General features: G+C 45.6%; 6 protein-coding genes and 1 long non-coding RNA gene across 8 annotated transcripts in view; 2 read left to right on the top strand and 5 right to left on the bottom strand.

Moving 5' to 3' along the window:
• LOC116503443 (zinc finger protein 91-like) overlaps positions 1 to 29686 on the bottom strand; it is a 30255-nt gene extending 569 nt beyond the window's left edge. Inside the window, 8 exon segments of the mRNA XM_032209854.1 lie at positions 1 to 840; positions 24127 to 24210; positions 24293 to 24387; positions 24389 to 25218; positions 25220 to 25608; positions 25611 to 26461; positions 28117 to 28243; positions 29604 to 29686. The exon segment at positions 1 to 840 is cut by the window's left edge and continues 569 nt beyond it. Of these exon segments, the coding sequence (XP_032065745.1) occupies positions 1 to 840; positions 24127 to 24210; positions 24293 to 24387; positions 24389 to 25218; positions 25220 to 25608; positions 25611 to 26130 (2758 nt within the window). The 5' untranslated portion in view covers positions 26131 to 26461; positions 28117 to 28243; positions 29604 to 29686.
• Positions 7856 to 16544, top strand: LOC116503350 (zinc finger protein 345-like). Its single transcript, XM_032209716.1, has 6 exons — positions 7856 to 7994; positions 9654 to 10116; positions 11216 to 11324; positions 11829 to 11911; positions 12017 to 12143; positions 14735 to 16544. The coding sequence occupies exons 2-6, from the start codon at positions 9730 to 9732 to the stop codon at positions 16456 to 16458; spliced, it is 2430 nt and encodes an 809-aa protein (XP_032065607.1). The 5' UTR covers positions 7856 to 7994; positions 9654 to 9729; the 3' UTR covers positions 16459 to 16544.
• A 110-nt stretch (positions 29687 to 29796) lies between the features above and the next one.
• Positions 29797 to 33318, bottom strand: LOC116503454. The gene is made up of 3 exons (XR_004254697.1): positions 33237 to 33318; positions 30636 to 31061; positions 29797 to 29916 (listed from the first exon to the last, which is right to left on the bottom strand). It is a non-coding gene; the product is annotated as an uncharacterized LOC116503454 (long non-coding RNA).
• Positions 33319 to 37006: 3688 nt separating this feature from the next.
• LOC116503348 (zinc finger protein 737-like) lies at positions 37007 to 50219 on the top strand. The gene is made up of 6 exons (XM_032209713.1): positions 37007 to 37040; positions 42963 to 43438; positions 44488 to 44605; positions 44782 to 44858; positions 45583 to 45709; positions 48081 to 50219. Exons 2-6 carry the CDS (start codon positions 42977 to 42979, stop codon positions 49775 to 49777), a joined length of 2481 nt encoding a protein of 826 aa, XP_032065604.1. The 5' UTR covers positions 37007 to 37040; positions 42963 to 42976; the 3' UTR covers positions 49778 to 50219.
• A 10335-nt stretch (positions 50220 to 60554) lies between these two features.
• On the bottom strand, positions 60555 to 134940 carry LOC116503359 (zinc finger protein 345-like). 2 transcript variants are annotated; one of them, XM_032209728.1, is made up of 8 exons: positions 134827 to 134940; positions 131921 to 132489; positions 131511 to 131640; positions 129133 to 129215; positions 126506 to 126632; positions 124095 to 125578; positions 106528 to 107102; positions 87757 to 90507 (listed from the first exon to the last, which is right to left on the bottom strand). In XM_032209728.1, the coding sequence occupies exons 2-8, from the start codon at positions 132338 to 132340 to the stop codon at positions 89544 to 89546; spliced, it is 3783 nt and encodes a 1260-aa protein (XP_032065619.1). In that variant the 5' UTR covers positions 132341 to 132489; positions 134827 to 134940; the 3' UTR covers positions 87757 to 89543. The 2 variants fall into 2 exon arrangements, with proteins under 2 accessions (XP_032065618.1, XP_032065619.1); XM_032209727.1 differs by lacking the exons at positions 87757 to 90507; positions 106528 to 107102; positions 124095 to 125578; ... (3 more) ...; positions 131921 to 132489; positions 134827 to 134940 and adding exons at positions 60555 to 63145; positions 64874 to 65000; positions 70811 to 70893; positions 71016 to 71130; positions 73317 to 73784.
• LOC116503429 (zinc finger and SCAN domain-containing protein 31-like) lies at positions 109455 to 111366 on the bottom strand. The gene is made up of 3 exons (XM_032209837.1): positions 110545 to 111366; positions 110241 to 110355; positions 109455 to 109702 (listed from the first exon to the last, which is right to left on the bottom strand). The coding sequence occupies exons 1-3, from the start codon at positions 110938 to 110940 to the stop codon at positions 109608 to 109610; spliced, it is 606 nt and encodes a 201-aa protein (XP_032065728.1). The 5' UTR covers positions 110941 to 111366; the 3' UTR covers positions 109455 to 109607.
• A 4012-nt stretch (positions 134941 to 138952) lies between the features above and the next one.
• The window catches only part of LOC116503445 (zinc finger protein 107-like), a 24708-nt gene continuing 22358 nt past the window's right edge, over positions 138953 to 141302 (bottom strand). The window contains exon 7 of the mRNA XM_032209855.1: positions 138953 to 140945. Within this exon, the coding sequence (XP_032065746.1) occupies positions 139322 to 140945 (1624 nt within the window). The 3' untranslated portion in view covers positions 138953 to 139321. The remainder of the gene's footprint in view (positions 140946 to 141302) is intronic.

Here is a 141302-nt window from a genome sequence, read left to right as displayed (position 1 = left end):
TATATGGTTTCTCTCCGGTATGGATCCTTCTACGTTTAGAAATGCTTGTGCTTTTGTTAACATGTACCTTCATCCATTTGTAGATTTTCTCCCTTGTGTGGGTCCTTTTATGCGAAGCACGGTTACTGCTGGTATTGAAGCTTTTCCCACACTCCATGCATTTGTAGGGTTTCTCCCCGGTGTGGATCCTTTTATGGGATATAAGGTCACTGCTCTGACTAAAGCTCTTCCCACATTCCCTGCATTTATAAGGTTTCTCCCCTGTGTGGATCCTTTTGTGCGAGGAGAAATTACTGCTCTTCCGGAAGCTTTTCCCACAGACCAGGCATTTGTAGGGTTTCTCCCCTGTGTGGCTCCTTCTGTGGGAAGTGAGACTACTGCTGTTGCTGAAGCTTTTCCCGCACTCCGTGCATATATAGGGTTTCTCTCCCGTGTGGATCCTTTTGTGAGAAGTCAGGTAGCTGCTTGTACTGAAGCTCTTTCCGCACTCCGGGCATTTGTAGGGTTTTTCTCCCGAGTGGCTCCTCTTATGGGACGTTAGGCTGCTGCTTGTGCTGAAGCTCTTTTCACACTCCGGGCATTTGTACGGTTTTTCTCCCGAGTGGCTCCTTTTATGGGACGTCAGGCTGCTGCTCGTGCTGAAGCTTTTCCCACACTCCAGACAGTGATACGGTTTCTCTCCCGAGTGGCTCCTTTTATGAGCCGTGAGGTTGCTGCTGCTACTGAAGCTCTTTCCACACTCCGAGCATTTATAGGGTTTCTCTCCGGTGTGGATCCTTCTGTGGCACGTCAGGGAACTGCTATTGCTGAAGTGTTTTCCACATTCCGTGCATTTATAGGGTTTTTCCCCCATGCTGACTCTTTCGCGCAGGGACAGGGCAAAAGTACGGTGGCAACCTTTCGTGTTCCCCTTGAACTGACTCTTCTGTTCTTTGACTGGGGTTCTGCAAGCTTTATTTACGTCGGATGTATCCTGCAATATTTCTCCCCCTTTCCCGAAACATTTCCCCTTGCTTTTAAGATGGCGGTTTGGTTGGACAAACGAATCTTGAATTTGAGGCCACGGAAAAGAAGAGCCCCGCCTCCTTCCGTGTTTGAAGCAACTGTCCACGGACGTTTTTGGTTCCATTTGATTTGCAAACAGTTCCTTTCCCTCTTCCAGCATCCAAGTTTGGAGGGTTTCCTTGCAATTTTTATTCCCTTGCCCTTTACGCCCTGGAGGAAAAAAAGAGAGAAAGACAATTGTAATAAAGCCAGAGAAAGGAAATAAAGAGCAACTATAGAAATTGACTGTGAATTTCCTGCTGGAAATTTAGCTTTGTTTCTCAACCCAGGTCGAAATATAATAGTTTGATTTATTCTTGGTTATTACTAAGTTAACCTGTAATATTGAAATGGACAGTGTCTATTATATCAGTGGATAGAAACTTCAAAAAAAATCTGCTTATCTTCATGATTTCTTCGTAAAGAAAATTCCACTGTTGTTGTACCTGTATTTGAAGAGCAGAAAAAGGAAAGCCACAGCTTAAACAGAATCAGTTTATCCTGACAGTTAGAACAATTACTGTATTTTATGTATAAGTATAAGATGTCCGTTTTCCTCCTAAGAGGGTGAAAATTTGGGTGCGTTTTATACACCAAATGTAGCCCCGCCATCAGCCTCTGCCTCCCAGCAATTTGCCTCCTTGCAGCAAACAACGTTTCAGTTTCAGCATAGCCTGATTAGCACAAGCAGCTGATTGTCGGTTGGATTGACCTTCCAACCATCAGCTGTTTCAGGCTGCAGGGATTGCCATTGCCTATTGCTGCCTCTGCACGCCCCATTTTGGGCCTCTGCATTCCATTTTTGGCTCTGCGTGCCATGTTTTTGGCCTCCGCGCACCCCATTTTCCACCCATTCTGATACCCGCCACCTGGAATGGGTGGACAATGGGGTGCACGGAAGCCGAAAAAGGGGTGCACAGAGGCGGCAATAGGCTAGGGCAAACCTTGCAGCCTGAAACAGCTGATTGTTGGGAGGCGAACAATCAGCTGCTTGTGCTAATCAGGCTGTGCTGAAATTGAAACTGGCTGTTTGCTGCAAGGAGGCAAATTGCTGGGAGGCAGATTTTTTTTCTTGTTTTTCTCCCCAAAAGCTAGGTGTGTCTTATACTTCCAAGCATCTTATACTCCGAAAAATACGGTAATCAGTAAAACAACTTGCCTTCAGAAGTTGTAAATGCTCCAACTCTGGAAGCATTTAAGGAGGAAGGATTAGACAGCCGCTGGTCTGAAGTGGTGTAGGATATCATGCCTAAGCAGGAGCTTGGACTAGAAGACCTCCAAGGTCCCTTCCAACTTCTGTTGTAATCTATTGTATTCTATGGCCTGGACAATTTGAGAATTTCCATACACATACAAGGCAATATTTAAGGACCAAGCAAGGTCCTTACCCAGGGAGGCCACATTCCGAGAATTCTCCAGCATGACTTCCTCATGGAGGGCTTTTTGGTGAGCATCCAGCCGAGACCACTCATCTTTTGAGAAGTACACAGCCACCTCCTTGAAGGACACAGCGCCCTGCTGAAGGAAAGAGGTTGCCATGATCTTGCAGTCCCAAGAAGACAAACGATGAAATAAGAAATCTTCATTGGGCTCATTTTTTAAAATATTTTCTAGTGGGTATTAAAAAAAATGTGCAAGGTAATGGAGCAAGCTTATAGCTTCTCACAGTTGGGGCAAGTTTCATACAGTTGACTGAATTCTGTAGAACTTTCAGTGCTGTTTTTTTTCTCGTGGAGTAGATTAGCGTGCATCCTGCTTAAGATCTGAACCTTCCTGAATCAGTGTTGCCCCACCACATCACCCCTGATGTTTACCCCCCACCCATACCTGTGCTGAAATTCCAGCTGCTCTTTTGGATACCCCAGAAAAAGGAGATGATCCTAAAAATGCTGGTGGCGTTGATCTGTTCCCTGTAACAGAAACAAAAATTGGAAGCAGGCTTTTAAATTACGGTAGTAGTTAAATAAAAGATAGGGAGAAATTATAAGCAAGAGGAGTAGAAGAATAAGAGGGAGCTGGATTTTTCCGACAACACCATACGCCTTAAAGCAGGGGTGTCAAACTCAAGGCCGCCCTCCCGAGCTCCATTTTCACTGACAGAGGGTTGCAGGAGACTGTCGCAGCCAAAAACGGAGCTCGCGACACCTGCATGCAGCTCTCTCAATCTTTGTTTTCGCTGGAAGAGGGTTGCAGGAGGCCGTCGCAGCCGAAAACAGAGCTTGCGAGAGCAGGCCGTCGCAGCCAAAAACGGAGCTTGCGAGAGCTGAGTGCAGCTCTCTCAATCTTTGTTTTCGCTGGAAGAGGGTTGCAGGAGGCCGTCGCAGCCAAAAACGGAGCTTGCGAGAGCTGCGTGCAGCTCTCTCAATCTTTGTTTTAGCTGGAAGAGCGTTGCAGGAGGCAGTCGCAGCCGAAAATGGAGCTTGGGAACCCATTTTCACTGGCAAAGCGCTCGGGCCACCACCGGCGCCCTTGACCCGTGTGGCATCGAGCTGGCCACGCCCCCCGGCCATTCCCCCCACCCCACTCCTTCGGTCAAACACAACCCTAATGCGGCCCTCAATGAAATCGAGTTTGACAGCCCTGTCTTAAAGGACCTTCCTTTTACCTTTTGAAGTGTCCTGACATCGATTTTTAGAGACGCCTCCCAAAAGCAGCTCCTGAGGAGGATTTGACAAATCCCTGCATTCCCTGTGCTGTTCAATGACCTCTACAGATGGTGCCTGGACCTGAAACAAAAGGAAATTAAGGGTTTCTTGCTTTCAGATCACAACGTTGAAGCTTCCATGGGGATGGAACGAGTAACGGAACGTGTCATGCCTGCAAGCCACCTTTTCTGCCACACTTTCTACTGTCTACTTTCTACTGTGGGAAAATGGGAGAGGGGAATTATATGGAGTTGGGTGATATGTAGCCATAATAACATCCCTTTAGAAACTCAAGGTCGTCTTTGTCTCTGCACCTGACAGGAACTGGATGGGAGGAATCTGTCTTCATGGCAGTGGGAACCAGGTGCTGAACTTGTGGGTGTTGGGGCAGAACTTTCAACTGGGTGGGGAAAACCTGGAAGCTTTCAGATTCAGGTTTTCCCAGCTATGCCAACATGGCTCTCTTCATAAATTGGAACTCTGGTTTAATTTCGGGTGCTTTTTGGAACCCTGAGAGAACGTTTGCTCCAAATGAGGTTCTCACCTTCAACTCTATGTGGCCCTTCTGCTCCTCCACCTGACTGAGGAGGAAGCCTTCTGCCAGGGCCACTGCCTGGGAGCTGGTCTCTGCTCCACACTCCCGGATCCAACTCTGCATCTCTGCGGGCAGGATGGCCAGGAATTGTTCCAGAACCACCAGGTCCATCATCTGCCCTTTGGTGTTCCTCAATGGTTGCAGCCATTGATGGCAAAGGTGGTGAAGGTGGCTGCAAATCTCACGTGGTCCCTTGGCCTCTTGGTAATGGATGCTCCTGAAGAGCCTGCACTGGACCTCTGAACCAATGGCTTTCACCTCCAGGCTGTTCTGCCCAGCTCCTGCCCGGAAGTCCTTGCCCACTGAGTAATGTCCCTCCATTTCTTCTCCATACTCCAGCATTGTTCCCAATGGGGCCAATGGAGGTTGAGGAACTCCAACGATCTTTTCATTCATACGATCTGGACCGTCGACAAAGCCCTGGAGAAATTCTTCAAGCCCATTCACCCTTTTTGGTTAGGAGGTCTTTTGGTCTCCAGACAAGGAAGTCCAAGTGGCTTTCAGCTTCTAGATCTAGGGGAGGAAGAAAAGGTTCCAAAATTACTAAAATCTGCCAAGGTTGACATCAAACCACTATTCTATTCTATTCTATTCTATTCTACTTCTATGCTATTTCTATTCTAATTTTATTCTATTCTCTATTCTAGTCTATTCTCTATTCCCTATTCTATTCTATTTCTATTCTACATCTATGCTATTTCTATTCTAATTCTATTCTCTACTATAGTCTATTCTCTAATCTATACTATTTCTATTGTACTATGCTATTTCTATTCTAATTCTTTCTATTCTTTTTCTATTCTAATTCTATTCTATTCTCTATTCTACTCTATTCTCCATTCTATTCTATTCTCTATTCTATTCTCTACTCTAGTCTCTATTCCCTATGCTATTTCTATTCTAATTCTTTCTATTCTTTTTTCTATTCTACTTCTATGCTATTTTTATTCTAATTTTACTTCTATGCTATTTTTATTCTATTCTACTTCTATGCTATTTCTATTCCAATACTTTCTATTCTTTTTCTATTCTAATTCTATTCTAATTCTATTCTCTATTCTACTCTATTCTCCATTCTATTCTCTACTCTACTCTACTCTCTATTCCCTATGCTATTTCTATTCTACTTCTATGCTATTTCTATTCTAATTCTATTCTATTCTACCTCTATGCTATTTCTATTCTAATTCTTTCTATTCTTTTTTCTATTCTACTTCTATGCTATTTCTATTCTAATTCTATTCTACTTCTATGCTATTTCTATTCTAATTCTTTCTATTCTTTTTCTATTCTAATTCTATTCTATTCTCTATTCTACTCTATTCTCCATTCTATTCTCTATTCTATTATCTTACTCTACTGTAGTCTCTATTCCCTATTCTAATTCTATTCTACTTCTATGCTATTTCTATTCTAATTCTTTCTATTCTTTTCTATTCTAATTCTATTCTATTCTCTATTCTACTCTATTCTCCATTCTATTCTCTATTCTATTATCTTACTCTACTGTAGTCTCTATTCCCTATTCTAATTCTATTCTACTTCTATGCTATTTCTATTCTAATTCTTTCTATTCTTTTTCTATTCTAATTCTATTCTATTCTCTATTCTACTCTATTCTCCATTCTATCTCTATTCTATTATCTTACTCTACTGTAGTCTCTATTCCCTATTCTAATTCTATTCTACTTCTATGCTATTTCTATTCTAATTCTTTCTATTCTTTTTCTATTCTAATTCTATTCTATTCTCTATTCTACTCTATTCTCCATTCTATTCTCTATTTTATTATCTTACTCTACTGTAGTCTCTATTCCCTATTCTATTTCTATTCTATTCTACCTCTATGCTATTTCTATTCTAATTCTTTCTATTCTTTTTCTATTCTAATTCTATTCTCTATTCTATTGTCTATTCCATTCTTTATTCTAGTCTATTCTCTATTCCCTATTCTGTTTCTATTTCTATACTTCTATGCTGTTTCTATTCTAATTCTAGTCTCTATTCTCTATTCTATACTATTTCTATTGTACTATGCTATTTCTATTTTAATTCTTTCTATTCCAATTCTATTCTATTCTCTATTCTAACTCTATTCTATTCTACTTCTATGCTATTTCTATTCTAATTCTTTCTATTCTTTTTTCTATTCTATTCTCCATTCTATCCTCCATTCTATTCGTGCATGGAAAGGGGGGAGGCAGGGGAACTTCCCTCTTGCCTGGACTTGCAAAGGCTGCCCTTGGAGGAGGAGGAGGGGCCGCCAGGGTCTCCTTCCCTTGTGCAGCGCGAGGCCCCTGGGGGGCTTCCAAGTTTGGGGGGGAGGGAAAGCCCCCACCCCGCACTCACCCTGGGAGTCACGTCTGAATCTCTTCTCCCCCCGCAAGACTTTCGTGCAGCCTTTTCGCCTGCTGGCCAGGGAGAGGGAGTGCAGAGTGCAGAGTCCTAGAGAGGCTAGGCTCCTCCTGATGTCACTCAACTCCCTCCCAGCGCATGCTCAGTTCCTTTTCTGAAGTAGGAGAGGGTCCACCCTCATGCTGGCAGGGAGGGAGCCCCCTGGTGGGCTCTCTAGGCAACGCAAAGGACCTCTTGCAACCCGGGGCGCAGGGTGGTGGGATGGGTGGGAAACACACGGCGAGATGGAGGATAAAGAGGGATTCGCTGCCGTCATACAAAGATGCCAACTCAAAATAATTGCATTGGGCTGTTTAAAGAGGGAGGGGGAGCATTCAGGCACGCAAAGAGGAGAACGGGAGGAGAGAACGGGAGGGAAGGGAAGGCAGGGGAGGGGAGAGGAGACGGAGGGGAGGGGAAGGTTGAGGAGAAGAGATGAAGAGGAGGGAAGGGAGAGGAAAGGAGAAGAAAGGAAGAGGGGAGGAAAAAGGGAAGAGAGAGAAGAGAAGAGGGAAGGAAGGAGAGAGGGATTGGAGATGAAGGGGAGGGGAAGGTTGAGGAGGAGATATGAAGAGATGAGAAGAGATGAAGGGGTGGGAGGGGAGGGGAGAAGAGAGGAAGAGGAGAGGAAAGGAGGGGAAGGGAGAGGAGATAAGATGAAGAGGAAGGAGAGGAAGGGAGGGGAGGAGAGAGGAGAAGAGATGAAGAAGAGGGGAAGGAAGGGAAGAGGGAATAGAAGAGATGAGGAAGAGGGGAGGGGAGGGAAGGGAGAATAGAAGAGATGAAGAAGAGGAGAGGCAAGGGAGAGGAGATGAAGGGGAGGGAAGGGAGATGAGAAGAGATGAAGAAGCGAGGAGCGAGGAGCTCTGAGCTAAAGAGCTTCTGGGGATGAAAAGCTAAACGAAAAACCAGAAAGTCCAGTTGCTTCTTGAAAAAAAAGCACTTTAGGGATTTTTGAAAGTTGCTTTCTATTCTCACTTTCTTTCTACTCAACTCCGTCATCCTGCCCCAGCCCCCGAAATGCACTTCCCTATGGCAAGAGGTCCTCTGCGTTGCCAAGAGAGCCCACCAGGGGGCTCCTTCTGCAAGCACTGGCAGGGATTGGCTGTCTCCAGCTTCAGAGAAGAAACTGAGCCTGTGCAGATCCTTTGCGCCAGGTGAGAGGATCTTTCTTTTGCATCCTGAGATGTGTCAGAGCAAGACAGGAAGTGAGTGATATCAGGGAGAGTCTGGCTTCTCTAGGACTCTGCGCTCTCTCTCACCTCATCCACAGAGGCCGGGGGCAAGCAGGGGTGGACCAGCAGAAACGACTCTGGGTGAGTGTGGTTGGAACTCTGCCTGGGAAGGAGATGGAGAGGTGCCAACCCTTCATTCTTCTGCTGAACCTCGGGAGGGGAAGAGCCTAGGTTCCAGGTTCCCCTACCACCCCTTTTCAGGCAGGAGCCGGGCAGGGGAACATGAGAAGGGAGAAGAGAAAAGAATCCCACCAGGAAGGATATTCAGATCTCCGGTGATGGGGATGCAGAAAGAGGCGAACCCGTTCACACTACCCCTTCCCCATTTCCCGAGAAAAGGCCATGAGGAGGGAGGGATTCGCATGGCAACACCCAACCAAGAAAAACTCAGAATGGTCTTTGGACTGTAGTAGACACACACACCGTTGGTGTCGTGGGAAGCTTCCCAAACATCAACTTTGTCAAGTTGTCAAGCAACAAAGACGATCAGGGGACTGGAGGCTAAAACCTATGAAGAACAATTGCAGGAACTGGGTATGTCTAGTTTAATGAACAGAAGCACTAGAGGAGACATGATATCAGTCTTCCAATATCTCAGGAGTTGCCACAAAGAAGAGGGAGTCAAACTATTCTCCAAGGCACCTGAGGGCAGGACAAGAAGCAATGGGTCAGTTTCTTCTGCACCTGACCGGAACTGGATGGGTGGGAAGCTACCAGCGTGGCAGTGGAAGATTGGACCATGGGATGGACTTGTGGGGGGGGGGGCAAGATCTTGAACTTTCAACTAGGTGGGAAAAACCAGGAAGCTTTCAGATTCGGGTTTTCCCAGATGTGCCAACATGGCTCTTTTAATAAATTGGAACTTTGAGCAATACTTCGCCTTGGACTCTGATTTACTTTTGGATGCTATTTGCAACCCTGACATTTTAGTTTAGTTTAGTTTAGTTTAGCTGTTTAGTTGTTTAGTTTAGTTGTTTTGTTTAGTTTAGTTTAGTTGTTTAGTTTAGTTGTTTAGTTTAGTTGTTTAGTTTAGTTTAGTTTTGTTGTTTAGTTTAATTTAGTTGTTTAGTTTAGTTGTTTTGTTTAGTTTAGTTTAGTTTAGTTTAGTTTAGTTTACTTTAGTTTAGTTTACTTTAGTTTACTTTAGTTTAGTTTAGTTTAGTTGGGAGGAATATTGTAGGTCTTCTAGTCCAGTGTTTTTCAACCTTTTTTGTGCAAAGGCACACTTTTTTCATGAAAAAAATCACGAGGCACACCACCATTAGAAAATGTTAAAAAATTTTAACTCTGTGCCTATATTGACTATATATAAAGTGTTTTTCCACGGCACACCTTACACTATGTCACGGCACACTAGTGTGCCGCGGCACAGTGGTTGAAAAACACTGTTCTAGTCCAACCCCCTGGTCAGGCAGGAAACCCTATGTTGGAGCATTCACAACATCTGGAGGCAAGTTGTTCCATTGATTAATTGTTCTCACTGTCAGGAAATTTCTCCTTACTTCTAGGTTGCTTCTCTCCTTGATTAATTTCCATCCATTATTTCAAGGACTCCCTGTCATCTTTCCTGATTGACTCCAAATTATCTATTCTTTCCTCGTAATATTTCTGACATTACCTCCCGGGGTTTTTACAGAGTCAAAGCCCCAACCAGTGTGGAAACGTCTAGAAATGACTTTTGGGTTCCACTCAGGTGTAGCATCTGAAGCACCCTGTCTTCCTTCTCTTCATATAATCCAGGTGGCATGAAGGAAAAGGCCTTTGGAGAACCAAGAGATCTGTTGGCTGCATTTGGATCTGGGAAAGAGGGGGGAAAATGGAGGGACAACACCCAGAAGATCAAGAAGCTGGAAAGGGTGAGGAGACCTGGGCAAGAACCGGACAGAAGATCCTGGAGAAGGAAAGCATCAGCTCAGAGGTCCAGTGCTGGCACTTCAGGAGCATCCAGTACCAAGAGTCCAAAGGTCCACGAGAGATTTGCAGCCACCTCCACCACCTTTGCCGTCAGTGGCTGCAGCCCGAAAGACGCACAAAGGCTCAGGTGTTGGACCTAGTGATCCTGGAGCAGCTCCTGGCCCTTCTGCCCCTGCAGATGGAGGGCTGGGTCCGGGAGTGTGGAGCAGAGACGAGTTCCCAGGCGGTGGCCCTGGCAGAAGGTTTCCTCTTAAGCCAGGCAGAGGAGGAGAAGCAGGAAGAACCACAGGTGAGAGAACTTCATCTTTTGAGCTTTTAGAGATGTTCAGTTCATGAAGTAGAATAGAGTAGAGTAGTGAAGCGCAGCGTAGCATAGGATAGAGTAGAATACAATAGAATAGTAGAATAAATAGAATACAGTAGAATAGAGAATAAATAGAGTAGATAATAGAATAGAGTAGATCAGCATAGAGTAGAGAATAGAATAGAATAGAGAATAGAATAGAGAATAGAATAAAATAGAGAATAGAATAGAGAATAGAATAGAGAATAGAATAAAATAGAGAATAGAATAGAGAATAGAATAGAATAGAATAGAATAGAATAACAGAGTTGGAAGGTCTTCTAGTCCGACCCGCTCTCAGGCAGAAAACCCTATACCATTTTCGACAATTGGTTGTCCAATTCTTCTTAAAAACTTCCAGTGCTGGATAATTTACAACTTCTGGAGGCAAGTTGTTCCGCTGGTTAATTGTTCTGTCAGAAAATTTCTCCTTATTTCTAGGTTGCTTCTCCTAAGTGTATGACTAGACCAGTGATGGGATTCAAATAATTTAACAACCGGTTCTCTGCCCTAATGACCAGCAGGGTAGGTGGGGCTTGGTGGTCATGTGACTGGGTGGGCATGGCCAACTCAACATCACTCACGTTGATGGGCGCTTCACCTTAGCTGTTACAATGTAATAAGGGTTAACCAGAGAGGCAGTTTCTGTAAGCAGGGCAATAAAGATTAGTCTAGAAACAATACCAGAATGCTTCCTTCCTGCCTTCCTTACAGGATTAGCCCTGTAAAGTGGGGAAAAACAAAATGAGATTTCTTCCAACAACCGGTTCTCCGAACTGCTTAGAAAGTTACCAACCGGTTCTCCCGAATAGGTGCGAACTGGCTGAATCCTACCATTGGACTATACCTCATGATTCTGAGCATAAGTAATGTGAGGTGTTTAACTCTTTAGGCAACGTGTATCATTCCAGAAATATTTAGGATCATTATTTCCATCTTCATTGATGAATATCGAGAGATCAAGTTACAAAGTTAAGGACAGAGCATGGAAAAATCTGGTTCATTTTGTGTGCTGGTTCATTATTTGTGTCATGGGATACAACAGGTCCAGGGAAGCTTCCTGGAGACCGTCATGGAAAATCCAGAGGAAGGAAGAAGACTCCTTCTCAGAGGCCTCCCCAGGGAAGATCAGCATTGTGACGACCCTTTAGCAGGTGAGGAAAGTCCTTCAAAACTCCGTCTTCCATTCTTCGTGGACTCTTTGGTGCAATATCTCTGTCAACCCTGAAGCTGGTCTGACTGTGGCCATTTTGAGACTTCAGTGCTGACAAACTGGAGAAGAGGGATAGAGAGGCAGGAATAGAGATAGTTAGGGAGTTTTAGTCAAAACACAACACTTTCTCTTGGGAATCAAGGACATTCCTGCAGGTGCTCGGAAAGAAGGGACTGGAATCATTTAGCAACTGGACAGCATCCTGATTGGACCATGTGAACGATTGTTTTGAGAAAGTGACAATTTTTACTTTTAATTGGGTGAAAACTGTGGGAATAATCGGAGTCGGTTTTCACCAGCCTGTGCCAATATGACATATCCAATAAATCTATTCTTTGAGGAAATCGCCTGCCTCGGAGTTTTGTTTGCTGTGGGGATGCTACTTGGAACCCTGACAATCTCCCCATATTTTCTGAAGTCTCCATTGCTTTTGTCTCCCTTACAGACAGTGGAATGACATCCACGATGTTTGTAGGATCTGCTCCTTTTTCCACCATCTTTGAAAGAGCAGGTGAATCTTCAAGGCAGGTAGGAGAGAGATTGTAGGGGGCCCTTTGAAGACCTCCCACTCTTAGCGTTGAACCTCTTTCCTTGGCCTGTCCTTTAATGGGGACATTTCATTTCTATGTTCAGGGTCTCGTAACCTTTGAGGAGGTGGCTGTGTATTTCTCTGAGGAGGAATGGTCCTACCTGGATGCTGACCAGAAAGCCCTCCATGGGGAGGTCATGCTGGAGAATTCAAAGAACATCGCCTCTCTAGGTAAGGACTTTTTGCTCCATATCCTTATCCCCACAACTTATTATTGCTGGATACCATCTATTGAGCCAACCTGCCTCTTATGGGCTCGCTGATGTTCTGGAACACATCTGGAGTGGTATTAGTACCTCACTTGATCTTGATTGAATCCCTCTGTTAATGCAACTTAGGATTGTGTCTGCTTTTTTGGCAGTTTTTTGAAACTGTGCTGGTTTTCTCTATGGAAGCCCAGAATTGGGGCTTAAAATAACCCACTACTCAATTTTTCATCTCTGCAACCAAGAGATTGTAGCATGAATAGGGACCGGCTGGCCAAGAGAGTCTCTTTTCTTGTCAGATCAAAGAATCTGAAATAATACAGCAGACCTTGTTAATATAACTGGTTTATAAAGATTATTAGGTGTGAATAGAAATACATCATTATTATTATTATTATTATTATTATTATTATTATTATTATTATTATTATTAAATTGTATCACAGAGGCCAGTTGTTTCGCCGGATTTGGCATTGATTACTAGTCGGGCCCCACCCAGGGGCCTAGGACGTCGTAACGTATTTTCGTAATATCCAAGCAGTGCGGCTTTTTGCATTTTACTGATGGTGATTTTGTCAATTTTTAACTGTTTTAAATGTAATTGCAGTGCTTTTGGAATAGCACCCAGTGTGCCAATTACCACTGGAATCACCTGGTATTGCGATGTCTATGATTGTAACCTTGTTTTTCTCAACCAGTGTGATGTCTGGTGTATTATGCGCCAGTATTTTGTCCGTTTGTATATGGAAATCCCATAAGATCTTGACCATCTGATTTTCGGTGACTTTTTCAGGCTTATGTTCCCACCAGTTTGTTGCTGTTTTAATATTATAATTTTTGCACAAATTCCAATGGATTATTATTATTATTGTTATATTATTATTTCCACAGTAAGGAAGATAACGCAGAAATTGTTAAATTGATTATTTTATTCAAAGAGGAGAATATATTTACCGTATTTTTCAGAGTATAAGACGCTCTGAAGTATAAGATGCACCTAGCTTTTGCGGAGGAAAATAAGGAGAAAAAATCTGCCTCTGCTTCCCAGCAATTTGCCCTTGGTTCCCAGGAGAAAGTTCTATGTTGTGTCTAGTAAGGCATTCCACCTTTCTCCACCCCCTTCTGTACTGGGTGGCAACCATGAACTAGGCAAATGGCTTCTGACAGATTCAGTTTAACGTTGACATAAGTCCACAGTACTAAGCAAATTCAGCAGTCATTTAGTGAAGCCATTGTTTATTATGGAGCATTTTTTTGCCAAAACACTGAAATTTGTTTTTCAGCAAAAATGTAAATTGCAGTCATGTGACTGTGCGACACCACAAATGGCCGTAAATCTGGACAAGTTACCAAGCACCCAAAATGTGTTCACATGGCCTTGAGGGGAAGGCCTGGCTATTGGAACTTTGAAACTAGGCTATAAGTATCTTTTTGGGATACAAGTATCTTTTGAACAGTTGCTAAATGGTCTTAAGTTGAGGAGTACCTGCACTTAGTATTTGTACTTGCTGAGATTCATATATATTGTTATGCAGAGGTGGGTTCCTACCAGTTTGGACCAGTTTGGCCGAACAGGTAGTAACTTGGTGGCCTGGGTTGCTGGAACCGGCAGCGACCCAGGCCTGCCACGCCCCTGAGCCGGTTCTCCTACAACGGCACCATCTTGTTTTTCGTTTTCATTGCAAAAAATTATTTATTTTTCATTTTTAAGGTTTTGCACATGCACAGACCTTTTTATTGGCAATGCACAAAATTTTTGCACACACCGAACTGGCAGTACTGCCGGCAGCAACCCAACCCTGGTGTTACTTATCATTAATTTACAATACAATACAATACAATACAATACAATACAATACAATACAATACAATACAATAGCAGAGTTGGAAGGGACCTTGGAGGTCTTCTAGTCCAACCCCCTGCCTAGGCAGGAACCTTATACCGTTTCAGACAAATGGCTATCCAACATCTTCTTAAAGACTTCCAGTGTTGGGGCATTCACAACTTCTGGAGGCAATTTCTGTTCCACTGATTAATCGTTCTAACTGTCAGGAAATTTCTCCTCAGTTCTAAGTTGCTTCTCTCCTTGATTAGTTTCCACCCATTGCTTCTTGTTCTACCCTCAGGTGCCTTGGAGAATAGTTTGACTCCCTCTTCTTTGTGGCAACCCCTAAGATATTGGAACACTGCTATCGTGTCTCCCCTAGTCCTTCTTTCTATTAAACTAGACATACCCAGTTCCTACAACCGTTCTTCGTATGTTTTACCCTCCAGTCCCCATTTATTGAGATTAGAACTGGCCAAACAGACATAGCTGTGTTGGTTTATATGAGATTGCAATTTTAAAAAATGTTTTCTGCTACCATACTCAAAAATAGATATTACTCATGTCCCTGCTGTGCAATTTTATACCCGAGAACTTGTGCGCATTTGGTTTTCCTTAGTGGTTACCTCATGTTGGTCCATGAAATAACCTTGAAAAATGCTAAACCATAGTTTGCGTTTTAATCTTTCTAACCTTTTCTTAGTATATTTTCATTCTATTTTCTCTTCAGAAAGAGCTCATAGAGGAGAAAGGAGAAAGTACAACCAACAATCCCATGCATATCATCCAGAAGAAGATAAAAAGAAGTTGGCCAATGAAACGGGTTCAAAATGTTTGGAGAGGAAGCAGCTCATCAAGGGAATAAACAAAAAATCCATTTTCCAGTGTACTTCCACTCAAAACTTTCTCGATGAGCAAACACATCGAGAAAAAAAGAAGAGAAAATGTGCAGGAAACAGCTTGAAAACCTACAAAGATAGATTTGATGTAAGCAAACCTTACAGGAGCCACGCGATGGGAGAAAAATATCCCCGCAAGGAGATGAAAAAATATTCAAATCAGACCTTCTCTACTCGCGGAAGCATTAATGTGGAAGAAAAGCTATTATATAGGTGCAGGGAAGGTGGAGAAAGCTTCGGCAGCCACAGTTCCCTCACTTCCCACCAAATAACCCACGCAGAAGTGAAACCCTATAAATGCACAGAGTGTGGAAAGAACTTCAGAAAAAGCAGTTACCTTACTTGTCACCGAAGAATCCACACAGGGGAGAAACCCTTCCAATGTACAGAGTGTGGGAAGAGCTTCAGCAAGAACATTTCCCTTACTTACCATAGGAGGATCCACACGGGAGAGAAGCCCTTTAAATGTGTCGAGTGTGGAAAGACCTTCAGCAGGAACAGTTCCCTGACTTCCCATACCAGGAGCCATTCAGGGGAGAAGCCTTATCGATGTCTGGAGTGTGGAAAGAGCTTCCAGTGGCACAGTCAGCTGACTTACCATAAAAGGATCCACATAGGGGAGAAACCCTACGAATGCATGGAGTACGGGAAGGGCTTCAGCACAAGCAGCAGCCTCACTTCCCATAAAATGTGCCACTCCGACGAGAAACCCTACGAATGCCTGGAATGTGGAAAGAGCTTCTGGGGTAGCAGCGCCTTCGTGTCTCACAAAAGGATCCACACTGGGGAGAAGCCGTACAAGTGCATGGAGTGTGGGAAAATATTCCGAAAGAGCGGTTCCCTTGCTTCCCACCGAAGCATCCACACAGGAGAGAAACCGTACAAATGCTTGGAGTGTGGTAAGAACTTCCGGGAAAATGGATCACTGACTTCTCACAAAAGGATTCACCGAGGGGAGAAACCCTATAAATGCGCGGAGTGTGGGAAGAGCTTTAGGCAAAGTGGTAACCTGATTTCCCACAAAAGGAGCCACTCGGGTGAGAAACCGTATAAGTGTATGGAATGCGGGGAGAGCTTTATGTGGAATGGTCAGCTTACATCGCACAGAAGTCTCCACACGGGGGAGAAACCATATAAATGCGCGGACTGCGGGAAGAGCTTCAGCGACATCAGTCATCTGACTTCTCACAAGAGGACCCATACGGGGGAGAAACCATATAAATGTGCGGCATGCGGAAAGAGCTTCAGCCAAAACAGTTCCCTGACTCTCCATGAGAGGATTCACACTGGGGAGAAACCCTATAAATGCACAGAGTGTGGAAAGAGCTTCCGTGACAAGAGATATCTTCATTCCCACAAACTGATCCACACTGGGGAGAAACCACATAAATGTACAGAGTGTGGAAAGCACTTCCGTGAAAAGAGATCTCTTCGTTCTCATAAACTGATCCACGCAGGAGAAAAACCATATGATTGCTTGGACCATAGGAACAGCTTTAGAAAGAGCAATTCCCTTGTTTATCATCAAAGTATCCACTCAGATGAGAACTCCTAGAAATATTACTTTTACTTGGTTCCATCCAGAGGTGGTATTCAGCCAGTTCTGACTGGTTCTAGAGAACTGGTAGGTGAAATTTTGAGTAGTTTGTAGAACTGGCAAATAGGCTGCTTCCTCCCAGCTGATCTTCTTTTGTTGCCCTGATCATAAGAACAGAGCTGGAAAGCAGGTTAGTGGGGTGGGGTGGGGAGGGAATGGGGATTTTGCAGTATCCTTCCTCTGCCATGCCTATAAAGCCATGCCCACAGAACCGGTAGTAAAAAAAATTTGAATCCCACCACTGGTTCCATCCTTATGTCTGTTCTTGGCCTGAACTATGCAAAGCTCTTCCTCTGACTCTTGAATTCAATTTATACACTGCCCAACTCGGCAAGATTCTCAGGAAATCAAAATAATAAAACAATAAAGACAATGCAACTGTAACATGCATTCGTCCAAACGCTTGTAAACTTGATACTAGCCCATACAGAAAGATTTGATTTCTTGAAGAAAACCTTAGAACAGAATCCTGCTCATTTATTCAAATTTTGAGTATTTCATCCTCTCCGGGACCAGTCCAGTTGCAGAATAAGGAAAGGTGGTGTCGTAACTCTCACCCCACTAGTGCTGCTAAAAGCCCTAAGATCTGGCTATTTGTTCAGCTGTGGGTGTGTTTTTGTTGCCATCTTTTGCTTTATTGTTGCCTTGTTTTTATTGTTCTATAATTTTATGTTTTCTTGCAATCCCAGCAGAATCTTTGGGTGGCGTACAAACTGAATGAAATAAAGAGAAATGATTTTGACTTCACTAAGATGAGATGCTCACAATTTCCTCTGGTGGTTTAAAAGAACAAGATAATTGCCTTTTTAAGCATCTCAAATTCTGGACTATTTCGTTTTGGGTGTTCGGACTTGCTGTATTATGGTTTTATAAGAGTGCTGTAAGATATCCTGAATTTGTTTTATCTGACCTGAGTTTGAAAGCACAGGGTCCAGACAGACATTTAACAGGTTCAGCTTCTCCAATCATTTCAAGCAGCAATATCGGATGAATGTAGCTCTGATTCATCCCTATAACATTGAGTTACGTCAAGATTTCTACTAACGCACAAACCACTCCATAGATCCAGAGTCACTTTCAACAATTTGATCTTAGAACAGAACAGAATGAATGAGCTAGAAGGGACCTTGGAGGTCTTGTAGTCCAGTCCCCTCCTCAATCAAGAGAACCTATACCCGTGATGGCAAACCTATGGCACGTGTGCCACATGTGTCCTTCGGGATTGGGCGGCCTATAAATTTTATTAATAAATAAATAATAATAAATGTGGAACGCAGAGCCCTCTCTGCAGGCATGGGAGCCATCGCCCCAGCTCATCTCCAGCGCACATGCATGTGTGCCTCCCGCTGGCCAGCTTGTTTTGGGGTCTCTGCCGTGTATGGGGGGGCGGGACGCATATGGGAGACACGTGTGCATGCGTGGGAAGTGGGGGGCCCATTTTTGGTCCTATGAGATTGCAGGGAGGACTACTAGACCAAAAAGGGGGCCGCGTACACATATTCAGGAGCAGGGGGCACGGCAGGGGTGTCACGCATGCATTGCATTATGGGTGTGGGCATGCACAAGCACTGGTGCGCATGCACGGCCATGCTTTTGGCACATGACAACAAAAAGGTTAGCCATCACTGACCTATACCATTTTAGATAAGTGACTGTCTAGACCAGGGGTGTCAAACTGGGTTTCTTCAAGGGCCGGATCAGCATTGTAATTCCCCTGTGTAGACTGCCGGAGGGGGAGCAGTGGGGAGATGGGACGGATGTCTCCTGTAGCACCCTGCCAGCCAAATGTGCACAGGCCCCCTCTGACATGTTTTTGGCCTCCTGCAGCACTTTGCTGGCCAAAATGGGACATGGTGCAACGCGTGCAGCTCCCCATGCCTTGTTTTCACCCTCCATTGCCTCTTGCAGCACTCTACCGGCCAAAAATGAGCTGTGCAGAGGCCTCATGAGGCACCGCAAGCCTTCTGGGCTTCTAGCAGCACTCTGCATCGCAACGCTGTCATACCTGTGAGATAAGATACAAGGGCAGTGGTGGGTTCTGGCCAGTACGCCCTAGTACGGAACGGTGCTTTGGAGGGCTCACCCAACCGCTCGCGTACCTGTATTGAGCCAACCAGGTCATTTGCGCACACACAGGCAGCGTACGGCACCTGCACCACACTCTGTCGAGCAGCTGGAGAGTTGCAGGGTGGTGGGTGCACATGCATGGACAATGCACATGCACGTGATGGATGCCTGGTCCCATGCAGAATACTGGTTGCAACGAGATCCAGAACCCACCACTGGACATGGAGGCCAGAATGTGGCTACTAACTGTAAATAACCTTGGAAAGGAATGGTGGCAATAGGAGAATCCTGCTGTGTGAATAAAGGATCTACAAAAACTCGTGAATTGCGTCTAATATCAAATCCTTTGGATTGCAAAGGCAGGCCTGAAAGTAAAAAATAAAGTGAATATTGGAAAATATCTTGGAGATTGTGTGGAGGAAATCCTTTGGGTTTTTTTTCCCATGGGCTGCAAACCGCATCAGATATGAATGAAAATCAGAATTGCTCACGATGTCCTGGTATTGTTACTGTGTAGCTCCTATACACACTTTATGTTGATTTGCAGGTTTGGGTTTCTCTATATCAGAGGTGGGTTCCTACCAGTTCGGCCGAGTAGGGAGTAACTTGGCTGGCCACGCCCCTGAACTGGTTCTATCGGCGGCTTCATTTTGTTAGATAGTGCCTAATGTTCAAGTTTGTCAAGATCCTTCTGGATATGCTGATATGGGCAGCATGTTCTTAAAGGGACTGAGAATTGTAATACAATACTTCACAGTCATCACGTAGAATGGGATACCATACATGGTCAGCGTCTTGGTTATTATGGTGTGTTTTTCCCTTGGCAACTGTCTCATATTTATGACCCTTGCTGTGTCCTAGTTTCCTAGTTACCCATCACACTTGGTTTAAGAAAACCAATTTGCAGGAAACTAATTAAAAGGGACATGGTGGCTCAGTGGCTAAAACGCTGAGCTTGTCAATCAGAAAGGTTGGCAGTTCGGCGGTTTAAATCCCTAGTGCCGTGTAACAGAATGAGCTCCCGTTACTTGTCCCAACTTCTGCCAACCTAGCAGTTCTAAAGCACGTTAAAAATGCAAGTAGAAAAATAGGAACCACCTTTGGTGGGAAGGTAACAGCGTTCTGTGCGCCTTCAGCGTTTAGTCATGCCGGCCACATGACCACGGAGATGTCTTCGGACAGCGCTGGCTCTTCGGCTTTGAAACGGAGATGAGCACCGCCCCCTAGAGTCAGGAACAACTAGCACATATGTGCAAGGGGAACCTTTACCTTTAATTATAATTAAAAAGAAGGAATTGGAATTAAGAACATTTGATTTCTTTGGGGAAAAAATTTAATTATTTGTCACATGTTATAATCCACTTTTAAGAGCTCAAGGATTGGACACAAAGACATTCTACTGATCACTTTTATTAAATGCTTTAATAATATAACTTATAGTCAACCTGTGATGATAGAATCTGCCATTTATGCAACAAAATAATTATAGACAAAAGACATTAAGGCAAATCACTGATTTGTGTCTCCTGCACAAGAAACCTGGAGAAGATGGAAACAGAAGCTTTTACATATCTCAACATAATTCATCAGTGGTGCACAATTTTAGAACATGTCCGGATAAGGGTGCAGTCCTGTTCACATATGTGTTGTACATACATTACTGTTCTGACCCCCCCCCCCCTCGTTCCACACCAAAGCACACTCCGAGCCAAAGATAAATTACGGCATTTAATTAACAGACAGACAGGTGCTTGGCAGCAAACCGGCACAGATAAGCCGAGGCAGCAATCCAGCACAGATAAGGCTTGGCAGCAATCCAGCCTGCCAAGCTCATAACAATGTCTTCCGACATTCATTCCTGCATTGACTTCTGCAAAGAGGGGCGTGTGCACAAGTAGTCTTTTTATAGTCTGGAGAGGAGCCTAATGACCACCAGCTGAGTGCAATTACCTCCTGTAACTGCGCAACTGTTCCTTATGCCTAATAGCTCTTCGATGCCGGGCACCCAAGAACAACTCACTGCTGGACTCAGGCTCACTCTCCCTTATCTCCTCTGCATTGGTCCAAGGCTCAGGCACCTCCTGGTGGCCAACCAGCCTCTCTGCACCCTGCTCAGAGTCGGAACCCTGTCCAGGGTCCTCCACATCCTCCAGAGCCAACTCAGGGCCCCTCGCTGTCGGAGTCTGGTGGCAGCTCCAACGGCTCCTGCTGGGCCACCACACATTACTGCAAAAAACTACATTTCCCCTTAGGGCAAAGGATATGATTACAAAGCACAGAAAAGGAATGGTATCCCAAGTTTCTCAAAGGAAATTAAGTAACAAGGTAAGAAAAGAATCTAGTTAAATCTAAATTATTTAAATCTAGTTCACACTAATTCACTATCTCTCTCCTTGCTTCCTATTGCTCTATCTTTGCAAACTTTCCTTCCATTATTCCACGTCCAACTTTTCTTCTCTAGGGTTCTTAATTATTATTATTTTTTATTCTCACTGGTTTCCAATCAGTGTCCTGTGAATTAATTTGAAATGATAATTTGGAACATGGGAAGATGGACATCAACTTTGGAATCGAGTCTTTCCAAATCTCAAACATTAAGAAAAGTCAACATTAAGAAAACTAAGATCATGGCATCCGTCCCTCTCAATTCCTGGCAAATAGACGGGGAAGGAATGAAGGTAGTGACATATTTTCCTGGGCTCCAAGATCACCTCAGATGGGAACTGCAGCCAAGAAATTAAAAGACACTCCTGGGGAGGAAAGCTATGGCAAATCTAGAAAGAATACTAAAAAGCAGAGACATCACCCTGCCAACAAAAGTGCGTATAGTCAAGGCTATGGTTTTCCCAGTTGCAATGGATGGCTGTGAAAGCTGGTCCATAAGGAAGGCTGAGCGCCAAAGAATGGAGGCCTTTGAACTCTGGTGCTGGAGAAGACTCCTGCATTGAGTCCCTTGGACTGCAAGGTGATCCAACCGGTCAATCCTAGAGGAGATCAACCCTGACTGCTCTTTAGAAGGCCAGATCCTGAAGAAGAAACTCAAATACTTTGGCCACCTAATGTGAAGGAAGGACTCACTGGAGAAGAGTCTCATGCTGGGAACCATGTTGGGCAAAAGAAGAAGTAGATGGCAGAGAAGGAGGTGGCTGGCTGGAGTCACCGAAGCAGTCAGCCTGAGCTTCAATGGACTCCAGAGGATGGTAGAGGACAGGAAGGCCTGGAAGAATGTTGCCCATGCGTTTGTGATGGGTTGGACACGACAACTATCCGAATCCCGTTTATTTTATTCCAAACACTCCAAAGAATTTTATGTTTCTGTTTAGATTTTATTTATTTATTTATTACAAAACGTATTTACCGCTCATCTTGCCTTGAGGCTACTTTGGGTGGCTTACAATAGTAGAATGTAAAATTATTGTTAAAATGTAAATATAGCAACAGTAAAACAATAAAAGTAAATAAGGAAAGTACAGCAATACTAATTAAAAGATGGATGGAGAGATAGCCAGGTTGCATGGGAGACAGGTGGGATCAACTATTAGTCCAAAATCCACCTCCAGTGTGGTTACTCTGCCATTAGGTCCCCAAGCCAACCAGTAGTGCCATGTCTTCAGTTTCTTAAGAGAAGACAGGATAGGGGAAGATCTCACCCCGGGGTGCAGGATGTTCTACCTTTTTTCTGTCAGATGCCAAAAGCATGCACACTTGTGATAGCGCTCGTACCTGTGTCAACACACATAATCCAATGCCCCACTTGCAGGCCCCACCTCCTGCACATGCGGAAGCAGATCCCATTTGTGTGGTAACGGGCCTCCCTGAAAACTTCTGGGACCAAAAATGGAGGGCAAAGAAGAAGGGGACGGCAGAGAATGAGGTGGTTGGATAGAGTCACCGAAGCAGTAGATGTGACCTTAAATGGACTCCGGGGAATGGTAGAGGACAGGAAGGCTTGGAGGAACATTGTCCACAGCTTCACAACTAACAACATATGATAACTATATAACTCTATGATCATGTGAAGGGTCCTTGACGCTCACTGAGCTTGCTTGTTTTCTTTGCGGACCCTCACCACCCTTCAGGCTTTCCGTATAGCCGTCAAGACCTGGCTGTTCCAGCAGGCTTGGGGACGCTGAGTTCCATCCCCACTCGAACTGGTGTGCTTGTTGATACGGTTTAAATTGGTTCTGTATTGTTGTTTGTTTTTGTTTTCTTTCCTTTTGTATTGTTTCCCTTCCCTTCCGGTTTTGTTAGCTGCCCAGAGTCCCTCGGGAATAGGGCGGCATACAAGTTGAATAAAACCACCAAACCAGATATTTCATTACCCAAACTAGGTAACATCATCAATGCTATTACATTTACAGTACAACTATTCTCCTTCATTGGTGCTCTGATGATGTACTGAGCAATTGTGATTCTCCATTCTTAATTCTGTCTGCCATTCAGGATTCCAGGACTGTAGCATGTTAGAAAAAGACCTCAAAGGATTTCTTCTACACTTTCTTGACGTTCTCCTAATTTACTTCAGGGTCCTCACTGATTTTCCCAGTGTCTCTTTTCTCAGTTCATTCTTGAGCGTTTGTGATGTCGGCACGACAGCCTCCTGATCAGGTTCATTTTCCTCGGGATCCCCTGATTGGGACAAAAAAAAGAGGAAATTATTGGACGTTACAGGCCCAAACCCACCAAACTAAACCTCTATTTTAATTATTATCAATGGAAGGCGATTTCCTCCTTTTCCCAGTACAGAGGAACGTGGCTCGATTAAGAACGAGTAGTAACAAAAGAGATGGCAAAAAAGCAAAAACACAATAGTCCAGGGGTGTCAAAGTTGATTTCATTGAGGGCTGCATCAGAGTTGTGTTTGATCTTGGGGGGGGGGGGGGGGGGGGGGGGGCCGTAGCCAGGAGAGTATGGTCAGTTCAACATCACTCATGTCGGGGCGCCTGTGGTGGCCTCAGCACTCTGCCAGCAAAAATGGGTTCCCGAGCTGTTTTCGCCTGTGACAGCCTCCCGCAACCCTCTGCCAGCGGAAATGGAGCTTGGGAGGGCCACCCGCAGCCCTCACAAGCTCCGTTTTGCTGGCAGAGGCCAGTCCTTCAATGTTTCTAGGGCAGTCCCATGGGCCGGATCCGGCCCCTGGGCCTTGAGTTTCACACGCCTGCAATAAACAAAGGAAAAATTGATCAAATGTTAGGAAGGGATTAAGGTAGAAAAAATGTGGCACTCGGGATCAATCCCCAAGTTGCTTTTTTTCAAAAGACAATTGGAGTTTGTTTTTCTTGAAGACATTTTGCTTCTCGTCCAAGAAACTTTATCGGTTCTGAACTGGTAAAGATTCTTGGATGAGAAGCAAAAGAAGTTTTCAAGGAAATACAAAGAAAGTTCAGTTGCCTTTTCTCCATAGATACTCAGGGAAAATGTAATTCCATAGTTCAAATGCACATGGAAGAAATATTGTGAATTTAGTATTTTTATGGATTCTCACCTGAGTGGATCCTTACGTGGGATGTAAGGTTACTGCTCTTTCGGAAGCTTTTCCCACACTTGGAGCATTTATATGGTTATCCCCTGTGTGGATCCTTTTATGAACAGTGAGGGACCCGTTTTCTCGGAAGCTCTTTCCACAATCCCTGCATTTATATGGTTTCTCCCCAGTATGGAGCCGTTGTGGGAAGTTAGGGAACTGCTTATCCGGAATCTTTTCCCACATTCCCGGCACTTATATGCTTCTCCCCTGTGTGGATCCTTTTATGGGCCATAAGGTGACTGCTCACTCTGAAACTTTTTCCACACTCCACACATTTATACGGTTTTTCTCCCCTGGGATTCTTTGTGAGAAATAAGGCAAGCACTCTGACTAAAGCTCTTTCCACACTCCACACATTTATATTGTTTCTCCTCGGAATGTATCCTTCTATGGGAGGAAAGATTACTGCTTGTATTGAATCTCTTTCCACACTCTGGGCACTTGTAAGGTTTCTCCCCTGTGTGAATCCTTTTATGGGACGTAAGCGATCCATTTTCACAGAAGCTTTTTCCACAGTCCGTGCATTTGTAAGGCTTTTCTCCTGTGTGGATTCTTCTGTGCGAACAAAGGGAACTGCTCCTCCAGAAGCATTTCCCACACTCCGTGCATTTATAGGGCTTCTTGCCCGAGTGGATCCTTTTATGGGAAGTCAGAGATCCATTTTCACGGAAGCTCTTTCCACACTCCAGACATTTATATGATTTCTCTTTGGTACGGGTACATTTATGAGAAATAAAGGAACTTTTCTTTTGAAATATTTTCCCACATTCCACACATTGACATGGTTTTTCTTCTATGTGGATCTTTTTGTGGGAAGTCAGATACCCATTTTCACGGAAGCTCTTTCCACACTCCAGACATTTATATGGTTTCTCCCCTGAGTGGATTCTTTTATGGGAAGTCAGGTGACTGCTGTTGTTGAAGCTTTTCCCGCAATCTACACATTTATAGGGTTTTTCCCCTGTATGGATGCTTTTATGTGATGTAAGCTGACTGTTCCACATGAAACTCTTCTCACATTCCATACATTTATAGGGTTTTTCCCCTGAATGGCTCCTTTTATGTGAAATAAGGTTACTGTTTTGACTAAAGCTCTTTCCGCAGTCTGTACATTTGTAGGGTTTTTTCCCCTGTGTGGATCCTTTGGTGGGAAGTAAGTGAACTGCTTTTCCGAAATATTTTCCCACATTCTGTGCATTTATACGGCTTCTCCCCTGTGTGGATTCTTTTATGGGAAATAAGGAAGCTGCTTTTTCGGAATATTTCCCCGCAGTCCAGACATTTATAGGGTTTCTCTTCGGTACGGGTACATTTATGAGAAATAAAGGAACCTTTCCTTTGAAATATTTTCCCACATTCCACACATTGATATGGTTTTTCTTCTATGTGGATCCTTTTGTGTGAAGTCAGAGACCCATTTTCACGGAAGCTCTTTCCACACTCCAGACATTTATATGGTTTCTCCCCTAAGTGGATTCTTTTATGGGAAGTCAGGTGACTGCTGTTGTTGAAGCTTTCCCGCAATCTACACATTTATAGGGTTTTTCCCCTGTATGGACGCTTTTATGTGATGTAAGCTGACCGTTCCACATGAAACTCTTCCCACATTCCATACATTTATAGGGTTTTTCCCCTGAATGGCTCCTTTTATGTGAAATAAGGTTACTGTTTTGACTGAAGCTCTTTCCGCAGTCTGTACATTTGTAGGGTTTTTCCCCTGTGTGGATCCTTTGGTGGGGAGTAAGTGAACTCCTTTTCCGAAATATTTTCCCACATTCTGTGCATTTATACGGCTTCTCCCCTGTGTGGATTCTCTTGTGTGAAGTAAGGGATCCGTTTTCCTGGAAGCTTTTTCCGCACTCGGTGTATTTATAGGGTATCACACCCAAATGGATCATTTTATGGGAAGTCAGTTGATTGCTCCACCTGAAGCTCTTTCCACACTCAGTACATTTATAGGGTTTCTCCCCTGTGTGGATCCTTTTGTGACATGTGAGGGAACTGCTACTGCTGAAGTTTTTCCACACTCCATGCATTTATATGGCTTCTCTCCCATTTTGACTCTCCAGCTCAAACTGTTTTCATTCTCCCTGCACCCATTTTGGTTTCTTCTAACGTTGGTTCTGTTGCGCATATCCAAATTTAAATGGTCTTTTGGTACTTTCACACTTTTCCCTAAACCTTTTGTCCTTATTTTTCCTTTGGGATTTTGATGGGCAAGAATATTTTCATTCTGCACACACTTGGATGTTGGTTTCTTATTCCTAGGTATTGACTTGTTCTTCTCAGGAATTCTGGACTGTGTCCAATTTCTAAACTCCTGTTTCCCTTCTCCGTCCTGAATCACTTCACACTGGCCATCACTTCCTAGAGAGGAAATTAAAGAAGTAGAATTAGGCAAGAATGTGGAAAGGAAATAAAACCAAAGTAAGGTTGTGGTTATGACCTGCTTGCTGGAATTTGATGGATTATCTGGGTTTTTGAAAAGTTACAGTGTTGATTAATGTAAGATAACCTGAGCAAAGACTGAGCAAATATGGATTTCTGATGGAGGCTATAACCAAACCTGTATGAATAAAAACCACATCATATGGTTTCTATTTTAGGTGTCAGCCTGCAGCCATCTTTTCTTTTGGATTGTCAGGCCTGCAGTGGTTCCTTTAAGAATCTGTGGCGTGCCACACTCTTATTAAGGGGGGGGGATTTAGCAAGGGGTAGAATGTGTTGTTTTCAAAATAAAAATTCCTTCCTAGAAGATCAAGGTCATCTTTTGTCTCCCAAACCTTTGCACCTGATCGGAAGCAGTTGGGCGTAATTGCTAGCGTGGAAGAAGAAGATTAGATCATGTGATGGACTACGGGTGTGGGGACAAGATCATGAACTTTTAACTGGGTGGGATTCTGATGTAACTTCCAGAGCTGAAATCCCACAGCACGATGCCAACATGCCTGCCTTATTAAACTGGAACTTTAAGCATAGATTTGCCTTTGACTCTGATTTAATTCTGCATGATATTTGGAACGCTGACATGGATCTTTGGCCTGCCACACTTTCTATTACTCTACTATGCATTTTCTATTGTGGGAAAATGGGAGGGGGGATTGTAAGGAGTTACATACTATATAGCCATAGCAAAATTATTTCTAGAAGCCAAGATCATCCTTTGTCTCTGCACCTCTGCAACTGACCGGAATTGGATGGGTGGAAACTGCCATCATGGCAGTGAGAGATTGGACTATTGATGGATTTGTGGGTGTGGGGGCAAGATCTTGAACTTTCAACTATGTGGGGGAAACTGGGAAGCTTTCAGGTTGGGTTTTCTCAGATGTGCCAACATGGCTCTCTTAATAAATTGGAACTTTGAGCAATACTTTGCCTTGGATTCTGATTATTTTTTGGATGCTATTTGGAATGCTGACATTAGGAGAAGAAGGAAACTTGAAATAATTCTGAAATAAAGGAACATATTTGTGGCCAATACTTCAATTTACTAATTTTTCTTATCAAACTGAGCAAGGGTCAGGAGGATTTTAAAAAATGAAGGGAAACAAGCTTTTACTATTAGCAAACTAACTCAGCTCAAGAGTTCGATCCTCACCGGCTCAAGGTTGACTCAGCCTTCTATCTTTCTGAGGACAGTAAAATGTGGACCCAATTGAAGATGAACTTCTCATAAAATCATACTGAACATTGATTAGACCTTCCGTGCTGGACCCGGGGCGGGAGGGATTTGGGAAAACTTTCTATCTGTAACTTCAGGCGTTTTGAATCAGATCCTGCCTTGCTTTCGCTACTATCACTTCAAACTCGGTAAAAGTACCTCTTCTCAATCTCAATGGAGTTGGGGTTTTCTTTCTTGGGTTTTGAATAGAGGACAAGTGTGACATAGAAGTGTTTAACTCTACTTAGAACAGGTTCCCTTTCACCCACAGAAGAGATGAAGTATGGTTGGGTATCAATAAGTTATATCCACCACAAAATGTCTCCTCGAAACATTTGATGGTCCAGAAGAAAGTTCTTACCCAGAGAAGCTACATTCCTGGAATTCTCCAGCATCACTTCCCCATGTAGGGCTTTCTGGTGAGAATCCAGTTGAGACCACTCCTCCTTGGAGAAATAGACCGCCACTTCCTCAAAGGACACACGACCCTGAAGGAACAACGTTAACCGAGAACCTTAGGAAAGACTTGCATGCTCTCCTTAATTAGTAAGTTGCCAAAACAGGAAGTTGCAATGACCTAAACTTTAGGTGAGGCCCATTGGCAGATGAAATATTTGGGGTGATTCTGTACTGATCATTTGTATTGATTCTGCAGAATTTTGAAAACCTATTCAGAGGAAGCAAAACAGTACTTTATAAGGCCGTGATGGCAAACCTATGACACACGTACCACCAGTGGCACACTGAGCCATATTTTGGGTGGTGGTGGTGGAATTGTCAAAGATCTCTCAGTGTAGACCAATGTTTTTCAACTTTAGTAACTTTAAGACATTGGGATTTCGATTCCCAGAATTCTCCAGCCAGCTAGCAAAGCTGCAAAGCTGGCTGGGGAATTTTGGGAGTTGAAGTCCACATGTCTTAAAGTTGCTAAGGTTGAGAAATATTGGTGTAGACCTGGGTTGTCAAACTGGCAAGCCATGGGCCCGGATATATCACGTGCAGGCCATTTCCCATCTGAGCTCCGTGAATGGGAAAAACGAAGTCGACGCAGCAAGTTTTGACACCCATGGTGTAGACCAGTGGTAGTCAACCTGGTCCCTACCGCCCACTAGTGGGTGTCCAGCTTTCGTGGTGGGCGGTAGGGGTTTGCTGTAACTCTGTTTTATACTTTTTATAAAGTAAAGTTACTTCCCTATTTTATAAAGCACCATGACTGTGGAACCGGTGGGCGGATAGAAAATTTACTACTAGAGATACAAAAGTGGGCGGTAGGTATAAAAAGGTGACTACCCCTGGTGTAGACCCACGATAGCAAACCTAGGCACGCGTGCCAGAGGTGCCAAGCAGAGCCCTCTCTGTGGGCATGCATGCCATCACCAACTGCTCTTCGGGTTCCGGCACACACATGTGCGTTGCCCAGCTGGTCTCTCTGGGCACCAGAACGCCAGAAGATGGCTTGAAAACAGCCTGGAAAAACAGCCCAAAAATGTCCAAAAACCAGCCTATTTTTGTGCTGTTTTTAGGCTGGTTTTCGCCCCAAAAATGGCCTGGAAAATGGCCAAAAATAGGCATGTGCGTGCTGGCCAGCTGGCCTTCGGGTTTCCGGCGCGCACACCTGCACGCACATTCTGGTTTGGGCACTTGGTGCCGAAAAGGTTCTCCATCACTGGTGTAGACTTTAAAAATCCAAGTCCATCTCCAAAGTAGTCTTGAAAGTGTGTTAATTTGGTCACTGGTTTTTAACCCAAATGTTTTATTTCCTTGGAAAAGAAATATGCTTAATTCTCAGAAGGACACTGGAGGTCTTCAAGGGGCCCCCTCCGACTTCTTTGATGCTTCTCTTCCTACCGGAGTTGGAGCTTCTGTCAGCGTCTTGATTCCACCAAGCAAGGGAGATAATCCCAAAGCTGCCCATGATAATTCCATTCCCTATCAGAAATGCAAAAATGAAGGAAGAATTTGTCAAAATAATTAATTAACACCGAAGACAAAGCGGCAAAGGATAAGCGATAGTGGAATCTGTTTGGAAAACCACTCCCTTACCTAGAAAGATGTCAGAATTTTGATCATCTACAGAGGCTCCAAGCTCTGGAAAGAGACTTGAAGGATTACTCCTCCCCGTGGGAAATTTGGGGACCATCTGAAGGAAGGATTCTTGCCCCTAAAAGGTCCAAGGAAGAAAAATGAGAGAAGTACACACAAGAAATGGATTCTCATTCTCTGCTCACAAGTTTGTATACCCAGTCCATAAAGTGGAAAGGAAGAGGACAATAAAAGTCCAAAAAGCTCGGATGACAAAGGTTGGTTCCCCCACTCAAACATATGTGCTAGTCGTTCCCGATTCTAGGGGGCGGTGCTCATCTCCGTTTCAAAGCTGAAGAGCCAGCGCTGTCCGAAGACGTTTCCATGGTCATGTGGCCAGCATGATTAAATGACGAAGGTGCACAGAACACTGTTACTTTCCCACCAGAGGTGGTTCCTATTTTTCTATTTGCATTATTACATGTTTCGAACTGCTAAGTTGGCAGAAGCTGGCTCACTCCATTACGTGGCGCTAGGGATTTGAACCGCCGAACTGCAGACCTTTCTGATCGACAAGCTCAACGTCTTAGCCACTGAGCCACCACATCCCTTCATGGAGACAAACCTCTAGACCCAGAATGGATCCTGCAATAAAATAATTCCCCTAAATTGCCCTAAAAGGCTCTAGTCTAGAAAGAGCATTGGACAAATCTGTATAAAACATTAAGCAACTCTTGAATGCTGTTATAAGCCAGAAAGTTCTGATAGGAAAGGGTTTCAAGATCCAAATTCAACAAAAGGTTGAAATTGTTTATTACGTTGTGTCCTCTTAGAATGCCAGAGTTAAGATTCTCTCACCTGCAACTCGACCTGCCCCTTCTGCTCCTCTGCTTGGCTCAGGAGGAAACCTTCTGCCAGGGCCACCGCCTGGGAGCTGGTCTCTGCTCCACACTCTCGCACCCAGCCCTCCATCTCCGGGGGAAGGATAGCCAGGAGCTGCTCCAGAACACCAGGTCCAGCATCTGGGCCTTTGTGTATCTTTCTGGCTTCAGCCACCCACGGCAAAAGTGATGGAGATAACTGCAAATCTCTCGGGGGCCCTTAGCCTCCGCGTAGTGGATATCCTGAAGTGCCAATGCTGGACCTCCGAACCCATGGTCTTCTCTTCCATCATCATATGTCCCCTTCCTGCTCAAATCTCCTCACAGCTTCCTTTTCCAGCTCCTCGCTTGCTGGATATTGGGCCTCCGTTTTCTAACTGTTGTCTAAATGGGCCCAGTGTATCTGAAGTAGAACACAAACAAATCATATTTAAAAAAAACATAATCCAAGGTCCCCCCCCCCCTTAAGCAGGGAGATGTTTGGGATGGGTGGGAATACTGGGACTATGCAAATGGCAATACTTATGATACGAGAAAAGCAAAATGGGTTTTCCATAGAAAACTCAAAATATCAAGCCTTTAGATCTTTTAGGGTTTATATATGTTGCGATATACGTGCAGGCATATAGAACAGAAGTAATGATTAACCATATGATTGGATCAGTAAGACCAACTGTTTAACCCTTAACACTAAATAGATCAGCAATCACAGACTCTTAATTATAAACGTTGATTAAATCAGGGGTACAACTAATTAACTCTCAAACATTAATTAAGGATTGGAAGTTTACATGGCGATAAAAGGTTTTGACTATGAGTATTCTTTAGGTCTACATGGAAGTAAATGAGTTACCATATACTGTAAACTTGCACAATCATGATTGGTCCCCATTGGCTATGTGAATCCACCCCTCCCTTGTGTATGCTCAATAAAAAGGACCCCCGGACTCCGTTCTGGTCGGTTCGTCCCGAAGGAAATTCGTGTCCGAGTCTTTCTTCCACATTGGCTTCATGAACGACCCGCGGAGAAATCGCATATAATTTATGGATTTTTTTTTCCTAACAGCCAACAAAATATTCTGGAAAACATTTTGAATCATAAATGTGCATTCGTGCATTTTGACAGAGGCAATGTTAACCCTAATGTACCTAAAATGAGGGGAGCAAACTGTAACACCCAGTTTTGCTTAACACGGAAAGCCAAAGAAATCAAGGTTGCAGATTAATGCAGTGTTCCTTAACCGCAGCCTCTTTAGAGTGTGTAAACTTCAATTCCCAGAATCCTGGGAATTCATGCATGTTGACGGAGGAATTCTGGGAGTTAAAGTCCACCCATGCTCATTGGAGAATTTTGGCAGTTGAGATCCACGGAACATAGAATCATAGGGCTGGGAGGGACCTCAGAGGTCTTCTAGTCCAACCCTCTGCTCAAGGCAGAGATCCTATACCAGTGATGGCTAACCTTTTTCTCCTTGTGTGACGAAACAGCGCCCATGCCCACACCCATAATGCAATGCACCCCACCTTCCCGCATTCCCCTGTGCTTGCATGTGATTCCCTTCCCCGCCCTGTTTTGGGCCTAGCGGGGCTCCTTGAAGCCTCTTGGGATCAAAAATGGGGCGTGGGGAGGGAATCACATGGGGAGCATACACGCATGTCCTGGGGGGGTGCATTGCATTATGGGCCCTGCACTGCACCCCCCTCCCCCATGTACTCATGCCCCCCACCTCCCCACATGCACACATGACCCTCTCGCGCATGCACGCACAACCCCCCCCCTGAATGTACGTGTTTCCCGCATATGCAAGAGACTCAAAAATAAGCTGGTCAGTGGGAGGTGCGCGCACATGCGCAGTGGAGTTGAGCTGGGCGACAGCTCACGTGCCCGCAGAGAGGGATTTGTGTGCAACCCGTGGCATGTATGCCATAGGTTGGCCACCACAGTCCTATACCATCCCAATCAAATGGGGTTTCAGTCTATTCTTGAAAACTTCCAGTGATGGTGCACCTACACTTCCAGGAGGCAAGCTATTCCACAGATTAATTGCTGCCGCTGTCAGGAAACATCTCCTCCCTTCTAAACTGGCTTTCTCTTTTAACAAGCTCTCATCCATTCAGGTTGACCAACATTGTCTGAATGTGATGTGCTGGGCCAATCAACCTCCTAAGACCATGGATGGATTCTGAAGCACAATTGATTCACGCTCACCGAGCGGACTGCGCAAATACACCTAAGCAACCACAACTGGCATCTCCCTTCATGGAGAACCTCATTTCCCAGCTTGGGTGTTGCAATGCAAGCAACTCCTTCGCCCCCCCACTCAGGGGGTTTGCAGGGCTCCCCCAGATCCTCCTTGCTGGAGATCCTGGGGGGGGAGGGGGCAACACAGTTGGCTTAGTGCTCTGCTTCCACCACTGCTTGGCATGTGCATGCAAAGGGCGGCAGGGGAACATGGGCCAGGACTCCCCCCACCCCCCGCCGGATTCTAAGATTGAAGCTGGGCGGCGTGGCTTTTGCAAAGATCTTTGCAATCCCAGCAGGATTTCCCCTAAAAAGAGTCCCGTCCCTCTCACTCACCAGGCAGCGCCCCCTCCCCGCAAAACTCCCCCCTTGGCGGCTCGGTTGGAGACCGCGAAGCCCTGGAGAAGCCAGCCCCGCCCCCCCTTCCATCCCTTCCCAGCATGCAACGCGTCCTGGCCGAGCAAAGGATCCGCGCATGCTCCGTTCGCGGCTGAAGCTTGAAGCCTCCCGCCACAGGCTTGCCCGCGCCGGCTTCACTGGGAAAGGCGGGCTGGGAGGGCTCAGGGATGGGAGGAGGAGAGATGGGTTATGGAGTCCCTTTCCCTCACAGAACGTGGCGCGGGAATAAAAATATGTCTGCCAACGTCGAAGTTTTAAGGAAAGGAAACACCCGAAAGGCTCTGAAAATCCAACAAGCTAAGATCTGAAGGACATGAGGAAAATGATTGCCTTAAAATGGGCGCTGTGGAGAATCTGTAACTGCCAGAAGAAATAACAGGAATGACACAGTTGGAAGGGACCTTGTAGGTCATTTAGTCCAACACCAACACCTTCCTTCCCCCACCGAAGTGGGTCGTCGAGGACAGTCAAAATCTCCGCCAAAACAGCTGAATGTCCATTCCTGCCACATTTTTAATTCCAATAAATTCATCCCAAAGAGCAGCAGGAGGGCCTGGCAAAAGGAAAAAGAATGAAATGAAGCTGTGGAAATATATATATATTTTTAAAACAACCTATTTGGGCCACTGTAGGAAGTTAAAACCCACCCTTCTGCTAGAAAACTGAAATATCCTGGGAAATATTAAGAAGGCAGAATGTTATGTTTCCCTGGATGTGAAAAGGGAGAAACATGTTTTTAAAGACAAAGTAGCTCCCTGCAGCTTCCTGCCCCCCTTTTGGTCAAGGAGCCATTAAAGCCTGAGCTAGGCTACTTTATATAGCAAAGGTAGGATTGGCCTTCTACAGAAACTCACCACAAGGCACCTTGGAAAATTGTATCAGCCAGCAAGACAACCAAACTTGGACTCAAAGCACAGTCTACAGAGTTGCCCCTGCATGGCCTTATGGGAGTCTGACAACCAATCAGAATACAAGATCAAGATCAAAGATCAGAGAAGGCATAAAACCAGGAACTTTCAGCATCTCGCTCTCTTTCCTTCTTCACCCAACATCTTCAACTATGTGGTCACCTTTTCTGTTCAGGATCTCAAACCATGTGGTCCTATCGACCCATTAAACCATCTTTCCAAGCAGCCTCCATGTTTCTAGTGTCTTTTTCCCCACTTGGAACTGAACCCAGAAGGACATTTTTTCCAACAAAGGACATTTCTTCCAACACCACCATGATGGCTGTGCCTCAGAGGGGGTGAAACTATGGGGTGAGAATGAAAGCCCGAAGAAATGAAATAAGAGATGGAAGGAAAATGGGAATTAAATTGATAAACTGCTGAAAAGCACAAGAAATCCACACATTTTCACCTTAGGCTAGAAAAATCACCTCAGAAAATTCATAATCTTGGGAAATGAAGGTTGACAAGGCTCTTCTTTGGGAGTGAACTGAGAGAAAAAGTGGGATTATTTTTTTTGGGGGGGGGGAAGCATGAATAGAAAATGAGATGGTAGCCAAGAACCAAGAGATGGACCAGAGGATGCCTGTCGATAGAGTTTACTTGGACTTCAGTAAGGCATTTAATAAAGTAGACCATAATCTACTACTAGATAAAGTAGAAGAATGTGGTTAGACAGCATCACCACCAGATGGATTTGTAACTGGATGACCACCGCACTCAACATGTAGTCTTCAATGGAACTGCATTTACATGGAGGGAAGTATGCAGTGGAGTACCCAAGGCTCTGTTTTGGGCCCAGTACTCTTCACATCTTCATCAATGATCTGGATGAGGGAAATGGGGAACTCATCAAATTTGCAGATGACACCAAACTGCAGGAATAGCCAACACTCAAGAAGATAGGCTTGTTACAGAAGGATCTTGACAAACTTGAACATTGGGCACTATCTAATAAAATGAAATTCAATGGTGAAAAGAGTAAGGTATCAAAGATACCTCTTTGATCCAAAAGTAAGGTTCTACATTTAGGCAAGAAAAACGAAATGCACAGGTACAGGATAGGTGGTACCTTACTCAATAGTAGTAACTATGAGAGAGATCTTGGAGTCCTAGTGGACAACCATTTAAATATGAACCAGCAGTGTGCAGCAGCTGCCAAAAAAGCCAACACAGTTCTAGACTACAAAGAGAGGGATAAAATCAAGATCACATGAAGTGTTAATACCACTTTATAATGCCTTGATAAGGCCACACTTGGAATACTGCATTCAGTTTTGGTCGCCACGATTAGAAAAGTGTGGAGACTCTAGAAAGAGTGCAGAGAAGAACAACAAAGATGATCGGGACTGGAGACTAAAACATGAAAACGATTGCAGGAACTGATTATCTCCTTGATTAGTTTCCACCCATTGCTTCTTGTTCTTGCTTTGGTGCTTTGGAGAATAGCTTGACTCCTTGTTCTTTGTTGCAACCCCTGAGATATTGGAACACTACTATCATGTCACTCCTAGTCCTTTTTTCATTAAACTAGACATACCCGTTCCTGCACCTTTCTTCATATGTTTTAGCCTCCAGTCCTCTAATCATCTTGCTCTTCTCTGCACTCTTTCTAGGTCCAAGTGTGACCCCCCCCCTCTCAGGCTCCCTCACTCACAGCCCATTCACCCGGCAGGATCCCATCTGAATCTCCTTCCCCACAGACTCCGGCAGCTCATTGCCTTCTGCGGAGCTCAAAGGGTTACAACAAGTGAGGCGGAGTCTTAGAGAGGCCAGAGAAACCTCTCCCCCTCCAGAAGAGGGAACAAGAGACACTATCAGCACCTGCTCAGTTGCCTCCTGAAGCAGCTTCCACGCGTGGAGGGAGCCCCCTGGCGATTCTTTGCTTCAGTGCTTCTCAACCTCAGCCATTAGCTGGAGAATTCTGGAGCTGAAGTCCACACACTTCTTAAAGTGTCGAACACTGAACTTCTTGTTAGTTGGTTTGTTTTTTTGTTGAACACGGACAACACAGAACTGAATATGCAGCATCTCTGGCGTTGCACTCAAAATCCAAAATCCATATTGGCAGGATGGGGAGCCTTCCACTTCAAAAAGGGAATTGAGCATGCGCCTTCAATTTTGCTGGGGGCGGGGCGGGTGGGGTTGGAATTTTTCCAAAGAAAATCATTTAAGTGTGGTATCTTATGAATCTTGACGAAGGTATCTTGTCTTTTTATGTACACTGCAGACCACCTGCACCAAACTCCTTGTGTGTCCGATCACACTTGGCCAATAAAGAATGCTATTGTATAAGAATTCTATTCTATTCCTACTCTACTCCAGTGTTTCCCAACCTTGGCCACTTGAAGATGTCCGGACTTCAACTCCCAGAATTCCCCAGCCAGCATTCGCTGGCTGGGAATTCTGGGAGTTGAGTCCGGACATCTTCAAGTGGCCAAGGTTGGGAAACACTGCTCTACTCTATTCTAATCATATTGTAGTTCTACTCTATTCTACTCCATCCCATCCTATTCACTCGCAGTCCATCCCACCTATTTCTTTGTATTCGGGGGGAGGTACATTATTTCCTTTACTCTTGCATTATTTTATTATTGCATTACTTTACCTTGCCTTATTTCCTTCACTCTTGCGTTCCCTCCTCACCCATCCAAAATCCCATGCGAGGCGCCCCGTCGCCGACAGGGAGCGGCGAGCGCCGCTCCGAGGAGCCCCCTGCGCCTGCGCGGGAGGACTTCCCTAGTCGGGGGCTTCCTCCGTTGGCCGTTACAGGAATCCGCTGGGGAAAACGGCGGTGGGGTGGCGCGCGGCTGTCCGCCAAAAAAAGGGCCGAGAGGTGTGGATGGCGGCGGGTTCTTCGCGGGGGAGGGGAGGGCAGAAGGACTCCCCTCGACTCCCCCTCCCTCTCTTTCAATGGGGGCGGGAGAGATCCTCCGCATGGGGAGGCCACCCCCTCCCTTGCTTGAGGGTGGGTTGCTCCTTGGGGGGAGGGACGCTGTAGCTGCAAGGGGGGGACATGGGAACGGGGGGGGGGAGAAGCAAGGAAGTTTGGGGGAGGGCTTTTTCCTCCACTACCCTAAGAGCCCCCCCTTTTCCCTCCCCATCTTGAGCCCCCATTCTTTTTTGACCTCCCCACACCCGGAGCCCCCCTTTTCCTCCCCCATCCTTAGCCCCCTTTTTCCCCCACCTAGAGCCCCCTTTTTCCTCCCCCATCCTTAGAGCCCCCCTTTTTCCTCCCCATCCTTGAAGCCCCCCTTTTCCTCCCCATCCAGTAGAGCCCCCCTTTTCCTCCCCATCTTAGAGCCCTTTTTCCCTCACTGGGAGCCCCCCTTTTTTCCTCCCCATCCTTAGAGCCCCCCTTTTTCCTCCCCCATCCTTAGAGCCACCCTTTTTCCTCCCCATACTGAGAGCTCCCCCACCTTGGGAGCCCCCCTTTTTCCCCCACCTTAGAGCCCCGTTTTCACCTCTGGGAGCCCCCCTTTTCCTCCCCATCCTTAGAGCCCCCCCTTTTTCCTCCCCCATCCTTAGAGCCCCCTTTTTCCTCCCCCATCCTTAGAGCCCCCCTTTTTCCTCCCCATCCTTAGAGCCCCCCCTTTTTCCTCCCCCATCCTTAGAGCCCCCCCCTTTTTCCTCCCCCATCCTTAGAGCCCCCCCTTTTTCCTCCCTCACCCTGGGAGCCCCCCTTTTTCCTCCCCATCCTTAGAGCCCCCCTTTTTCCTCCCCATCCTGAGAGCCTCCCCCACCTTGGGAGCCCCCCTTTTTCCTCCCCCATCCTTAGAGCTCCCCTTTTTCCTCCCTCAGCCTGGGAGCCCCCCTTTTTCCTCCCCCATCCTTAGAGCCCCCTTTTCCTCCCTCACCCTGGAGCCCCCCTTTTTCCTCCCCATCCTTAGAGCCCCCTTTTTCCTCCCTCACCCTGGGAGCCCCCCTTTTTCCTCCCCCCCATCCTTAGAGCCCCCTTTTTCCTCCCTCACCCTGGGAGCCCCCCTTTTTCCTCCCCATCCTTAGAGCCCCCCCTTTTTTCCTCCCCCCTGAGCCTCCCCCACCTTGGAGCCCCTTTTTCCTCCCCATCCTTAGAGCCCCCCCTTTTCCTCCCCTCCTGAGAGCCTCGCCCACCTTAGGAGCCCCCTTTTTCCTCCCCCATCCTTAGAGCTCCCCTTTTTCCTCCCTCAGCCTGGAGCCCCCCTTTTTCCTCCCCCATCCTTAGAGCCCCCTTTTTCCTCCCTCACCCTGGGAGCCCCCCTTTTTCCTCCCCCATCCTTAGAGCCCCCCCTTTTTCCTCCCCCCATCCTTAGAGCCCCCCCTTTTTCCTCCCCACCCTGGGAGCCCCCCTTTTTCCTCCCATCCTTAGAGCCCCCCCTTTTCCTTCCCCATCCTGAGAGCCTCCCCCCCTTAGGAGCCCCCCTTTTTCCTCCGCCATCCTTAGAGCTCCCCTTTTTCCTCCCTCAGCCTGGGAGCCCCCCTTTTTCCTCCCCCTCCTAGAGCCCCCTTTTTCCTCCCTCACCCTGGGAGCCCCCCTTTTTCCTCCCCATCTTAGAGCCCCCCCTTTTTCCTCCCCATCCTGAGAGCCTCCCCCACCTTGGGAGCCCCCCTTTTTCCCTCCCCATCCTTAGAGCCCCCCCCTTTTTCCCCCCATCCTTAGAGCCCCTTTTTTCCTCCCTCAGCCGGGGAACCCTTTTTTCCTCCCCCATCCTTAGAGCCCCCTTTTCCTCCCTCACCCTGGACCCCCCTTTTTCCTCCCCAGCTTAGAGCCCCCGGTTTTTCCTCCCCATCCTGGAGCCTCCCCCACTGGGAGCCCCCCTTTTTCCTCCCCCATCCTTAGAGCCCCCCTTTTCCTCCTCACCATGGGAGCCCCCCTTTTTCCTCCCATCCTTAGCCCCCCTTTTTCCTCCCCCCACTTAAGCCCCCCCTTTTCCTCCCCATCCTTAGAGCCCCTTTTCATCCCCATCCTGAGAGCCTCCCCCACCTTGGGAGCCCCTTTTCCTCCCCCATCCTTAGAGCCCCCCTTTTTCCTCCCCCATCCTTAGAGCCCCCCTTTTTCCTCCATCCTTAGAGCCCCCCCCTTTTTTCTCCCCATCCTTTAGCCCCCTTTTCCTCCCTCACCCTGGGAGCCCCCCTTTGTTCCTCCCCCATCCTTAGAGCCCCCCCCTTTTTCTCCTCACCCCTGGGAGCCCCCCTTTTCCTCCCCATCCTTAGAGCGTTTTTCTCCCCATCCTGAGGCCTCCCCCACCTTGGGAGCCCCCCTTTTTCCTCCCCCATCCTTAGAGCCCCCCTTTTTCCTCCCTCACCATGGGAGCCCCCCGTTTTCCTCCCCCATCCTTAGAGCCCCCCTTTTTCCTCCCCCATCCTTAGAGCCCCCCCTTTTTCCTCCCCATCCTTAGAGCCCCCCCTTTTTCCTCCCCATCCTGAGAGCCCCCCTTTTTCCTCCCCCATCCTTAGAGCCCCCTTTTTCCTCCCCATCCTTAGAGCCCCCCTTTTTCCTCCCCATCCTTAGAGCCCCCCTTTTTCCTCCATCCTTAGAGCCCCCTTTTTCCTCCCCCCCTGGAGCCCCCCTTTTTCCCCCATCCTTAGAGCCCCCTTTTTCCTCCCTCACCCTGGGAGCCCCCTTTTTCCTCCCCATCCTTAGAGCCCCCCCTTTTTCCTCCCCACCTGAGAGCCTCCCCCACCTTGGGAGCCCCCTTTTCCTCCCCATCCTTAGACCCCCCTTTTCCTCCCCATCCTGAGAGCCTCCCCCACCTTGGAGCCCCCCTTTTTCCTCCCCCATCCTTAGAGCTCCCCTTTTTCCTCCCTAGCCTGGGAGCCCCCTTTTCCTCCCCCATCCTTAGAGCCCCCTTTTCCTCCCTCATCCTGGGAGCCCCCTTTTTCCTCCCCATCCTTAGAGCCCCCCCTTTTTCTCCCCATATGAGAGCCTCCCCCACCTTGGGAGCCCCCCTTTTTTCCTCCCCATCCTTAGAGCCCCCCTTTTTCCTCCCCCATCCTAGAGCTCCCCTTTTTTCCTCCCTCAGCCTGGGAGCCCCCCTTTTCCTCCCCATCCTTAGAGCCCCCCTTTTTCCTCCCCATCCTGAGCCTCCCCCACCTTGGGAGCCCCCCTTTTCCTCCCCATCCTTAGAGCCCCCCTTTTTCCTCCCCATCCTGAGAGCCTCCCCCACCTTGGGAGCCCCCCTTTTTCCTCCCCCATCCTTAGAGCCCCCTTTTTTCCTCCCTCACCCTGGGAGCCCCCCTTTTTCCTCCCCCATCCATAGAGCCCCCCTTTTTCCTCCCTCACCCTGGGAGCCCCCCTTTTCCCTCCCCATCCTTAGAGCCCCCCCTTTTTCCTCCCCCATCCTTAAGCTCCCCTTTTTCCTCCCTCAGCCTGGGAGCCCCCCTTTTTCCTCCCCATCCTTAGAGCCCCCCCTTTTTCCTCCCCATCCTGAGAGCCCCCCTTTTTCCTCCATCCTTAGAGCCCCCCTTTTTCCTCCCCATCCTTAGAGCCCCCCCTTTTTCCTCCCCCATCCTTAGAGCCCCCCCTTTTTCCTCCATCCTTAGAGCCCCCTTTTTTCTCCCCATCCTTAGAGCCACCCTTTTTCCTCCCCATCCTTAGAGCCCCCCTTTTTCCTCCATCCTTAGAGCCCCCCTTTTTTCTCCCCCATCCTTAGAGCCCCCCTTTTTCCTCCCCATCCTGAGAGCCTCCCTTTTCCTCCACTCACCCTGGAGCCCCCCTTTTTACTCCCCCATCCTTAGAAGCCTCCCTTTTTCCTCCCTCACCATGAGGAGCCCCCCTTTTTCCTCCCCCAATCCTTAGCCCCCCTTTTTCCGCCCCCTCCTTAGAGCACCCCCGTTTTTCCCTCCCCATCCTGAGAGGCCTCCCCCAACCTTGGGAAGCCCCCCTTTTTCCTCCCCCCATCCTTAGAGCTCCCCTCTTTTCCTCCCCCATCCTTAGAGCCCCCCTTTTTCACTCATCCTGAGAGGCCGCCCCCTTTTACTCCCCACTCCTGGGAACGGGCCCTCCTTTTTCCCTCCCCTCCCCACAGGAAGTTGTACCTTGAGCTGAAACCTTCCAAATGAACCCCCCCTGCACCCTACTTTTAGGCTTGCGGAGAGGGGGAGTGAGGAGGAGGAGGACGGCTGAGGAAGGCTTTGGGGAACCAAAGATCAAGACCGGAAGCTGCCCCTGGTGCAGGTCATCCTCGACGTCTGGCCGCAGTTGAGCCCGGCATTTCTGTTGCTAAGTGAGACATTTGTTGAGTGAATTTTGCTCCGTTGTCCAGCCTTGCTTTGCCATCGTTGTTAAGCGAATCACTGCCATTGTTCAGTTAGTGACAGGGTTGTTCACTGAATCTGATTTTTCCCCCTTAGACTTGGCCTATTGGAGGGTGCAAAATGAAATCACGTGACCCCGGGGGCACCCCAACTGTCATAAAGGTGAGTCACTTCGCAAGCAGATGAATTTGGATCACGTGATTGATCCTGGGGATGCTGCGACGGTCGTACGTGTGAAAACCGGTCCTCCGTCCTTTTTGTCACTGCCGTCGCAACTTTGAATGGTCACTAAACGAACAGTTGTATGTCGAGAACTGTTCTTCCTGTGGTTCTTCTGTTGCTGTTGGCCTCCGAACAGAACCTGGCTGAAGCAATGATCTGCAATAACAACACAAGACCGTTGCAGCATCCCAGCGGTCAAGTAACTCAAAATTCGGACACTTGGCAACTGGTTCATACTTATGACAGTCACAGAGTCCTGGGGCCAGGCGTTCCTCTTTAGCGACCTTCTGCCAAGCGAAGTCAACGGGGAAGCCTTAACTATTGCAGTGATTCACTTAACAACTGTGGCAAGCAACATGGGGCCAGTCTCACTTAACAAATGTCTCAATTAGCAGCATAAATGTTGGGTTCAATTGTGGTCGTAAATAGACACCCAGCTGTACCTGCAATAAACAGAGGTCGTCCTCAGCTTACAACCATTCATTTAGTAACCGGTTATAGCAGCACCGAAAAATGTGATTTGTGAGCATTTTTTTGCAGCATTCCCACGGCCGCATGATCAAAAGTCAGATATCTGGCCACTGGCTTGTACTCATGACAGTTGCAGTGACCCAGGGTTAGGCGACTCCAGGCCAAGTCCAGTAAGGAATCCAAGCTCATTTAACAACCGTGTTACTAACTGAACAACCGAAGCCATTCACTTAAGAACTATTGCAAGAAAAGGTGAAAAAATGTAGCAAAAGAAGCAAATGTCCTGCTTAGCCACGGACATTTGGGGCTCAATTGTGGCCGTAAGTTGGGGACTACCTGTCTAGATAGATGCTGTGAGGATCTGACCTTGTTCTCTGCCTGCCTGTTAGAGACGCACCAAGATTTTGAAGAAGCAAATTTTTTAAAAAAGTTTTTGCACTCTGCAGACCTCCCAAAAATGACCCGTTTTTTGTCAAAAAAAGGGCATGCGTAGCCTTTAGGAGGCTTGTACAGTGCTCTTCGGGGCTGGGGGCCCCAAAATGAGCAAAAAAACAGCCCGTTTTTCACTCATTTTTGCCCTCCCCAGCCTCCAGGAGCACTCTGGAAGCCTCTTAAAGGCTATGCACGGCCATTTTGCAAAGGGGGCGGGGTTTTGGGAGGCCAAAAATGCTGCATTCAGTCTATAAGACGCACCCAGATTTTCATCCTTTTTTTGTGGGAAAAAGGTGCAACTTATACTCCGAAAAATACGGTAAGCCTTGATCGAGATCCTCGATTCTTCCCACAGGTTCCAGTCCTCCAATGCCAGCCCCTTTAGAAAGCCAAGAGACCCCAATCCAAGTCTCTGTATCTTCAGCGGAGTCCAGGGAGAAGATGGAGTCAAGAGGCCCGACAGGAACCAGCCCTTGTCATCCGACGGAGCATCGGGAAGAGTTTGACCAAAGGACCAGACAGAAGTTCCTAGAAGAAGACAACCTCTCTTGGGAGGTTCACCAGCAGAAGTTCAGAGGGTTTTGCTACCAGGAGTCGGAGGGACCCCGAAGAGTTTGCAGCCGCCTCCATCGCCTTTGCCACCAGTGGTTAAAGCCGGAGAGGAACACCAAGGCTCAGATGCTGGAGCTGGTGCTCCTGGAGCAGTTCCTGGCCATCCTTCCCCTGGAGATTGCCAGCTGGGTGAGGGAATGTGGAGTGGAAACCAGCTCCCAGGCGGTGGCCTTGGCCGAAGGCCTTCTGCTGAGCCAGAGAGGCGGCAAAGAAAGGGAGGTGAGGAATCTGATTCTTGATTTCTCCAAGTGGAGCCCTACCAGGATTTTTTTTGAACTTTTAACAGATTAACAGAGTTGCAAGGGACTTTGTAGGTCATCTACTCCAACTTCCCAACCAATCAGGAGACTCCACATCATTTCTGACAGATGGCAGTCCAATCTCTTCTTGAAAGCCTCCAGTGATGAAGCTCCCACAACTTCTGAAGGCAACTTCTGTTCCGTTGGTTGATCTCACTGTCAGAAAATGTCTCCCTATTTCCAGGTTGAATCTCTCCTTGGTCAGTTTCCATTCATTGTTCCTTGTCTGGCCTTCAGGTGCCCTGGAAAATAGCTTGACCCCCTCCTCTATGAGACAGCCCCTCAAATATTGGAACACCTGCTATTGTGTCTCCCCTGGACTTCCCTGCCTTGGTAAGGCCACACTTGGAATACGGCATTCAGTTTTGGTTGCCACAATGTAGAAAAGATGTGGAGACTCTAGAAAGAGTGCAGAGAAGAGCAACAAAGATAATGAGGGGACTGGAGATTAAAGCATAGGAAGAAAGGTTGCAGGAACTGGGTATGTCTAGTTTAATGAAAAGGACTCAGAGAGACATGGTAGCAATGCTCCAATATCTCAGGGGTTGCCACAAAGAAGAGGGAGTCAAGCTATTCTCCAAGGCACCTGAGGGTAGAACAAGAAGCAATGGGTGGAAACTAATCAAGGAGAGAAGCAACTTAGAACTGGGGAGAAATTTCCCGACAGTTAGAACAATTAATCAGTGGAACAGCTTGCCTCCAGAAGTTGTGAATGCCCCAACACTGGAAGTCTTTAAGAAGATGTTGGATAGCCATTTGTCTGAAACGGTATAGGGTTTCCTGCCTAGGCAGGGGGTTGGACTAGAAGACCCCCAAGGTCCCTTCCAACTCTGCTATTGTATCCATAAGAAAGATAAAATTTGCTCTATTTCCATATTGAATAAGGCCGTAGTCAAAAGCAATGATTCCTTGCTTAGGTTCCAGGATTCTGATTCTATCTTTTTTCCCCTTGCTGTGGTTTATTTATAGGAAAGCTCCAAGGTGGAGCCACAAGTTGCCTACAGGACGATGGATTCCTCAGATTCCTCTCAGGGGATGCTTTTCAAGGGAATCTCCCAGGAAAACGACATACTTGAGATCTCAGCAGGTAAGGATGGATTCTGTCTTCGTGGCCAATGATGGCCAGCTTCTCCCATCTTCAGAACCTGAATTCACAGGGTTACCTTGAAGGTGAAAAGGTTTTTACATAGAGTGTCATCCCGCAAATTGTTAACAATAGTCTTCTGAAATTCCCTTCTTCCCATTTATTTGTCTCCTTTGCAGGATATGGCCCATCGCCACGGGACCTTGTTGAAATGCCTTCTTTTTCTGATGAAGCAGAAACACTCTCTCCAGCTCAGGTAGGGAAATGACCCATAATCACAGAGGTTCTCTTTAAGGACTCCAGAACATTGAAGAGTCAAGATAAAATTATAATCCTCTAATCTTCAACCTGGCTATTCATGCGATGTGTGAGCCTCTTGAAATGACAGGCCTAAAAACTATTCTTATTTATTCCTTTATTTATTTATTCTTTATTAAACTTGTTGGCCGCCCCTCTCGCCACAGGGTGACTTTATATCATTTTAATGATTATTAGTTTTTTAAATTTGTAAGTGGCCCAGAGACGCTTGTAGATGTTCTGACCGAGGCTTCCCAAAAAAAGCACGAGGCAGAGTTTTTTTCCTTTAGGGAAGGAAGAAGTCCAAAATCCAAACTAGAGCTTTGAGAAGGTCCATCAGTGGATCATCCACTTTGGGTTTTTCCTTCATATGGTGTCAGAAGAGGTCCCCCTCTTTTCTGGAAAAGGAATCCTCACTGAAGGTGCAGTTGAATCCATAGAAACTGTAATGCTTCATTGTTTTCTTCTTACAATTTGGAATCCTGCCCACATTTGACCATTGGATGTCCTCCAAGTGGTTGAACATCCTCAATGTCCACCAGGTTACTGGATGGACCTCCAGTTTGGTGGAAAGCGGGCTGTCGCGAAATGCACGTGGATGTGGAGAAATGCCTAATGAAGATTAAAGCAGAGATCTTTCAAAACCTTGAGGGTATCTGTTAACATTTTCTCCCCTCACACAGGGTACTGTGTCCTTGCAGGAGGTGGTGGTGTGTTTCTCCAAGGAGGAGTGGGCCCTGCTGGATCCCACCCAAAAGTCTCTCCACTGGGAAGTCATGAAGGAGAATTCTAGACACGTGGCGTCTCTGGGTAATAGACCTCTCTTTGCTCTGAGTTCAGATAGTGGAAATGAGCAGTCTATTTATAACAATAATAACAGAGTTGGAAAGGACTTTGGGAGATCTTCTAGTCAGAGGTGGTATTCAGCAGGTTCTGAGCGGAGAACCAGTAGTAGTTCAGAGAACTGGTAAATACTGCCTCTGGCTGGCCCCACCTCCATTTATTTTCTGCCTCCTGAGTCCCAGCTGATCAGGAGGAAATGAGCATTTTGCAGTAATCTTCCTCTGGAGTGGGGAGGGAATGGAGATTTTACAGTATCTTTTCCAAGAAGTGGGTGGGAATGGAGATTTTGCAGAATCCTTCCCCTGCCACACCCACCAAGCCATGCCCACAGAACCGGTAGTGAAAAATTTTTGAATTCCACCACTGCTTCTAGTCCAAACCCATGCTATACTATAGCAGACAAATGACTCTGCAGTCTCTTCTTGAAAACCTCCAGTGTTGGAGCACCCACAACTTCTGGAGACAAGTCATTCCATTCATTAATTGGTCTCACTGTCAGGAAATTTCTCCTTAGTTCTAGGTTGCTTCTCTCTTTGATTCGTTTCCATCTTTTGCTTCTTGTCCTGTCTTCAGGTGCTTTGGAGAGCAGGTTGACCCCCCCCCCCTCTTCTTTGTGGAAGTCCTTTAGATATGGGAACATTGCTATCATGTCACCACTAGCGGGTTGGACTAGAAGATCTCCAAGGCCCTTTCCAACTCTTGTTATTTTGCTTTTCTGTTCTGTTCCTCATTCTAGATATCTGTAAAATATAGGTAGGTCTTGCTTAATTACCATTTCTAGTGACTCTTCAAAGTGATAACAGGGCTGAAAAAAATGGCTTGTGGATACTTCCCATAAAGATTGCAACGTCTCTACGGTCTTATCACAATTGGGCACTTGCTAACCAATACACATATATGACAGTTGCCTTGTTCCACGGTCATGTGATAGTCATTTGCAATATTCCCACAAAACAGTTGAAGGGAAAGCTGGCAGGAGGTTACAAGTTGCAGTCACGTAATGTTTCACTTAACAAGCACTTTGTCTTGTCAATAAGGATCGCTAAGTGAAGACTGCCTATATTGCTATACTGAATTTTCAGTCATCTTCTCAAGATAATTAAATATGCACTTCCTTCTGTCTCTTCCTGTAAAACATAGTTGCTCATTTTAGTATGACTCCCTTGGAGGATATGCTTCTCCAAAAGAAGGGGGTTGGACTAGAAGATCTTCAAGATCTCTTCCAACTCTGTTATTCTGTTCTAAAAGTGAAAAGAGCTCCAGTTTGCCCAGTTCCAGGTACTTTATTTTTCCGAGTATTAGATGGACCTTCCCACCCCCCTAAAAGAGGGTGAAGATTTGGGTGCGTCTTATACACCAAATGTAGCCCTGCCCACCCCTCAACCCCAACCTTTTGGCCTCTGCCTCCCAGCAATTTACTTCCTTGCAGCAAACAGGGAAATGGGGCTTGCGAAGGCTGCAATAGGCTATAGCAATCCCTGCAACCGAAACAGCTGATGATAGGGAGAAATTGAAACTTTCTGTTTGCTCCATGAGGCAAATTGCTGGGAGGCAGAGGCAGATATTTTTTTCTTGTGCTAATCAGGCTGTTTGCTGCAAGAAGGTAAGTCAACAACTATAAATGCCTATATAATGTTCAAATTATTAGTCTTATTTTTTAAAGACTGCTTTATTATTGTTCTAGACAGCTTAACAAAATGAAGAAGCTTTTTAAAGTAAATGCTTGATCTGAAGAGGCCCAGTGATATTGTTTCTTCTTTTAAATAGCAGAGAATAAGTATACTTCCAGAAAGTACATCAATTTTAACAGCATCTGTACAAGTATAATTGAAATGTAACACTACAAACAGTGTATGTTGTCTGTACTGTTTGCTGTTTGTTGCAAGGAGGCAAATTGCTGGGAGGCAGATATTTTTCCCTTGTTTTCCTCTCCAAAAGCTAGGTGCGTCTTATTCTTCGGAGCATCTTATGCTCCAAAAAATACAGTAGTTAAAATAAAACTTTGCAGAATTGTAAGCAACATTTGTGGCTTATCTGCATTGCCATTTCATTACAGTCTTTGTCTTCTCTATTGTTCCTTTGTTTTAAGCTTCATTTTTTGTTTTTGCAAAGAAAAAAATAGTCACAATAGCCTCAGTGGGGAACACTTCAGCCCAGAGATGACTTCTGAGATAGTTGTGTAATCAAAATGTAATTTAAAAAAATAATTATACAAGAAATGAAAAATCTTGCAAGACCCTGTGATCAATTCCCATCAGAATTAATTCATTAGCTAATCAGCATTAATCTTTGGAGTTCCAGTCTTAAAAGATAGTTCACGCTTTGTTTCTCTCTCCAGAAACAGGTGAGGACAACAGTGAGAATTGTCAGGCGCCGGACACAGAGTCTTCGCAACCAAAGAGGGCTAAAGTGGAAAATGAGATTTTTGAGAACCACTGGAGATTAGGAACATTTGGGGAAAGGAAGAAAAGAACATCTAGGAAGAAGAAATCACCAGCTTCCCACCGTGCTGAAGTCCACAAATTCCTGACTCAAGGGGATCACACCGGAAGCCAAAACGAGAATTCCCTACCCTATGGGGGGATACCCAGGGATCAGTCCGAGAGATGTAATCATTGTGAAACTAAAATTAGAGACAACAAGTGCGAGTGCAGACAGCAGGGAAACTATTCCAGCCAAAGCTTTGCTTTGACATCATGTCAACAAACCCATCCAGGGTCTGCAGAGAAACCTGAGACATTCAAAGAGTGTAGAAAGAGCTTCAGTAGGAGCAGGAGTTCCTGTAAAGAGCTCCACCCAAGAGAGAAACCCTGGAAATATGCCGAGTGTGGAAAGAGTTTCAGGTGGACGAGTGAACTCTCTTCCCATATTGGAATCCATATGGAGGAGAAACCATTTCCATGTGCGACATGCGGAGAGAGTTTTATATTGAACAGTGACCTTACCCAACACAAAAGAGTCCATACCGAGGAGAAACCGTACAAATGTCTGCAGTATGGGAAGAGCTTCAGCACGAGCCAAGAACTGACTTTTCACGCAAGTAGGCACATGGAAGAGAAGCCCTACCAGTGTAAGGAGTGTGGGAAGAGCTTCAGATTGAGCAGATACCTGACTTTGCACAACCGGATCCACACGGGAGAAAAACCGTATGCATGTACAGAGTGCAGCAAGAGTTTTAGCACCCATAGTGCTCTTTGCAGTCATAAAAAGGTCCATTCAGAGGAGAAACCCTATCAGTGCGCGGAATGCGAAAAGAGCTTCCGGTGGAAAAATCAGCTAAGATCTCATCAAAGTATCCACATGTGGGAGAATTTGTATAAATCCACGGAGAGTGGAAAGAGCTTCGGTTTTGGCAGTGACGTTTCTCCCCTTTCAGGCAAAACTCCATATATATGTACCGTGTGTGGACAGTGTTTTATTGACCAGGGTGTCTTTCGTACCCATAAAAAAACACACGTAGAAAAGTCCTATATATGCCCAGAGTGCGGAAAGAGCTTCTGTAAAAATTACACGCTTACTATTCACAAGAGGCTCCACACGGGAGAGAGACCTTATCAGTGCATGGAATGTGGGAAGAGCTTCAATCAGAAGTACAAGCTTACGACTCATAAGAGGATTCATTCAGGGGAAAAACCCTATAAATGTGGTGAATGTGGAAACAGCTTCAGAACTTCTGATAGCCTCGCTGCCCACACGAGGCTCCACACAGGGCAGAAACCTTACAAGTGCAAAGAGTGTGACAAGAGCTATAGCCGATGCAGCAGCCTCTCTGCCCATAAAAGTACCCATAACAAGGAGAAGCCCTACAAATGTCTGGAGTGTGGAAAGCACTTCACTAGTAACGTGAGCCTGGTCTGTCATATGAGATGCCACACTGGCCAGAAGCCCTATAAATACACAATGCCTGAAAGGAGCTTCAGTCAATGCAATAACCTCGCTTCCCATCAAAGGACCAATTCAAGGGAGAAACACGAATCCATGTATGACATGTGGGAAAAGGTTCAGGCAGAGCAGCCACCTTGTTTCCCATTCTGAAGGAATAGTGTAAGACGGAGATCCCCAATTTTTCTGGTGTTGCGGATAAGGGATGAGGAGATTCTGCATGAAGTGTGCAGTTCCATTTGCATGACCAGTGGGCATATGCACCTGCCGCTTGGGCGAATGGACCACATGTGTACGCACGCTCATCAACTACTTGCACAAGTAGGGATATGGACACACGCTCGCCTGCCACATCCATGGCCCAGTTCCAAATGGCTTAAGGCTGTGGGTTGCTGCTCGGGTTGGGGACTCCTGGTGTAAGAGGAAATGAGTTCCACTTTTATTTCATAATTAGCTTTATGTTTTGTATTTCTAAATTGCTCACCTCCCTCAAAGATGAACTTATATGAACTTATATAAGACAACCTATAAACCCAACAAGAATGCTGTCTTCTTCTCTTCCTCCATCTTCCCTAAGTCTTTACACCGCCCAGGTTCAAGTCGGCACTGGGGCTCAGGACCCCGAACAACCTCCTGAAATTTGGGGTAGCTGGTGAAGTATTTTAATGGAGATTGGGGTTAACGTCAGGGTTCCAAATAGCATCCAAAAGTAAATCAGAGTCCAAGGCAAAGTATTGCTCAAAGTTCCAATTTATTAAGAGAGCCATGTTGGCACATCTGGGAAAACCCAAATCTGAAAGCTTCCCGGTTTTCCCCACATAGTTGAAAGTTCAAGATCTTGCCCCCACACCCACAAGTCCATCCCTTGGTCCAATCTCCCACTGCCATGCTGGCAGTTTCACCCATCCAGGTGCAGAGGTGCAGAGACAAAGGATGACCTTGGCTTTCTAGAAATAATTTTGTTATGGCTACAACGCATCTCACTCCTACAATCCCCCCTCCAATTTTCCTACAATAGAAAGTGCATAGTAGAATGGTGTGGCAGGCCAAAGATCCAAAAGAAAAGATGGCTGCAGGCCTGACAAATGCACTTTCCAATAAAAAGATCAGCATGGGAGAAACAATACTCACGATCACAGTTGGGATCAGATTTTCCATTGCTAAACAAGGGGGTGTTAAGTGAAGTCACTTCTGATTTTACAACTGTTTTTTGCCACAGTTAAGCAAATTACTTCAGTTGTTAAGTGGGGTTACAATTGCCACAGAACAGTGAGGTTGCCATTGCAATAGCAATAGCAGTTAGACTTGTATACCGCTTCATAGGGCTTTCAGCCCTCTCTAAGCGGTTTACAGAGTCAGCCTCTTGCCCCCAACAATCAGGGTCCTCATTTTACCCACCTCGGAAGGATGGAAGGCTGAGTCAACCCTGAGCCATTGAGATTTGAACAGCCGAACTGCAGTCAGATGAAGTAGCTTGCAGTGCTGCATTTAACCACTGCACCACTTCGGCTTCATTGCTAAATGATGCAGTCATAAAGTCTGACATTACATGACCAGATAACTTAGCAATAGCGATCCAGGCTCTGCTGGTTGTAACCTCAAGACGTGGGTTGTTAAGCAGGAAGCAGGATGGGTCCAGGTAAAGAATTGGGGAGTGGGCACCATATTGGATGGGAGAGACCAACACAGGTTTTGCACAAGTTGAGGAAGAGTGCTGCAGTACATTGTGAGCTCAGATAAGCTGCGGAAGGTGGGTGCATGGATTGCGGGGGGGGGGGGGGGCAGAGGCTTACCAAGTCTACCCAAGAGAAGCAACCCAGAACTAAGGAGAGATTTTCTGATAGTTAAAACAATTAACCAGTGGAACAATTTGCCTCCAGACGTTATAAATGCTCCAACATTGGAAGATTTTAAGAAGAGATTGGAAAACCGTTTATCTGAAATGATACAAGATTTCCTGCCTGACCTAGAGTACTACATCCAGTTTTGGTCACCCCACTATAAAAAAGATATTGAACTCTAGAAAGAGTGCAGAGAAGAGCAAGCAAGATGATTAAAGCAAATAGAAACTCCTCAAGGAGAGATTCAACCTGAGAATAAGGATAAACTTTCTGGCAGATCAATCAACCAACGGAACAGAAGTTGCCTTCAGAAGTTATGGGAGCTTCATCACTGGGAGCTTTCAAGAAGACACTACTGCCATCTGTCAGAAGGGGTCTAGGGTCTCCTGCGGGATTGAGGGGTGGACTAGATTACCTACGAGATCCCTTCTACTTCCGTTAATCTGACAACCTCAAGGTTGAGAAACCCAGATCTAGATAGAAGGGGGAAGGGTTAGGAAATCAGCCTTTTAGCCATCTGCTCTTAGCGTGGAGCCCCTCCCTTTCTTCTCCCCCCTCCTCACCCCACTTGTAAGCCTAGAATGGGGGGGGGGGCATCCATCTCTGTCTTAATTCAGGGTACAACTTTCAAGGAATGGAGGAAGGGGGGGCTCCCTTCCCAACACCGCTTCCAAATACTTTCTTACTTGCTCCGACCCTATGGAACGATCTCCCCGTGGAGATTCGTACCCTCACCACCCTCCAGACCTTCCGCACAGCCCTCAAAACCTGGCTATCCCGTCAGGCCTGGGACTAAGATTGTACCCGCCCGAATAGCAATAGCAATAGCAGTAGACTTATATACCGCTTCATAGGCCTTTCAGGCCTCTCTAAGCGGTTTACAGAGAGTCAGCATATTGCCCCAACAATCTGGGTCCTCATTTTACCCACCTCGGAAGGATGGAAGGCTGAGTCAACCCTGAGCCGGTGAGATTTGAACCGCTGACCTGCTGATCTAGCAGTAGCCTGCAGTGCTGCATTTAACCACTGCGCCACCTTGGTATGGTATGAATGTTGTGTTTTTAAATTTGTATTGTTCTACATGTCTAAAGTTTGTCTTTCCCCTCCCCTCTTGAGTTGTGAGCCGCCCTGAGTCCCCCCAGGGAAAAGGGCGGCATATAAATTTAATAAAATACCAAAATACCAAAGTGCCCAAGCCAAAAATGACTCCCTTGCAGCTCCAGCACCCTCCCCCAAGAGTCTCCAGACCCCCCAAACAAGAGAGGGGAAGTTTCCCCCCGCAGTCCCTCGCCACCCTATGGAGTTCTCCCCTGGAAACAAGGGGGGGATCCTTTGCAGCAAGGCAGAGGGGGCGCCTAGCTTTCTGAACAGCCCCCCCCAAATGCGCACATCTCACCACCTTGTTCTTTCTTAAGGTTATGGGTCTGTGGGTCTCGCCTTGTCCTCCCGCCTCCTCCCCTCCACTCTCTCACGCCAGTTTTGGTTTAAGAGTCCGAGAGGGGGAGAAGCTCCACTTCCCCAGCCAGCCTGGCACCTCCAGAAATGCTGTAAGAAAAAGAACCATAGGTGCCACCGCTCCCCCACCCCCAAACTGAGCTTGTGTGGGGTGGGGGGTGAGCTTTGATGTGGGAGCGGCGGGGTCTGATTGTTTGAGGAGTGGGTCCTTGCCAAGAGTTAAAACCTTAAACCTGGAGGAGGAGGAAAACATTGAAGGCATGGGGGAGGGGGCTGTCTGTAGATCCTTCTAGAACTTAGCCCCCATATGGGGCAAAGCAGCGGTGAAATTCAGCAGGTTCTGACAAGTTCTGGAGAACTGGTAGAAATTTTGAGTAGTTCGGAGAACCGGCAAATACTACCTCTGGCTGGCCCCAGAGTGGGGTGGGAATAGAGATTTTGCAGTATCCTCACCCCTGGAGTGGGGTGAGATTGGAGATTTTGCAGTATCCTTCCCCTGGAGTGGGGTGCGAATGGAGAGTTTGCAGTATTGTTCCCTTGGAGTGGGGTGGGAATAGAGATTTTGTAATATCCTTCCCTTGGAGTGGGATGAGCTTGGAGATTTTGCAGTATCCTTTCCCTGCCACACCCACCAAACCACACCCACAGAACCAGTAGCAAAAAAAATTGAATTTCACTACTGGGGCAAAGCTCTTATCTTTCCATGGGGGAGGGATCTTCCATTTGCCTGCAGACCCAGGAATGGAGACGACTGCACTGGAGGGGGGGGGCTTCCCTCCCTTGTGTGGGGGTTCTGGAGGCTCCTGGAAGGCGGGAGCTGCTGTTTGGACACAAGTACCCTGGAAACTGCAAGTGACCCTTGAAGGATGCCTAGGAAGCTGTAAGAGTCTTGTACTGCCTCCCCTTACCCAGCTCAAGCCGAGCCCCCTTTTCCTGAGCTGGGAGGTTAAGAAATGCGGAGGGGGGAGGAGACAGGCAGACCCAAGGGGTACCTTTCTTTGGCGGAGAGGGGAAGACGGGACCCAGATGATGGGGATTCTTCCCACATCACTGGTGCTCTTGCTGATCCCTGAGGCTGTTAGGATCTTCAGAAAAGATGGGAGATCCAGCCCTCCCCCCACATCCCAGAGGTCCTGATGCTTATGGTAAAATCCGGGTGGAATTTGGCTGAAGATGAGGTTAAAAAAAACAACACCAAGTGTGGCTTGGGAAGTCTGCAAAGGCATTTCAGCGGATTGTGCAACTAGGAAACGGCGGTGACTGGAACGCTGTTTCTTTCAGCTCTCCTTCCTTTTGCGGGACTTGTGCACAAAAAGTTAAAGGAGTCGCTGAGGGGAAAAATTGTTTATTTCGGTGGGTTCCTTGGGGGGGGGGGTTTCCAGAGCTAGGTTGTTTTCCTGCAGATGTTTTCTTATACCAAAGTAGGGAACATCGTGAAGACACTTCATTACCAAACAAGGCAGCAGCATCAGGGCACGGATCGTGTTACCTAGTTTGGTAATGAAACGCCTGCAGGAAGTCAGCCCAGCTCAAGGAGCACGAAGGACCCACACCACACACAGAGCTCAACTCTTAAGTTACAAATATTTTCTTCGAGGAGTTATTTCCATATTGTCCATGGTCGGCCTCACCGCCTCCTGTGTTTGTTTTACTTGACAGCGCACTCTGCCTCCAACGGCTGACGTGCTTGAAGGCAAGGTCTATATTTGGAGATCTGGAGTCAGTACTTGACCCCAAAGAAACCCTTTTGCCTTGATTATTTTCAGAGAGGAAATTAACCCCATCTCCAAGGCTGCTGCTCCTCTGCCTCAGTTCGGCTGGCCCAACTCTTTGTTCAAAGCCTTTGACGTAAATCCCTTCATATCCTCACAAAGCAATGTATTTTAAGAGGCTTCCCAAGAGCCTGAAGTAAACTCCTGGTGCCAACAAAAACCCCTTTTATTAATTTACTGTGAATTCTGCTCATTCACATCCAGCAAAGTCTTTCAAGGGAGGATTTACAGTCACAGACCTTATCTGACTTGGAGAGCTGCCAGGTCGATCTCTGCAGACCTTGGCAAGGAATCTCGGAGAGTCACGAACCAATTAAGCAAACTAATTTGTCTCCTGCAAACTCCACTCCCCTTTTGCTCCTCTTTTATTTCCTCTGAGAGGGCCCCTCATCGTCCACCTGTGGCCTTACTCCCAAGTCGACCCCTGTTTTTTAGCTGTTCCCTTCGTCTGGCAGCTCTGCTCATGCGCACACTGGGAACAGGCTCCAGACGTTCTTCTGCCCCACTGATATCCAACTCTGAAGGCAGCTGATAACTGGCATATGGCCCTGGCCCCCTCTCTGCCTCCAACACAGAGCCCTCATCAGAGCCTTCCCCATGTTTGCAGAATTTAAAAGAATTCTGGAGACGAGGTTCGGAGTAGAGTAATAAAATTCTCTTTATTATCAAAAATCAAAGCTAATTTGAAAACGGTTTGCAAAGCGTTGGTGGGTCTCACCCTGACTTCACCTGAGTCACAAAGGAGAGCCACACCCACAATGAAAGTGAGACAGCAGTTATACCCTCCCTAACTCCTCCTACTCCCATATCAGCTAGCCTGATCGGGGCGGTCACAAACCAGTCAGCAATAGTAACGCCCTAACTATTACCTTATATAGAATTATGACATTTAACCAATCAACTTCATTGTTTTTCTTTAACCAATTAAATGATTACAAAGTTCTCTTCTAAAACTCTCTCTTGGCTCCCTCTAGTGTTCATACAAAATATTAACTCTTTTTCAATTTTATTCCATCACCCAGACTCCAGGACTGGCCCGTGTTCTTCCCCAACCTCCTCACTGTCCAAATATGCTGCCAGCTCTGCTGGCCACTAGCGGGCTGCAGGAGTCACTGGGACTCTCGCCCAAAGACTGACTTACACCACAGGAGAAACTGAATGCTGCCTTACACAAAATATTGGAGCTGCAGTCTTTCTAGCCTGGTGCCTTAACCTTGTGAAGTATTGGTACCGCTGTATAAATCCTTAGTAAGGCCACACTTGGAATCTTGCATCCAGTTTTGGTCACCACATTATAAAAAAGCTGTTGAGACTTTTGGAAAAGTGCAGACAGCAACTAATACGATTAAAGGCCTGGAGACTAAAACATATAAGGAATGGTTGCAGGATTCGGGTTTGGCTTCTCTAGAGCAGGGGTGAGCAACCAGCAGCTCTGGAGCTGCATGCGGCTCTTTCATCCCTCTGCTGTGGCTCCCTATTGCTCAAAATATGCGTCACAACCACTAATGTGCGACACCCACTGGCATGTGATTTATTGAGGTTTTCTTGGATAAATCCGAGAAAAGGAAAGTTTCAGAAGAAAACAGATTGTTTAATTCAACTACATATGCTAGTTTTGTGGCCGCTCAGGAAATAGTCAGGCACCGGAAGGATTTTGTGGCTCCCAGTGCTTTATTTTTTTGTGGGAAACGGGTCCAAAAGGCTCTTTGAGTGCTTACGGTTGCCGACCCCTGGTCTAGTGAAATGAAGGACTTGGGTGACATGATAGCAGTATTCCAATATTTGAGGGGCTGCCATAAAAAAGAGGGGGGTCAACTTATTTTTCAAAGCAACTGAAGGCAGGACAAGAAACAATGGATGGAAACTAATGGAGAGAAGCAATGTGGAATTAAGGAGAAACTTCCTAACAGAACAATAAACCACTGGAACAGCTTGCCACCAGAAGTTATGGTTGCTTCATCACTGGAGGTTTTTAACAAGAGACTGGACAGCCATTTGTCTGAAATGGTGTAGGGTCTCCTATATGAGCAGGGGGTTGGACTAGAAGACCTCCAAGGTCCCTTCCAGCTCTATTCTGACACAGATCTCAATAGTCCTCATAACAGCCCTGCAGACAATCCCATCAGTGAAGTTTCTATCAAATGTTCGGAAGCCATTTTGAAAAAGGGTGCCGGGCAGCTCTGTACGGATGTGAGGGGGGAAATCCTTGTTTTGCTGCACAGGTCACCACTAGGTAATCCCAAGGCTGGTGTAGCACTTGGTTTGATGGGCTTCCTCCGACAGCCTTCAGGGGGGGTCTCTTCTGGAGTTTTGACTTCTCCTGGTGTCCCTTGGAGACCCAAGCCCCTGTCCCCTTGCCCCAGAGGGAAGGGCAAGGAGAGGAGCGGGTTCAAGATCCCCTCGCATGTGACTTCCAGGCAGGGACAGAGAGTTCAGGCAACCTGTCCCCAAAAAGGACCCTGAGCGCCCGCTGGAGCCCAACTGCTTGACCACCTCACAAATCCCTCCTGGACTTCTGCCACTCCTTCTGTCTTAGCCTGTCTCCATTGTCAGGATGACGCAGCTGCCAGTCACTCAGCAGCAGTGGCCAATCAGATACCACCACTGGATAGGGAAGGAAGGTTGAGGGAGGGTAAGATGGCTGCTGGGGGCAGTTTCTGTCACCTCAGCCTTGACAACTAGGCTGAATAAACAAAGCCAAAGAAAGAGTGAAATTTAAATAACTAGGCTGAATAAACAAAGCCAAAAAAGAGTGTGTTACATTTAAATTAAATTAACTTCAGGAGAGGCAGCTAGGAAGGAGGCAGCAGCTGAGGAAACTGAGGAGAGGCAGGCTTTTTGGCTTCCCTCAGAATCAACCTGAGGGGAAAATTTCCCTCAGAGGCAGCCAAGTGGGGAGAAGTTGGGATTTTAAAAAAAGGATGGGAAATTAAAACTGAACAAAAATAGAAATCAGAAATTTAAAAAGATAAAAAAATACCCTGAACTCTGTGGGAAAAGGGACTTGACTTCATAGAGCAGGAGCTGTATAGGGATGAATACGACAGAAGTAGAGAAATCGGCCATACACAAATAAATAATTGGGCCTTTGCTAAGCAATGCGGTAATAACATGTCACGACTCTCATTTATCACCATTTTAATAGTACAGGTTATCATTTTGCTTATTTATATTTCATTTTTCTTAACTGCCCATCACCCTCAGAGAGGGGCCCTTATGGTTAACGGTATACAATGAAATTTCATTTTAAAGTATGCGATTAGTGCACATTCAAAGCGACGATAAAATTATTCTTAGTCTTGAAGTCTAAACTGAATCCCACCCGGTTTAGGTAAGATTCCACCCAGATCTCAGCTATTCCCAGCTTGGTCCTTCCTAATCTCACAGGTAGTCCTCAACTCAACAACCACAACCGAGTCCAAGCAAGACAACCGAGTTTTGCTCCATTTTATGACTTTTTCTGCCACTAGTGTTAAGTGAATCATGGCACTTAAGTTAGTAACACAACTATTAAGTGAGTCTGGCTTCCCAGTGACACTGTGAGGAGGTCACAAAAGGTAATTACACGACCCTGGGACACGGTAACTTACATGAAGTCCTCAATTTACTTGTTTGTTTAGTGGCTGTTCAAATATAACAGCACTGAAAAAAGTGACTTATGACCATTTTTCACACTTACAACTATTGCAGCATCCCCATGGTCATGCCAAATTCAGATGCTTGGCAACTGGTTCATATTAATGACGGTTCCAATGTTCTGGAATGATATAATTGCCTTTTATGAGCACCTCACAAGCAAGGTCAATGGAGAAACCCGATTCATTTCACAACCATGTTACTAACTTAACAACTGCAGTGATTCACTTAACTGTGGCAGGTCTGTGAAGTTCACTTAACAACCGTCTCACCAACAGAAATTTGGGCTCAATTATGGTTGTAAGTCAAGGACTACCTATTATGAAGAACTGGGCATTAAGTACTATTTGTTTAGTACAGTATAAAGTTGCTGCACCACTGTAACCATCATTAACTGCGGACTTCCTCTATATTGGAGACACAGAATAAAACATTATGAAAATCAGCTCTTCCTGAGCCTCTCTGGCTCTCACCTTGTTCTCTGGTGATCGCTTCCAGTGCAGGCACTCCGGGACATTTTAAACAGCCGCAGCTCGCCCCTTGTGGGGAGCGGTGGAACACTCCAGCGCTGCTGGAACCTCCGCGGCAGGCCTTTGGAAGGCTTGTGCCCTTTGTCTTCTGCTTGCCCGGCAGATTTCTTTTCTGAGTGATGCTTGTCTCACTCAGAGGCCTGGCCAGTGTGCTGCCCCCCCCCCGGGGTGGGGGTGGGGCTTTTGGCAATCCCTTGCAGCTCAGGGAGCTTCCAGCTTGCACGCGGCTGCTGCGGTAGGGAGACAATTGAATTTTTTCCTTTCTTCAAATATCTTCAAATTTATCGGAGATCCAGGATGGCAAACCGTCCAGTTGAGGGACTGAGTTGATAACTGGGCGGTGTCTGGTGGACCAGGGGCGTATACCAAGAGCTTATCTGACTCAGTCCAATCAACGAGAGGATAAGGTCAACCCATCCTGGATACTCCTCCCCTCACTATGGAGAATTGACTTTACAGAATCTAGTGTAGATACAGAAACTTTAGAAAAAGAGATAAAGGGTAGATAAAGGGCTTGTCGATAGTAAGTAGTTAAAACAGGAAATAGTTTTATTACCGGTATTAAAATTATATTTCTGCACGTATCATCGACTTTTTTATTTGAAAGCTTTTGTTTTGTGAAATAACACCCCCCCTCCACCATCCTTGCAGTCATTGAAGTGAAGGCACATTTTCTGTCCAAATTCTGCTCAGGTTTCCATTGCTTTGTGTCTATAGACCCACAAAAATTTGGTAAGAACTCTTGTGGCAGACAATCAATCAAAAACTCCTAGGATTGAAAAGCTTCTCCCAGCAATGGTTTCAAAAATTATTTCACTTCCTTTCTTCATTGTTCCTTCCTGTAGTTATACTATCCATAATGCTGTATAAATAATCTACCCATTTAAATTTACTTCACAGTGCGGACAGTTTCATGCAAATTATAAATATGGTGATGTCTCCCTTGAGTTAGGTTGTTAATGAATTCTCAAATCAATATAGCTTTGCCCAGGGGTGAAATTCAGAAGGTTCTGACAGGTTCTGGAGAACCGGTAGCGGAAATTTAAAACTGGCAAATACCACCTCTGGCTGGCCACAGAATGGAGATTTTGCAGTAATCTTCCCCTGGAGTGGGGAGGTAATGAAGATTTTGCAGCATCCTTCCCCTGCCATGCCTACCAAGCTATGCCCTCAGAACTGGTAGTAAAAAAAAATGAATTTCACCACTGGCTTTGCCAGAAAGAAGCACTGAGTTGTTTATTAATGGCACGCTGGTGGGTTACCCTTGAAATGGTCAGATCATTGTGGTCCAATGAAAATAAAGTTCCAGATTCCTCCAGAAAGTTACAAATCAAGCCGCCCGGAGTCCTTCAGGAGTGGGCGGCATATAAGACCAATAAATTCAATTCAATTGTTTCCTAATGGATTCATTGAGGAACAATAACTGTCCTTATACTATACTATTAACTGTTGCTATACCCAGCACTGATTTTGTTACATAGTTTGTTAATGAAATGTCTGCAAGAAAACAACCAAGCTTAAAGAGCATCAGGGACCCATCATTTCGACCCTGAGCTACAAATATTCTCCAATACTTTGTTCCTATACTTTCAATACCCACGTTACAATAAGCAGGAAACATAACTGAATCTTTTCCCTCTAAGATTAGATTCTCTCACAAACTATCCCAAGATTTTATTCAAAAGGGAAACTAGAACATTGTCCACCAAAGAATATATTTATTATAGTACTAGAGACAGCAGAAGCAAAGTCTAAACAGGAAGGAAATCTCTCCTTACACACTTACACAAACTAGAATATACATACGATTGTCAAAAATAATTGAATTAAGCATGTATGTGATGGGTGGCTTTGTTAGCAAAGTCAGATATGGAATCGGTGGGGCAATGGAACAGAGTTACAAAAATAATAATGTATTTGAGTGAACAATGTATTATATGAACATAGTAAGTTTTTAAGGATAGTTTTATGGCTTGTCATATATGGGCCTTGCTTCCCAAAGCCTTTGCTCACCTCTCAGTATCTCTGTACTCCTGGGCCTTCTATGGGTGAGTGGAGAGGGTTAATTTTGCCCCTGGGAAGGGAGTAGTTTTGCCTGTTCTAATCAATGCCATTTTTTCTCCTACAATCCAGGCTCTACAGATAAACTCCTGTGCATACTCTTGTGAGACGCAAGCTGACTACGTAACCTGAAACTCATTCCACACTCCATACATTGATACGGTTTCTCTCCAGTGTGGATCCTCTTATGAATCGTGAGAGATCCATTTTCACGGAAACTCTTTCCGCACTCTGTGCACTGATACGGTTTCTCCCCTGTGTGGATCCTTTTGTGAGAAGTTAGGGACGATCGCATTGTGAAGGTCTTTCCACACTCCATACACTGGTAAGGTCTTTCTCCAGTGTGGATCCTTTTATGGGAAGTAAGGTCACTGCTTCGCTTGAAACTCTTTCCGCAGCCCATGCATTCATATGGTTTCTCTCCTGTGTGGATCCTTTTATGGGAAGTGAGATCACTGCTTAATCGGAACGTCTTTCCACACTCCGTACAGTGATATGGTTTTTCTCCCGTGTGGATCCTTTGATGAGAAGTAAGCTGACTGTTCAATCGGAAGGTCTTTCCACACTCCATACATTGGTACGGTTTCTCTCCTGTGTGGATCCTTTTATGGGAAATAAAGCAACCTTCTTTGCTGAAGCTCTTTCCACACTCTGTACATTTAAATGGTTTCTCCCCCGTGTGGACGCTACTATGGAAAATAAGAGAATTACTCTGGTTGAAGCTCTTTCCACACTCCAGACACTGATAGGGTTTCTCTCCCGTGTGGATCCTTTTATGGAAAGTAAGGGAGCTGCCTCTGCTGAAGCTCTTGCCGCATTCAATACATTTATACGGTTTTTCTCCCGTGTGGATGGTTTTATGGCAAATAAGGGCAGAGCTGCCTCTGAAACACTTTCCACACTCCGTGCATTTATACGGTTTTTCTCCTGTGTGGATCCTTTTATGGCTGGTGAGGTTACTCCTGTTTTTGAAGCTCTTTCCACACTGCACACATTTATACGGTTTTTCTCCTGTGTGGATCCTTTGATGGGCCGTAAGGTGACTATTCCATTTGAAGCTCTTTCCACACTGCATACATTTGTATGGCCTCTCCCCTGAATGGATCATCTGATGGGTCGTAAGGGAATATCCCTGGCTGAAACTCTTTCCACACTCCATACACTTGTATGGTTTCTCTCCTGTGTGGATGGTTCTGTGGGACACCAGGGCAGAGCTGTCTCTGAAGCACTTCCCGCACTCGGCACATTTATATGGTTTCTCCCCTGTGTGGATCCTTTTATGGGAAGTAAGATGACTGCTGTTCCGGAACCTTTTCCCACACTCTGTGCATTTATATCGTTTCTCTCCTGTATGGATAGTTTTATGGCATGTGAGCGAACTGACATTGCTGAAACTTTTCCCGCATTCTGCACAACTATATGGCTTCTCCCCTGTGTGGTTCCACATGTGATAGGTCAACTGACTGCTCAACCTGAAGCTCTCTCCACACTCTATGCACGTATATGGTTTTTCACCTGAGTGGATCCTTCTGTGAGAAATAAGATGGCTACGTTGTCTAAAGCTCTTTCCGCACTCTATACATTTGTAAGGTTTTTCTCCTGTGTGGATCCTATGATGGGAAGTCAGGTGACTGCTGCTCCTGAAGCTCTTTCCACACTCCTTGCACTGATAGGGTTTCTCATTGTGAAGCTTCGTCTGGGCATTAAGCAGATTACTCTGCTTGAAGTTCTTTTTTCCATGCTCTAGATATTTATGTGCTCTTTTGCCTTTTGGTATTGTTTTAGGGGGAGCAAGGTTACTGGGCTCACTGAGCTCCTCTCCGGACTCTGTGCATTTATAGGAATTCTCCCCAATGTGGATTTCTGGATACGAAGGAGGAGGGAAGGTTTCCCTGCAAGACAATTCAGAGTTTGTGCCTTCATCGTGGTTGTAGTCAGCCTCGGTTGCACACTGATTATCTAAGTCCAAGTTATTTTTTAATATTGTCCTATGTAGTAGCCAAGAGTCCGTTCTGTTTTCCATGTGTTCTTGTTGGATTGAGGGCTCAAGGACGTCCGCACACTGGGAAGGGGATGAAGTATCTCCCATATACTGAAGGTGGTATTCCTCGTGTATCTTTGAGCTCCACTGATATTCAGAAGTCTCCTGCCCCACTTCTTCCTCCAATGTTTCTGACATCGCTATATCTAGTTTCTGATCGTTCACAGTTTCCTGCTCATCTCCTTCTATGGGGGGAATAAGTGAGAAAAAGAAAAAGAGAGAGATATAAAAAAGAAGTGTAAATCTTTTAAGACCTTTCACACAGGAACTGGGTGGGGCCCCGAAGATCAACTTCCGTTAGTTAATCAGCTACTTCTAATGGGAGTTGATTAGCATCTGCAAGTTTCTCTTTCTTCATTGTTATACTTTATACAATGATATCTTGGTACTCAACTGCTTTGAAACTCATTAAAATTTGGTACTCAATGCATTTTGACACCTCCCGGAACCAATTAACGATGAGTACCAAGGTACCACTGTATTAGATTGTGCTTACACAACTATTTCAGATGCTATTTCTTTGATTTCATGAGCTGGTCTCCCCCTCCCCCCCTTGCTAATAAATATATATAAAAATAAATAAATAAACAAGGTACTAAATAGAAGAGGAAAGAAAAAGGTAGTAATGAAAATATGTTGTTGTTAAAAGGATTGAGATGTTGCCTGCAACCATTAGGATTTTGGATTTTAATCAGCTGGAGTTAATCAATAGAACATGAAACCGTTCAAACTTGAAGCCTGGACTGGGAAATATTGTCCCATCATTATTGTCAAAAGAATCACAAAAGGTTTGTTTCATAATCAAAAACTCAGGACATTAGAACCAAAATGTATGTTAGTTGGATAGGTACCGTACTTTTCAGAGTATAAGATGCACTTTTACCACCCTAAAAGAGGATGGAAATATACACCGAATATGGCCATTTTTGGCCTCCTGAAACCCTGCCCCGTGTGTCCTGTTTTTGCGAAAAACGGGGCATGCAGAGGGTTTGTGAGGCCTGCAAAATGCTCCTGGGGGCTGGATGTGGGGGGGATGGGAGGCCAAAGACTATTTTTTTTCTTGTTTTCCTCTTCGAAATCTTGTTTCATCTTATACTCCAGTGCGTCTTATACTCTGAAAAATACGGTATGCACATCTTCCACAAAGTTATATGTCCTGCAAGATCTCCAGGGGAACATAGGACAGACGATTATAGTGCAAATATTAAAGTAACTTCTGATGGAAAGGGGATCTTTGATGTTCACCGGTAATAGTGAATTTTACGTAATTTGATGGCGAGGAGTGAAAAAGTCTTTTCTGTGAATGTTGGGTCTGTATTCTCATCCGTGAATCTTCTACAATAATCATCTGTTTGACAACTTTGCACTGATTATATGGCTCACCTGGGGTGGGATTCTACTGGTTCAGGCGAACCGGTAGCTCCGACGATCAGCTGTGCTCACCCACCCGCTTTTGCGTTTTACTGAATTTTATGCTCTCAGCTGAGTCACACGGCAGAGCAGATTGCTGCCCCTCAGCTGTTTTCCTTCCCAGCAGCAATGCGGAAAGTAAATTTTCTCACAACTGCGTGCAGGCATGAAGCACACAATCACCAAACTAGTTGTTAAACCAGTAGGATCCCACCACTGTGTTCACCATATCATTAATGAGAATATAGACTACCAGGATTTTCAAAGAATATGGACTAAGTTCAAAAGGGAGAGAAGGAACACGGATCCAAATGCAAAATATATGAAAAGACAAAGGACTAACTGACAGGAAAAGGAAGACATGCTTTGATGGGAACGATGAGATCCAGAAAAAGAAAGAGGAGGGAAATTTCAGGGACAAATGACTATGTAAGGGCTTTCGCCTAATTAGTTCTTACTTGCTTTCAATTCCACTGTGAACTCAGAGAAATAAGGGTCCTTACCCAGAGAAGTCACATTTCTAGAATTTTCCATCATGACTTCCCCATGGAGGGATTTCTGCATAGAATCCAGCAGAGCCCACTCCTCCTTTGTGAAACACGCTGCTACCTCCCGGAAGGACCCGGCAATCTGAAAAGAGAACAAGAACATTCTTGCTTAACTGAAAAACTCAAGAAAGCTTTGACACATATATGGTGGACTTGTAAAAAGGTTAAAGTATTTTGGATAAAAATATGGTGGATTTTGCAAAATATTCTTAAAAAGAGGATAAAGTTTACTCCTCAGTTATTCCTGTTAGGTATAATTACAGACTGTACAGTTATAGAGACTAATTTGATTTTGAATCTTACAACGGCAGCAAGACTGTTGGTGGCGCAGTACTGGAAGAAGGAAGAATTGCCTACTATTCAAGAATGGACATTAAAAGTAACAAATTTAGCAGAGATGGCTGAAATAGCAGCATATCTTAAGGACCATTCAGGTGAGAAATATAAGCTGGAATGGAGAAGATGGATTGATTATATTCAGAATAAATATGGGACTAAGAAATTCCAGATAGCTTATGAGTGAATGAGCAAGGAATGATACAACTTGCTTAAAGTTAGCTTTACAAAAGTGGAGTTAAAGTACAAGTGAGGGATGATGCTAAAGTCTGTTAAGTTTATTTTAGAATATAGTTGTTAATGTTTATACCCTATATTTGCTCTGGGAGGTTGGGGCGGGGGAGTTTGGGAGGGAGCTGGGTTCGGGGGGAGGTATATATTTGTAAACAAAAAAATTTAAATTTTTAATTAAAAAAAAAGAAAGCTTTGACACACACAAGTCTAGCAGAGGTATTACTATTACTCTGGAGCATCATGCTATTTTTTGGGGGGGATAAGCAACATTTTGCAAAAATACAGAAAGGAAATGAGATGATCCCACAGATGCTGACTTCTGTGACCCTTCAGGTAATGGCTTAGAACTATCAAGGTTATCACAAAATGAACTATAGTCAGAAGATGGTTTCATAGACGTTTGCCATCGGTTCGCTGAGTACATGCACGCTTGCTTCATGAGCATGCACGCCTTCCGCGCATGTGGTTTGCTTGCACACACAGCTTGCACTCATGTGTGTGGCTTCGAAAACGTGGCTAAATAGGACGGCATAGAGCCGTGGCAAGTGGGCGGGCCAACCCACCCGCAGGTCACCGCTACCAGTTCACTCAAACCGGTCTGAACCGGCTGAATACCACCTTTGACTATAGCGTTGGAATTGCCACCTCATGCTTGCACTTTGCTAAGTGCCAGTCTGCCATGAACTCTGGGGAAGAGAATTCAGGTGTGGGGGGTAACAGTTCATTGTATCTGCCAGAGACATGGATTCAAGGTCAGACACCTGGGAATGGAATGCGGATGCATACCAGCCCACATTTTAAGTGACCATTCCAAAAACATCTACTTCGAATTTGATTGGACAAGGGGTAAGAATTGGAAGCACTTAAGGGAGAGAGAATTACACTTGGGGATTTTGGCGCGCGGTTTTCAGTTCTGGCTTTGCTCTATTGTATTTCATTTGACCTTTAGTAAACAATACCTTCCTCAACCAATAGAGTCAAGGATCGTTTTTACTTAAGGTTCAAGTTGAGGCAGTCCTGACATGTAGTAAGACATAGAATGTGAGGATTAAGTTACTTTTTAAGAAAAGTCGTTGGGAAGGTGGTCAGCCTGAAGCTGCTGAGAACCCTGGAGAAAGCAGATTATTTTGGTCTGTTTCAGGTAGGATTCAGTGTGGAGACAACATTGCAGAGGTGGGTTCCTATGAGTTCGCACCAGTTCGGTAGAACCGGTCCGTCAAATCTAGCGAACCGGTTAGAAGAGGTTCCACCAGTGGACCTGGAAAGCAGGCCACACTTACAGAAGAGGTTCCAAAAATTTTTGAAACCCACACACAGAGAGAAAGAGAAAGAAAGAACAAAGAAAAAAAGAAAAAAGAAAGAAAAAGTGAGAGGAAAGAAAAAAAGGAAAAAGGGACAGAGACAAAAGGAAGGAGAGAGAGAGAGAGAGAGAGAGAGAGAGAAAACACATGGTCGGCAAGCCACTCCCACCAGGTCACATGGCTGGCAAGCCACTCCCACAAAGGAGGCCACACCCACAGAGTAGGTTCAAAAAAAATTTGAAACCCACCATTGCACCGTTGGTTGTGCTTTGATGGTGACCTGTGGCAAAACCCAGCTGAAGGTGGTGTGTTTTCCTTTGTTCTTCTTAATCTCTCAGCATTTTTTGATGCTATCAACTATGGTGGACTTCTTGGACATGGGAGCTGTGGGAACTATTTTGTGGTAGTTCTCTTCTAGGGCTAGTTTCAGTCAATATCAATTGCGGGGAGGGAGATGTCATCCTTTATGGGATGCCACAAGACTCGGTGCTCTCGCCCCTCCTATTCAGCATCCACATGAAACCACTGGGCTTTGATCCCAGGCTGGGCAAATGACGTTGTCCAAGTCTTGCCCTTCTGCCTTGAGCCTGCAACGGCCTGGGTGGAGAGGAGCTCGGTCCTACCAAGACTGAGTGGCTGTGGCTGTCGGGGCAACTCGGATCCAGGGAGGTTGTAACTTCGACCTTGGGTGAAGTTGTACTTCCCCATTCAAGGATAGTGCGTAATCTGGAGGGCATATTTGATTTACGGCTCCTGCTCAACCAACAGATGGCGCTGTAGCCAATGTTGTCTTTGTGCAGCTTCAATCAGTGCATCAATTCAAGAGCCGTGGTTACAGTGTGGCTGTAGAACGTAGGATGTCATGATGTGTTGGCGTAGTATATGTGCTGGTCTAAGGCAATGTGGCCTTTTTAATTGGTGGATAGGAATTTTGCCAGGATGCACATTTTCTAAGTGCTGCCCAAGAAATTTTGGTCCCGAAGGTGCTTTTTTGGCCTCCTCCGGGTTCCATGTACTAGCCAATGCCATCTGGTTACTACCCGGGGGAGGGCCTTCTCTGTGGCAGCTCCGGCCCTTTGGAACGAACTCCCCGCAGAGATTCGGACCCTCACCTCTCTCCAGGCCTTCCGGAAAGCCGTTAAAACCTGGCTGTGTCGGCAGGCCTGGGGTTGATGAGTTCCCTTCCCCTCTCGACCTGTGTGGCTGTTGGCTATTTTAAACGCTTGTATTGTACTTTTGTGTTCCCTTTCCCACTTGAGTTGTTCGCCGCCCTGAGTCCCGCTGGGAATAGGGCGGCATATAAATAAAACAAATCTCAATCTCAATCTTTTCAAGAGGCAACCAGAGGCAACTTCGAGAAGCAAAAAGTCTTCATAGAAAGACCAGAAAGTTCAGTTGCCTCTTGAAAAAGCACCTTTGATGACCTGGATCAGTGGTCTCCAACCTTGGCAACTTTAAGACCTGTGGACTTCAACTCCCAGAGTTCCTCAGCCAGCTTTAAAAGATGACATCTCCCTCCCCACAATTGATATTGATTGAAACTATCCCTAGCTTTGCTGGCTGAGGAACTCTGGGAGTTGAAGTCCACAGGTCTTAAAGTTGCCAAGGTTGGAGACCACTGACCTGGATGGCTGAGAATCTCCATAGTCACTTAAGATATTTCAGCGTTACACACAATGCACTGATCATCATTGGGGCTACCCCAGCTAGTTTGTGCCATAATCTTTCAACTTTAATTTACAGATAGGCAGCATTCCCAGTAAAAACCAGTTGCGGACAGATGAGGAGGGGAAGGGAAGAATGGGAAGTAAGGGTGGGGGATTAAGAGTAGGAGAGAGGGTAAGGAGGAGGGAGGAGGAGTGGGGGAAAGAGAGGGGAAGAAGGAAGGAGAGGAGGAAAAAAGGCAGAGAAGGGAGGTTGAGAAGATAGGAGGAGTAAGGTTGTTGCAAAATAAGATGAAGGGTTGCAAGAAAGTGACCCAAAATGTATTATATATATATTTGCAAAAATAATTATAGAGATTAATGATGAATAGACAAAGTATTTATGAATGAATAAATAAATATTTATGAATGAATTTGAAAGGGAAAAATAAAAAAAATCTTTATTTAAAAAAACCAGTTGTGGTCATTAGTCACAAACTTAGACCATTATGGCATCAGTGAAACCAAAGAAAATGTTTTGAATTAAGCCAGAAAACATCAACTCAACATTCTACAAATCTCTAATTGCTGTAGTTCACACAGTACATTGGGGAAAAACGGACAATTCTTATTAAAAATAACCCCCCAAACCTGCCAAAACCCTTGTCCATTGCAAGGATTAAAATTGAGAAAACTATCCAAAACTGTGGTACCCTGTGGTACCAGGATTTGTGCATGGATCAAGACTTTGATTGATAGGGGATACAGTGCCCACATTCTACTTTTTAAATAAACCCACTCATACTTTGAAACTTGCTTGGATAAGAACCAATACTGTCATGGGGAAATCATTCCAGGAGTTCTGATACTGAACAGAGATCCAGCCTAAATTGATGGGGTTCTCTCAGAAGATCACCGGACCTGACTTCTCTCTCTGGGATTGGGCCTCTTGGATCTTTTGATGTGGGATGACCAGGAGATGCCAGAGATATAGGCCAGATTAGGAAATTAAGAAACATCCTTTTAGGATCTTTGGCCTGCCACACTCTCTCTTATTTCATTATGCTGTTTCATTAGTGTAGTAGTTGGGAGGGGGGAATAGAAAGGAGTAGGATTGTGGAATGTGTTGTCATTCTTTTCTAGAAGCCAAGGTCATCTTTTGTCTTGGCACCTCTGCACCTGAGTGGAGCTGGGTGGAGATGCCAGCGTGGAAGAAGAAGATTGGACCATGTGATGGATTTGTGGGTGTGGGGACAAGATCATGAACTTTCATCTGGGTGGGAATCCGATGTAACTTCCAGAATTGGGATTCCACAGTACGATGCCAACATGTCTGTCTTATTAAATTGGAACTTTAAGGATAGTTCTGCCTTGGACTCTGATTTAATTCTGCATGTTATTTGGAACACTGACATATACTCAAAGAAGGGTGTTATGCTATTATCAAAAATTGCATGGATCTTCCCATGAACTCAACAGAAGTTGTCAAGTTAATAATTAGATTTGCAGGTGTCGGTTGATAAAGCTTCTTGGGCCAATCTTTCACTAAGATACCGTAAAGCAGTGATGGGGTGGTGTGGAAATGTTGCGCGCGCAGGTGTGAAAGGGATCTTGGAGTCCTAGTGGACAACCATTTAAATATGAGCCAGCCGTGTGCAGCAGTTGCCAAAAAAGCCAACATTTAGGCTGCATAAACAGAGGGACACAGTCAAGATCATGTGAAGGGTTAATACCACTTTATAATTCCTTGGTAAGGCTACACTTGGAATACTGCATTCAGTTTTGGTCACCACGATGTAGAAAAGATGCAGAGACTCTGGAAAGAGTGCAGAGAAGAACAACAAAGAGGATTAGGGGCCTGGAGACTAAAACATATGAAGAACGGTTGCAGGAACTGGGTATGTCTAGTTTAATAGAAAGAAGGTCTAGGGGGAGACATGATAGCAGTCTTCCAATATCTCAGGGGTTGCCACAAAGAAGAGGGAGTCATGCTATTCTCCAAGGCACCTGAGGGCAGGACAAGAAGCAATGGGTGGAAACAAATCAAGGAGAGAAGCAACTTAAAACTGAGGAGAAACTTCCAGATAGTTTAATTAACCAGTGGAACAACTTAGAAGTTGTGCTCCAACACTGGAAGTTTTTTGGAAGAGATTGGACAGCCATTTCTCTGAAATGGTGTAGGGTTTTCTGCCTAAGCAGGGGATTGGACTAGAAGACCTCCAAAGTCCCTTCCAACTCTGTTGTTGTTGTTGTTGTTACTATTACATACTGTAGATGCAGTTTTGATTTCTGCAGTGGGAATTATTACAGTGCCCTCAGCTGTTTCAGGAATTGGGGGTTTCCTTACAGCGGATCTTAGTTGCTGAAGTTTCTCCTACCTGAGCTGGAAGCTGAATTGTTCCTGCTGCCGCACTAGAAAAAGGAGAAGTTTCAAAAAAGTCCACCAATGTTAAACAGCCGCCTACAAAGGGAATGCAAGAAGAATTGTTAACAATTTCTGGAGTAGCACAATAGAAAGCACCGTCCAGACTGAAGTGACCCCCTTACAAAACCAGTTCCTGAAGAAGGAAGAGAGTCATGTACCTGGTGATCTATCTTGAGCGTCTTCCTCCCAAGAGGTCTTCCTAAAAAAACTTCACCCGAGAAGGGAGCGATTGTTCTCCCTTTGGTGGGGTGGGTCCACCTGACTGGAGCCTCCCTGGACACGAAGACCGAAAAGGAAAATTAGGGGGCTGGATGACATCAAACGGAAGATTCCTCATCTTCCGTCACGGACAATCCATCCCCACCGTCTCTAAGTGGGGAGGGAGAAGGGTGTTTTTTTTTTTACTTCCCATCCATCCCCAAAAAATTTCTAAAGACACGGTGAAATTCGATGGAAGACAATACTATGTGTTGACCCCATTGAACTGTGGGAGTTGGTGCTCTCTCAGCTGGGTTTTTTTATTGCAACTGTTTCATTACCAAACTACCGTATTTTTCAGAGTATAAGCTGCACCTTCCCCCCCCCAAAAAAAGAGCGTGGAAATGTTGGTGTGTCTTATACACCAAATACAGCCATTTTCCGCAGGAGCCCCTCAATGGCCGTTCCTGACGGAAACCCTTCAGGAGAGTTCCTCCTTCCAGGATCTCCCGCCGGGCCTCCTGGCCAAGCTTTTCCTGGCTCGCCACCCTTTCTGCTTCGCCTGCTACATTGTTGGGTTCCATCTACTTGGGAAAACTGAAATCTTGGAAGTCCTCGGAAGCTGTGACGGGGAGAGGAAGGACCAACTTGCTGGGAGACTTGGGGATGGACCCTCTAACAAAGGGGTGGACTTCCCTCTTCCCTTCCCCTCCCCAAAAAAGCCTCCGGGTCCACCACACTCCTTCTTGCCTCCCCCCAATCCTCCTAGACCCCCACTATCCTTCTCCCGCTCCAAATCCTCCTCGACCCCCAATCTCTCTCCCCCAAATCCTCCTAGACCCCCACTCTCCTTCTTCCCCCCAAATCCTCCTAGACCCCCACTCTCCTTCTTCCCCTCCAAATCCTCCTAGACCCCCACTCTCCTTCTTCCCCTCCAAATCCTCCTAGACCTCCACTCTCCTTCTTCCCCCCAAATCCTCCTTGACCCCCACTCTCCTTCTTCCCCCCCAAATCCTCCTAGACCTCCACTCTCCTTCTTCCCCCCAAATCCTCCTTGACCCCCACTCTCCTTCTTCCCCCCCAAAGGCCTCCTTGACCCCCACTCTCCTTCTTCCCCCCCAAATCCTCCTAGACCCCCACTCTCCTTCTTCCCCCCCAAATCCTCCTTGACCCCCACTCTCCTTCTTCCCCCCCAAATCCTCCTAGACCTCCACTCTCCTTCTTCCCCCCAAATCCTCCTAGACCCCCACTCTCCTTCCCCCCAAATCCTCCTAGACCCCCACTCTCCTTCTTCCCCCCCAAATCCTCCTAGACCCCCACTCTCCTTCTTCCCCCCAAATCCTCCTAGACCCCCACTCTCCTTCTTCCCCCCAAATCCTCCTAGACCCCCACTCTCCTTCTTCCCCCCAAATCCTCCTAGACCCCCACTCTCCTTCTTCCCCCCAAATCCTCCTAGACCCCCACTCTCCTTCTTCCCCCCCAAATCCTCCTAGACCCCCACTCTCCTTCTTCCCCCCCAAATCCTCCTAGACCCCCACTCTCCTTCTTCCCCCCCAAATCCTCCTAGACCCCCACTCTCCTTCTTCCCCCCCCAAAGGCCTCCTTGACCCCCACTCTCCTTCTTCCCCCCCAAATCCTCCTAGACCTCCACTCTCCTTCTTCCCCCCAAATCCTCCTAGACCCCCACTCTCCTTCTTCCCCCCCAAATCCTCCTAGACCCCCACTCTCCTTCTTCCCCCCCAAATCCTCCTAGACCCCCACTCTCCTTCTTCCCCCCCAAATCCTCCTAGACCCCCACTCTCCTTCTTCCCCCCCCAAAGGCCTCCTTGACCCCCACTCTCCTTCTTCCCCCCCAAATCCTCCTACACCCCCACTCTCCTCCCCCCCCAAAGGCCTCCTGGACCACCACTCTCCTTCTCCCCCCCAAAAAAAGGCCTCCTAGACCCCTCTCTCCTTCTCCCCCCAAATCCTCCTAGACCCCCACTCTCCCCCCAAAACAAAGGCCTCCTGGACCACCACTCTCCTCCTTGCCTCCCCCTCCCCACCCCAGGCCCCCAGCCAGGCCGGGCAGAGGGGCTTCTGCAGGAGGGATCCAGGCCCAAAGGGGGCTCCGCATAGTCTTGCAAGCAAGCAGACACGGGCCCTTCCGGCTTCCCCCCTCCTCTTTCTCCCGCAGACCCCTCCAGGGAGGGCGGCCCCCGAGCAGCACCTTCTCCCACCCTCGCCCCGTAGCTGACCATGCAAAAGCCTCGCCGACCCACCTCCGGAGGGATCCGGACCGCAGCTCCGCTTTCCCGCGGTCCCCCCCGCCCCGGCTCCGCTCTTTCGGGGAGGCGCCCCCCGGGATCCTCCCTTGGCCAAGGGGTTAAAGGCAGGAAGCGGGGCGCCCTAGAGAGGCGGAGCCGCCCTTCCCAGCGCCTCCTCTTCCTCCCGCCGCTGCAGCCACATCTGGCCAGCGGCCAAGGGCGCCCCCTGGCGGGCCCTTCTGCGCCCCCCTCCCTCTTCTTTCCCAGGCTGGGCGAGCGGGGGGCGCCGCCTTGCCGATCCGGGGATTCCGCTGCCCTTTCAATGGGCCTTTGGGGAAGCCGCTCCTCCCGCGTCACTTAGGGGAAGGGAGGGGAGGGAGCCGTGGGGATTCAAAGAGCCCCCTCCCCTCCAGCCCCTTCCCCTCCCCGCAGGCGGAGGGAGCGCCTGCTTTCTTCTGCTTTTCTCGCCCCACACACTGTGCGTTTGTCAAAGGTGAAAGAGAAGGGAAGGGGGGGGGGGAGAGATAAAGGATGGAAAGAAAGGAAAGGAAGAGGAAGGAAGAAGAGAATGAAAAAAGGAATGAAAGAAAGAAAAGGAAGGAAGGAAGGAAGAGAGAAAAAGAAAGAGACGGAGGGAGGGTTGAGGAACACGGGGAGGGAAGAAGGAAGGAGGGAGTGGGGGAAGAAAGAAAGATAAAGGAAGGAAAAAAAGAGGAAGGAAGAAGAATGAAAAAAGGAATGAAAGAAGAAAGAGAAAGAAAGAAAGGGAGGGAGAGCAGGTTGAGGAACATGGGGAGAGGGAGGATGAGAGGGGAAGAAAGAAAGATAAATGAAGGAAAGAAAGAAAAAAAGAGGAACGAAGGAAAGAAAGAAAGAGAAAGAAGGAAGGAAGAAAAAGGGAGGGTTGAGGAACGGGGGGAGGGAAGAAAAAGGAGGAAGGGAAGGGAGAGATGGGGAGAAAATAGAAAGATGAAGGAAAGGAAGGAAGGAAGAAAATAGGAACAAAAGAAAGAAGAGAAAGAAAGAGAGGGAGGGAGGGTTGAGGCCTGGAGGCAATAACATAAAATGAACAGACATTGGGCCTGGCTAGTCTAGTGAGAAGAAGGGCCAGGGGAGACATGAGAGCACTCTTCCAATATTTGAGGGGCTCCTACAGAGATTGGGGAGGGTGTCAAACTATTTTCCAAAGCACTGGAAGGCAAGACAAGAAACAATGGATGGAAACTAGCCAAGGAGAGAAGCTACCTAGACTAAGGCAAACTTTCCTTAACCGTGAGAACAATTAACCAGCGGAATAGCTTGTCTCCGGAAGTTGTGGGTTCTCTAATCACTGGAGTCTTCCAGTCCAACCCGCTACCCAAGTAAAAGACTCAATACCAGTGATGGCGAACTTTTTTCGCCTCGGGTGCCAAAAGCATGCGTGTGCGCACTATTGCTAGGGTTCCTGTCCCCACTCTCATAATTTAATCCCCCACCGAGATGTGCCTCCTGCGCATGCACGCATGCCCCCCCCGCTTCCCCATGCATGCGCGCATGGCTTTCTTGGAGCCTGGAGAGGGAGAAAATGCGGAGGCCCTCCATTGGCCAGAAACAGTCCATTTTGCAACTTCCGGTGGGCCCAGTAGGTCTGTTTTTTACCCCCTACCCCGGGCTGCAGAGGCTTTCGAGGAGCCTGGGGAAGGCAAAAATGGTCCGTCCCCCCCGCGGAGGTGCTCCGGAGGCCAGAAACAGCCCCTTTTCTGACTTCCTGTTTGCCCGTTGGGCAAACTAAAGCTTCCAGAGGGCGAAGAACAGCTTAAACTGGAAGTCGGAAAACGGTCCGTCTCTGGCTTCCGGAGGGTGAAAAACGGCCGAAAATCAAGGCCGAAAATCAGCTGGCCAGCACACTCATGCGCACTGGAGCTGACAAGGCAACGGCTCGGCCTGCCCTCAGAAATGACTCCGCGTGCCACCTGTGGCACGCGGGCATAGGTTCGCCATCACGGCTCTATACCATTTCAGACAATTGGCTGTCTAATCGATCCCGATCTTTATTTTCTCGGCCTTCTCTTGCACGGTATGAATGGATGCTTTTGCTAGTATCACTTCTGCCTAGTAGAGGATCCTGTTCCTGGGCAGATGAGGTGGCTTTCACCCAGTGGTGGGTTCCGGATCCCGTTCCAACCGATACGGTTGGAACAAGCCCAGCGGCGTCCAATGGATGTGCACAGTGTGAGCGCACACGTGTGCAAGCGCGCACATGCTTCTTACCGCTTCTGCGAGCTTCCACGATGCTCCAGCTGCTCTGAAGAGCGTCGCCTCAGGCGCTGTACAGGCCATGTGCATGCGTGGAAGCGCTAAAGACTTAAAAGATAGCTAAGGAGCGCGGGTGGGTGGGCAGGCCTGCCCGGGAGCACCGGTATCCAATGATCCAGGCAGGCTCCGGTACGCCCGTACCGGTGCGTACCTCCTGCAACCCTCTACTGTTTTCACCCCTTGGATGACCCAGCTGGGTATATAAAGCATACAGTTTTGGCATATTTTCTCTTTCCATAATTCTATCCCTGCATTTGCTCTCTTGCATTTGCTGCAAGACAGTGCCACCAGGGGGCGCACTCTGCAAAAGCAATCTCACCTCCTGAAGTCAAGTGAGCATGCCCAGAAGAGAGGGGTGGGAGGGAGGAATGAGTATCCTGGCTAGAGTTTTACTTCTCTAGGCAGGGACACTCTCTCTCTTTAACCCTTTAAGTGATGACGTAAAAAGAGGAAACAGTAAATGTGGGTTTTTGTCTTCCAAGGTGAAAAAGAAAAAGGCCCATTTTGTGCATTGAATAAGAATCAGGGAACGGCAGGGACAACACAATGCAACACCACAAAGGGGATGAGACCCCCCCCTTAATGGATTAGACCCCCTGGTGTGTGGAGATACTATGGAGACTCCTGAAGAGTGAAGACCAGGAAACTGACCGGAAATTCCACGCCTGCAGTCCCAGAGTGAAGGGTCTCCTTTGGTGAACCCTTCCCTCATCTTTTGCTTGAGCTCAGGACATAATAAGCTTTTTTTTAAAAAAAAAAACTGTTTTTATTAAACATGTTCAAGTTTAAAAAAGAAGAAAAATATATACAAACAAATACGAAACAGATAAAAGCAGAAACAGCATAACAATATAATATACTTTTACAGCTTCTTGAATCAGCACGTATATTCTGCTTTTGTAGTGTACTATTCCATTATTGCCTTCTAGTCGTTTTTAACAATTCTAATACTAATGTAATAATTATAATAGTATAATGCATATAGTCAAATTTTACATATATACATTTTTTTTCCATAGTATAATCAATAGTTTTCAAAACTTTTATTTCTTGTTTTGGCTTCTATTCTCTAGCCACTTATACAGTCTACTCCAAATTTTATAACAGTCCGATTCTTCTCTTTCTTTCAACTCCATAATCATCCTGTCCATTTCAGCACTTTCGAGTATCTTCCTAATTACCATATCATGGGGGGGGGGGTTTATATGTGTGTAGTTTTTCATTTCCAAATTTGCGCAAAGGCGATCCTAGCAGCGGTTACTATGCATAATGTTATTTATTGATATATCTTATTGCAGTAATGAAACTTGGATGTTTATTTGGTGTGTGACTGGATCAGCCTTCCACATTAATTCAAAAACAGATAATGGAACAGAAATAACCAAGACATGATATCCTATTGAAAAATGATGTTTAAAGACAGATCAGCCAATGGCCTTCAAATGAAGCTCATACAAGTATGGAAGATCTTTTGCAAATCAAACTCAACTCTTGTTGACTTCGTAGGAGCATCCATGCCGTTTTCTTCGTCCCAGAGTGAAACTGTTTTCCTTCCTTCCTTCCTTCCTTCCTTCCTTCCTTCCTTCCTTCCTTCCTTCCTTCCTTCCTTCCTTCCTTCCTTCGTCATGGTTGTCCCAAATGTGCTTTTCCAACAGGCAACTGGACTTTCTGCTTCTTCTCAATCAAAGAATAAGATTAATTTCACAATTTTACCAGAAAGTCAGGTTGCCTCTTGAAAAAGCATCTTTGGCACCTTTATCCCTGTAGACCAGAGTCACCTGTGAAAGGACAGGCAGACGGACGCAGCAGGTTCTAAGCCACCTGTCAGCTTCTGCCTTGCTGTTGCTTCAGCTGCCATGAAACGGGAAGGGGGGGGCTGGTATTTGGGAGGGGTTAATTGATGTGCTGGAGGAATGTTCTAGGATGTGCCAGACGTTGGGATTGCGCATGCGTCTGTGGTTCCCGCCTGCATCAACGGCCTCGACATTCCATCTTTCGGCCTGTCTTTTTGAAGTTATCTCACACCTGACACTTGAAGGACTTATGATTGGACTGGAGCTTTGATCCTAAGGGGGGGGGGGAACGGGCTATTCTATATATCAATTGCTTTCGCGCCATATTAATCAGACTTTGCTTTGCTACTGCTCACTTACCATTTATAATTAGTAAAAGTACTTTTGATTTCCAACCCATGGAGTCTCTTAGTCTTCTTTCCTAATTATGTAATGGAGTGGGGCTTGACAAGAAGCAAAGTCTGATTAATAAAACCCCTTTCCAGGAGATTTACGTCTACCGAGAAGGGAAATAATGTCTTCTCCGAGCAGAGAGGAGGAGGGGGCCGTTGGAGGGGCGGATTCCAGTGAACTAGGACCTCCCGACCTTTCTTTACACGAGCCCAGCCCGCCTGACCGATCCTTGCACGAAGATTTACTGCAACTGCAAATTTCCAGCCAGCCTGAACCTTCCCCCCCACCCCGATGGTCAACTTCGGTGGGACAAAGAGAGACAGAGACAAGCTGGAATGCTGGACTCACCCAAAGACCACCCCGACAAACTTCGCTGGAGCCGGGTGCCGTGAGAAAACCCCAGACGAGTGAGTTCCCTGACTATTGGAGCCAAAGGTACTTTGAGGAAAGAAGGGGGGGCGATGAAGGAGAATGGAGAAGCTACCAGCACCAGGGGCCCATGAGAAAACCCCAGCGGAGTGAATTACCTGATTATTGGGGTCAAACATATTTGGGGGAGAGAAGGGGGGAGGAGGAAAGAGACTGGAGAAATTGGCAACGTTACCCACGCCCGACATCTCCCCCTCCCCCTCGGCCTGCTTCGCCCCCTGCGGCTAGAGGTGTTGCTGATCAAGGAGGCCCTCCCCCCCGAAGACATCGGATGGCTAAAATCCCTCCCTTGCCTGTACGTTATAATGGTGGTTCTGCTAGCCTGCCCTCGTTTCTTATGCAAGTGTTTAACTACATGGAGATTTATGGCCGGGACTTTGAAACTGACACCATGAGAGTCAGGATGATTCTTTTGTCCTTAGATGGTGAGGCGGCGACATGGTCAACTGCTTTGCATATGTCTGGTTCTCCCCTCTTGGGGAATTTCAACCGCTTTATGGAGGCTTTCCGCCAACGTTTTGATGACCCGTTAACTGAGAAGCGGAACAAATTGAAGTTTTTAACCTTTGAACAAGACGATAAACCTGTCGCCCAATACATCCAGGAATTTCAGTGTCTTTCCCAATACATGAGAGGTTGGGGGGAGGACGCCCTTCTGGACAGATTTGCTGAAGGACTGAATGAAGACATTTATCAGCAATGTGTCAATCGTAACCTGCCGAGACGTTTAATCACTTGGTTTGAGCATGCAGCGGACGCTGAACTCGACTTAACCCGTCTTCGTTATGCTAAAGAGGAAAGAAGGAAGCGGAAAGAGAGGGCTGCCAAATCCCTCCCCCCTCCAACCACTCAATCGCTCTTCAAACGACGAGGTGAAGCAAGGGGGCCCCCTTCTGGCTTCTCCAGGCCTGTAACATGCTTTCGCTGTGGCAAATTAGGGCACACCGCCCCCGAATGCCGTGCTAAATTACCCCTCTCTGCGCAACTCCCTCCCAAACGTGAGGAAAAGTCTGGCAGAGGCCCTGAAAAGAAGAAGAAGGAATCCGCTTTCGCTGGGGAATCCAACCCCCCTCCTTTTGCCCAGCCGTTAAAGGGAGACGCGGACGCTACCTCCTCTTCTTCGGAGGACTCCGATGACGACACATCGCCTCACTGGGTGAGTTCAAACAAGGGGCCCCTGCTAATCCCTATTGAATTAAAAGTTCCTCCTGAGGGGGAACCTGCCACCCTCCTGGCCTTACTTGATTCTGGCTGTTCCCGCTCCATGATCAACCCAGCCATGGTGGAAAAATTAGGCCTCAAATTGCGCACTTTGAAAACCCCAATTGTATTTTGCCAAATAGATGGATCCATTGCGGGGGGGGGGCGCCCATTTTTTTACGGAGCCTTTGGAAATGAGGATGGGTACCCATACTGAATTAATCTCTTTTGTGGTCGCACCTGGCATGGACAGGCCACTCATTTTGGGCATCCCATGGCTCCGGAAGTGGAACCCTCACATAAATTGGCGAACAGGCCGCTTACGCGTTCGCTCGAAGGTGCCTCCAGTGGGAGAGGGCTCTCTGGACCAACCTATCACTGACGTTCCTGAAATGGCCGCTAGAGGGCAGGAGAGGATTGCAGGGGAGGAGAAAATTCCGAAGGAATATCTGGATCTTAAGGACGTCTTCAGCGAACAATCTTCGGACATTCTGCCCCCCCCACAGGCCTACTGATTGCTCCATAGACATTTTACCCGGGGTTAAGCTCCCTAAACCCCGGATTTATTCCATGTCGCCCAGGGAAATGGAGGAGATGCGTTCTTTCATTGACAAAAATTTGAAACGTGGTTTCATTGAACCGGCTCAACCCAAAGTGGCTGCCCCTGTACTGTTTCGTGAAAAGAAAGATGGCTCTCTTCGCTTATGCTGTGATTTTAGAAATCTTAACGCTGTATCAACTCAGAACCTCTACCCACTCCCATTGATGAAGGACTTGTTGGCACAGCTAGGGAAGGGCCGCATTTTCACTAAATTGGACTTGCGAGAAGTTTACTATAGAGTACGCATTAAGGAAGGCGACGAATGGAAGACTGCTTTCAACTGCCCTCTTGGTTGCTTCCAGTTCCGGGTTATGCCTTTTGGCCTACAAGGGGCTCCTGCTGTGTTCATGCAACTTATTAATGAAATCTTGCACGATCATCTCTACAAGGGCGTTATCGTATACCTGGACGATATCCTCATTTATACTCGCAGTTACGACCACCACGTCAATCTGGTGCGCACTGTTCTGAAAAAACTCCGTGCCGCTGACCTTTATGCTAAATTGTCTAAGTGTGAGTTTCACCAATCTAAAATTGACTATTTGGGCTACCGCATCTCCCCTGATGGCATTGAAATGGACCCTGAAAAAGTGAAGGCGGTCACTGAATGGGACGCGCCCAAAACTCGTAAGCAATTGCAAAAATTTTTGGGTTTCGCTAATTTCTACCGTCAATTCATTCCCTCTTTTGCTCAGATTGCCCTCCCTATTACTAATTTGCTCAAGACAAAAGGCGATCCGAAACCTAAACCTAATAAGCCTTTAGACTGGAACATGGAATGCCAAGCGGCATTCGAGAAACTTAAACGCCTTTTTGCCGCTGAACCAGTTCTTAAGCATCCTGATCTCGACCGGCCTTTCGTCGTCCAGGCTGATGCCAGTGATGTCGCCGTAGGGGCCATTCTGCTGCAAGCCAACGACCAAGGTAACTTGCAGCCTTGCGCATACACCTCCCGTAAACTCACTGACACGGAGCGGCGTTGGGCGGTTTGGGAGAAGGAGGCTTTCGCCGTCCGTTGGGCCCTCGCTACTTGGCGCCATTTCCTAGAAGGTGCTAAACACCCATTTGAGGTTTGGACTGACCACAAGAACTTGGAAGCGTTACGAACGCCTCGTCGTCTCTCCCCCAAACAGATGCGATGGGCCCAATATTTCAACCGTTTCAATTTCACTCTAAAGTATATCCCAGGCGGAAAGAACTTCATGGCGGATGCGTTGTCCCGATTACCTCAATATAATTGCTCTACACTGAGTATCGTTCAACCGCTCCTGGCAGCTCCGGTACTCACACGTCAGCAGACCCAAGCTCAGAGGGAAGTGCCTCAAGATCTACTTTCTGACCTTAAAAAAGCTCTTCCTCACGACGACTGGTTTCTGAACCATCGGGACGAGTGCACCATGCGGGACGATCTACCGTGGATTGGTGCTAAATTATACATCCCCGCGTCCCTACGTCTGGTCGTCCTTCGTCGCGCTCATGACTCCAGATTGGCGGGTCATTTTGGGTTCGTAAAAACTTTGCACCTCGTGAAGAGACAATTCTGGTGGCCCTCTTTAAAAAAGGACATTGAACTTTATGTGGCCAGTTGCCCAGTTTGCGCTACCGCCAAAAAACCGCCGGGGAAACCGCAGGGACTACTCCAGTCCGTCGCTCGCCCGGTTGCCCCTTGGAAGGAGATTTCTATGGACTTTATTGTTGAGCTTCCCGAAAGCCAGGGGCATACCATCATCTGGGTGGTCACTGATTTGTTTTCCAAGCAAGTTCATTTCGTGCCTTGTCACAAAATTCCTTCCGCCAAGGCATTGGCTAAACTGTTCCTTTCACACATCTACCGTTTGCATGGGGTTCCCGACCGTATTATCTCCGATCGTGGGGTCCAATTTACATCTACTTTTTGGAAGGAATTTCTCAAACGCATTGGGTCCGCCCAGGGCCTTAGCTCCGCCTACCATCCTCAGACTAATGGCGGCTGTGAACGTACAAATTCCGTCCTTGAGCAATATTTACGTTGTTTCATCAATTATCAACAAGACGATTGGGTCGACTTGTTGCCACATGCTGAGGTGGCCTACAACAACTCGGTTCACTCCAGCACGGGGTTCACCCCTTTTCGGGTCGTTTATGGCCAAGATTTTGTTCCTATTCCCGAATTGCCTACTGCCCAACCACAGGTTCCTTCAGTTGCGGACTGGAGTGAGCGTCTCAGTCGCCTTTGGCCTCTGACTCTTTCCACTTTGGACGCTGCACATAAGGCCCATAAGAAGCAAGCCGATAAGAAACGCTCTCAGCCCTATGAATACCGCATTGGGGATTTGGTGTATTTGTCCACGAAATTCTTGCACACTACACAGAAATCAAAGAAATTGGGACCCAAGTATGTTGGCCCTTTCCCTATTGTGAAAGTCATCAATCCTGTTTCTGTTCGTTTGCAATTGCCCAAACATCTCAACCGAATCCACCCGGTGTTCCACGTCAACCTCATCAAGCCTGTTCGGGTCTCCCACTTACACCCCCCAGATGAACCTCCGCCTGCTCCGTTGCTGATTGATGGGGAACGTCATTTTGAAGTTCGTGAAATTCTTGATTCCCGCAGGCACCGTAATCGCATCCAATACCTGGTAGCTTGGAAGCACTTTCCCCCCTCCCACACGGAATGGGTTGATAAATCCCACGTTCGTGCTCCCCGCCTGCTACAGAAATTTTATGCTTCTTATCCCGACAAGCCTTGACTTTTCTCCCCTCCCTCTTCTTTTTGTGTTTTGTCGTTTGTCTGTTTTGTTTCTTTTTTTTTTTCCCCAGGCCTGACAGCCTTTTTTCCGGGGGACGGCCGGATGTCAGCTTCTGCCTTGCTGTTGCTTCAGCTGCCATGAAACGGGAATGGGGGGGCTGGTATTTGGGAGGGGTTAATTGATGTGCTGGAGGAATGTTCTAGGATGTGCCAGACGTTGGGATTGCGCATGCGTCTGTGGTTCCCGCCTGCATCAACGGCCTCGACATTCCATCTTTCGGCCTGTCTTTTTGAAGTTATCTCACACCTGACACTTGAAGGACTTATGATTGGACTGGAGCTTTGATCCTAAGGGGGGGGGAACGGGCTATTCTATATATCAATTGCTTTCGCGCCAAATTAAGCAGACTTTGCTTTGCTACTGCTCGCTTACCATTTATAATTAGTAAAAGTACTTTTGATTTCCAATCATGGAGTCTCTTAGTCTTCTTTCCTAATTATGGAATGGAGTGGTGCCTGACACCACCTCTCCCTCCTCCTCCCTTCTTGGCCCGCCTCTGTCGTCAGGACGACCCAGCTGCCAATCAAACAGAACCGTTGGGCAGGAGGCAAGAAGGCGGGAAGAATCTGCGATGGCTGTTTGTGAGCTCTGCCGGCTCGAGGCTCCTAAGAGAAAGGCTAAAGGAAGCGACCCAAAGTTCAGATTCAAGAAAAGAGTGAAATTTAAATTAATTAATTCAGGAGAGGCAGCCAGGAAAGAGGCAGCAGCTGAGAAAACCGGGGAGGGGGAGGCACTTTTTGGCTTCCCTCAGAACCGGTCTGAGGGGAAAGTTTCCCTCAGAAGCGGTTGAGGGTCGGGAAGAACCCGTCAGAAAAGGCGAAGAAAGCTAAGATTAAACCAAACAAAACTAGAACACAAAAACTGAAAAAAGATTTTTAAAAATTGAGCTCGGTGGGGAAAAGCGTGACCGGAATCATTAAGATGACAGCATTGGAGAAGTCTGCCATAAGCAAATATGGAGCTATCAAATGGAAAGGTATGAGAATATAGTGGAATTGGATTTTAAGGAATTTAGTAGGTAGGGCCTACAGAAAATGGAGAGTTAAACTAGAAAAATGGTTTTATTAAATTCTGAACGAGTTGAAGGCATTTGGTAATTTATAGTTTTATTGGGAAACTTTCCTTTATTAAAATAAACGGCTCCCTTCTGGTACGAAAACCGAACTAAAGACCATGTGAAGTGTTAATACCACTGCCTAGGCAGGGGGTTGGACTAAAAGACCTCCAAGGCCCCTTCCAACTCTGCTATTGTATTATTGTACTTTATAATGCCTTGGTAAGGCCACAATTGGAATACTGCATGATTAGGGGTCTGGAGGCTAAAACATATAAAGAACAGTTGCTGGAAGTGGGCATGTCTAGTTTAATGAAAAGAAGGACTAGGGGTGATCCAATAACAGTGTTCTGATATCTGACGGGGTTGCCACAAAGAAGAGGGAGTCCAGTCAAGCTATTCTCCAAGTTTAAAGGCACCTGAGGGCAGGACAAGAAACAATGGATGGAAGCTAATCAAAGAGAGAAGCAACCTAGAACTAAGGATACATTTCCTGACAGAACAATTAATCAGTGGAACAACTTGCCTCCAAAAGTTGTGAATGCTCCAACACTGGAAATTTTTAAGAGATTAGATAACCATTTGTCTGAAATGGTACAAGGCAGGGGTCCCCAAACTTGGCAACTTTAAGACTTGTGGACTTCAAGTCCCAGAATTCTCCAGCTGGCTGGAGAATTCTGGGAGTTGAAATCCACAAGTCTTAAAATTGCCAAGTTTGAAGTCTTCTGGTATAGAGTTTCCTGCCTAAGCAGAAGGTTGGACTTGAAGACCTCCAAGGACCCTTGCAACTCAGTTATTCTATATTTAGATTCTAACTAAATGACCAAGGTTTGAGTCTATTAAATCCAGGTCACTTATAGTCACTGTATTGGAGAGCCAAAAAAACCATCCATACCATCTTTGATAATGTGACAAAATTAGTGGACCAGAGGAATGCCGTCGATATAGTTTACTTGGACTTCAGTAAGGCATTTGATAAGGTAGACCATAACCTACTACTAGATAAAGTAGAAGGATGTGGGTTAGACAGCATCACCACCAGATGGATTTGTAACTGGCTGACCAACCGCACTCAACATGTAGTCCTCAAAGGAACTGCATCTGCATAGAGGGAAGTATGCAGTGGAGTACCCCAAGCTCTGTTTTGGACCCAGTACTCTTCAACATCTTCATCAATGATTTGGATGAGGGAATAAATGGGGAACTCATCAAATTTGCAGATGACGCCAAGCTGGCAGGAATAGCCAACATTCCAGAAGAACTTGAACATTGGGCGCTATCTAACAAAATGAAATTCAATGGTGAAAAGAGTAAGGTTCTACATTTAGGCAAGAAAAATGAAATGCACAGGTACAGTATAGGTGGTACCTTGCTCAACAGGAGTAACTGAAGGATCTTGGAGTCCTAGTGGACAACCATTTAAATATGAGCCAGCAGTGTGCAGCAGCTGCCAAAAAAGCCAACACAGTTCTAGGCTGCATGAACAGAGGGATAGAATCAAGATCAAGTGAAGTGTTAATACCACTTTATAATGCCTTGGTAAGGCCACACTTGGAATACTGCATTCAGTTTTGGTCACCACGATGTAGAAAAGATGTGGCGATTCTAGAAAGAGTGCAGAGAAGAGCAACAACAAGAATTAGGGGACTGGAGACTAAAACATATGAAGAACAGTTGCAGGAACTTGGTATGTCTAGTTTAATAGAAAGAAGGACTAAGGGAGACACGATAGTAGTCTTCCAATATCTCAGGGGTTGCCACAAAGAAGAGGGAGTCAAACTAGTCTCCAAGGCACCTGAGTGTAGAACAAGAAGCAATGGGTGGAAACTAATCAAGGAGAGAAGCAACTTGGAACTGAAGAGAAATTTCCTGACTGAGAACAATTAATCAGTGGAACAGAAGTTGCCTCCAGAAGTTGTGAATGCCCCAACATTGGAAGTCTTTAAGAAGATGTTGGATAGCCATTTGTCTGAAACTGTATAGGGTTTCCTGCCTAGGCAGGGGGTTGGACTAGAAGACCTCCAAGGTCCCTTCCAACTCTGCTATTGTATTGCTATTATCTGATTCCTTCCCATCTAATTGTTTTTTCCTCTTCTCTGTATGGTAAGAGCACACATTACTGGGTAGGTCTTTGTAGATATGCATCCTAAATCATTTTGCTGTGCTGTCCTATAGATCTTGCAGGACATAGGATATTACAGGTGGGCATTTCCAAATTAAATTCCCATCTATAAAGATTCTTCTGACTCCCTTGCCAACAATTTTGTATAATCTACAATACAAGTCATGTTGGGGTAATGGAGGCTTTACAAACTCAAAAATGTCCTTCTTTGCTCAAAAACAGTAGTTGGGAAATCAGAAGAGATGAGGTGGCACAGTGGTTAAATGCAGCACTGCAGGCTACTTCAGCTGACTGCAGTTCTGCAGTTCGGCTGTTCAAATCTCACCGGCTCAGGGTTGACTCAGCCTTCCATCCTTCCAAGGTGGGTGAAATGAGGACCCGGATTGTTGGGGCAATATGCTGACTCTGTAAACCGCTTAGAGAGGGCTGAGAGCCCTATGAAGCGGTATATAAGTCTAACTACTATTGCTATTGCTATAGATTACTAACATTTACAGACTTCATATCTTATGAAGCGGTATATAAGTGTTCTTGCTATCTTCTAATCATATTTTATTTCTGTAAAAAGTTTTTTTTTTTAACATTACATACACTTTTCATCTTTGGTGAGGGAAGAACAAAATAATCTACAGCTCATGAATTCGGCGAAATGGTCTAGAAAAGTTTTCACATTTGAGACTGAATTCCTTGTGTGTCCAATCACATTTGGCCAATAAAGAATTCTATTCTATTCTATCATCAAAGTAAGAGAGCAAACAAATATGGATAAATTCCCATTAAAATTAAGTAGGTCATTTTCTGTTTGCAAGTTCAAAGAAAAATTGTTTCTTCCCACATTTCATATTTGCTTTGACTGCCTCCTGTGCCATAATAATACACAATTTGTGCTTCAGTGGAATTTTGAGTTAATCCCTGATTTAAATGAACTTTTAGGAGAATTTATAAAATGTATCACACATATTAACAGTAATACAGATAAAGAGAAAAACACCATACTAAAAATAATAACAAGCACAGTTCACTTTACTGAAGAAACACATTCACACACATTAAATCTGGAAGGATTTTCTTGTTTACAAAGCTAAAAAAGAGTTTTGGTGACTTAGATGTAGTGTTTAGGGATACTGCAATTTAGAAAATCATCTAAAATTGGAATTGAATCTAATTATATGGGCAACATTCAAATATAAATGTTGAAACCAAATATCTACTTGCCTGAAACACTCAGGGCAAGTTAATATATTCTGAGTTGATTTACCAATCAAATGCTAATTACATGCCACCAAATCTATGTTGAATCTTGAGTTGACCACATGGATTTTCTTCGGAAGATCTCTCTTCAACTTGGCCTTTTAACCAGATCGAAGGTGCATTCACTGTTGTAACCATCTTGCTGCTGGTTGTTTTCTTTCTTTCTTTCTTTCTTTCTCTTTCTTTCTTTCTCTTTCTTTTCCAATTAAAGACTGGGTCATCAAACAGCAACTCTACTTCAATGGGTAAATCTTGATCAACAGATCAAATAGGACTTTCCAACTAAAATAGCATCATCTCCTGTCTTTTTTCCAAGAAATATGTCCTTGCCTTGACATTTAGTAAAATTTATTTCCCATTGGAAAAATGGGGAAAAGGGCTGTGCCAGTTGACCCTTCCCCTTTTTCAACTTACCATAGCTAACATCTGTAAATATTTAGAAGGCAGCTATAATCCTTTCATGAATATATTTAGTTAAAAGATGTTTTCCAGTTGGCATTCAAAATAATGAAACCTATTTTGTTTATCTAGACTAAAACATTTTATTTGGCACATCCCGAGGTTGAACTAACTCTATCCAACCAAACAGGATAGAATCTTTCACGCTGGAAGTTACTTAAATTTCTAAAATCAAAGCAAAGTCTTAAGAGATGCAGCAAAACTGGGCCTTCTCGAAGAATGCTGTCTCTGTGTCCTTTTCCATTTCCATACGCTTCTTCAGCAGCACAGATAGGTGATATAAATTAATCCAAGTTAATGTGGGCAGGAGGCAGAGAATCTCCCTGAAATTGTCCATGGCAATTCCATCACGAATCAAGCAGTATGCATATATATATTTTCTTTCAAAAAAGTATTTTGTTTGGATTAAAAAAAGAAAGTGAGGCAGGAAGCAGAAGCCTCCCTCCCTTCTTTGTGGCAGCTGGGGGAATGGCTGAAATGGCCATGATTATGCAGACCCAGTCATCTGTGATTACAAACTACTAACATACATTTGAGACCTACAGACAGCAATATGTTTAGGTTACCCATTTGCATTTTTGAGATCCCTGAGGCTTCTCTGGACATACATCATCCTTCTTGTTTTCTAAATGTTAGTCTCCTAAAACTGCTGGAGTCACCAACCTCTAAATTTAAAAATACTGGAGGGCTGTAGGTATTGTGAGAGGATGAAAAAAGTTTTAAAAATCCTTATTTTTGTGACATTAACAACATTCTTTCCACTTCTTTATCTACAGTCTCCTACTAAGCACAGAAAGATGGCAAAATTATTTCACCGCTGCAATAAAATACTTGTTTAAAAAGAAACCACCATAAAGAGGAAAACATTTAAATTATACATCTGCAATTCCAGGAAACGCCGTAAAAAAGATTTACATCACTACAGAACTAACAAGACTACAATAAACCTGAAACAAGTCTTAAGTAACTTTTGAGGACTTTCAGAGACAAGTTGGCTGAATGAGAGGTCCACTTAAGAGATCAGAAAAAACTGTGTTGACATTTTATGAACTGGTGTCAGATTAAGACCGGCTCATGAGTAAGCCTCTCCCGAAGAGGTTTCAACCCTAGTAGATAATAAAACCTTTCCCATCTGGAAGAAAATCTCAAGATTGTTGGATGGTGAAAGTTGCAGGAACAAGAATATAATTCAGATTTTTCTCCTTCTACCCAAAGGATGTCATTTGAACAAGTCTGCCAATTACCAGCCACAGGTTTGGTTTCATCCTAAGAGATTTTGGATGGGATCCTGTTTAAGCTTTTCTGTTATCTTGAGCAGGCTCCAGAAGATCTTTGAAAATGAACATAAGGAAGTTATTATACTTCATCAAAGCACATTAAATGCAATGGGGAGGAGAAAAGGCAACAGTAGAAGCCACATAGATATCACAGACATCATTTGCATGATAATGCCAATGGGTGTGGCATTTCTTGCTCCACCCATAAATATCTGTGGAAAGATGAATCCTTTCAAATTCTTATTCATGTCTGAGTTGATATTTCATATCACACATCTGTCACACAGAACCTTCTAGAAGCCTTTCTGGGTGAGATAACAGAATGTAATTACTCTCTGCAGTTCTGTTATGGGTGGCTTCCAGTTGACTGTCTCATTCTCCACTGCATTGTTTAAGATACAAATATTATCGATATCAACCAATCATCAGGGTTAAAAATGATTGAAGCTGTAATTATTTTTCAGTTATAACCTCAGTTTCCTTCCAGATGTTGCCAGGAGAAGAGAGGATTACAATGATTCTCTGTTCTTCCATTATGTCTCTTGGTTCAGCCCCAGATACCAAAAGAGACAATATTTATCACCGGTTTCCGGACCAAATAAAGGAGATTAAACAATTGTCAGGATACAAATAGGAGCTCTCAAAGGGAGCTGAAGCTTCTCTAACCACATCTCCATTTTGGCTGGATGCCGTGTGGGTGGTGGTTTCATGCTGAGTAAGTTGCTCACTATACTTAAAGTCCTTGCCACACACTAAGCATTGGAATGGGTTCTCATCAGCATGGGTTCTTTGATGTGAAGTCAATTGGTGCCTAAGGGCAAAGCGCTTCCTACACTCCAGACATTCATAGGGTTTCTCTCCTGTATGGATTCTCTGGTGCTTATAAAAGTTCCCACTCATCCGGAAACTCTTCCCGCATTCCATGCAGGTGTAAGGTTTTTCTCCTGTGTGGATCGTCTGATGTTTATAAAGGTTGCTTCTCTTGCTGAAGTTCTTCCCGCACTCCAAGCATTGATATGGCTTCTCCCCTGTATGGATCCGCTTATGGGCCGTGAGGTTACTGCTCTTGCTGAAGCTCTTCCCACACTCGAGGCATTTATAGGGTTTCTCCCCTGTATGAGTTCTCTGGTGGGTATTTAGACTTCCGCTATTGCTGAAGCGCCTTCCACACTCTGTGCATTTGTACGGTTTCTCTCCGGTGTGGATACTTCGGTGTTGGGCAAGATGCTGGCTGCGGCTGAAGCACTTCCCACAGTCGGCACATTGAAAGGGTTTCTCCCCTGTGTGGACGCTTCTGTGTTGAATGAGATGCTGGCTGCGGCTGAAGCACTTCCCGCAGTCCATGCATTCGTAAGGTTTTTCCCCAGTATGAGTTCTTTGATGGACTGTCAGGCTGAAGTTCTGCGTGAAACTCTTTCCACACTCCAAGCACTTATACGACTTTTTCCCCGCATGAGTCCTCTGGTGAGAAAGCAGGTGGCTGCTCATACTAAAGCTCTTTCCACATTCAAAGCATTTGTAGGGTTTCTCCCCTGTGCATGGACTTGAAAGCAAATTATGATTGAGGTATTTCAGAGAGGGCTCCATGCACTTCCTGTTTTTCTGGCCACCGCCTGCTGGAGAGAGAGAAAAAAATAGAAATTTAAAGCAAACATGGAGACGATCATTAGAGAATCTTCTTAGCTGCATCTATATTTCTGCATTTTCATGCTTCTTGCAGCTTTTCTAGGTTTGTTATTTTACAGTGCTCGTATCCTACACACATATAGCTTTCGGGCAGCGGACAAGAATAAAAAATGCATAATATGGAGAATAGCCAGGGATTAGAATCAGAGTAGAGATGGAAACAACTTTGGAGGTCTTCTAGTCCAGCCCCCTGCTCAAGCAGGAGATCCTATACCATTTCAGGCAAGTGACTGTCTAGTTTCTTCTTAAAAACCTCAACCACCCATAACTTCTGGTGGCAAGCTGCTCCACTGGTTAATTGCCATCACTAATAGGAAATCTGTCCCTAATTCCAGATTGCTTCTCTCTTTGATTAGTTCCCATTCTTTGTTTCTTGCCCGGACCTCTGGTGCTTTGGAAAATAAATCAATCCCTCCTTTGTGGCAGCCCCTCAAATAATGGAACATTGCTATTATGACCCCCCCCCCCAAAAAAAGTCCTCCTTTTCTTTAACTGGCCAAACCCAAGTCCCACAACAGTTCTTCATATGTTTTAGTCTCCACACCTTTAAATGTCTTGGTTGCGATTTGCACTTTTTCCAAAGCCTCAACGTCTTTTTTGTAATGTCACCAAAACTGGATGCAGTATTTCAAGTGTGGTCTTACTAAGACTTTACAAAGCTGTACTAATGCTTCATGTGATTGTGAGTCTATGCCTCTGTTTATACTACCAAAGATTGTATTAGCTTTTTTTGCTACTGTCGCACGCCACTGACTTCCCAAGGTCCCTCTCACAGTTACTGTTTCTGAGCCAGGCTTCTCCTAATCTGTACATATACCTTTGTTTTTTCCTGACCAGATGTAAAACCTTGCTTTTCTCCACATTAAATTTCATTTTGTTGGATAGGGCCCATTGTTCAAGTCTGTCAAGATCTTTTTAGATCTTCAATTATTATTGATTATAGATTATTGCATTCATAATCACATCAGGAGCCAAGGTGGCGCAGTGGTTAGGGTGCAGTACTGCAGGCCACTTCAGCTGACTGTTATCCGATTTGATTTGATTGCATTTATATGCCGCCCTATTCCCGGAGGGACTCAGGGCAGCTAACAAATCAAAGGGAGGGAATACAGACAAGGGGAAAAACAACAAACAAGCAACTACAAAAAGAATTTAAAAACAATCAACAACCACACAGTTCGAGCGGGGACGGGAACTCGTCAACCCCAGGCCTGTCGGAACAGCCAGGTTTTAAGGGTTTTGCGGAAGGCCTGAAGGGTGGTGAGGGTCCAAATCTCCACAGGGAGCTCGTTCCAGAGGGCCGGAGCAGCCACAGAGAAGGCCCTCCTCCGGGTGGTAGCCAATCGGCATTGGTCGGTAGATGGAATTCAGAGGAGGCCTACTCTGTGGAATCTAATAGGTCTATTGGAGGTAATTGGCAGCAGGTGGTCTCTCAAGTACCCAGGTCCAATACCATGAAGATCTGCAGTTCAGCGGTTCTAATCTCACTGGCTCAAGGTTGACTCAGCCTTCCATCCTTCCGAGGTGGGTGAAATGACCCAGACTGTGGGGGCGATATGCTGACTCTGTAAACCGCTTAGAGAGGGCTGAAAGCCCTATGAAGCGGTATATAAGTCTAACTGCTATTGCTATCATGAACCAAAAGCCCATTGAACTTGAATATCATCAGAACTAAAGGAGTTGTGAGACCCTCCCCATTTCCAAGGGCAAACCCAATGTGTGGGGCCTATGTACTTTTATCTCCTGTGCCCTGAAACATAGGGTAGTTTTTGAATATGCTGCCAGTTCAGACAATATTTTTAGGTCCAATTTTCACTTGATTTTAGTACAGATTTAGTACACATGGTATCATTTTTCAAAATATGGCTTAATGAGGAAATGTGGGGGGGAGGGGACCTGTAATAAAAGGAAGGACCAATTGGAAAAAGGTTACCTTCCAGCCATGGGTCTAAATTTGTCCAGTTAGAAGAATGGCAAAAAAAATCAGGCCAAGATTATTGCAAATCCATATTAGCATTAGCACTTAGACTTACATAGTGCTTCACAGTGCTTTACATTCCTGGTTACAGAGTCAGCACATTGGCCCACAAAAATCTGGGTCCCCGTTTTATCAACTTCGGAAGGATGGAAGGCTGAATCCATACTGAGCCTGTTGAGATTCGAACTGCCAAATTGCAGGTAGCCAGCAGTGTCAGCAGAAGTAGCCTGCCGTACTACACTCTAACCACTGTGACACCGCGGCTCTTCTGTTACATAAGAATAAGCTGCTGTAACAATATAAAGTAGATTCCTCATCTTCCAAACCAAATAAACCCACCAACAGCCCATGAAGAGCCGAGGTGGCGCAATGGTTAAATGCAGCACTGCAGGTTACTTCAGCTAACTGCAGTTCGGCTGTTCAAATCTCACCGGCTCAGGGTTGACTCAGCCTTCCATCCTTCCGAGGTGGGTAAAATGAGGACCCGGATTGTTGTTGGGGGCAATATGCTGACTCTGTAAACTGCTTAGAGAGGGCTGAAAGCCCTATGAAGTGGTATATAAGTCTGCTATTGCTACTGCTATGAAATAACTGATAAGGATTTATTGTGAATTTAGTTTTGTATGATTGAAATGGCCCAATAAAGTAACATCTCCATTTTACCAGCTTCTATTCAGCAGACTTCTATTCAGATGCAACTGACCACATCTGAATTCAGAGTTCCAGGTCAAGCAATAAATGCATGTTGTAACACCGATCTACATTAATTTGGAGCTAAGGAGTCCCGTTCTCCTCAGGTTGCCTGTAAAACTGAGTTGGCCTTTTTCTCTAGGAGGATCTCGCTTTAGAGCTGCTGCTTTTCAAGCACTTTCCCACCAGTGGGATACTAATGAATCTTGTGAGCTTCTATTCTTGGGCAGACATCACAAATCTCTAAACCACATGAAACTGGAACTAGCATGTGGCAGAACTGCCAGTCCACAGCAATGGCACTGCGGGATCTCCTCCTCGTGGTTTGCATAACAGAAAGGGGAAGGAACAGGAGGATAGATATTGGGAATCTGTTGTGGCCCAGCAGGATCCGCTGGAGCTGCTGAGGGACTCAGATAGCGACGAGCCTTATGAGTTGGCTATGGAGGAGATGGAGGATCCTGGGCAGACTTCAGACTCAGAGCAGGGACCAGAGAGGCTGGTTGGGCACCAGGAGGTGCCTGAGGCATGGAGCCGTGGAGAAGAATTAAGGGAGTTTGTCCCTGACACAAGATTACAACGGGCACAGAAGCGACGGTGGCAACAGCTGCGTCAGAGACAAGCTCCTCGGAGATAATTAAGCCAGGTGGTTGTGGCTTGGCTCCTCTCAAGAGCTTATTTAAGAAGAGCTTTTGGGGAGGATACTTCTTACGGGACACAACCGTTTAAAGTAATCTGGTCTGAACTATTTGTGAAACAACGCCTGAGAAGCAGTTATCTGCATCCGTAGGAGTCTGGGTTGCTGCCAAGGTTCTTTATCTGTTCATGTTTGGGCTTTCAGCCACCAAGATTTATAGTCCTGCCAATAAAGTGTTGTGGCATTCCAGCTAAGCTTGTCTCGGCATTCGTTACTGGACGGAGGGAGGGGGGTCAGAACAGGGATCCATGTATCTCCAGAAAAGGGGGGGTGCCCTTTAGAGCATGGACCCCCCAGTCAAGCAGCATGCCAGAAACTAGGCCGTGCAAACAAGTGAAGCCCCATCCGCAGGATGCAGACAGCACACAAAACCACACCAGCTACTGTCCATGGAAAAAAACTGATCTCCACGGAACCGGTGCCCAAAAGGTTGTGGAGCTGCTGCTTTGGAAATCTATCAAGGTTAAGGGACCTTTAAAAGAAACAAAAAAAAAAACATTCCCACAACCAGCAGGGAAACCGCTCCACCAGAAGGGCAGCTCTTGTGCCATCGATGTGCCAAGAAATTAATGCATTTGAGAACAACAGGCAGACTCATCAGGCAAAAATTTAGTTCTTCCAAAAGTCCATTTCTCTTGGCAATATTAAACACCTGAAAGATACTCCAGGGCATTTCCTCCTCAAAACTGTGGGATCGTCCAGTGCGATCCCACAGAGTTGGCCTCCACAGGGTGCCGTCGGCCAGACAGTGTCGACTGGTGACCCCTAGGGGGAGAGCCTTCTCTGTGGGAGCGCCTTCCCTCTGGAATGGGCTGCCCCCGGAGCTTCGTATAATCCCCAACCTCCGGTCCTTCCGACGCACCCTAAAAAGTTGGCTTTTCCAGCAAGCCAGCCTGGCCTGAACAAAGCAATTATTGTTATTTTTAATTTGAATTCTTTTTTAAAAATGTGTCATTGTTAATTTTAATTGGGTTTGGGGATATCCTATTTAATTTCTTTTTAACTTTTGTAGTATGTGTTTCTTTTAATGTTATATGCCGCCCTGAGTCCTTGGGAGAAGGGCGGCATATAAATCGAATAAACCTCAAACCTCAACCTCAAAACATTGAGTAGATTCCTGCTGATCTCTCACCTTCAGAATTCCAGAAGAATGGATCTTCTCCTTCCGGCCAGGAGACAAACTCTGGTTTGGGTGGTTCTTGGAGAAAGCAAGAGGGAATAATTACTTCTAACTAGTAAATATTCCCCCCCCCCCTTTACCTGAACGCAGAACCCAGATGCTCCCTTACCCAGAGAGGCCACACTCCGAGCATTCTCCAGCATGACTTCCCCATGGAGGGCCCTCTGGTTGGAATCTAGAAGATCCCACTCTTCTTTGGTGAAATACACAGCCACCTCCTCAAAAGAGATAGGACCCTGAAAGAAGAGAAACACCCCCCCCCACACACACACACACTATTTATAGACAAATCAGGAAGGATTTCCAGGAAATAACCAGTGGGCATTTTCTGCATGGTGTAACAGGAGAGAATGGAGAGAATCCACTACTTATCAGCAACCGATTGTATAACAATTTCAATGCCACTTAATGAAAGCAACCGTACTATTCTTCTCGATCAATGGGTAAGGGGCTTTGCAAGCGCCACAATTCAGGGCCTCCAGTCCTCGCTCAGAGAAGTAAAAATGTTGAGGAGCTCCTGTCTGCTTTTTAGTCAATAGTCTGGGGCATTGGTGGATTGCCAATTTTTTTACTACTGGTTCGCTTGTGGACACGCATGCACGATGCATGCACAGAAGCGTCCAGTCAGGTGGGAGCCTCCCGCCACCGCTACTATCGGTTCGCCTAATCCAGGCCAAACCGGGAGCAACCCACCTCTGGTCTGAGGAATTCCCTGAGAGCTACACGGTACCCAATATCAAACAATGTCATTGAACAGCTGGGAAATCGCATCCAGGATTTAACAAGCTGCCGTCAATACTGTAATATTACATTTATACTTTGCCTTTCCTTCAGGAGCTCAAGGCAACATCTGTTCCATTCCTTTCCTACCCTATCAGGTAGAGCAGTCCATGAAACAAACGACTGACACAAAGGAATTTATTTCTTTTTTTTTTCAGCAAAACCTGCCCCGGAGAAAACGATTGGTTCAGTTAATTGATTTGCTCAACAACTGGAACATTTGCTTAACAGCCATTGCAATAAAAAGGCAAGCAGTATTTTGGTTGTAAGTCGAGGATTATCTGTATGATTCTCCCCAGGAACCACTTCGGAGTGCACCTGTTAGTATTTTCTATCTTATTTTAGCAACATTTCAAGGTACTAATTATGACCTTTAAAGCGCTCCATGGATTAGGCCCAGGGTACCTGCGAGACCACCTACTGCCACCGGTAGCCTCCCATCGTCCAGGGCGATCCCACAGAGTTGGCCTCCTCAGGGTGTCGTTGGCCAGACAGTGTCGGCTAGTGACCCCCAGGGGGAGAGCCTTCTCTGTGGGAGCACCTTCCCTCTGGAATGAGCTGCCCCCGGAGCTTCGTATAATCCCCGACCTCTGGTCCTTCCGACGCGCCCTAAAAAGTTGGCTTTTCCAGCAAGCCAGCCTGGCCTGAACAAAACAAAATAAATTATTGATTACTGTTAATTTTAATTTGAATTCTTTAAAAAAATGTCATTGTCAATTTTAATTGGGTTTGGGATATTCTATTTAATTTTTTTTTTAACTTTTGTATATTATGTGTTTCTTTTAATGTTGTACGCCGCCCTGAGTCCTTGGGAGAAGGGCGGCATATAAATAGAATAAACCAAACCAAAACCAAACCAATCAACATTTCAAGGCACATCGCCAGAAGGACTTGACAGAAAAAAGCAGGTTCAAGGGAGGGCAACACAGGTGATTCAAGAATTACAGGATACACTTTAAGACAGAGGTATTAAACTCGATCAAGTCACGGGCCAGATCGCGACATGATGTTTTTTGCCTTTGTGGAGGTGGCCTGCGTGGGCCGTATGCGGCTGATGGGCTGCCAGTTTGACAGGCCTGGAGAAATGGCTGAAGGTACTTGGGATGACAGAAAGAAGAACGAGGGGAAACAGAGTATCAGGATGGATGACTGCCTCTTAAGGATGGTTTTGCTGGTTATCTTGCATGATACAATAGGACAGATTGATGATCTTGGGAGGGGTTCCCAGCTCCATATTTCTAAGATAATTTGAATCCTATGAGGTAGGCTCAATTGAGTCTGATCCTTTCAGTACCTGAGCCAGAGTTTCGGTTGTTTTTTCTGCTCCACCGCAAAAACAAGACGTTTCATTGAACATCAGGGAACCGGTTCTTCCCCCTGTGAGGGAGAAAATGTGGGGGGAAATAGACCTTTAAAGCAAGAATACATTATAGGAAAAGGTGGAGCATCACCTTACTCATGTAGAGTTATTACATAAGGTGGAAGAAGTATCTCCCCGGCATTGCCATGAAACGAAAAATAAAAGCTGGGATTTTTTTTCAGAGGAAGTGTTCCTTTTTACCTGGTAAGATCTCTCCACTTAGAGTCTCCTGAAAGTTCCCACCCAAAACCAGCTCTCCTGGGGGACTGGAGAATTCATTGCTTGTTGTCACCTCCACAAAGGATTCCTCTCCCTGCAACTGTCGACGAAAGTAAAAAGCCAATGTGAGGGGGGACGGAGAACTCACTCGCCATCTGCAATTCTGAAGCCCACCAAGACCAGAAGGGAAAAAGGAGAAGACATATTTCCTCCTAAGGCCCAGGAAGATGTTGTCCATTTGATATTGTTTTCCCTCAAATGTGGTTGAATATTAGTAGAATATTAATGAATATTCTGTAGTGAATATTAGTAGAATATTAGCAAATATTTGGATTGCTAGTTAGGCTGTTGGTTTGAGCTCCAAGCTTGGCAAATTGGTTGCAAACTTTTTGTCACCATTTGAGGAGACATCGTCAGTGTGGTTTGAAGTGTGCTCGTCGAACACAATTCAAAACTCCGACGATGTCTGCTCTAATGGTGACAAAACTTATTGCGACCAAATTGCCAAGCTCAGAACTCAAACCAACAGCCTAATTGTTTTCCCTTGTGGCTACCCTTCAATCCAACATGTAGATCTCACCTGAGGCACTTCCTGCTGCTTCTCTTCTGCCTGGCTCAGGAGGAAGCCTTCTGCCAGGGCCACCGCCTGGGAACTGGTCTCGGCTCCACACTCCCGCACCCAGCTCTCTATCTCTGCAGGCAGGACAGCCAGGAACTGCTCCAGGAGCACCAGGTCCAGCATCTGAGCCTTCGTGTTCCTTTCGGGCTTCAGCCATTGGTGGCAAAGCCGGTGGAGTCTGCTGCAAAGCTCTCGTGGACCCTGGGCCTCCCGGTACACAAAGTCCCTGAAGCGCTGGACATCCCAAGTAAGGGCACCTTCTTCTTCTTCCAGGATCTTCGCCCTGGTCCCTCCCCAGAATCCCCTGGGGTTTCCTGCGAGGATGCCGCGGAAGCTGTCTGCAACTTCAGTTGTGCTCATTTTCCGATGCCGACACTCCTCGGATGCACCTGCGAAAGGGAGCCAAAAATTCCCTGGGTCCCTAAAGCTATTTGGATTCATTGCAGCAGAGCAGCATGGATGAGCCCAGGCAACAGGGAGGAGAGCCTGACAAAACGCAGGTGCTTCCTAATTCTAAGGTGGAACACAAGTCCGACTCCAAGGCAGAGAGGGAGGACGCTTCCCTATGTCTTGGGTGGGCAGCAACTTTCCTCCCTCACTTGGAGAGCATCTCCCTCACTCCAAGGGCAGTCGTTGAGCCAAGCCCATTTTTCAGAACGGGCTGGGGTTGTGGGGGAGAATCCCCAGCTGGGTCAGCCAGCCTAGCAGAAGAAACTTCTTGGCTTCAAAAGAAAAAAACAAGAAAATCCAGTTGCCTCCTGAAAAAAAAACACCACCTTTCGGACAACCACAACCTGGGTGACTGAGAATCTCTGCAGACTTTCAGCTATACAATTTGGGATGAAGACCCTTGGTGGGAGGAGGAATGGATTTCCAGAGGAGGGGGGAATTGAAGACTACAGAAACCATTTGCACTGCTCAGGTGACCCAAGTGCTTCAAGGACACCCCCCCCCCCCACAAAAGGATGCCGATGACCAGCTGTCTGCAAGGAATATCAATCCTTCCATTCCCCACTATATCCTGTCAGAGCCGAAGAAGCTTCTTGGATGAGAAGCGAAGGGTCTTCAAAGAAAAACCAGGAAGTCCAGTTTCCACTGGGAGGGGGGGCGGGGAGTGGAGCACCTTTGGACCAGTCTGGGTCTTGTGCACAGGCACCGCGCTGCAATACCACGGATGACCGCTGGAGCTAAAGAAACCGCCGGGAATCCAAACGACCGCCTGTAAATCCCAACTTAACCGGATCCGCAGCGCCCCCTGGTGGGCGGGCAGAGCAGCGCAGCCCCGATCCGTGCCCTTCTGCAACGCAGCGCCCCCGGGCCTTCCTACCGCGGGGGCCTGCGCGCTTCTTGCGGAGCCGGTGCAGCACTTTTGCGGGCGGCTTCTTCTCGCCCGGTTTCCCTCCCCGGGCGATGTCAAAGCGCTCTGCCCAGCTGTTAGGGGCGAGGGTTTGCGCGCTCTGCAACCCACCCTGCCAGAGGGTGCAAACGCCGATGCCGCCCCTGCCCAGACTTCCCCAGACAGGAGTGGGAGGGGATCCTTCGTGGGCCACGTGACCCTTTCCTAGGATTGCAGGCGGGGATTGCAGCCCATCGCTTTTAACTCTTTCCCCCCCACAAATACGGGACTGGGGGTGGGGAATGCCCGCTTCGGTAATCGTACCTGTGCCCGGCTCTGCAATTGTCCTGGAGCCCGCATGCTGGGAGATGCAGCTGGGATCGTGCCCTTTAGGAGCATCTGGGCTGGGGGCGTCTTTTCGAGCTCTCCCCGACCACCACCACGCCCTTCCCATCAATGCCACTTCCTTCCAAATGCTGGGCGAATCAAGGGGGGGTTTCTTTTTGCTAGAGGGGCTGAGGTGCCAAGGGAACGGGAGGCTGCCTGGGAAAATATCGAAAAATGAAGGGGAGGGGGCGGACTTTTTAAAGGCTCCGGAGTAAGCAGCTCTCGCTTACGCTTTGTAAAACCTTAGTAGTTACACCACACCTGGAATACTGCAACCAGTTTGGGTCATCACGTTTATTCTATTTATTGATTGATTTAGTTTGTCAAACATGTACGAGATAAGTACACAATGTACTTATAATTGTACAGGTGGAAGTATAAACATGGACATGAGCACAGGAAACGGGTACAAATGAATGGGGACAGTAGGATAGGGTCAGTAGGCTTGCTGGTGTGCTTATGCACGTCCCCCTTTACGGACCTCTTAGGAACGGGGTGAGGTCCACGCTAGACAGTTTAAGGTTAAAGTTTGAGGATGTAACAAGAGAGTCCGGTAGAGCATTCCAGGCGTTGACCCCTCTGTTGCTGAAGTCGTATTTTCTGCAATCGCATTTGGAGCGGTTGACCTTGAGTTTGTATCGATTGTTTGCCCATATATTATTGCAGTTGAAGCTGAAGAAGTTGTTGACAGGTAGGACAATTTTGTGTACTACGCTTAGGTCAGATCTCAATCGGCGTAGTTCTAGGTTGTCCAAGCCCAAAATTTCAAGCCTGGTGGCGTAAGGGATTCTATTGTGAGCAAAAAAAGAAGTTGAGGGAAAAGTGCAAAGAAGAGCAGCTAAGACGATCGGAGGCCTGGAGGCTAAAACATACAATGGACAGTTGCAGGAACTGGGCCTGGCCAGTCTAGGGAAAAGAAGGACCAAGAGGGGACATGAGAGCAAGCAGTCCACTATTTAAGGAGCTGCAACAAAGAAGAGAGGGGTCAACTCATTTTCTAAAGCACCAAAGGACAAGAAACAATGGACTGAAAGTCTATAGAGATTCTCAGTCATACAGGTCGTGGTTATCCAAAGGTGCTTTTTCAGGAGGCAACTGGACTTTCTTGTTCTTTTGAAGAGGTTTCACTTCTCATCCAAGAAGCTTCTTCAGCTCTGATGGGATAGGGGGGAATGGAAGGACGAAATTCCTTGCAGACAGCTGGCCATTTGCATCCTTTTAGAGGGTCGTTGAAGCACTTGGAGGTTTATCTCTGTCCTTAGGGTCACTTGAATGGTGCTCCTGGTAGTGTAGTGCTCTAGTAGAGTAGTTCTCCAGACTACAAGACCCAGAAGCACGACTCAAGTGGCCCTGAGGACACAGATAAACCTCCAAGTGCTTCAAAGACCCTCTAAAAGGTTGCAAATGACCAGCTGTCGGCAAGGAATATAAATCCTTTCATACCCCACTGTCTTGTCAAGAGCTGAAGAAGCTTCTTGGATGAGAAGTGGAAGGTCTTCAAAAGAAGAAACAAGAAAGTCCAGTTGCCTCCTGAAAAAAGCACCTTGGGGACAATGGATGGAAACTAATCCATTGTCCCAATTATCTCAGGCGCTGGCACAAAGAAAAGGGAGTCAAGCTATTCTCCAAAGAACCTGAGGGTAGGACAAGAAGAAATGGGTGGAAACTAATCAAGGAGAGAAGCAAACTAGAACTAAGGAGGAATTTCCTGACAGTTAGAACAATCAGTGGAGAAACTTGAAGTTGTGAATTCTCCAACACTGGAAGTTTTATAGAAGAGATTAGATAACCATTTATCTGAAGTGGTGTAGGGTTTCCTACCTAAGCAGGGGGTTGGACTAGAAGACCTCCAAGGTCCCTTCCAACCCTGTTATTCTATTCTATTTTATTCTATTCTAATCAAGGAGAGAAGCAACCTGGAATTAAGGAGAAACTTCCCAGCAAGTGAGGACAATGAACCGGTTGAACAGCTTGCCACCAGAAGTTGTGGGAGCTCCATCACTGGAGGATTTTAAGAAGAGACTGATGGACAGTCGTGTGTCTGAAATGGTGTAAGATCTCCTTCTTGAGCAGGGGGATGGACTAGAAGACCTCCAATTCCCCTTCCAGATCTATTTTGATTCCAATTCCCCTGTATTGTGCCTCTATTTCTGCAGCTGTTGGCAAGTTACCCAGTGCATGCATGCACCGGCTGCCCATTTGCCTGGTTTTTTTCCCTTTTCTTGGCATGGGTAGCCCCCTAGCGGTTATTGTCTGCAAACCCTGCTGGCTCTGCCAGGGCTCTCCAGCGCCTCCTCTGCTGTCTGTTGGAAGTGCCAGTGGGAGAGGGAAGACGCGGAGAAACCGTTATCCGGGCTGCAAAAAACACCAGGCGAGATCTAAGCGGTGGCAAACGATGCCCAACCATTGATGCTTTCCTCTCCCTCTGGATATTTGCCACCCGGAAATAGTGTGAGGGGAAGAGCAGCAGAAATAGGCTGCCGTCATCCCTGATGCTGGATGAAAGTGGCAAAAAAACATCCTGCTTTATTAAAAGTCAAGCTTGGTTGCCAGGGAACCAACAGCCACGTCTTAGCGGCCACAGAAGTGGCGTTCGGGATCTTCCCCATTTAGTTGAGATTTGGGCTTTCCTGTTGGTCTCCCATCCACAGGACTTCGTTCCCGCCCCCCCCAGGTCTGGTGACCTCTGAAGTACAAAAGACAAGGGTTGGTATTTGGGGGCAACAAACTTAACAATTTAAAACAGTGTTTCTCATTAACCTCATTAATCCTGGGTTGCGTGGATTCCCAGTTCCTGGAATTCCCTAGCCAGCATGCCATAGTAGTGCCTGTCTGCAGGACTACCTCCCTTTGGTGCCTCCCCGCCCCTCCCCCCCCTCCCCCACAAATGACGCATGCCATCCTGGAGTTCCAAGAGCAGCCAGGCATTTCCACCGCTAAGACGTGCACTTGTGTGACATCATGCTTCAACAACTCCTGCATTGCTTAGCAATGGAAATTCCAATTTTGGGAACCAATTTATTCCCTTGTGTATTTAGGAGGAGACTTATTCACCTGCAGAGAGCAATCAAGATGATTAGAGGCTAAAACAATAAACGGTTTCAGGAACTGGGTATGTCTACTTTAATGAAAAGAAGGACCAGGGGAGACATGAGAGCAGTCCTCCAATATTTGAGGGGCTGCCAGAGAGAGGAAGGGGTCAAGCTATTTTCCAAAGCCCCTGAAGGCCACACAAGGAATAATGGATGGAAATTGAGCAAGGAGAGATTCAGCCTAGAAATAAGGAGACATTTTCTGACTGAGAGCAATCAACCAAGGGAACAGAAGTTGCCGTCAGAAGTTGTATGAGCTTCATCACTGGGAGCTTTCAAGAAGAGATTGGATGGACTTGTAAGCATTTTGGATAAAAAATATGGTGGATTATTCAAAACATTCTTAAAAAGAGGATAAAGTTCACCCCTCAGTTGTTCTTGTTAGGTATAATCACAGACTGTACAGTTATAGAGACTAATTTGATTCTGAACTTAATAACGGCAGCAAGATTGTTGGTGGCGCAGTACTGGAAGAAGGAAGAATTGCCTACTATTCAAGAATGGACGTTAAAAGTAACGAACTTTGCAGAGATGGCCAAAATCTCAGCATACTTGAAGGACCATTCAGATGAGAAATACAAGTTGGAATGGAGAAGATGGATTGACTACATTCAAAACAAATATCGGACTAAGAAATTTCAGTTAGCTTATGAATGAATGAACAAGGAATGTTATAATTTACTGAAAGTTAGCTTTACAAAAGGTGAGTTAAAGTACAACAGAAGGTAGGATGCTAAAGTTAGTTAGCCTAGTTAGTGTATGATTGTTAAATGTTTATACCCTGTATTTTGCTCTGGGATGTTGGGGGGGGGGGGAGGGTTGGAGGGGGGGAGGGTTGGGTTGGAGGGAGGGAAGGGGAAATATTTGTAAAATTTATTAAAACTCTTTAATAAAAAAAGAAGAGATTGGACTGCCATTTGTCAGAAGTGGTATAACAGGAAACACTTGGGTTGGGGGGGGGTTGGACTGGATGACCTACAAGGTCCCTTCTAATCTGTTAATTCTAACAGAGAGCATGGATAATGGGGAAGCTTCTGATGGTCCCAAAGATGCTTTTTTTTAGAAAAAGGCAACTTTTCAAGGTAGATACCTTTTTCATTTCTGAACAGAAGAAGCTTCTGGGAGGAGAAGTGAAACGTCTTCAAAGAAAAATCAGAAAGTCCCGTTGCCTCTTGAAAAAGCACCTTTTGGGACATTTATACTAGAGGTTTTCAAACTTTTTCAAATGGCATTTTATTATTTAATTCCAGGATTTCTTAATCAAGAGGCAGAGCGATGAGTCTCCCAGATCATAAACAGGCTGTAAGGAGAGTGTCTTATAAGCCCATATGCTTCCCCATCCTTTCTACTCTGCCTTAGAAAATGTCCTAGGGCTGCCTTAAGTGTCCTTTTTTGGGTTGTTTTGTCTCTCATGGAATCCCATCAAGTGTCAGGCCTGCAATTATATTCCTTTTAGAATTTTGGCCTGCCACACTTTCTCTTATTTCATTTTGCTGTTTCATTAGTATAGTTGATGGGAGGGGGGAATAGACAGGGGTAGGATTATGGAATGTATTGTTATCATTCTTTACTAGAAGACCAAGGTCATCTTTTGTCTCCGCACTTTTACACCTGACCGGAAGCAGCTGGGTGGAGACGCCAGCATGGAAGAAGAAGATTGGACCATGTGATGGATTGTGGGTGTGGGACAAGATCATGAACTTTTAACTGGATGGGATTCTGATGTAATTTCCAGAATTGGGATTAAAAAAGATGTGCTAAGATGTCTGCTTTATCAAATTGGAACTTTAAGGATCGTTTTGCCTTGGACTCTGATTTAATTCTACATGATACTTGGTACGCTGACAATAAGTTTGTGGCAGAGAGTTTGAAGTTACTATTAAAGTCATACTAATTTCTATGGTTACTTTTAGGATAAAAATGACCTTGTCTGATTTTGCATTAACTGAAAATTTGTTCAACAATCCCTCTGAATATTTGGTTGAATTAACACTGAAATTATTAAACAAAAGCCCAGTTCCACATTGTAACATCCCATTTATTATCTTCCTCCAGTTTGATGAAGAGTAACCTTTGAGCATGTTCCAAGTAAAAGTTTTGAGTCATTACGCGTCCACTTAATTGTCATGCCATTCCAACCACACTAAATTAAATTACTACTCAGAATGTCACCGGTTACTCTGTCAAGTGCTTTGCAGAAACCAAGTTATATTACATCTAAAGCAGTCTCTCAGTCTATTAAAGAAATTCCCCAATCCAAAAACGAGGGAAACATTTGTTTCAAACAAGTCTCTGCTAGAAAACCTCTAATAACCTCATTTTTCAGAGTGCTCACAGATCAATCTTTTACCATCGTTTTACAATCTTCAAAGCACCAATGGGAAGATCTGTAGTTTTTAATCCCTCGGATATGCTGTTAGTTTTGTTCTCATACCAATTTTTTTTTCCTCCTCACACTTAAATCACTATGGGCATTTTCTATATCGTCCAACTCTGGATGTGGGTGGACAATTTCAATTCAGCCAAGTTGCAGTTTCTCCCTGCACAGCTTTAATTGCACAGTTGTTGGGTTGTTGTTTTTTTAAACAACTCTGCCAGAAATCACTTCATGGTTCTCGATTTTTGCTCTTTACTTTTCCCAGACATATTAAGACGGGTTTGATTTCAGCTCCTGGAATCCTCTCCTTCCCTCTTTGGAACGGAGGAAAAATATTCTGGTCCCCTTAGTGGGGGATGGGGAAATGGGTGTGGAGCCTTCTTGGAACTGTTGAAAGGACTGTGTTGTAGACTGGAGATAGATTGTGTCAACTTTTCATCCCTCTCCATTCTATAACACAGTCCTTTCAACAGTTCCAAGAAGGCTCCACACCCATTTGCACTACTCAGGTCACCCTGAGGACAGAGATAAACCTCCAGGTGGCCTCAAGGACTCTAAGAATGAAAATGACCAACTGTCTGCAAGGAGTATAAATCCTTCCATTCTCCACCATCCAGTCAGAGCTGAAGAAGCTTCTTAGATGAGAAGTGAAACATCTTCCAAAAAAAAAAAAAAAAAAACTCCAGCCCTCTTGAAAAAGTACCTTGGAGACAATTGTGATCTAGATGGTTGAGAATTTCTGTAGACACACAGGAAGAGGATGGTGTCAACATTGTCGTCACGTGACATATTGCAACTTTCCCCCCCTTCGCTAAAATGGGGGTGGGCATGGCCACTGCATGACGCATCCAGCCTGCGGGTTGTGAGTTTGACATCCCTGCCCTACACAGAATGTCAAATTTAGTTGATCCCGGCCATTTTTTTGTAATTCGGCTTTACCGCACCCCAATTATCGGTCTCCACCAGAAAAAAAGTTACTGGGGTTATCTGCGAGGTTGATAGATGTATTGTAAAAAGATTAATTTGACTGATGGGTTTTCCAAACTCCATGCATTCAAGCCACTTCTCTTTTATAGACCCTTTTATGGGAAAGAAAGGAACGGCAGACTGGAATTTTTTTTATCACCACTTGATGCATATATACGGCGTCTCTCTTTTATGCCTCTTTTTATGAAGTGTAAAGGAGCTGCTCTGACTGAAGCACTTTCCGCACTCCGTGCATTTGTACGGTTTCTCCCCTGTGTGGATCCTCTTGTGTGATGTCAGAGCCCCATTTTCGCTGAAGCTCTTCCCGCATTCCGTGCATTTGTACGGTTTTTCTCCTGTGTGGATCCTTTTGTGAGATGTCAGGTGCGTACTGGTATTGAAACTCTTCCCGCATTCCACACATTTGTAGGGTTTCTCCCCCGTGTGGATCCTCCTGTGTGCAGCGAAGCTACTGCTCTGACTGAAGCTCTTCCCGCATTCTATGCACTCGTAAGGTTTTTCCCCCGTGTGGATCCTTTTGTGTGCGATGAGATGACTGCTTTCACTGAATCGCTTGCTGCACTCCGGGCACTCATACGGTTTCTCTCCAGTGTGGATCCTTTTATGCGCCGAGAAGCTACTACTCCGACTGAAGCTCTTCCCACAGTCCAGGCATGTATACGGCTTCTCCCCTGTATGGATTCTTTTGTGGGAAGTGAGATTGCTACTCTTACTGAAGATCTTCCCACATTCCAAGCATTTATATGGCTTGCCTCCTGTGGTTGTTTGTTTCCGTGGAGTATGGGGAAAAGTCGTCCGAGTTCCTTCGGGAAAAAAAGAACAAGCATACCAGTGAAATAAAGGAGTGAGAATTTGCTGATGAGAAAAGAACAGAACTTAAAGGCAAAGGGAGAACATATAAAAGTCGATACAGGCATGCTTCCTTTTATTGCACTTTGCAGATATTGTGGGTTTTTTTAACAAATTGGAGGCTTGCCGCAACCCTGTGTTGAGCGAGTCATTTTTCTATCAGCACTTGCTCTCTTTGTGTCCCTGTGTCACGTCTCTGTACTTCATGCAATATTTCAAACTTTTTCATTATTATTCGTCTGGTTCTCCTTTTTAGCAATAAGATATTTTTAATGAAGGCATGTACTGAGTGGTGCGGTAGCCTAGAGGTGGAGCTCTGGCCTCACAATCGGGAAGCTGTGAGTTCAATCCTAGATAGAGGCTGATATTTCTTTCTCTGGGCACAGTGAGAATATATCTTCTGCAAAACTCCACATGGGCGACAAGAAAGGCATCTGGCCAGGAAACAGCTCCATTCAGTTGCCCCAACTCCACCCCACAAGGGATTACGAGGTCATTAAACAACTGGGGGGGGAAATAGGGCATGTACTGTACATCGTTTGTTTAGACATATTGTACACATAATGCAGGAAGTCCTCAAGTTACCACCATTCATTTAACAGCAATTCTAAGTTACAATGGTGCTGAGAAAAGTGACTTATGACTGGGCCTGGCACTTACAATCACCACAGCACCCCTGCAGTCACATTATTACAGTCAAGTTGCTCGGCAATCGCCGTATGTTTACAATGGTTACAGCATCCGACGGTTACGTTATTGCCATATATGAACGTCCCAGGAACTTCTGAAAAGCAGTCAACGAGGGAAGGCAGATTCACCTAACGTCTACAAGTGATTTGTTTAACGACTGCAGCAAAAAAGGTCATAAATTCAAGCACAATTCATTTAACTGCACCACTTAGCAACAGAAGTTCCATTCCCAATTGCCACCATAAATTGAGGGCTACCTGTAGTGTTCATAACATAAAAGCGTAAGTTTTATGAGCACTGGGAAACAAAAACAAATTCCTGTGACTTGTTTAATTGTGATACTCGCTTTACTGTGGTAGTTGGAGCTGAACCAACCAATATCTCTGAGGTATGCTTGCATTTTCTATTCCAATCTCTAATATCTGTTCTGTAATAGGTATCACAGATCAGAGAAAACTTTATGTACCACATTAGACACATTCCTTGTCTTAATTCTCTTTAACAGGTGTTTAAAAGACTAGAGTTTTTAATACACTTACAATTTATGAAGAGCAAATTTAGAAGGAAAATTTAGGAAAGTGAGATAACGGATAGAATAAAACTCTTTAGAGGTTTGTTATTTTGAAAGAAAATAGACAACACGTGAAACTTTTCATTCTTCCTTCTCCTTATATAGATGGGAGACTAACCATAATTTGGGCTCCTGCTTTCTGTTTGTATCATCCAAGCCCTTAAATTCATAGCATCAACTCTGAAGTTGGCCTGGCTGAGGCCATCTTTGGGGCTTCAGCGTTGCCACAATGGAGCTGAGGGATGGGGAAGGGGGAATAGAGATGGCTGGGGTTTTGTAGCCAAAACAAAATACTTTCTCCTGGGAACCAAGGACATTCCCACAGGTGGCTGAAGAAAGGAGGAATGAAGTTACCAAGCAACTGGACGACATCTTAATTGGACCACATGACTGATTGTTTGAGGAAGGGCTGAAACTTTTAATTAGGTAAAAACCACAGGAACTTTTAAAGTCGGTTTTGAACAGTCGGTGCCAATAAAACTGTTCTTTAAGGAATCTACCTGCCTCAGAGTTCTGTTTGCTATAGTATATTACTTGTAACCCTGACACATAGTGCACATGGGCTCTTACCCAGTGAGGCCACATTCCTGGAGTTTTCCAGCATGACTTCTCCATGAAGAGCCTTTTGGTGAGGATCCAGATGAGCCCATTCCTCCTCAGAGAAATCCACAGCCACCTCCTCGAAAGATACGAGACCCTGAAACAGGAAACCTATACTCCCAATTAACAGAAAAAGGTCTGTTTGTTCACAAACCCTGAAAAATGGGCCTTTGAAATTAATTAAACAAGGCAACATTTTTGTAAGAAAAATTAACAGCAGACTTATTATCAACTTGATTGTTTCTGTGGGAATTTCAAGACCATATGATGACAGTAACCTCCATTTTCTTCTAGATCCACTGACAGATGGGTTCTGGACACTCCACCCGTCACTGGTTCATGTCCTTCCTGGTGTTTGCAGGCAGGGGGCGGGGAGGTCCTTCCTGTCAGCGCTATGCACCAGTCCCCAAGGTCAATACAACACCCTCATGATCTCTCTGGCTGCCGTCGACAGGCGCACAAAACACAACCCACTTTCCACTTCTCCCTGGTTTCCTGGGGAATGTGTTCTTGGTTGGAGCCACTGGTGGGCTGGAAGAAAAGAATTAAGCTACTACCTGAGCTGGCGATCCAGCTATTCTCTCAGCGCCAGCAGAAAAAGGAGATGCCCCTACAAAGACCAGCGACATCATTCTGTTCCCTACAAGGGAGACAAAAATGGCAGAAGCAAAACTAGTAAAATGTGGGGAGATACCGACCCAAGAGGACCCACCAAAGAAGAGAGAACTAGAGACTCTCTGGGAAACTTTAGGTGGCTTGGAAGGAATCCCTCTTGTCAACCGTGAAGCTGGCGTGACTGAAGCCATTTTGAAGCTTCAGTGTTGCCACAGTGGTGCTGAGGTATAGGGAGGGGGGAACAGAAACAGCTGGGGTTTTGTAGCCAAAACAAAATACTTTCTCCTGGGAACCAAGGACACTCCCACAGGTGGCTAGAGAGGGGACGAGTGAAGTTACCAGGCAATTGGATGGCACCTTGATTGGACCACGTGACTGATTGTTTGGGAAAGGGGGGGAAAAACATGTTTAATTAGGTGGAAACCATGGGAACATCCAGAATTGATTTTTACCAGACTGTACCAATATGATATATCCAATAAAACTATTCTTTGAGGAATCTACTTGCCTCAGAGTTCTGTTTGCTATGGGTGTATTACTTGGATCCCGACACTCTCCCTTACCTCGAGAGGTATCCCAATTTTCATCTTTCTGGGAGGTGACTGTGGGAAGCAGCTCCTGAATGGGATTGGACAGATCTTTCCTTCTCATGGGATGTTCTGCGATCATCTCCAGAATCTGTAACTCCAGGCAGAAAAATGGGGGGGAATGAAGGGAACAACACACAAAGAAAGAACATTTCCCTCTCTGCCCACAACCTTCCAACCTTTAAGCCCAAGAAACTATAGTTGGTAAACGTTTAAGAATTCAAACATTGTTTATCTTTCCTAATATCCCTTCAGAAGTCTTAGAATACGATTCTCTCACCTGCAGTTCTCCCTGCTCCTTCTGCTCCTCTGCCTGGCTCAGGAGGAAGCCTTCGGCCAGGGCCACCGCCTGGGAGCTGGTCTCTGCCCCACACTCCCGCACCCAGCTCTCCATCTCTGGGGGCAGGATAGCCAGGAACTGCTCCAGAAGTACCAGATCCAACATCTGGGCCTTGGTGCGTCTTTCTGGCTGCAGCCACCGATGACAAAGACGATGGAGATGGCTGCAAAGTTCTCGTGGTCCTTTGGCTTCCTGGTAGTGGACATTCCTGAAGCTCCAGCGCTGGATCTCTGAAGTGATGGCTTCCTCCTTTGGGGTCTTCTGCCCGGTTCGTGCCCAGGTTCCCCAACGGCTCCTTTTTCCAGCTTTCTCAGCTGCTCGGTGTTTTGACTCCATTTCTTTTTTGTTCTTCAACACAAGTCCAAGTGGGGGCCAGGAGATATCGTGGATCCATATAATTCTTTTCAATCATAAAGGAGGATTCATGAGAAGGTCCTGGATAAGTCTCACCAAGCTTTTGAGCCCTCTCTGTTTCTTGAGGGTCCTTTTGATCGTCAGGCGGGATGACTCCAGCTTAGATATCCAAGGAGGAAGAGAAAAAAACACAGGCCAAAATATTTATGTTCCTTGGATCGCTGAGAAAATATCATACAGTCCTCCTTATCACGCTGCCCTGTATTTGGCAGATTGTTATCTTATTGTCTCACCCCTTGTATCATTTCAACCTGAATAATTCTAATCTCCTCCCCAGGCACATTTAACTAACCAATCTCTCTGCAGATTTTGCACTCACACCTGCTAACTTTCCCTTTGTAGAGAGGAATAGTGGTAGATACAGAGGTGGTATTCAGCCGGTTTGGACTGGTTTGCCCGAACCGGTAAGGGAAATCAGAGGTGGGCACACGTCCCCCCAAACCAGTTCTATGCCGTCCTATTTAGGCATGTTTTTGAGGCCAGGTACTTGCGTGGAAAATGCGCGTGTGAGCAAAGCGCATGCACAGAAGGCCGGCTGGATGCACGGAACGGGTGCGTGTTCCCACGAAATAAGAAAGCGTGTGTGCAGCAAACTGGTGGTAAAAAAAATGTGAAACCCACCGCTGAGCAGATACATCCGGGTATCACACACCTTGGGCACAAATTAAATTAAATTGCAATTACACTTTCACATAAAATACATGGTTTCAACTTCACCTTCAAAACAAGTTATATAGAGAATTGCACATCAGAACAACTAGACAACTGGACACAAGGTCAGTTTTTCCCCCTCATGCCATCACTCTGCTAAACAACTAATTCCCACAACACTGTCAAACTATTTGCTAACACTGTATTACTATTCTTCTTCTCATCCTTCCTATTACCTATGTCCTTTCTACTTAATGGCTATAACTTTGTTGCTTATATCTTTACGATTGTATTGTTTTTTGTGGAACGATCTACCTGCAGAGATCCGGACCCTTACCACTCTCCCGACCTTCCGTAAAGCCATCAAGACCTGGCTGTTCCGGCAGGCCTGGGGCTGTTGATTGATATCCAGCCCCGCTTAGATGGTATGGATGATCTTGAATTTTAATATTGTATTTTCTATTTTTAAATTTTAAATGTTTTTTTGTCTTGTTGTGAGCCGCCCAGAGTCCCAATGGGAGTGGGCGGCATACAAATTTTATTAAACTTGGAAACTTGGAAACTTTAGTTTCTTAGTATGATTTTGCTTATTTAGTATCCTATGACTATCTTTAAGTGTTGTATCTTATGATTCATGATGAATGTATTTATGATGACTATGATCATGATTTATCACATATATTTTTATGTACACTGAGAGCTTATGCACCAAAGACAAATTCCTTGTGTGTCCAATCACACTTGGCCAATGAAGAATTCTATTCTATAAAAGTCTGTAGAGATTCTCCATCATCCAGGTCATGGTTGTCCCAAAGGTGTGTTGTTGTTTTTTTCCTGGAGGCAACCGGACTTTCTTGTTTCTTGTTTTGAAGACCTTTCGCTTCTCATCCAAGAAGCTTCTTCAACTCCGACGGGATAGTGGGGAATAGAAGGATTTATTTATCTATTTATCAGAGCTGAAGAAGCTTCTTGGCTGAGAAGCTAAATGTCTTCAAAAGAAAAAAAAAACAAGAAAGTCCTGAAAAAGCACCTTTGGGACATACATTTTCACATTTCTCCAATAACACCCTCTACCCAGTGGTGAAATTCATTTTTTTTTTACTACCAGTTCTGTGGGCGTGGCCTGGTGGACATGGCAGGAGAAGGATACTGCAAGATCTCCATTCCCTCCCCACTCCTGGGGGAAGGATATTGTCAACTCTCCATTCCCACCCTACTCAGGGGCCAGGCAGAGGTGGCATTTGCCGGTTCTCTGAACTACACAAAATTTCCTCTACCGGTTCTCCAAAAACTTGTCAGAATCTGCTGAATTTCACCCTTGTCTCTACCCATTTTGCACCAGCGTCCCACCATCTCTTCCTTTCTCTTCTTTTTCCTCTTCCTTTTTTTCTTGGATACTGATCGCTAGAGCAAGCTGTAACATTTTCTTCTGGGTGTTCCTGGTTCTTCTTTCTGCTTTTATTTGATTTAACTATATAAATAGAAATCTGCCTGGAGTCATTTGAAGACAAGAGGCAGCCACATAAAATAACATTTCATAAACATATGTCCACCCTTCGACACTGCAGTTATGCTTCATACCAATTTGGAATTTTTTTCCTTTTCTAATACTTTTCCATTCAACATTTTCATTTTCACTTCTCTTTCGCATTCTATCCATTTCCCCCTCAGGATTTGCTCTTGGTGCTTCCATCAAAATAACATTCCTTTCCATTTATCTCTGGTCCTTCCATTTTCACCATTTTGTGGAACAAAACACACAACTTTGCTGCTACCACCTGGCTTTCCAAAAGAAAGACCATCTCAGATGGCTGGCAACATGGAAAGTGAAGCTACAGGCTAGGTTTCCAGTTCGTGCCACAAGCAGTGATGTCTTCTGAGCAACCTCATGGTCACCCTGGACACACATGAGCCATGATGACAACTCACAATAGAATTCTAATAGAACTCACAATAGAATTCCAGTAGAACTCACAATAGAATTCCAGTAGAACTCACAATAGAATTCCAGTAGAACTCACAATAGAATTCCAATAGAACTCAATAGAATTCCAATAGAACTCACAATAGAATTCCAGTAGAACTCAATAGAATTCCAGTAGAACTCACAATAGAATTCCAATAGAACTCACAATAGAATTCCAATAGAACTCACAATGGAATTCCAGTAGAACTCACAATAGAATTCCAATAGAACTCACAATAGAATTCCAATAGAACTCAATAGAATTCCAGTAGAACTCACAATAGAATTCCAATAGAACTCACAATAGAATTCCAGTAGAACTCACAATAGAATTCCAATAGAACTCACAATAGAATTCCAATAGAACTCAATAGAATTCCAGTAGAACTCACAATAGAATTCCAGTAGAACTCACAATAGAATTCCAATAGAACTCACAATAGAATTCCAGTAGAACTCACAATAGAATTCCAATAGAACTCACAATAGAATTCCAATAGAACTCAATAGAATTCCAGTAGAACTCACAATAGAATTCCAATAGAACTCAATAGAATTCCAGTAGAACTCACAATAGAATTCCAGTAGAACACAATAGAATTCCAATAGAACTCACAATAGAATTCCAGTAGAACTCACAATAGAATTCCAATAGAACTCACAATAGAATTCCAGTAGAACTCACAATAGAATTCCAATAGAACTCACAATAGAATTCCAATAGAACTCAATAGAATTCCAGTAGAACTCACAATAGAATTCCAGTAGAACTCACAATAGAATTCCAATAGAACTCACAATAGAATTCCAGTAGAACTCACAATAGAATTCCAATAGAACTCACAATAGAATTCCAGTAGAACTCACAATAGAATTCCAATAGAACTCACAATAGAATTCCAGTAGAACTCAATAGAATTCCAGTAGAACTCACAATAGAATTCCAATAGAACTCACAATAGAATTCCAATAGAACTCAATAGAATTCCCTATGCCACCAGGCTCAAAATTTTGGGCTTGGACAATCTGGAGTAGCGCCGCCTGAGGTATGATCTAAGCACAGTACACAAAAATTGTCTGTTACAAAGTCTTACCTGTCAACAACTTCTTCAGCTTCAACCGCAATAATACACAGGCAAACAATTGATACAAACTCAAAGGAAACCGCTCCAAACTCGATTGCAGAAAATACGACTTCAGCAACAGAGTGGTCCACGCCTGTTACATCCTCAAACCTCCGCAGCTTCAACCTTCAACTGCCTACCGTGGACCTCACCCCATTCCTAAGAGGTCCGTAAAAGGGGTCTTGCATACGCGCACCAGCGTGCTTACAGTCCCTTTCCCGCTGTCCCCATTTATTCGTACGCATTTCTTTCATTCATGTCCATGTTTATATTTATACCTGCTATCTTGTCCATATTTGGCAAACGAAATGCAAATATAAAACCCCAATCTTTGCTATACCTGACAATGATGCCATTTATGAAGATCATAAATGCGAGGGCTAGTACTGATGATGTTACTTAGTTTGAGTAATGAAACATCTGGAGAGCACCAAGGGCCTTTCACCCACAGATCTTCTCCTTTATTGACGTGTCAACGGAGATTCTCAGTCATCCAGGTCAGGGGTCTCCAATCTTGGCAACTTTAAGACTTGTGGACTTCAACACCCAGAGTTCCTCAGCCAGCAAAGCTGGCTGAGGAACTCTGGGAGTTGTAGTCCACAAGTCTTAAAGTTGCCAAGGTTGGAGACCCCTGATCCAGGTCATGGTTGTCCTGTGGGAAGTTATCATCCAGCCCTCTCCCAGAAAAATGAAATATCCTAGGAAATATTGAAAAGGCCGAATATTTATCTGGATGTGAAAAGAAACATGTTTTAAAAGACAGAATAGTTGCCTATAGCTTTCTGCCCATTCCCAGCTAATGGGCCATTAAGATGGCCAGGCTAGCCCACTTTACATAATAAAGACTTCTCCTCACTGCAGCTGAAGGGGGAAGGGATATTACTCAACTGACCATAAGGCATCTGAGAACTCATCACAGCCTAGAGAGTAGCCCCCTGCATGGCACCATGGGAGTCTGACAACCAGTCAGAATACATTTCTTACACAGGAACAGGAAACAGAGAGGTGGGACTAAACAGGGTATAAAAAGCCTAGCAAGCCCCTCCCTCAGCCCTTCTCTCCTTCTCCACCAACATTGAAGCATCTGATCCCCTTTTCTGTTCAGGGCTCAAGCCATGTGGCCCTGTCCAACAATAAACTATCTTTCCAAGCAGCCTCCATGTCTCCAGTGTCTTTTTCCCCACTTGGAGCTGAACCCAGAAGGACATTTCTTTCAACAGTCCCAAAGGTGCTTCTTCCCCCCCCCCCGCCCCAAAAAAGGCAACTGGACTGTGTTTTCTTTGAAGAGGTGTCACTTCTCATCCAAGACTCTTCTTCAGCTCCCCCACCATCCTAGTCAGAGCTGAAGAAGCGTCTTGGATGAGAAGCGAAACGCCTTCAAAGAAAAAACAAGAATGTCCAGTTGACTCTTGGGGGGGGGGATAGCGCCCTTGGGACATCCACTTCCTCAATTCCTAATAGCTAGGGAAGGGGGGAAGCACCACGAGGTGATCCTCCCCATGGGAACAAAGGCAGGGAGCAACCGGCCCATCTTCCTCTCCCTCCCCCCCCCGAAAGCTTGCACAGCCAAGAGCGGGATTGGGGAGACGGGGGGGGGGTCGTCTCCCCCTCCCTCCCAGCCTCCGGGATTTGGAGTTCGGCAATGCCTTTTGGGGGACCCCAGGTCTTTCCCTCTTGCTACCGGAGCGTTTGGGAGGGGAAGACCGCACTTTCCCCCTTTCCTTGCAAGGACTGGCCGGGGAGGGTCTGCCTAGGGCTGGAAGGGGGGGTTGTCCTCTCCCCCGGGGGGAGGGTCTGTGTCGCGGGATCCCCTCCTGCCAACCTCCCCCTCCCCATCTCGATTCCCAGGGCTCAACTCACAGCTGGTCCAAACCTTCCAGCTGGACTCGGTGCGGAGCATGCGCAGTGGCGTTCGACGGCGAGCGAGCGCCCCCTGGTGGGTCCTAACGACAACCGCACATCTCTTGGCGCGATCGCGGCGGGGAACCTTAGAGGCCATCCAGACCGGCCTCCATTTAGGGCACGATGTCAGTTTAATGTCATTTTGGGAGCCCACCGGTTGCACCCCTGGGACAAACTTCCCTGCCTCCCATCCGTTGGCTCTTCAAGTCTTGGTGAATCTCTTCTACTTCCTGTTCTCATGTATGTATCCGAACTAGTCTGTGTTGTTCCTCTGCATCATGTATGTGGGTATATACATAATTTTGTATTTATTTATTTATGTAGTCATGTTTACGTAGTGCAAAATTGGAGGTGGTGACTCTTTTAAGAGGCGTATGCAACAAAATTTCATTTTTAATGTATGCCAATTAGTGTATATTCAAAGTAACAAAGTTATTCTATTCCATTAATTTTATTCTATTCTAATAAGATTTTTATATATTGCGGCAATGTTTTCTTCTGCATTTGGTTCAATGTCTGTAAAGCCACTTAAGAGTAGCGCTCGACAAAATGGGTAGCATTTAAATTTGATAAATATCCAGGAATTGAGGCTGGGGCTCCTGCCATGTACATCCCCAGATGTTCCCCTCAAATGTTCACCCAGATGTGGCCACCAGATTTTAATTTGGGATAAGTCAAAAGAGGAAAATGTCTATGGAGAATCTCCGTTATCCAAGTCATGGTTGTCCCAAAAGTGCTTTTCCCCCCCAAAGAGGCAACTGGACTTTCTGGTTTCTTTCTTTGAAGACATTTCACTTCTCACCCAAGAAGTTTCCTCTGCTCTGACCTTCCCCACCATCCAGTCAGAGTGGAAGAAGCTTCTGGGATGAGAAGCGAAACTTCTTCAAAGAAAGAAACCAGAAAATCCAGTTGCCTCTTGAAAAAAAAAAAAAGACCCTTTGGGTCGAAAGAGAAAATTGATAAATGCATGCTGGCCAATCTTCATTAAACTTGATCCAAACTGAGTGTAAAGATAAAGAGTGTTTAGAGTGTTTATTATAATTTATAGGCCGCCCTTTTCCCTGAGGGGACTCAGGGCGGCTTACAAAACACGGGGAGGGGGATACAAAGACAAAAAAACATAAGACAATACATAATATTAAAAATAGAGCACAACATTCATTCATCATTCGGGGGGGGGGGCAAACTAAGATTTTTATCCCCAGGCCTGACGGGATAGCCAGATCTTAAGGGCCGTGCGGAAGGCCTGGGCGGTGGTGAGGGTGCGGATCTCCACGGGGAGATTGTTCCATAGCGTCGGAGCTGCGACTGAGAAGGCTCTCCTCCGCGTAAGTGGAGATATTCATCCTGAAACCAGTTTGGTTGTCTTATTTTTTTTTTTTTTAATACTGGTTTATTTCTGCACTGGAAGAAGCTGCGCTTGGAGCTGTCTTAAGGGCGCTGCTGGTTCCCATTAAAGAAACCAACTTTGATTAAAGAATTGCAACTTTCCCCCAATTCTCCGCATTCAGATTGTTGCACAAGGTTTATACATGAAGCTGCTTTCAGTCTCGGCATCTTCCCGCAATCTTCCCAGCTCTCTTTCTTTTCCACTTTCGGGATTTCAGCATATAGAATGAGTAGAGTAGAATACAGAATAAAATAGAATAGAATTCAATTCTTTATTGGCGAAGTGTGATTAGAAACACAAGGAATTCATCTTCGGTGAATAAGCTCTCAGTGTACATACAATAGTGAGGGGTCATTTTGATAGGCATTGTAAAACGGCATTCATCATAAAACATAAATGGAGAAGAGCCTTATGGAGAAGATTTAAGGAGTTTCTTCTTCATTCTCTCGTTTGACAGGTTGACATCCTGGCTTTTTTTTTAAATCCCCACCAATTCCAGGGTGTCCTCTGCCACTCCTTGGTTGGGTCTCCTCTTCTTCAGCTGTAGAAAAGCCTCCATCCTTTTTGGAAGGAGATTAAACTCCTTCCCTCCTCACTTGGGAGCCCAAGTGATGCACCTCGATTTCTGCACACCGTTTAATGTTCCTGCTTGAGTTTGCAAAAGTTTGGGATCTTCGTTCCCCCCCTGTATGCAAAAGGAATCCGGAGTCTCCCCCGCCTCCCAGAAGTGGGAAGAACTGACGCGGATTTCACGTCCTCCATCCCTCTCTTTGTCTCCGTTCCCACAAGGCGGCTCTGCACGTGTCTGGGGGGGGGCGGCTCCCGAAGTACCCGACTTCTCGTGCGAAAACGAAACGGTTACAGCGAGCGAGCGCGAAGTCCTAGAGAGGCCAGGGCGTTCGGCGAGGTCCGTTGTGAGGCGCGCATGCTCAGTCTGCCCTCCGTGCGAGGGGGTCGCCTCCTCCCGTTGTAGTTACTGTAGGGAGAAACCAGCAGGAGAGAGAGAGAGAGAGAGAGAGAGAGAGAGAGAGAGAGAGAGAGAGAGAGTCACGTGGGCTTGGCGACCCAATGGCGGGAGAGAAGCTCCTGTTAGGTTTGGGCGGGAAAGGAATCGTTGGTTCTCGAATCTTTCTCCTGCCTCTGAGGGAATCTCCTGGTGGCCTTTATTCGTGTCCCGTCGGAGAAGAGACTTGGGAGTCCTTGGTCGTCACAAATATTTGTCCTTTTAAGTGATCTCTTAAACATTTCATTGGGTTCATCTCTCACACACAAAAATGCATGTGTGCATGCACCCACACAGCCTGGGCTTGAGGCCAAAAGCCAAGAGAAAAGTGTAAAAACCCCTGGCAACCTCCTGGGTCCTGACAAGATTGTCTCCTGGAAAGAGATTTATGGGGGTTGCACTTCCTCTCTGACCCCAAAAATCCTTTGGTGGCATCTAAGTGTCCTAAGATTTGGAACCTTGGAAAAAGTTCAGAGAAGAGCAACTAAGATGATCAAAGGCCTGGAGACTAAAACATGAAGAACTGCTGCAGGATTTGGATTTGGCTAGTGGGTGTCAAACTCGCTGCGTCATGTGTGACGTTTCATGACATTTTGCCCATTCACGGAGCTTGGGAAAACTTGAAATTGTAAAAAGAGAAACGATTAGAGTCAACATAGACATCCTTGGCATCAATGAGTTACACTGGAGAGGCAGTATCCCAATAAAGATCAGACAAGTTTATGGTTTATTTTTCTGGAAACGATATCACCAGGCAAAAAAGAGTTGCTTTCTGCATAAGGAAACAAGTGACTAAATGTGTTGAGAATCAGAGCATACAGCAATCACGTAGTCTCGATCCAAATTCTCAGCAAGACATTCAGCACCATCTTATGACAAATCTACACTCCAACTGTAGACTCAAATGATGATGAAATTGAACTTTTCCCCCCAATAAGCTTCAATGTACTCTCAAGCAGATATATGAAAAAAAACATATTTTATAAGTTATGGGTGATTTCAATGCAAAATAGGTCAAGGAGAATAGTAGGCGTTTGAGCTAGGTGAATGGAATGAAGCTGGTTATTGTCTAGCCCTAGTCTCTGCAATTTGCCGAATGTTTTTGCCCATCAAAATTTGGATGTTTGACAACTGACTCATATAGAAGATGGTTGCAGAGTCCCAGGATCATGTAATCACTATTTACGACCTGATAAAGTCAACGGGGAAGCCAAATTCACTTAACAATTATGCTACTAACTTAACAACTGCAGTGAAGCACTTAACAACTGTGGCAAGAAAAGTGGTAAAATAGGGCAAAACTCACTTATCTTGCTTAGTAATAGAAATTTTGGGCTCAAATGTGGTCGAACATTGAGGTTGTAAATTACAACAGTTCACTTAGCCACAGTTCAAAGTTACGACATCCTTCCAAAAGTACTTATGACACAGTCCTGAATTTACGCATGTTGCAGCACCACAGTTGTTCACTTTTATAATGACTGAAGAGACACTGCAACATTCCCCCTGCCTATTCCCACCACCCACAGGGATCTAACAGGCACTGGCCCTGCTATAATAGCCCACTGGCTCCTCCCCACACCAAAGGCTCAGTTACCTTTCAAAGATCCAGGGTTCCGGAACAGGCTGACCATTCCTCTCTCCTCAAGCAAGCTGTTTCCTCTCCAGCCTCTCTGCTGTGGGGTTTGCATGGCAGTGTGATTTCTTTGCCTGCTTCTGGTACTCCGAAAACAGAGTGGTGAGAGCAGAGGCTGGGTAGGATGAGTGTGCCCTGCTCAGCCTGGCTGACTCACCAAGACTGCTGTGCAAGAGCCGAGGTGGCGCAGTGGTTAGGGTGCAGTACTGCAGGCCACTTCAGCTGACTGCTATCTGCAATTCAGTGGTTCTAATCTCACTGGCTCAAGGTTGACTCAGCCTTCCATCTTTCCGAGGTGGGTGAAATGAGGACCCAGACTATGGGGGCGATATGCGGAGTCTGTAAACCGCTTAGAGAGGGCTGAAAGCCCTATGAAGTGGTATATAAGTCTAACTGCTATTGCTATTTTCAAAGGGATAGAAGGCTTCAAATGAGCAATCTCGTAGACAAAGAAACCATGGCAGAGAGGCTGGAGAGGAGACAGCTTACTTGATCATCCAGATCAGTGGTGGGTTCCGGATCCTGGTCCAACTGGTATGGTTGGAACGGGCTTGGCGACGTCCACATGGATGCCCACGGCCGGTCATGTGTTGTACTGTCCAGCGATGCTCCAGCTGCTCAGCAGAGTGTTGTGCAGGCACTGTATGTGCCATGCGCGGAAGCGCCGAAGAAGTTAAAGGACAGGTAAGGAGATTGAGCAGGAGGGCGTACTGCCTGCAACCCACCTCTGATCCAGATCTTCAAAAGGTCTCCCAGTGCCCGTAGAGATCCAGTGGGGCAGGATGAGGGAGGGGAAGCATGAGATACATATCTCAGTGGGTCAGGAGAGGCCTTGGGTGGTTGGAAGCACTCGGTCCCGCAACTAGGTTTCTGAACTAGGTTTCCTGAGACAGTAAAAAGCACAGGCTTAGCTCCCCAAACCCTCTTTGTTTCAAAGGCTGTGAATTATGTTTGTGCACAGCCCATAATGAGTCACAAATAGTTTGTAAAGAGTCCGCTAGAAGCCTGCCACAACCCTTCAGGATAAGGCTGATAAGCACCCCTCTTTATCTCCCTTGAAAGACTGCCAAAGACCTAACTGGCAATTAGCTTGGCAAGGCCACACAGAGCAGAGTCAAAACTGAGTTTTAAACGACCAGAACAAAAAAAGTTGCTTCCTGCAAAGGCTCACGTGCCTTTGTTCCTCCTTTCTGTCTTATGGGAAGGGTCACTCATCTCTAAGCTTTACTCCCGAGTCATCCCTTTTGTCTTAACTGTTCTCGCCTTCTGGCAGCTCTGCACATGTGCGCACTGGGAACAGGTTTAGGTTTATTGGACTTATATGCCAACCTTCTCCCAAAGGACTCAGGGCAGCATACAACATAAAAACACATATTACAAAAGTTAAAAGAAAGATTAAATAGAATATCCAAAAAAACCAATAGACATTTACAATGAGATTTAGAAATTAAATTAAAATTAACAATTAAAATTAATAATTTATTTTATTCAGGCCAGGCCGGCTTGCTGGAAAAGCCAACTTTTTAGGGCGCGCCGGAAGGATCGGAGATCGGGAATTATGCGAAGCTCCAGGGGCAGCTCATTCCAAAGGGAAAGCGGTCCCACAGAGAAGGCTCTATCCCTGGGGTTCGCCAGCTGACACTGCCTGGCCGACGGCATCTCTGTGGGATCGCACTGGATGGCTCCAGAGCACCTTGACTCCAGAACAGGCTCCTCCTGTTCCTCTGACTCACTGATGTCCGACTCTGGAGGCTCCAAAGGCAGCACATGTCCCAGATGGCCCTGGCCCCCTCTCTGCCTCCAATGCAGAGCCCTCATCCAAGCCTTCCCCAGACTCTAGGACTGGCCCATGTTCCTCCCCAGTCCAATTCTGCTGCCAGCTCCGCGGACTACAACACTCAGTGGCATACTTCATATGCACTTAATGACATGAACATTCGATTAGCAGATGCATTGAGTAAATGTTCACTTAACACGATCCAATTAACTAATCCTCGGGTTACAAATGTAATTGGCAGGCTCTATTACATTCATAACTTGAGGATTATCTGCACTTGGTTACACAGGCAGGAAATACAGCTGTTTGCATGGAAATAGATAAAAGCAGAAGTTGCTACAATGTTGTTGCTCACCAAGTATATTTAGAAAGAAGTACCGGCATATTTAGCAATCCTATTGCACCGTTTCTGGTTTGCTGTCATGCCTGCCCTAAAATAACAAGTAACATGCTATTACAATTCATTTATTTCCTTTAATTTTAAATGCAAGAATCTTGATCATCACAATCCTGTTCTACAGACAAGACAAAAAAACAAGACTAGAACAGTTAATTCTACTTTATTATAAGGCTTTATTAACATAATTTTGCAAGTCTGAAGGTGGAAACTTCCTGCTGCCAATATTTATTGCTTGATCAAGTAGGGCAGATCCTTTTAAAAGTTTCTTTCTCTGACTTCCAAGCCACAGGGGGCGCCTTTCTTTGTTGTCTGATTGATACCTTTAATGATTTCATATCACAGTGGATTCTTTTACGGGAATTAAGGACACTTCAATCCCAAAAGGCAACTCCCCGACTTCCCTTTATTTATTTTTATTTAGTTATTTATTTGTATCCCAACTTCATTATTTTTAGATAGCAGAGAAGGCATTACTCGCACCTAATACTCCTCCCTCGTCTTATTTTCCCACAAGAGCCTCTGAGGTGATTTGGGCTGAGTGTGAATGGCCCAAGACCACTCAGCTGGCTTTCATGCCTAGGATAGAACTAGAACACACAATCACCTGCTTTCTAACCTGGTGCCTTAACCAAGAGACCAAATAGGCTGTTTTTGGGGGGCTAAGTTGCTTGCTCCACCTGAAGTTCTTTCCACACATCGTGCATTTATATTTTTCCCACTCTGTGGTTCCTGTTATGAGAAGTAGTCTGTTTTGCAAAATTCCTTTTTCACATAGAGAATATTTCTAGATAGGAAGTTCATAGTGGGGACATATGACTTGGATTTGAAATCCCAATTTTAAGGGACACCCCCCCCCCAAGATCACATGATTACACTTTGGGTAACAAGCTTGCATTTATCACCATTTACACTGTCTCATTGTCATCTGCTAAAAACCTGAGATGCCAAAACTTCACCCAATGAACTATTTGTTCACTGAAAAACTGGCATTTGCTTAAACACAGATTCTATTAAGGACTACAGTGATTCACTTAATGACCACTGCAAAAAGTTGTAAAATCAGGTTGACACATGACCCATTCACTTTATGACTGTGATGGGCCGACTCCATTATGGTTGTAATTCAAGAATTATCTCTTGTTGCTTCTCTGTGTGAACCCTTTTACCACAAGTAAGGTGACTACTTTTCCTGAAATTCTTCCTCTACTCCATGCATTGATGGGGTTTCTCTCCCGTATGGATCTTTTTATGAAAATTAAGTGAACTTTTATTACGAAAGTTATTTCCACATTCCATGCATTTATAGGGGGTTTCCCCTGTATGGATCCTCTTATGACAAGTAAGGGAACTGTTATGACTAAAAGTCTTCCCACATTGAACACACTGAAATGGTTTCTCTCCTGTGTGAATCTTTTTATGGGAACTAAGGCTACTGGTTGTGCTGAAGTTCTTCCCACATTCTATGCATTGATAGGGTTTCTCCCCTGTGTGAACTCTTTTATGGTTAGTACAATCACGTCTTGTGGTGAAGTTCTTCCCACATTCTATGCATTGATAAGGTTTCTCTCCTGTGTGAAACTTTTTATGGAAACTGAGATACCTGCTTGTCCTGAACTTCTTCCCACATTCTATGCATTGATAGGGTTTCTCTCCTGTGTGGACCCTTTTATGGGAATTACGATCACTTCTTGTACTGAAGCTCTTCCCACATTCTATGCATTGATAGGGTTTCTCTCCCGTGTGAACCCTTTTATGGGAAGTACAATCACGTCTTGTCCTGAAGTTCTTCCCACATTCTATGCAGTGATAGTGTTTCTCTCCTGTGTGAACCCTTTTATGGGAATTGAGATCACCACTTGTCCTGAACGTCTTCCCACATTCTATGCATTGATAGGGTTTCTCCCCTGTGTGAACCCTTTTATGGGAATTAAGATCACCACTTCTCCTGAAGTTCTTCCCACAATCTATGCATTGATAGGGTTTCTTTCCTGTGTGGATACTTTTATGGGAACTAAGGTTACTGCTTCTGCTGAAGTTCTTCCCACATTCTAAGCATTGATAGGGTTTCTCTCCTGTGTGAACCCTTTTATGGGAATGGAGATCACCACTTGTCCTGAAGTTCTTCCCACATTCTATGCATTGATAGGGTTTCTCTCCTGTGTGAACCCTTTTATGGGAATTAAGATCACTGCTTGTCCTGAAGTTCTTCCCACATTCTATGCATTGATAGGATTTCTTTCCCGTGTAGATACTTTTATGAGGAATAAAGCAACTCTTCATACTGAAGCTTTTTCCACAGTCTACGCACATATAAGGCTTTTCTCCTGAATGGATCATTTTATCGGTAGTTAAATTATTAGTCCGTCTAAAGCTCTTTCCACAGTTCACACATTTATATAGCTTCTCCACTACATGGACCACTCTACTGGATAAAATATTATTACTACTGAAGCTCTTTTCAATTTTGAGGTTATTGCTACTTGTATGAAAATGTCCTGTGTTGCTTCCTTTAGAATTATGTTGGATCAGGAAGTGATCTGTTTCTGCACATTTGAGAATGGATGTTTCTTTCCAATTGCAAGATCGGTTTTTCTCATATCTTCTTCTTCTCCACTTATTTGGGTTTTTCTCTTCTGGTTTGTCAACATTGATAATTTGTGGTGGCACTATACTGCGCTTTGGGCAATTTTCATTCTTCTGCTCATCAACTCCTTGAGGAGGAAGAAAAAGAAATCAGAAATTTGATCACTTTCCCTTCAGGAAAGCCTCCGGAGGCTGAGGATGGCGAAAAACTTTTAGTAGCCTTGCAACTCTTTTAAATTAATATAGGTAAATGATGGCATGAGGGGAAAACCTGTCCTAGTGGCTAGCTGTTTTGGCATACAATATCAATGTCCCATGGGAGCAAATTGAAACTATATACTGTGTTTCCCCGAAAATATGACCTGTCCTGAAACTAATGCCTTTCCACATTTTTTGCGTGGGCAAAAATATAAGCCCACCCCCGAAAATAAGCCCCCTGGACAACCCCTCCCCGCCAGGCAGAGCACTGCTCATCGGCCTAGCAGTATCCCGAAAGCGCCAGGTTGTGGGAGTCGGGAGGGGGGGGAAAGGCTCTCACGTTGCTTGGTGCCTTCGGGATACCGCTAGGTTGGGGAGTGGCGTTCTGCCTGGCTGGAGGGGGGAGTTGCCAGGCAGCTGCTCCCTTGCGAGTGGGCTCCCGAAGAGCCGGGCACAGCCTCGGGCAAAGCAGCTTGGCACATCAGGGATACACCCTACGTCAGTGCATGGAGTTCTGCCCGGCTGGAGAGGGGGGTTGCATGAGTGCCTGTTCCACCCCAGCAAGCATGCCTCCCAGCTTCACCATGCCCTGGCCCAGCTCTCCCTGCAGCTCAGTACTGACACAGAGCCCAAGCAGCATCTCAAGACAGCGTATCAATCCTTTCAAGACCTCTATCAGGCCAATTCTAAATGAAACTGTAGTACTTGGAACACTGTGGAGAACTGGAATTAATATAAGATAAAAAGATGAAAGATAAGAAATCACTTTAACAAGATCTGCACAGATCTCCGAAGCTGTAAATAAGCTGTCTATTGACTCCTCAATCCTCAATTTTTTTCTCCAGAGGAATCCTTACCTAAAGAGGCCAGAATGCTAGACATTTCCAACAGGATTTCTTGGTGCAGGGCTTTTTGGCTGGGATCCAGCAGCAACCACTCTTCACTGGTGAAATCAACGGACACCTCCTCGAAGGACACAGGACCCTGAACAAGGAAGAATCCCGGAGATCAGACTTGACAGAATGAAGGCACCTCTGGTGCTAATCTATAACTTGATAGCTGCCATCCGGGCCAGAACATGGTCAGCCTTAGATCTGCAGGGTACCCCTGGAGCTGGCAAGGAACTGTCCTGCTGTCTCTCCCAGCCCCCTGGGCGCTTACCGCCTCCTGTGGGGGCAGGGCTGAAGCTGGCTCCAGCTCCAGGGCTGCCCTATAGCTCTAAGGCTGACCCTGTTCCAGACTGGATGGCTGCCATCGAGGAGTGGGTTCTGTCATTCACTATTGCCGGTTTGTTTGTGGGCACTTTGCATGCATGTGCTTGATGCATGCAATGTGCACATGTGCAGAGCAATAAAAATTGCTCTCCGCACATGCAGAAGCAAAAAACAAGATGGTGGTGCCTACAGGGCTGCCAGGAGAACCGGTTTGGGGGCGTGGCAGGCTTGAGTCACTGTCGGTTCCAAGAATCCAGGCTGCCAAACTACTACCAGTTCATCTAAATCAGTCCGAACCGGTAGGAACCCACCACTGCTGCCATCCAATTATAGAGCAGCGTTGCACCCACCACCAGCACCTCCATGGCCTGCTTGCTGGTCCAGCCTTGCAGCCTGTGTGGCTTTCCCTTTCACTGGGACCGCCCCCGGCCCGTGTGGGAAAGCCACAGCCACCGTAAGCACAACCACCGGCAGCTCTGCCAAACCCTCTGGAACCAGATGGGAATGAGAAAGAGGGAATCAGGGAAGGAAGGAGAAAGAAAGTGAATACTTTTTGTGGGGAGGCAGCAAAAGAAGCGGCATTTCTTGCCTGGAAAGTGGTCAGAGCAGACAGGGAAAGTCAACCTCAGACCCTGCAAACCAAGCAAAGTTCCTACCGCTCACCGGAAAGGAAGGAAGAAAAAGGGAAACTGAAAGCTTAAATCCCCGACTCTGACATCACTCCAGCCGGCCCTTGATCTCTCCCAGTCTGGCTTCAATTGCTTGCCTCCTTTAGTTCAGAAGCATCCATGTGAGAAAGAAGGAAGGTGGGGTTTCCCTGAGAAGCTTCAGATTCAGGTTTCTCCAGATGTGCCAACATGGCTCTCTTAAAAAGGAACATGGCTGCAGGCCTGATACTGAGTTCTTAAAGTTGCAAGATCTTTCTTCCTCTTTCCCCTTGCTTCACGGTGCAGCTCTCCAGTTCTGGGAGCGTCATTTCTAGTCTGGGGACTTTTTCCTTCGGAAGAAAAGGTGGTAGGAGTGGAGGCGGAGGTGGCATGGGCTTGTAAGGGTCCTTTCTCTGGCTTTGGATTCGTCCCATGTGTGTGTGTGTGTGTGTGTGTGTACCCCCCTCTTCTCCCTTCCTCCGATTTCTTTTTTTCTTGGAAACAAAGGAAGTGTGTGGAGGAGGGTGGGGTTGTCCCAAAAAGTAAGACTCCAAAAGTTAACAGAACAGCTTTTGAAATCCTTAAAAAGGTTACGATGCCGACCCTGGGCCAACAACTTCTCTTTTTCTTTGGGGGGGAAAAAAAGGTATCAGAGCGGGCATTCCCGGCTCTTAATAGGGGTCACATTTAAAAGCTGGGGGAGAGGGGAAGTCGTCTTCTCCCCCAGAAAAGGGAAGGAAGGAGAAAAGGGAAGGAAGGAGATGGGAAGGAGAGAAAAAGGAAGGGGGCAGGGAGGGAGGAAGGAGATGAGAATAAAAAGGAGTGAAGGGGAGGGGAAAAGGGAGGGAGGAGATGGGAATGAGAAGGAGGAAGGGGAGGGGGAAGAAGGAGATGGGAATAAGAAGGAGAGGAGGAGAAAGAGGAGGGAGGGAGGAGATGGGAATAAAAAGGAGAGAAGGAGGAAGGTGAGGGGAAGGTGAGAGGAAGGAAGGAGATAGGAATGAGGAGGAAGGGGAGGGGAAAGGGGAGGAAGGAAGATGTGAATAAGGAGAGGAGAAAAGGGAAGAGAGGAAGGAAGGGGATGGGAATGAGAAGGAGGAAGTAGAGAGGAAGGGGGAGGAAGGAAGGAGAAGGGAATAAAAAGGAGAGAAGAAGGAAGGGGATGGGGGTGGAGGGAGGAGATGGGAATAAAAAGGAGAGAAGGACGAAGGAAAAGGGAAGGAGGGAGGGAGGAAGGAAATGGGAATAAGGAGATGAGAAAGAGGAAAGGAGGGAGTGAGATGGGAATGAGATAGAGGGAGGGAAGCTGACCATGCCAATCCCCCTGGCCACACCCACCATGCCCACCCAAGGTCAACCGCAACCTTGATGCAGCCCTCAATGAAATCGAGTTTGACACCCTTGCTGTAGACTCAATAGAATTTGCAAGATCTCCTTTAATTTGCAAAACCTAAAAACAGAGTTATAACTATTAAGTGGGCATTTCCCCAGCTGAACTCAACGTGATATGTGATAAAATCATCCTGATGTCTCAAGGAGTGGTTACATATACTGAGACCACAAATGGAAACGGGAGGACTCTCATTGACCCCCCACATTAACCCCTGATATTTTACTTCCTACCTGAGCTAGAGGTCCAGTCGCTTTTTCAGCTCCACCAGTAGAAGAAGATGACCCAGTGAACAACGGTGACTCCATTTTGTTACCTGGGAAGGAGAAAGACAAGATGGGAGGAAGGAAAGGACTAATAACTGCATCAAGAATTATGTATGCACAAAATTGGAAAAACAAAAATACACCAACAGAAGAAAACGTGATAAAAAAGTATTAGAATGCACTGAAATGTATAGACTTACAAAAGAAATAAAAGATAAAGAAAAATCTGAGTATTACTTAGCATGGAATTTATGGTACAAATGGCTGGAAGAAAGAGGCAAATTATAAGAAAGCAGAGGAATGCCGTCGATATAATTTACTTGGACTTCAGTAAGGCATTTGATAAGGTAGACCATAACCTACTACTAGATAAAGTAGAAGAATGTGGGTTGAACAGCATCACCACCAGATGGATTTGTAACTGGCTGACCAACCGCACTCAACGTATAGTCCTCAATGGAACTGCATCTACAGGGAGGGAAGTATACAGTGGAGTACCCCAAGACTCTGTTTTGGGCCCAGGACTCTTCAACATCTTCATCAATGATTTGGATGAGGGAATAAATGGGGAACTTATCAAATTTGCAGATGACACCAAGCTGGCAGGAATAGCCAACACTCCAGAAGATAGGCTAAAGATACAGAAGGATCTTGACAGACTTGAACATTGGGCACTATCTAATAAAATGAAATTCAATGGTGAAAAGAGTCAGGTTCTACACTTAGGCAAGAAAAACGAAACGCACAGGTACAGTATAAGTCAGTGATGGCGAACCTTTTTGGCATCGCGTGCCAAAAGCAGGGGGAGCACAAGGGGGGCTGCCACACCCATAATCCTATGTGTGCGACCCCCGTGCGCATGCGCACACAAAACCCACCCTCTTTTGAGTCCGCAATAATCCCGTTTTTTGCCCTCCCCAGGCTCCAAAGGCTTTCTAGGAGTCTGGTGAGGGCAAAAATCGCCTCCCTGCCCCCCCAAAGGCCCTCTGGAGGCTTCCAGGACCTTCCACTTGCACCCACAGCGCCTGCCACTCCCCGCCGCCTTCAGAGGCAATGAAGGCAAACACTACACTTGGTGGGGCGACCATGCTTGCGCAGTCCTGGCCCAAAGCCTCATGACTACACACACACCACCGAGCCAAGTGCGGCTCAACTGCACCGGGAGGCACCTGGCAGCACCAGTGGTCTCCCTCGTGGCCGGCGGGCAGTTTCAAGTGCAATGCCCTCAATGTCCAGCAACTTCCACTGGCGCAGAAACATTGTGCGGTGGGGAAACAGGTTACAGGGGGAAGGGGGTTGAGAGAGAGATTGGATCAGCAGGGGGGGAGAGGGTGTTTCCCGTTTGTAGCAGGAGCAATGCTGGGCTGGGCGTTTTCATTCTGAGGGAGGTTGAGCTTCCCTGAGGGTTGTTTTTTGCCCTCCGGAGGCTTCAGGTAAGCCTCCCAAAAATGAAAGCTGAAGTCAGCTGGCCAGCGCTTGCATGCGTGCTGGAGCTAACAGGGCAACACCTTGCGTGCCCTGACAAATGGATAAAAAGTGTATAATGAAGGCTTAACAATGTGGAAATGTTGCAAAAATGATGATGTGTTTAAAAAAAATGAAAAAAATGTTTAATAATAACATTTTTTTTAAAAAAAGGACTAACTCCATCTTTTCAAGTTTGAAGGCACAACATTGTATTTTTTCCTGTCTTGTGGAAGAAACTTCCATCCATCACACTCTTCTTTTGGTGGCATTTTATGGGATCCATTTTGGGAGTCAAGAATAAAAAAACGAGAAGACCACAGCTGCAGCATGTACTGGGGAACAAACCCCAATTTAACCTCTCCTAGCCTCTTGGGCAGGAATGAGAGAAGGAAGTTGACTCTTGGCAATCCAGTTTTTCATTCAACCTGTTGATGCTCTCTCTCCACCCCTTGCAGCCTGAAACCATCACATTCTATGTAAGAAGTGAACTAATGAAATCCCGGCATCCAGGAACAAGCCTGCAAGCAGAGATGGTCAAGCCAAGAAATATATGAGAGTTTACTCATAATCATCTATCAAGAAAGACAGGTTTTCTCCCTCCTCATCTCTGAGGACCAAGAACCTCAGAATGGAGGCGTCAGAAGGCAATCCAGATTGATCTCCAGAAGAATCAGTCTTCTGCAAACGGGGAATCATCGGAAAGTCGCGTGTGGATGAAGGACAGAATTCCTTCATGGAACTTAAGCATTCTAGCTTCAAGAGAGAGAGTTAAATCTTTTCTAATAAGTCCCAACAACTAGACATGAGAAGACGCAAAGAATTAAGAACAGCCAGAAGCTCTGAAAAACCTATAACCTAATAGAAGGATCTTCCATTACCTAATGAGGCACTGTGATGTTGAAGTTTCTCTTTGGAAATCTCTCTAAGCAATGGCCCCTGAGAAGGATTCCTGGGATCCCTCCTTGCCTGAGGACAATCAGTGACCACCTCCAGGAAGGACTTCAAAACCTGAAATATAAACAAGGAAGTGAATAATAGAACCCAACTGTATAACTGGATTTTCTGTTCTACCTACAATGCTGCAAGCCATAGCTATGTCCATCAGTAGAGATGGAAGAGGCCAATGGGGACTCTGTTCCAAATTATCTGGAAGAACAGAGGAACAATTTCACTAACAAGGTTCTTTAAAGGTCTTGTGTTATTAATCCCCTGAAGTCTCTTAGGGAGATATTTAAGAATTCAAGCACATTAAGAATCCTCCATATTTCCCAAGAGGTGTGTCTCTCACCTGGCACCCTTCCTGCTCCTCCCTCGTTGCCCAATCCAGCAGGAAACCTTCAGCCAGGGCCACTGCCTGGCAACTGGTACCGGGTTGGCACTTCCTCACCCAGCACTGCATCTCCCTGGGCAGGACGGCCAAAAACTGTTCCAAGATCACCTGGTCCAACATCTGAGCCTTGGTGTGCTTCTCGGGCTGCAACCAACCGCAGCAAAAGCGATGAAGGCGGCTGCAAAGTTCTCGTGGCCCGTCGGCCTCCTTAAAGAAGCTATTCCTGAAATACCAATGCTGGTTCTCAAACATGAGGGCTTCCTCTTCCTCCTCTGGGATCTTTTGTCTGGGGCCTGACCAGATCTCCCCACAGCTCCCAGGCTGAGCAGAAACAGAGTCTTTTCCCACTTCTTTCCAGGCTGGCTTGTTAGCATCCATTTCTGGTGTCTTCTCTGACAGGGATCCAGAAGGGACCTGTGGATCTCCTGGGTCTCCAAAGGTCTTTTCAGTCCTGGGATCTGAAGGAGTTGCCCAGAAAGCCCCCCCGGGGAAAACTTTCAAGCTCAAGCAGCCTCCAGCATTTATATCTGAGGTGGAAAAGAAAAGAAACATCAGGAACTACAGAGATTGTTCTCAATCAGGAACTGTGATTCTTGAATCTGAATATGGGTATAAAGTAGTTCGGAGGAGGGTTAGGGTTCAAAAATCAAGAGATGTTTCAGGCTCGGTGAAATGTCTCTCTTGCATTTCATTTTGAGGAGGGCCTTCTCAGTGGTTAAATGCAGCACTGCAGGCTACTGCTAGATCAGCAGGTCAGCGGTTCAAATCTCACCGGCTCAGGGTTGACTCAGCCTTCCATCCTTCCGAGGTGGGTAAAATGAGGACCCAGATTGTTGGGGGCAATATGCTGACTCTCTGTAAACCGCTTAGAGAGGCCTGAAAGGCCTATGAAGCGGTATATAAGTCTACTGCTATTGCTATTGCTACTGCTATTGCCTTCTACAAAGATGCAGCTCAACATCACTGGTTGCAGAAAAAAAACACCGGGCAGAAAATATTTCCAAATGTATTGGTAATTACATTTGAGGAACAGAATTGGACACTTCTAACCCCCCCCCCCCCCCAAAAAAAAGCTGAAGGTTGCAGAGGGTGAAGGAGCGAAGTCAGGAAAAGTTGAGTTGAATGTTGAGTTTTACTATTTAATTTACTTTTGTGCACATTTCTTTTTGTATTGTCCTACACTCCCTTTCCTTTTTGACTGTAAGCCGCCCTGAGTCCCCTCAGGGAAAAGGGCGGCCTATAAATGTCTAATAAATACACAAATACACAAATACACAAAGTGCTTTCCCAGATTGCTTTTTGTTACAAATGCTCGGAAGCAAACTTGGTTTATACACAATGATGTAAGCACATATTCCCTCAGGCTTCACCCTACCCCATGTTGCATCTTTTACTGGCACAGTGGGGATGGGGGGCTTTAAGGACGGCAGAACAAGAAGCAACGGGTGGAAACTAATCAAGGAGAGAACCAACCTAGAACTAAGGAGAAATTTCCTGACAGGGAGAACAATTAATCAGCGGAATGGCATGCCACTAGAAATTGTGGGTGCTCCAGGACTGGAGGTTTTTAAGAAGACATTGGACAACCATTTCTTGAGAATGGTAGAGAGTATTTTACTGGTTTGGAGTAAAATACCATCCATTACAAATCTGTTATTCTGCTTATGTTTGCAAATGCAAAGTTATCCCCGTCTCCTCCAAATACTTTTTCCTAGGAAATGTGTGTGTGTGTTTGAGTGCTAAAGGTTGCCCAACAGATTTCTAACAGATTAACAGAGTTGAAAGGGACCTTGTATGTAATCTAGTCCAACCCCCCCCCCCCACTGCCCAAGCAGGAGACCCTATGCCAGGGGTGTCAAATCAAGGCCTGCAGGCCACATCTGGCCTGCAGGTTGCTTAAATTTGGCCCATGGTACTTCTGCCAGCCCAAATGCGGCTCGCATGCAGCCCGCTTTTGGAGAGCAGTGCTGCTTGAGGCCGGGGAGGCTGAAAACGGGCTATGCTGGGGCCTCCTGGGACCTCCATGCGGCTTGTTTTTGGCTGGCAGAATGCTACTGGAGGCCAGGGAGGCCAAAAATGGGCTGCAGAGGGACTCCCGGGGACTCCCAGCAGGGTGCTGTAGGAGCACTGGATTACAATTATGTGGCCTCAAGTAACTGCATAATCCAGATAGAAAACAAGCAACATCCTAAATTAATACTACAGTTTAATGCCAGATTGTACATACTGTAGGTCCATTTAATCTACAATTAATAATATTGACAGCCATTTCTATTTACTATCCTGGAAATTTACCTCTGCTGTTAGGTCTTGTATTATCATACATATTGTATTTTCATTATTAGTTGCCTGGAACTTTTATTATTATTCGACCTGGAAAAGCAATTTACTATTAATCAAGGGGGTATAAATTTAGAAATAAAAAGTGTCAAACATCCATCATGGCCACGCCCACCCCGGCCCAAATACAACCCTGATACAGCCCTCAATGAAATCGAGCTTGACATCCCTGCCCTACATCATTTCCGACAGATGGCAGTCCAGTCTCTTCTTGAAAGTTTCCAGAGATGAACCTCCCACAACTTCTGTGCCATTGGTGGATTGCTGTCACTGTCAGAAAATGTCTCCTTATTTCCAGGTTGAATCTCTCCTTGATCAGTTTCCATCCATTATTTATATCCAATATATCCAATATTCCATTATTTCCCAGATCCCTTACCTCCTGGCGAGCCTGGGCTTTTACCTCCTGCCTAAGCTTGGGGTCTTTGTGCATACAAAGTCACGCGCAAAGGGGAATCTGAACTCTACCCTCCACATCACTGGGGTGACTGTCCCCGAATGAACCCATTGCGCGTCCCACTCACCTGGGCTTCCCACAAGGTGGTACCTGCGCGTGCCGGGCGTCCTTCCTGCCAGACGATCCTGCCAAGAGGAAGCGGTTGCAGCTGGCGGGGTCTGACGGAAGCCAGGCGTTCGGCGAGGAGGCGCGCATGCTCAACGGAGCTGCCTCTCCCACTTAGGTGCCGGTAGGAGGAAACCCGCGGAAGAGAGGTGGGGGGGGGGAAGCCAAGGGAGAGAGCTCGTCGGGTCACGTGACCCTGGCGAGCCAATGGCGGGAGAGAAGCTTCTGTCAAGGTTTGGGCGGGAAGAAGAGAATCGCTGAATCTCCTCAGACGCTTCTCTGCGGGCGGCGACTCTCCCGTCTTCTCTCCCTGAGGGATTTGGCGGGTCTTTATTATTAAACCCGATTGGGGGGGAGGGGTGCTCGCTGGATCACGTGAGCCTGGAGAGCCAATGGCAGGAGAGAAGCGCCTGTCAGACTTGGGAGGGAAAACGCAGTCGCAGGTTCTCCTCAGCTGGGACGTGACTCTGTTTTTCCCCGAGGGCTTTGGCTGGTCTAGGGAAAAAGAATAATTTGGGGTGACATGATAGCAGAATTCCAGTATTTGAGGGGCTTCCCCTAAGAAGAGGGTCTCGACTTATTTTCCAAAGCATCACAAAGTAAGACAAGAAACAATGGATGGAAACTAATGAAGGAAAGAAGCAACCTGGAATTAAGGAGAAATTTCTTAATGGTGATGACAATTAACCAGTGGAACAGGTTGTCATCAGAAGTTGTGGGTGCTTCATCAGTGGAGGTTTAAGAAAAGACTGAACAGCCACCTACCTGAAAGGGTAATAGAAACTCGTGCTTGAGCAGGGGGTTGGACTAGAGGACCTTGAAGGTCCCTTCCAGTTCTATTCTGATTGCCTGTCTTTATTATTGTTTTAGTTTTCCTCATCATGCTTGGTGGTGTCAGGATGGAGAGGGGGTCTCCTGGTGGAGTATCATTGGAAAAGGACCCCATTAAGGAAAGATTGGCTTGGACAAAATGTCACTCAGGGCACTTGAGGTCACAGCATGAAAATCAAATGTCAAGCCATCCGTTGATTTCTGTTCTGCATCCCAGGGGTGACAAACCGGTTTGGAAAACATCCTCACTTTTAGCTCTGGATAAAAAGAAAATAACCTGCAGAATTTATGGACTGCAAAAGGATTAACCAGCTACCCTTCTTAACATTCCTCTACCTGGATGAGCATGAAGTCTTCAGCTAGCCTCCAGCACTAGAAACCACAATAGAAAACGCCACAAATGGGGCATCTTTTCATTTCATTTTCATTTATTAAATTTCTATGCCGCCCAATCCCGGAGGACTCCGGGCGGCTTACAGAAATGAAAAAAAAAAAATCTTTTGAGCTTCTCCGAGACAAATCCCAAAGTCTCCCTTTTCTCTCTCCCTCCCCTTTACTCAATTGGGCTTCTGGAGAAGCTCCTTCTTGCCTTCCCAAAGTTGGGCCTATTGCTTGTGGGTCACACCCTCCTCTGGGCATGTCATTGTTTAGGTTCCCCTCTTCCCAAGGACACCACAAATATAAAAATTAATGCTTAAGCAAATCATTATTTAACCATTCAAATGTACCTTCAGTTGATAGAAAGTCGCTAAAAATTTCAATTCTCTGGTACCCCTTTGAGTCCTCTGATGTAAAACATGATGGCTTCAACTAAAGCACTTTGAATACACATAATTTCTCTTATGTTAAAATGACATAAATATGAACGGTCCTAACAAATGTCATACATTAAGAGAATGCTTCCCATGTTTTATAGACTTTGCTTTGTTTATAGGTAGATCTATTTGCTAAGGCCTTTCTCATATTCCATGGTTTTTTATGCATCATTGTCTCTACAATGTGAATTCTTTGAAAAGCATATCTGAAATCATTCCATCTCTTTCTACAGGTTTCTAGGTCCTATTCCATTCTACTCCTCTCACTGAAGATTCTCCAACACATTAAATTAAAAGTCTATAGAGATTCTCAATCATCCAGGTCATGGTTGTCTCCAAGGTGCTTTTTCAGGAGGCAACTGGACTTTCTTGTTTCTTCTTTTGAAGACCTTTCGCTTCTCATCCAAGAAGCTTCTTCAACTCTGACAAGACAGTGTGGAATCGAAGGATTTATATTCCTTGCCGACAGCTGGTTATTTGCATCCTTTTAGAGAGTCTTTGAAGCACTTGGAGATTTATCTGTGTCCTCAGGGCCACTTGAGTGGTGCTTCTGGTTCTTGTAGTCTGGAGAACTACTTTACTAGAGCACTACACTACCAGGAGCACCAGTCAGTTGACCCTAAGGACAGAGATAAACCTCCAAGTGTTTCAATGACCTCTAAAAGGATGCAAATGGCCAGCTGTCTTGAAGGCGCATAAACTCTTCCATCCTCCACTATCCTATCAGAGCTGATGAAACTTCTTTGATGAGTAGTCAAATGTCTTCAAAGAAAAAACAAGAAAGTCCAGTTGCCTTCTGAAAAAGCACCTTTGGAATACATTAAACTTTTTTCTTTTAGCTTCGTTCGGTGTACGTTACATTTACAAAATTTATACTGTACAACTGTTCCAAATAATTTCCTTCAAAAGCAGAATATAATTAATACTCAGGATATACAGAAACTTAAAAAAAAAATCTACATTAAAATTAAAAGCACAGACAAAATCATGTCAGACAAGGCTTCTCAGGATTGTAATGGCCTAGTCCTCTCAAACTTCAAATAGGATTGACTTTTCTGATCATCTTGATATCACAAATTCAGGAATCCACCTTAACTAATACAGAGGCACTAAAGCGACATCAAAGCCCTTGAGAAACACAGTAGTTCTGGAATAAAACACCAAAAAAATCCATAAAGAACTCCCTTTTAGCTTAATGTTATTTCTTCATGATAACAGACGAAAATATTCTGGTTGCCTTGCTCAGAACTGAAGACATACAAAGAAAATTCAGTTGAACTCGCTCCTTTATTTAAAAATATTGCTCAAATGATACACTGTGGAATCAATAAACCATTTTCAAAGTAAAGAGGCATAAACTGCTCGTCTGTTTTCAGCAGGATTAATGTGATTTTGCACCCAGAGATCTACTAAGGTAAACAGTCATATAAACATTTGGGAGAGATTTTCACTGCTTTTAAAACAAAGCTTATACTTTGTTATGTGTTTAAGGAAAGCAGGTATTTTCAGTAGTTACAGCTAAAATGCACAAGTTTTCCCCACTTTTGCTTGCACAGCTCTCCACAAAGCTTGGAGCCTGATCCCAGACTTGGTTCAGATGTTGCTTCTGTCTAGATAAACCCATATGATCAGGCAGAGATTTTGGTGTAATGAATGGGACATTTTAATAACAGATTCTCATGAGCCAGACATAACTAGGAGATAATATCTCTGGAATTAAGACATATATCCTGGCAGCTATTTCCATTTATTCAGTTTTTCCTGTGGAGATCTTCCAAACGAAGGAAGACTACCTCAATCTCTTTTCATAGGAACCTTGTATGCCTGCATCCTTAAAGCGGATCCTTTTCTTGGAAGTAAGACAGATCAACAGGTGATTTTCTATGTATTTCATACATACATCCATACTGTACTGTCTCTCCTGCATGAAACTTTTTCTGCAAATAAGAGTACTGAAATTGTTACTACATTTCTTAAATTTATATAGTTTCCCCTTTCATGGAAAATAAGACTGCTACTTTACAAACTCTCTTCCAGACACACATTTCTGGGTTTCCCCTGTATGGTTCCTTTCACAGGAGGTAAGAGAACTCTCACCTTAAGCACAAAGCCAGATGGGAGACCTTAGGCCAGTCACTCTCTCAGCGCTATAATGGCAAACCACTTCCAAAAACATTGCCAAAAATCCTGCAAAAGAACTACCGTATTTTTTGGAGTCTAAGATACACATTCCTCTCCCCCCCCCCCAAAAAAAGAGTGAGGAAATGTTGGTGCGTCTTATACACCAATACAGCTATTTTTGACCTTCCAAAGCCCCGCCATTTTTTTCACAAAAATGGGGACATTTTTGCCTTCTCCCACACTCCAGAAGCACTCTGCAGGCTTCAGCAGGACTGGGGGAAGGGAAAAATGCCCCCTTTTTGGCAAAAAACTGGGGCATTTTTCCCTTCCCCGAGCTCTGCTGAAGCCTGCAGAGTGCTCCTGGGGGCCGGGGAGGACACAAACTTTTTTCCTAATTTAGCTCTTTGAAATCTTGGTGCGTCTTATACACCAGTGTGTCTTATAATCCAAAAAATATGGTATCTCAAAGGAACAATTAAAAAAAACCTTTATAGCACTTCTCACACTACTTTGCTTACATCATCCTATTTCCTTCGAATGATGCCTTTTAAGAGAAATCAGTTAAAAAATCTTGATTGAAGTCCTCTGCATTCCATGTCTTTACAGTGCATGTTTGATATCACAATGAATGATTTCACAGGAACTAAGGACACTTTAATCGCTAAAGGCATCTTCCCTATATGGGTCCTTTTATGGGAAATAAGTTGATTGTTCCACATTAAGTTCTTTCCACGCATCATTAATATATATTTTTTTCTCTCCTGTATGGATCCTTTTATGAGAAGTAAGAGAACTGTTCAAACTGAAGCTCTTTCCACACTCTGTACACTGATAGGGTTTCTCTCCTGTGTGGATCCTTATATGGGAAGTAAGGTTACAGCTTTTGCTGAAGCTTTTCCCACACTCTATGCATTTATATGGTTTCTCTCCTGTATGGATCCTTTTATGAGAAGTAAGGGAACTGTTCAGACTGAAACTTTTTCCACAATCCATGCACTGGTAGGGTTTTTCCCCTGTATGTATTCTCTTATGGGAAATAAGTTGACTTTTCCACCTGAAGCTTTTCATGCACTCTGTACATTGATACAGTTTCTCAGTTATGTGGCTACTAATGTGATTAGTAAGGGAGCTGTTTGAAATAAAACTCTTCCCACATTCCTTGCATATATAAGGTTTCAATCCCGAATGGATCCTTTTATGGCAAATAAGGGAACTGCTGCTGCTAAAGCCCCGTCCACACTCCATGCATTTATATGGTTTCTCCCCCGTGTGCATCCTGTTATGGGAAGTAAGGTGACTGCTCTGAATAAAGGACTTTCCACACTCCAAGCACTTGTAAGGTTTCTCTCCTGTATGGATCCTTTTATGAGAAGCAAGGGAATCACTATAACTGAAGCTCTTTTCACACTCTGTGCACTTAAAGGGTTTCTCTCCTGTGTGGACCCTTTTATGAGAGGTCAGATGATTCCTGTTGCTAAAGCTCTTTCCACAATCCAGACATTTATAGGGTTTTTCTCCTGTGTGGATCCTTTTATGGGAATTAAGAATACTGCTTTTGCTGAAGCTCTTCCCACATTCCAAGCATTGGTAAGGTTTCTCTCCTGTATGAATCCTTTTATGAGAAGTAAGAGAACTACTCATACTGAAGCTCTTTCCACAGTCCATGCACTGATAAGGCTTTTCCCCCGTGTGCATCCTCTTATGGGAAGTAAGATGACCTTTCAACCTAAAGCTCTTCCCGCATAATATGCATTGATAGGGCTTCTCTCCCGTATGTATCTTTTGGTGAGAAGTTAGAGAACTACTCATACTGAAGCTTTTTCCACAGTCCTTGCATTCATATGGTTTTTCCCCTGTATGCATCCTTTCATGGGAAGTAAGGTGACTTTTCCACCTGAAGGTTTTCCCACAGTCAGTACAGTGATATAGTTTCTCTTTGGTATGAGTACCCATGTGATTAGTAAGGGAGCTGCTCAAAATAAAACTTTTCCCACATTCATGGCATATATAAAGTTTCAATCCTAAATGGGCCCTTTTATGAGAAACAAGGCACCTGTTCAAACTGAAGCTCTTTCCACAAACTGTGCATTGAAACGGTTTCTCCCCTGTATGGATCCTTTTATGAGAAGTAAGGGAACTGTTCATGCTGAAGTTTTTTCCACAGTCTGTGCATTTATAGGGTTTTTCCCGTGAATGGATCTTTATATGGGTAGTTAGATTACCTCTCCACCTAAAACTCTTTCCACAGTCCACACATTTATAGGGCTTCTCCCTTGCATGGATCATTTTATGGGGAATAATGTTATTGTTATTGCTGAAACTTTTTCCAGTCTTGCACTGGTTACTGAAGTTGGGTTTTGCTTGAAGTATTTCATCACTTCCTTGATATTTTTCCGCCCTGCTTTCTTTACGATCCTGTTGGGTCAGGAAGTTATCCATTTCTGTGCATTCAAGAATGGATTTTCCTCTCCAATTGTAAGATTGGTTTTCCTTATATCTTCCTTTTTCACACTTATCTGCAGATGTGTCTCTTTGTATTTCAATTTTGATTATTTGTGATGGCACCACACCTGGCTCTTGATAATTTTCAGTATCCGGCTCATCAAATGCTTGAGGGGGAAAAAAAAAAGAAATCAGAAAAGTCTTCCACATACCACTGGTTTTCCCCATG

The sequence above is a fragment of the Thamnophis elegans genome, chromosome 2 (genome assembly GCF_009769535.1).
Source record: "Thamnophis elegans isolate rThaEle1 chromosome 2, rThaEle1.pri, whole genome shotgun sequence".
NCBI lineage: Eukaryota > Metazoa > Chordata > Lepidosauria > Squamata > Colubridae > Thamnophis > Thamnophis elegans.
The sequence above is the reverse complement of the archived record's forward strand: the minus strand, read 5'-3'. Positions and strand labels throughout refer to the sequence as shown.

What these genes read in the sequence shown, in the direction of transcription:
- LOC116503350 (XM_032209716.1), top strand. Translation starts at nt 9,730, where the DNA reads ATGGAGGGACAACACCCAGAAGATCAAGAAGCTGGAAAGGGTGAGGAG. An exon ending in TTGTGACGACCCTTTAGCAG is followed by an intron (nt 11,325 to 11,828) that starts GTGAGGAAAGTC and finishes TCTCCCTTACAG; the next exon opens with ACAGTGGAATGACATCCACG. An exon ending in CAGGTGAATCTTCAAGGCAG is followed by an intron (nt 11,912 to 12,016) that starts GTAGGAGAGAGA and finishes TTCTATGTTCAG; the next exon opens with GGTCTCGTAACCTTTGAGGA.
- LOC116503348 (XM_032209713.1), top strand. Translation starts at nt 42,977, where the DNA reads ATGCCAGCCCCTTTAGAAAGCCAAGAGACCCCAATCCAAGTCTCTGTA. An exon ending in GAGGCGGCAAAGAAAGGGAG is followed by an intron (nt 43,439 to 44,487) that starts GTGAGGAATCTG and finishes GTTTATTTATAG; the next exon opens with GAAAGCTCCAAGGTGGAGCC. An exon ending in TAGACACGTGGCGTCTCTGG is followed by an intron (nt 45,710 to 48,080) that starts GTAATAGACCTC and finishes TTCTCTCTCCAG; the next exon opens with AAACAGGTGAGGACAACAGT.
- LOC116503429 (XM_032209837.1), bottom strand. Translation starts at nt 110,940, where the DNA reads ATGGAGTCAAAACACCGAGCAGCTGAGAAAGCTGGAAAAAGGAGCCGT. An exon ending in AGGAGCAGGGAGAACTGCAG is followed by an intron (nt 110,356 to 110,544) that starts GTGAGAGAATCG and finishes CTGGAGTTACAG; the next exon opens with ATTCTGGAGATGATCGCAGA. An exon ending in AAATTGGGATACCTCTCGAG is followed by an intron (nt 109,703 to 110,240) that starts GTAAGGGAGAGT and finishes TCTCCCTTGTAG; the next exon opens with GGAACAGAATGATGTCGCTG.
- LOC116503359 (XM_032209728.1), bottom strand. Translation starts at nt 132,340, where the DNA reads ATGGATGCTAACAAGCCAGCCTGGAAAGAAGTGGGAAAAGACTCTGTT. An exon ending in CGACTGGACCTCTAGCTCAG is followed by an intron (nt 126,633 to 129,132) that starts GTAGGAAGTAAA and finishes TTCCTTGTTCAG; the next exon opens with GGTCCTGTGTCCTTCGAGGA. An exon ending in TTTACACTTCATAAAAAGAG is followed by an intron (nt 90,508 to 106,527) that starts GCATAAAAGAGA and finishes TTTGCTTTCAAG; the next exon opens with TCCATGCACAGGGGAGAAAC.